Raw genomic sequence first — 111181 nt, forward strand, 5'->3', positions numbered from 1 at the left:
GGTACTCCTTCCATTGCAAATGAAATTAGCCGTGACTCTTCTCAGCTGCACGAATGAAATCAATGTTTGTGTGTGTTTGTACGTATGGCCTATGGGGGGGGGGGGGCACTTTGGGGCTACTGTCTGGGGCCCCGTACAGGATAAAGTAGCTGGTATTGGTGTTTTGAATATCTCTGATGGGAACTACTTCAATTGCAAAAGAAATTAGCCGTGACTCTTTTCAACTGAATAAAATCAATGTTTGTGTGTGTTTGTACGTAGGCCTATGGGGGGTGGGGCCCTTTGGGGCTACTGTCTAGGGCCCCGTACAGGATAAAATAGCTGGCATTGGTGTTTTGGATATCTCTGATGGGAACTACTTCCATTGCAAAAGAAATTAGCCGTGACCCTTTTCAGCTGAATAACACCATATTTGTGGGGCCCTTTGGGGCTACTGTCTGGGGCCCCGTACAGGATAAAATAGCTGGCATTGCTGTTTTCATGATAAGTACACCCAAAGGAACAATATCCACCAACTTTTGTCCGTGACCCCCTTCGGCTGAATAAATCCATTTTTAGGGGTCCCTTTTTGTGGTCCCTAGGCTTACGGTACAGGATGTGACTTGCCAGCAATTCATTTTATTGACCCTTGGACACATCCTTATATGATGAGACCATTAAAAAGTGTGACCCTTTTCAGCTGAATAAATCTTCTGGGCCCCCGGTCTAATGCTGCACTGATCAGCAGGGCACCTACAACACTTTGGTGAGCGCCTCAGTGGGTGGCGTGGCTGGCATACGGCCTTTTTTACGATCAGTGGTGTAACTTTTGTACTCAGAGGGTCAAAATTTCAAACAAAATATTTTTTCACTATTCTGTTTGATTCCTGTTGGAAAGTATTCAAATTTTTGAAAAAATAACGTTTCAGACCTTAAAGCTGAAGAGTTATTGGTGTAATTTAAGGAAAACCCTGGCACCTGAAGTAAATTTAAGCAAAATTTTGTTTTCATGAATTGCATCATAATGACAAAACTCTGTAGTCAAACTTCACCATGCAAGGTTTATATGGTTAACAACAATATATAGTTTGTGAATCAAAACTATTTTGGGTTGAATATAAAGTGAATAAAAAAAAAATACATGAGATTTATAAATTTTTGGTAAAAATACCAATTGACATGCAATTTTTAAGATTTTAACTATTTATTGGAGGGCAAGCCAGGTCAAACTCTATACTATAACAAGTCTTTAAGAAGGGCTACCTTCCTATGTAGGTTAAATGAAATTCCAATCATTTCTTTAAATCTTGGATTTTTCACACATGGCTGTTTCGGAGGTGACAGTTAACATAATAGAATGTTTCGGAGGTGACATTAATATTAACACTCAGTTTTTTTGAGAATAAGTGACAATAACACAAAACTTTTTCTTTTTATCAATGTTTTTAGTAATTATAACTCGAGAACAAGAAATTAACTCCCGTTTCAAGCAGATAAACCACACAGAACAAGTGTTTTTTTTACACTTCATTAATTAGCATGGGCACCGGTAGTTTGCCTTCCATTTGGACGAAGGTTGTAAGCTAAATATTGTAATCTGATAAGAAACATGGCATTCCATTTTCTACCTTAAATTGAGATGAGGGTGTGAGATCATTTTAGTAATGTTTCTTTGCTCTCAGAACATTTTATTTCACAACAACAGGGAAGAATCACTTCGTTTCGGAGGTGACATTCAATGTTAACATTGTGTTGAAATATTCATGTACAGGTAGAATATGACGGACATAAGTTAGATATTGTAACCTGAAGAAATATGGCATTCCATTTTCTACCTTAAATTGAAATGAGGGTGTAAGATCATTTTAGTAATGTTTCTTTGCTCTCAGAACATTTTATTCCACAACACCAGGGAAGAATAACTTTGTTTCGGAGGTGACATTCAATGTTAACATTGTGTTCAGGTATTCATATAGTATGTCCCCCCCCCCCCAAAAAAAAAAAACAAACAAACAAACAAACAAAAACAAAAACAAAAACAAAACAAAACAAAACTACAATTAGACTTTTGCATTGATAGCACCCAATATGATTCAATCAGCTAAAATCTACTTTGGGGTCTTAAATTATAACATCTTAGCTCTATTTTGCAGAAAGCCCCAGTCAATTTGGTTAAGTGGTCTCAAAGAAATGTGGATTGTTATAAAGGATGTCAGGAGTCTGATTCTTCCAAGTTTAGCAGTTGGATGCTCTTGGAACTGCATATTAATGTGTAAACACAATATACAGAACTTGGAGGGAAGGGATTCCTGACATGTTCTACAAAAATCCTCATTTCTCTTTGACCTCTGAAGCAAATTGAATGGGGTTTTCTGTAAGGTGTGGGCAATGAGTTATAGTTTCAATCCCTCAAATTGTATTTTAGATTGATTCATTATCTTTAAAGTTATCGTTGCAGAGAGTACCATTGTAATTTTTTGGTGGGGACATAGGTTATGAATGCCAAAAGCAAAAATTCTTATTTGACTTGTATTATGTTTTTGTTTGCACATAGTATTATAAATAGATTAATTCAAGGATGTTCATGAATTCTTCATCATTCTTGATAGCCACCATACAAATGTTATAATACTGGTGAAAGGTATTTGGTTCATCTGGGATAAATTTTCTATATACCAGATTCATTTAAACTGTTGACATTACTAAAATATATTTTATGTATCTTTCTGAATTGCTTGAAAATTACCAGCAAATCATATATATTAGTCACTTTTGAGAGTAAAAAGTATAAGATAAGAAAAAATAATTTTATTGTTTTGGAGGTGACACAACACAGAGACAACCCAACTTCTCAGGTGTTAACTAATATATTGTGAACATTCATGTCTTTCCTCATGGCTTTAATTTTCAAATATAAGCTCTTTCTTTCAGTTCTTACTTGCTATTTTGTTTCGTTATTCTCTTTCATGATAGTGGATACCAGCTCATATTTTGTTTTAGATTGTAATTCATACTAATCTTTAGCAAGTTTTTTACAGTTTGGTTAAGACAACAGTTTGTGTTTCCCAGCTGAAGAGAGCAGCATAATGCTTTTGTGTGAACTTATGGGGAAATTTTTTTTTTTTCAGTAATTTTACCCATCAACTTCACAGAAGGTCCCGGACACAAACTGGTCTCAAATAACCCTATAAGGGACCGAAAAAGGACAAGTTCACCTCAATAGACACGAGGGTTGAGTAAATACAGCAATATTATTAGAACACATCAGTGAGAGTTTGAGGAAAATAAGGCGATCCGTTCCACAGTTATGAATTTTTGAAGTTTCTGCTCAGTCACAGCTGAATGAGAAGACTTAGAATAGCTTGTAATGTCACACGTGTACAAGGATATAGAGAAAGTATCAAGAAAATTCAACATATTTTCACTTTTCTTGCATAACAAAAGAACACTTGACTTCTCTTTTTTGGAAGGCAGGGTGAATAATATTGCCCTAACATACATCAGTAGCAAGTTGAAGAAATGTGCACTTTTTTTCAAAAAGTAAAGTTTTGTGAAATTTACTTATATTTTCTTTATACATGTATTGTTGTATGCATGTGACATCATACACTGTCGTAGTCGTCTCATCCAGCAGTGATTGCATAGATACTTTAAAAAAAAAAACATAACTTTTGAATGGATTGTCCAATTTCCCAAATTTTCAATGATGTGTTCTACTAATGTTGTTGCATTCACTCAATCCACATGTATATGAAGGTGGACTTGTCCTTTAAGAAACCATTTTCTTTTCCTTGAAATTCCAGTACTTAAAGCCAAATTCTAAGATAAAACATAATAACAAAACAAGGTAAACACGTCATCAAAATTATATTGAGATAGAACTACAAATCTTGTTTTTGGATCTTTCCCTTTCCAGTCCTGGGGACTTGTTCCTCTGTTCACTTTTATTGTCAGATAACTTCAATAAATAATCTTAAAAAATACAATGTCATAAACAGTTGGTTCAACTTGGAAAATGTAATAATCATTGTCATATTAAAAAAAAATCACATAATTTTGTTTATGATTACCACGTTGTACATGGAAAAACAACAACTAAGAATTCAAGAACAAGTTGTGCACCAGCTATAGGCATGTGGCCTTTTTGTGGAGTTTGATTATTTTATGATTTTTTTTTTTTAAGATTGTGGACTAGGGCATGCATGAACTGCCACATGTATCACTTTGGTATCAAGGGAATTCTGGTGAGCTAGGTGTACAAAAGTCACTTCTATTGTGATGATTTTGTAGATATTAAATGTATTTGAAAATGTTAATAGATAGTGAAAAGGAACTGAAGTCTTGCCTTTAACTATCGCATAACAATATGGTGTTAACAAACAATGTCACCTCCGAAACACAAGAAAAAGCAACCTACATGGAAAGCTTTGATTGGTAAATCTTCACAACTAAATTGCTTAAATTGGAAATCAAGCTTCTAAGATGAAAGCATCTATATGTTTACTTCACTAAAGCAGGAGAATTGATCTTGATTACAATATTATATATACAACAGATGTGTGTATTTTGTGCATTCTCTTTGTTAAAAAAGTGAAAAAATGTAAATTTGCCCTAAAATGTACAGTATAGTAATAAAAATAAGAGTGAGAGTGTGTTAGTTGATTTCTCCACTTTGAGACTTATGTTACTAAAATAAATGAAACCATTGGTGTACATGATATGGTTTCTCTTCAATAGAAATGAGCAAAAACTCTTGTTAACAGTGTTTTGTCACCTCCGAAACAGTAATTCTTAGTTTTTATTAGATCTTTTTTTAATCTCTAGAAAATTCTCACTTCCTGTTGCCATATTACTGTTTTCATCCAAAAGAGATTCCTGTCAATTGGACAGAATCAAACAAAATTGCTTTGTCTTCGAGAAATTATCAAATATAATATGCTTGTTGTTTCGGAGGTGGCGGTTGTTTCGGAGGTGACAAGTGTTAACGGAAAATTGTAAATTGCTCCGAAATGAAAACAACAGGCTATATTTCTACTACCTTCCTTCAGAGATAATGTGAGGGGATATGTTACATTTTTGTAAATGTAATGTATAACTGATGTCAAGAATAAAAAAATCAAATACATAAATCTGTTGTCTCGGAGGTGACAGAAAAGTTAACGGAAAAGTTGCATAAATTTATAAACACTTACCAAAAAATGATAAGCTATTTGAATCAAATAATCTTTGGATCGAAGTTAAGTCAGATTGATTACTATTCTGTTTTGATGGAAATTAGCAAAGTTGAATTTTATAATTGTGAGCTAGAGCTAACTCAAAAGAGGGGTTAATTGTTAACGGAAAATGTCACCTCCGAAACATAAAGTTTGGACAATTTCAGTCTTTAAAGAAGACAAAGCAGAACCTGGTAAACATAATAGTTCTTAATGTTGGATACCTGTCTATCACCACAACAACAAAAATAATGAAAAGGAATAAACAATTTAATATGCTAGGTCTGACGAAAAAAAACCATGTCAGAGTGCATACACCAAAAGTGTTAGATTTCAAGCATGTAAGTGCACGCCACATCTGAAAGAAAAAGAGAGGAAAGTTCATTAAGGTACCCAAGATAGACACTGTGGGTGGCAAGTTTATGAGAAAAAAAATAATGCATATCTGTCAGTGTATAAGAAAGTTATACACCAATTAGTGCCAAAACCGGGTTTTACACCACTGATTGTAAAAATGGCCATACACGCCTGAAAGCTGTGTAGCTCTGATTAATTTGCAATCTAGGGAAGCATACAGTTATATTTCGGGACCTCATAATTTGCCAAAAGAATTAGAATATACATATTACCAGTCGCAGAAGGTTTAGGCGGGAATTACAACAATAATTAATTGAGGAATACCAACTTGAAATTTAAATAATTTCAGATAATTTCATGAATATAATTTTTTTTTTTCACTTTATATTTCAAGCTCACTTGATATTTTGTTGTTGTTTTTCTTCTTCTTCTTCTTCTTTTGTCATGGTTATCATACCCAGACTTACTAATTCTTATTGTAAATATTGTAGGCCTATGTATAGGTATATATATATATATATATATATATATATATATGTCATATGTTATCATTTTACAAGAGATGAGAGATGTGTATTTTCAGTCAATTTGCTGATGTTGATTCTTGTAATCAACCTTATGGGGCTAACCACATTAGCATTATGCTATTTAAGTTTGCACCCTTTACCAAGATGTGTATAATAGGGCCTATATACCGTATGTTTCATTGTGATTAATCAAAATTATGTATCATCGAAATTTGGTAATAAATTCATTCATTCATTCATTCATTCATTAAAAAAAAAAAAAAAGAGCATAATGTTGTTTGTACTTCCGGCATGCCTATAGATTCAAAACACACGTATTAAAAGAAAGGATTCGGTTAGGTGATAGCACAGTTCGTTATTCCAAAGGTGCCTTATTACCAAAGTTCGTTATATGAACGCTCCTTAAGGTATTCCAAAGGTTCGCCTTATTCCCAGGATTGGTTATTCCGAAGATTCTATGAAATAAAGTTCGTTATTCTTAAGCTTCGTTCCTCCGAAGAGATGTTCAGGGCCGGCGGAACCGGGGGCCGGGGGGGGGGGGGTTGTGGGTCCCCCCATTTTTTTTTTTATTGCACCATACGAAGGAATACATAAGGTGTTACCACTTTGGGCCCTCCCCCCCCCCCCCCCCCCCCCACACACACACACACATTTGTTTTGTTTTTGTTTACCCCGGAAGTGTGTAAGTGGCACTATAAAGAAATAGATGATAAAATGTTAGGATAGGAACTTTTTGCAACTGGAATGGCAACTTTACATAGCAACAGCCAGTCAGGAAGCTGGATTCTGTCATTACCATGACAATTGCCATTCCAGCAAGAGTTGCTATCATATCAACTTTTTGGGGCCTATCGTCCGACTTAGGTGAAAATCGGCATATACAATACAACATCGTACGCCATCCAGGAAGGATTTTCCTTCGACTTATAAAGTCAATTTTTATAGAATTGTGCGTGATCGGCGTAGGAATATATATATATATATATATATATATATATATATATATATATATATATATATATATAAATATGATTATATATATACACTATATATATATATATATATAAATATATATATATATATATAATTATACTTATACATACATGTATATGTGACCGTGCATCACAAAACAAACAAAAAGTCGCACCCCTTGATTTTATGTGAGGACTCAAGGAAGGTGAAACAGGTCAACCGAGTCAGTTTTGAGTTTTCCATATTTTCTAAAAGAGCTATCCTTCTTTTACATTATCCCTAAGTTTGGGATTATAAATTGAATGGGAAAGTGGGTTTTCAGTAGTTTTTCTACAACCCCTTTTTTGGTAAAGTATGTGATCAGGTTTTTCTTAGAGGCCCCTTTTAATTTCTTGAAAATCTTTTGCACACTCTTCACTTTAAACTCTAATAACTTTTGAAGCAATAATGCTACTGCTTTGAAAGTTCACATTTATTATGAACAGAATGTGTTAATCAAGCATCCTCAATTTCAGCTTAATCTGATAATCCCTTCATCGTTGTTGCTACAATGGTTAACATCAATGTTTTTGTCCCATTCATGGCACGGGTAACACAGCTTAGTAAAGATTAGGCACTTGAATAGACCCTGTACTTCACAGCCTCTTTTCTCAGTTCAAACTTTTCCAGAGTGTGCGCTTTCTTTCCAATATTTATATAGGTTAGGAGAATCCATTTGAATTGAGTTATACATCATTTTAAAGCTTAGAGTCTGCTCTTTAAGAATCTGCCCTTAACTAAAAATCCTTGTCTGGCGACTTTTTGTGTGTTTTGTGGTGCAGGGTCACATATAATCCTTATGTGGTGATCTTATTCGAAGATAAAAGTAGCAACGACGACAATACAAGTGTGATTATATCTATCACGCACTAGTACCTCGCTATTTACACACACACACACACACACACACCCAAAGAAAATGGGTTTTCATCGCATTTTCTTTGCTCACAGTTTTCACTATTTATTATTTGTTTCTGGTCAGTTTTCCCTCTCTTTGTTTCAATATATATATATATTTATACATATATGCTGTGATTTGCAAGGGTAAAGGTGTAGCTGATTAACTTAAATCACATTGTTTTTTATTTTGTGCTAACAAATGAAAGAGTAATGATGTGATGGCGTCATCATCTCAAGCAAATTACAGAAATATTTAGTTGGGACCAATATCACATGAAAACCTGGAAAATGTTAAGTTTCTCATTATCATGTTCGATTTTGACTGAACTCCTTCCGTTTTATTTTTTTATGTGATTGTAACAGTTTTGATGGAGTGAGATTTGACTTATTAGTAAAATATACGACAATGCATGAGAGCGTTGCATTAAATCTCATGAGATGATGATAATGATGATAATGATGATGATGATGATGAAAATCATTCATTTAGCGCCATTTATCTGTAGAAACATTCAAAGGTCTTTAATAGACTTTGATAAGGTCACTGGGAACTACATCCATTTATTTAATATGAGTGCATGATATACACTCATTTCATATTACATTCAAAACAGGACCTGACAACGGTCACATTATCTTGTCAAACCAAGATATTATTATGCATACAAGTTTAAAGATCTGTAGTTGGCTTGGAAGATATACAGGTAGTACGATTTAACATATAATGATTATAATCATATTGGCAATATAGTACAAACTTCCGGCACAGAACAAAGAGGACTGTAGCTTATTAAATCCTTAATTAATAATACAGAGACATGGATGGTCTGATGACACAGCCCTTTTACCATGATCTCTGTTTTCACCACGGTGACCACTTTGGCTGCACGTAACGAATTCGACTTCATGAGTCAAACAGCCCATGAGCTCGACACTGGGAAAATAAGGCCCATGAGTCCGACACTCGGCTAACAAGGCCCTCGAGTTCGACACGTAGTACGCAAAAAGCCCAAGAGTTCGATACATTAAGCTCACGTGATGTAATGTCGAACTCGTGGGTCTTTTTTGCTTAGTGTCAAACTCATGGCCCTTGTTTGTCTATGACATTTTGTCGAACTCATGAACTTCTTTCTTTTGTTTTGCCTAGTGTCGGTCTCATGGGCTGTATGACTAGTCGGCCGTATGACTCGTGGACCTTTTTTCAATGTCGAACTCCTGGACCGTCAATATGACTCGTGAGTGTCGGTCTCGTGGGATGACCCCGATCACTTCAGCCTAGGACTTATAATCTATATTGACAACCAAGGGCACAAGTCTCCTCTTTAAATGATGAATATTTGTTTTGAACAAAATACGACTTTCTGTGTCTTTATGAAAACACTGGCTCATTCGAACAAGAAAAATGCCAGCGTCCATTTTTGTTTAAAATGAAATCACTTTGTTTTGAACAAGAAAAAGAAGTGATTTCAGTGACTCAGGAGTGTTTTATTGTCCGTTCCAGAAATCCCCGAGGAAGCACATTTTGCTCCAAGGCTCGAATTTGGCAATGAAACCTTTGTAAAAAAAAAGGGTCATTTCATTCATACTTCACATGATTTCCGTTATCTAAAAATGACCAAAAGAATACTAAAATAGAACATTGTCAAGTCCTACCACAAAATAGAAGTAAAGCAATAATAACTGCATTGTTCACTCTGTGCTCGAAAAGCATTCAGAATCATGTACAAAAAAATACATTGAAAATCTTTATCTACAAACTTCGTCCTCTCCATACTAAATGCCATCTATTTACAAGAGTTTCAACTAACCACAATGTGATTAGTTTCCGTTAAACACAGTTTTATGGTGTATCTTGGAAAGAAGTTTGACGAGTTAATAAGTCAAATAAGAGCAAAATAGCATCATATTCATTCAAATTCACATGTTTATCTTTTCAATATCAAGAAGACAGTGATAAATGATTGTTTTGTAATGATTAATAACAATATCCGAAGTCAAGTCGTAAAGCCCAAATACACAGTAAAATACTGATATGCTTCTATTTAGAATATTCCTATCAATGGCAGTAAAAAAATATATAATGGCGTTCATTTTTTAATCCTATTTCAAAGACAACCACGTGGGCCAATTCATCCATCAGTGTGATGAACCAAACTTATCTATGTCTCTATATACTAACTGTAGCAATTTTATTCATGTTGATTTGTGCATCATTTTTTGTTTGAAAAATAGAAAATGCATTCCACAATAAAATGTTGTCGATTCCAAAGGGTATTTCCGTTATATCACGTAAGGATCAACATCTTTTTCAACCTTAAAGCTCACGTAATTCTTTATAATGACAGTTGAAAGAGCAACAGTATAATACAATAAGGTAATATTTGTGACCGTGCATCACAAAGCAAACAAAAAGTCGCACCCTTTGATTTTATGTGAGGACTCGAGAAAGGTGAAACAGGTCAAACTAGTCAAGTTTTAGTTTTCCATATTTCTGAAAGAGCTATATTCTTCTTCTACATTATTCATGAGTTTGAGACCACATAAATTGAATGAGAAAGTGGGTTTTCAGCAGTTTTTTTACAAAGCCTTTTTTGGTAGAGTAGTGTGATCAAGTAACTTTTCTTCGAGGCCCTTTTTCATTTTCTTGAAAATCCTTTGCACACTCTTTACTTTCAACTCTAATAACTTTTGAAAGGATGAAGCTACTGCTTTGAAAGTTGATTCTTATCATGAACAGAATGCATTCATAGGGCAAGCTCAATTTCAGCTTAATCTGATAATCCCTTCATTGTTGTTGCAACAGTGGTTTACATTATTGATTATTTCTTGTCCCATTCATGTTACAGGTAGCACGGCTTAGTAAACATGGTAAAGATTAGGCACTTGAATAGACTCTGTACTTCTGAGCCTCTTCTCTCAGTTCAAACTTTTCCGAAGTGTGTGCTTTCTTTCCAAAATTTATATAGGTTAGGGGAATCCATTTGAATTGCGTTGGACATCATTCTAAAGGTTGTTAGAGTCTGCTCTTTCAGAATCTGCCCTTAACTAAAAATCCATGTCTGGCGACTTTTGTTGGTTTTGTGATGCAGGGTAACTTTCGTCAATGATTCAGAATAGACTTTACTTCTACGAGAAACAGATGACACAACAAGATATCAGAACCTAACAGGATTCCTAACTTGGCACTTTTATATAACACGTCAAAAAATGTGATTATTCTCATTAAAGACGTATAAAGATAGAGTACACTAAGTGTCTTGATCGGTTGTCAAACGATGTGGCAAACGAAAAGAATGGTGCATGTGACAACCGATTATTGTACTCTGTCTTCACCCGACATCAAATTTGATCAACCTCTTCAGTTCAATAATGTATCAGCACATGATTAAGTAGGCCTAAGTTTCTTAAAGAGTATGACTATGCTTGTAGATAACTATGCATACACGGCACACGGCAAAGGACTGCAGAAAAGTATTTCCAACATGTCCGCTTGAAATATGCGAAGATAATATACACTATATCTTCTATACCATGCCTTGAAATCATTGCAAGTCATCATGTCCTTTCTGTCCAATTTTTCAGAAACAAAAAAATCTGTTCAAGTCGACAGTCTATAAAAGCTGAGAGTCTTTCCAATTTGACTCCTTCACCAAACCTCAAGCCCTCGATCTTTTCCGAAATACTGCACCGGTCCTGACAATGCAGCCAAGGTCTTTACGTCCACCGTTCTCAGATGATTTTGACATGAACGACAAAGAAGAGTTCCTCTGATTCCAAGTTCTTCACGACTCAGCACATCTTGTAAGAAGTGAGAAGAATCATTCATTTGCACTGGTTAACCCATTCTGAACTGTGGCACTGCTGGCAGCGTACATAGCAACACCAGTGAAAAGTGCAGTTACACCACTCTGTCCTCCTCTCCAGCCTAATGTTGTACCCTCTTCCACAGCACAGACTGTCGCAGCCGTCTATTCCCGAGCTGGTGCGGTTGCAATAACGCCCTCTAGTGCCGGGACTGCCCAACCTTGGATCAGGTTCACAGAAATCCGGCGACTTCTCGAGGAAGACAAGTTCTTCCTGTGGAGGTAATCGTCGTCGCTTTCGTTGAGCGTACGACGCTGTCCTCGTCACCAGTTCAACGTTTCCACTGTTCGTATTTCGCGCGCGAATTTCAAGCGCTTCCAAGAATTTCTCCATGAGTCGATTTCCCACGTCACGAAAGTGTGGAGTCTGCATCCAGCACGTCATAAGCTGACAGCTGCCCGACATTCCGTGGCATTTACACCGCTTCTCTGCGTAGTGGGCTACAGCCTGTGGAGAAACACACACACAGACAATAATCAATATTCTGTGAAAACAGAAGAAGCTGCTGTAGTGTTAAGATCAAAGATTGATTCTGACAGTGCCGGTCTTCGAATACTCAGTCACTTCGTACACGATAACGGCTATCACTTCAAATACACTTTGGTTGGTTTGATTTTGTTTCTTAGATTTTAAGAGATGTGTGATTTAATCTAATTTCATTTTATTTATTCAATTTTCAACAATAATGCAATGTCAATTAAACATTTGAATGGGCTTTCAGATAATGACACAAAATCAAAGAAAATACTGAGAACTGAAATATAATAAAATGTTGTGTCACAGAACTAATTAAGGTTCTTTAAAACAAGTCTTTGTACGGCAAAGTCTTTGATATATGCTATTTCTTTTTTCTTTTTTGAGGGCGATTTATCTTTGGATTCAATGCTATATAGCCAGATAGTATACATTCACCACATACTGATACACATCTATCACGAAACACATACACATATACGAGCGCACATATTATCACACATACACACACATGCACCCACGTACAGGACGGCCTATTTCGAGATGTCTGAGAGAGAACTAAAGGAGAGAAGAAAAAATGAAACAGTTTCTATTTAGCGTTTCTCTGTGGCAAGGCTGATACAAGTTGAAGTCTCTGTAGGGCGCCACAACTGTCGGGTTGGTAAGTGTTTCTCTGAGAGCGTAGCAAGTCGATATCCCCTGGTTCGGGTTAATAGTCTTGGTCGGCTTGGCACGGCTAGACGTCTTACTCGTTAAACCCACAAAATACTTTCTCCCGCTGATCAGCTCTTTTAAAGGAGCAATGCTATACATCACATCAGGCTTATTAACACTCGTGTCATGTCATCGAATTTTCATTGATCTGAATGATAAACTTGCAAAGTATATTTTTCTAAATTAACTCTTGCATAGAATCATGATTGCATTGATTTACAAAATACTAAGGTTACACTGATTTATGAAATATTGTTTATAACTCAGGCTGTCAGTTTGAAGCCAAGACAACTTTCATGCCGATATTAAGATTTAACATCAATTGTATAAGGATTATAGATTCTTGGACAAAACTCTCCTTAATGATTTCGCCTTTCAGTGTTTAAAACTCTTAGGTTATTAGATATTTTCGGAAACTGCTTTTCCTACAACTTTGAAATGGATACTCATTTCATACCCTACTTCTTTGCTGTCGAATTTACCAATTTGCGATTTCCACTCAAAATGTCTATTTTTCCTGTCTGAATGCAGCTTTAAGCAATATGTCGGCCCGTCCTCTAGGGTTGGGCTCCATGCAGAGATAACGCGATCATGGGCATTTGGTGGCGGCGCTTTTAACCAGTCTTCTGTTCAAACGATTTCATATCTTTAAAGTAGCGAAGCCCTGGCCGTATTCAAAAGCCTAACCGGTCCCATAAACATAGATCGTTGGGAGTGAAAAAAGTAGATTGAAAACCAGAATGATTTTTCTGATCTCTCATCCAAATGAAATAAAAACTGCCCATCTGGTAGCATCCGTCTCCTTGACGTTCATATACGAGACGACATGACGCGCATGCGTAGGCCTACATCCACGTAGGCCTACATGACATTGTATATGTGTTTAACTGAAATTTTCATGTTTATCTATCTATTATTAATATTTTTCATTTGATTTCCAGCAATTCACTGACTTAAGATAATTTCCTCTCTTGTATGCAAAGATATTTCTCTTCTTCTGATAGGTTTATAATAATTATTATGTGTTCGTGTAATACATATCTTGATTTGACAGTTATTTCCTATTAAGGAGAAATGACTTTCTTAAACGAAAAAGATACTTTTTATTCTCAAGACAAAACTTTTTCTTTGACTCATTGTAATAATATGTAAAGTGTTTGTGGATGTCTTGATATCATATACTAGTAAACGACGGAAGTGAGAGAGGATATGAGAGAAAGAGAAAGAAAGAAAGAGAGAGAATGGAAGGGGTATGCGGGTGGAAGAAAACGGAAAGGACCGAATGCTTCAAATCATTAACATTCACATTTTGCAGGGCTCCACACTAACTTTTATTTTTGGTGGCCCAAAGGCAAACATCCGACCTTTTTTGGTGGCCCGATCAGGCCACCACATTCTTCATTTCTGAAATTTTGGTGGCCCGACGTGCGTTTTTGGTGGCCCCGGTCCACCGGGCCACCGTTAGAATAGTGTCGAGCCCTGCCCTTTTGTAAGGTTTACAACTTGGTCCTACGTATTGCTGCATACCTGACATGAAACATTACGTATGTTATGATACGTACACACCGGTTTCCCCAAGTGATTCCTACTCACATCCGCCTCTCTGGTTCAGAATTATTGAGGAAAAAATATAATGGCTTAACTCAGAACTATTCTCGTCCATCATGACTTTTGGGAGGCAAGTGGGGTGAAATCGAATATTTTTACCCCATGCTGGGAAAAGTGGTCTGTCCACAGACTGCGTAGCGCCATACAACGGGGCTTGACCATTACTTGCCCGGAGGTGTTTAGAGAAATTATAGCAATAATTGTACGGCGGAGAATGTAGATTAATTGACACATTATAGTTTACATTCGTGATCATACACTGAATGCTGCGAGGAAAAGCTATCATAGTCATGCTATACTACGAGGCACAGAAACAAGAGCGCCCATTACCACTCGGTTTGGTTGCTGTTTTGTATTATCTTTTACTTTGGCCTGGTAATCTCCGTCGTATATTTTTGCCTTTCAGCGTTGCTTGGCTTGTTTTCTTCTTCTTTCAGATTTGTACTTATTACTTTTCAACCATCAAGAACGAGTCTGCAGTTATTTCCTTGTATTTTTGCTCTGCTAGATCAATACATGCAACTAAGTTGAGAAATATGTCGCTTTGCAGTGCTATTTACATACTAACTTTTAAGGCTTGTTTTATTAATTTCTTTTTGAAGAGCTGATTTATAGTCCCTGCCAGACTGTGGCTGACTTCTCAATGATGATAAAAATACACCCACAATCCCACATGATGTATGCTTACCAGTCTCCCAGCCCGTTTGTTGTGAAGGTTCATCCTTGCTTGTGCATCCCTCCCTGACTTCTCACGGCTATCCAAGAAGTCAATGGCAAAGTTTTCTCCAAACTTGATGTCATGACTGCATCCGCCCCATTCGAATCCTTCGCCGCTCCCCACGAATCGAGGATCACATCCACAGTAGGGAAGTTTGCCGGCGCTGCACGAACGTGTGACTTGGTACAGCACTCCAGCGGACACCAGCGAATGGGCAAAGGCTGTCTCCTTTAGTCCTGCTTTGAATAAAAAATACGAAAGAAGATTTGACTGATTTTAAGTTTTGATGGAAACTAGGTGGAGTTCTGCATAAGAATCTGTAACACCCATTTTGCAATTGTTACCGCTTTCTATACCTTATGCATGCATTTCTCACTTCTGTTTGTTTATTTAGCGTTCTAATTGTTCTCATTCCCTGCTATTCTGTACCCTGGCAATATCACAAACATTGGATTAACTAAATATTTTTTAATATATATTTGTAGTTATATGTGAAATGAAATTACACATAGAAAGCAAATAGTAATAAGCCTTCTGCCATGTCTCTAATCGGAAATACTTGAGTCTGATTGTCTCACAAAATTATGTATTCGCTCCATATACTTTACAGATAATAACATTTGTACACACATCAAATGGTATAAAGGCTTAAACAAATTACAATTTAGCTTTGGCATTATACTGAGCGAATCTTTCGTAAATAGGTTGAAACTGGGCTGTTTTATGTCTGCAATTAGATGCGATAAAATTGAAGAACAGACGCGTGGTTTTAGGACCTAGAATGTTCGCAGAATTTCCACACGCAAACTCGATTCCTGACTTCAAACAATCGTAAAGTGCTCTCCCATCGTAAACGTCTCGTTCATTAATGCATGACTTAAATTCGTTATCCTTCAACTCCTGTTCATCCGAAGTTGGTATTCGGGGGTCGACAAACTGCAGAACAGAAGAGGAAAAAGAAAATCTCTCCTCCTCTATCACTCACTATACCGCTGTAATCATCTTAATTCATCATCCATCAGTCTTCACCTATTTCACACTGTGTGTCGGTTTTTATCTTTTTACTAGTACTTCTGTATAGATGAATATAATTATGCCAAATCCTCTGACACTTTCTGCATCCTCCAAACCCCTCCTATCTATCTATTTTTGTTGTTGTTGTATTGATCCTTTATATTTATCTGTCGCTCTGTTTTCTTTTTTGTTATATTTCAGAGTAAGGTCCTCGAAGAGGGAGGTTTTTCGGGGAATACTCTCATGAGGTTACTGTAACGGGCTGGCCTGTATTAAAGTTACTGTGGTTCATTCGAGTCTTGCTTTAATCAAGCTCGGCGCCTTTTTGATGTGGTCTGATGTCTATAAATTTCTTGAAAGTTCAATAACCTCCTTAGTTCATTTACAATGTAAGGTGAAAGCTTTACAGGTAAAATTTGGACCATTTGAACAGTATAGCAGCATCCCATTGTCACCTGATGAAAAAAAAAGCACACCCATTGACTATATATGACACTGATTATTTTCAGTACGTCTCAATTTGAATAAAAACCCAGTCTGAGAATTCATCATCAGATCTTCTCTCTTAGTCTCTTTCGTCATTCATCCTAATCCCTTATATCGTTGGGTCAATAGACATTCATAAGATCATCTTCAGGGGTTTTTTTTTACCCCTCATTTCATATTTAATGTTATTGTATCAATACCTGATTTCCCTCTTTTATTATGCTTGTTCGAGTTCAAGTTCAAGTTCATGTGTTTTTTTCCCATGTCAATATAACGAATGATACAATCTTACGCACAATGTCAATGAAAGTAAAGAAATATCGACATAGATAAGTGACAAAAAAGCGGGATGATTCGATGGGAATTGGAGAAGAGAAGTTTTGGGGTGATAAATAAATTGAATGGGGGGGGGGGGTAACCCACAAAAAAAAAAACCACGAAGCTTGTAGATTGTGAGTCCCACCAGTTACAATATACATACAAGAAAGAAACAAAAAATCCAGAACATATTGCTTGATCATTTGACGAAATTAAATCAAACATAGTTATATTCATAATATTGATTTGGGGTTGATAAAAATAAATAAAATGTATACATACACCAGAGACAAGACTAACAAACAAACAGGATACCGGACAGATACATGAGGCAAGACATACCGAATTACGAACAAGAACACCACAAACACAACAATGCAAAGAAAATTGCTTCAGTTCATTCCAGACGCCAGACGAATATTCAAGTCAAATTTCGTTACATTTTCTTCGAGTCCTTTTCATCAGGACCAATGTCACTCCAAATGGAAATGACATGGCCTGCCTGACACTTTATCTTGTAGATTAAGCTTCACTTATTATCCATCAAGGACATTATTTACCAGTAATTGATTCATATTAGTTATTGGATGTGAGATGTGGAAATGGATGCAAAATATCAAATGTCAAACAACTTGGACATGCCTTTTATTGTCATTTTCTGTCAGTTGAGACGATAACGCTGCCACTTTCTTGATTCAAACTACCTGAAATAACTACTCGAAATAGTGTTTTATGCGTCATTATGACGTATAGCATCGCTTTAACTAGATTTTCATCTCACTCTAATCCAATCTGAACTCAAAAAAAGTTTATGGAAAAACTTATTGAAATTTACAATTGCTGCAGATTATTTATTTGATCTGAAAAAGTCGAGATGAAGAAATCAAAAAGTAAATGATACATTATACATACATTATCATTTCATCATCCTCATCATGGCATTTTTTTTTTTCAAATGTAAAAGTGCGTTATTAACGTAAAAATAAAGCACACTGTATGAGTATTTGGCTCAAAGTATTGTCGATGAACCTACAAATAATGTTGTCGAAATTTATGTAAATTAATGATGAAGTTCATTCATCTTCCCCGGGAAACATTGAATCAGTAGATTCCAAGAAGCATAAACTATATTTCATCCTAACAAAGCATGCTAACCAAAGACTAAAGTTACGGCATGTTAACCATGGTATGACATTTTACGATTAAACTCGTCTCTTCGTCGTAAACGGAACAGCCGTGACGGCCGCGATACCAGTCGGAAGGTATCCGCCCGCAATAATACGACCATCAGGTCGCCTATGAACAGGTGAAGGAATAACCATGGCTGTTTACATCGAGTAATTTCTAGCTTGTTATCAGGATATCGAAAGAAAATTACTCATTAGATGAGACAAACAAAAGCGACACGGAGGAGTTCCAAGAAACGATAATCTCTCTTTAACCATCACCAAGGTTTGGGTTTTCATCAGGTGCATTTCATGAAGTGAAATCTTTGTTTTCTCATAAGACGGAAATGCTTGCAACTTAATGTATGTCATTCCCTGTCCACAGTTATCACAGTCTTTTCCTTCCTTGTGCTCATCCATTTAAACCCACACACACCGACAACAACAACAACAAAAACACTATGAACGTATTTTTGTCTTTTCTTTTTTGTGTGAAAATATAGTATGTTTGCTACAAAACCTTCCCGCGTCCAAAGGAAATCTGAAAAGGTGCGCATATTTGTGCGTAAAAATACACCATACTGAATAAGACGCAATATATTTGGATTAGTTTTGTAGGACAGTTCGTTACATCAGATATAAACTTTATGAAATTATAGTGTCGATCGTTGCCGTCCTGTCCTTTACCTACATGCATGTGATTCTTTTCATCTAAAGTGAACAGTCTACTCTGTTAGAGATTTTTTAGCTTTACTTTTACTTTCTTCCACACTCATGATTAAAAAAGGAAGTAGAAACGATAGTGTACTCACTTATAATCGTCAAAATATAATCATGCACTTAAGCAATAGCAAGATACTAAAGTTCTTTCTTCTTCTTTTTCGAAATCTTTCAATAAAAAGATTTAGCTCACGTGAAGTATCATTTCTTCCGAAGAGCCCCCAACAGATATGAATACACTATCATGACTATGATGTAACATAAGTACTGTTAAAGTAAAAACATTCAGAAGAAGAAGAAAACATTTCCATACAGTTATTGAGTTACATTCGTTGATATTTTACAGAATACTTCTTGCTCTGTACCTAGAAAGAAAACTATTGCGTAAGAATGGAAATCTAGTGTAGGAAGACGGGTATTTTTGGTGTTGGTGATAACCTCAAACGAGAGCATGGTTTCAAATTGATCAAAGAGTCAATGTATAGATCGCGTGTTTAAAAGGAGAAAAATATGGTATAGCAAGGTGTTCATGATCGTTAACTTCGGCGCTTTGATCATGTGTGATATAAAAGAATATTGTCTGTGACATTTAGACACTCACCTCGCAGTAATATAACAGTGACAAGTGTTGTGTGCTTTATAAATCATGTTTGTATCTTGGTTGTCAACTTGAAGAGAGCCGGGGTCCTGCTACGTGGCGAGAGGGAAAATTGAATTTTGTCGACTTCAACAGCGGCACCCTTGGATAGCCAGGGAAATTCGTGTGTGATTAAATGTCGTCGCATGTGTGTGGCATTTAGAGACGAGATGGATACAGTCTCGAAACTTGCGGCAGGAGGACGGGAAAAAAGAAATCAAGAGAAAACACTGAAACAAAAGACTTTCTGTCAAAGCTGTTGTTTATGTAATTTTTTTCGTATTTGGATGATACTCCAAAATCTTTTGAAGTGTTCTGTTTAAAGTTTAGACATCTATAATACTTTACCCATCGAGGACTGAAATTCCATATAACTCATGTCAAGTGAAAAATGGGTGATTAATCAACAGATTGTAATTGGCAAAGTGCCTACGAAACCATGCCTTGTTGAGAGTGATTGAAAAGTATGAATATCATCTAACGAGACATGTTTGCCAAGAATATACAGAGATTGTATCAGTTGATATACCAGAATCAATTAAGGTGATGACCCGGGTGATGACAAATCTGTCAAGTTTTCTGGATAGCAGAGATCGGAAACTAACAAAACAATGAAGTACACCTTTCAATAACCTATTATTTTTACGTCATGGATTGGCTTTACAGTTATGTAAGACTGTAAAATAACCCTGCTGGAAAGAGCACTGTGTCTCACAGTGTCTCACAGTGTGTTCACAATGTGCTCACAATGTGTTCACATAGTCGACTGTGTAAAAACGCTCGAATTCAACAGTGTGAAGATGACTTCACACTGTGGTATTTTTCACAGAGAGTCACATCGCAATGTTTTGTTTCACAGTGTGTTTACAGTATATCCACACGGAGTTTAACAGTGTGTTTCACACTGTGGGATACTGTGTTCTTTCCAGAAAAGGGCCACAAAAGTGCAATTTCAGGCATAATGAGTAACACGCTTGACGTTCAATAGGATATCACAAGTTCGAATCCCCACTGGTGTTTACGTCCTTACATAAGATTTTTTTTTCTCATCATGCCACTCTTGACCCAGGGGTATATACGGGTACCTGGCAACAGTAGGGTAATAATAATATTATTATCATTATTATTATTATTATTATTATCATTATTGTTATTATTATTATTATTATTATTATTATCATCATCATCATCATCATCATCATCATCATCACTATTTTCATTATAATTTTTATTATTACTGTCATTTTTACACGATAGACTCGAAAAGAGGTTTTTAGCCGAATGCTGATACATGACTCTCTATTGTTCCATCTGCACATGACAGCATACTGAAACGCAGAATGAAGACCTGTGTAATAGGCATCAAACTGGCACCGAACACACAAAGACAAACAAACAAAAACTGAAGCGAATTAACTCTTCTTCGATTGTTCGTTACGTCATTTCGGATCTATAATACGTCAATAGGACATACTATTTTCTCATTTCACTGTGAAGATCTAAAAAAAAAATGTTGGAGAAAAATCTATACAAGAATTAATTCTCCTCAGCTACAACTTAACTAAGAGTTACATTCTGATTAAAGATATATATATATCATCCTTCGTGATTTCCTCATTACCTCTACAATAACAAATATATATTTCTCCGATTTTCAAGAATCATTAGATCACCCGTCGATGAAATGAATATGTTTCTTTCAATGTCAAACTAAATGTTGTCTTTGTGTTATTTCATTTCATCTTCTCAATTTTCGTTATTCAAACATCTCCAGCTTTCAAAAAAGAGAGAAATATATCTAGAACTTACGCTAATATGCTTCTGTCATTGTGACAAGATGAATTGAGTTGTAGATATATGATAGGCCTATATCTTTTTGGAGAATTTCAAACTTTGTAATGAAGTGACAATGACAAATAGTGTTTAAAAATACAAGAAGCGAAAAGAAATGAAGTGTGAAGTAAAGGTGTTGAAGAGGTCTCTGCCCTAATGTAAGATTTGAAATTTAATGGATCGCTTTTAAAATCTAATCATAGTGACGCTTGAAATGATTAGAATAGATGGTTAGAGGCATTGATATTTGGAGAAACGGGAATAATAGTGAGCGGGAGAAATGAAACGAAAGGGAAATGTGTAGAGAGCCAACATTAGCCTCCCTCTAGAGTGCGCACGTCCCAACAAGCTCTGGGATGACAGTTTACATAGAACTCTGCAATCCTGACTCCCATAATGAGACCTAAGCCTCTTCACCTATTAGGAGAATATTAAGCTTTCAAAATGAATTACGTTAAAAGTGATGGTTGATGTCTAAAGTATGTTTTCCTCGCTCTCTTTCTTTTATCACATACACCTGAATATGACTAAGTGGCATTTTCTGGTAAATGTCGGTACAAGGGGATGGCGCGAGAGATTGAGGGGAGTAAAGGCTGGTGTAATTTGTGACAATTACCGCTCAGGATGAAGAAACGTGACCTGCCGCTGATCCGAAATTGGAGCGAAAAGGGGCCGCCGAGTAGCGGGGTGCGTTGGGCTGCAGCCTTGCACTATTAGTATCAAGTCTTATGATGATGGTACCAAAATGACAAGTGAACCGAGTCAACAGGGCAATACTTGGCCACAATGTGACTCGACCCACATGCAGGGAAAGTACTGACGTATCAATCTCGCTCAGTGAGTTCAAGGTACATTCTTACTGAAGGGTGAACCATGTTTACCCATAATGTTCAGGTCGTGATTTCATCTTGACTCGCAGCATGTTGACACATTGGCTACAGACATGTTAAAATTAGCATCTATTCTTACTTCCATATAGTAACGCAGATGTAAACTGAGGTAAAGGAACGATTAGAAGAATTCAAAAAGCTCAAAAGAGATCGGAAGTATTCAAAAGCTTCGATATGCTTCGGCTACTCAGTGATGGCTGATGGCAATTAAGATTTAGACTTTACTTCCACCATTCTGTCTATCCTGTGAACAGCAAAGTACAGTGCACTTCCCTTATAATGAGCGCAGTTATAACGGAATTCTCGTTACAATAACGTAAAATTCAGGTCGCAAAATCATCAACTATATTTTTATACACTATTATATCTTTATACACTCGACTGTTCGGCTTTAACAAAATTTCAATATAACGACAGAAAACGCAATCCCGAGGACTTCGTTATAACGGGAGTGCACTGCATGCTATCTTCAGTTTGTATTTAGCTTCCAGGATCATCCCTCTCATCTATTACATTACGTGATTTTGATACAAGATGGATAATTTTGCGTCGTTCATGAAGAATCGTCAGTTTGGGATCTCCAGCATTCGAACTTTCTGTTATCTCTCTGTCAATCTTTTGCCCATTTTGTCGTTTTCAGTCTACCAATCTGTCTCTGTTTCTCTCTCTCATGATTTTTTTTTTTCGTTGTTACAGTCACCTCAGAATGGAAATCACAGTTTCTTAGGGATTTTCTTCTTTTATTTTCTAATTATTTATACTATTCTGATTCCTTTTGTCTTTTTCGTGTGCCTATGGTGTTTCCCAAGTGCGCTCGCTCTCACCATGTCTATGATTGCACGTGTAATATACGGGATTTATTCACTAAATTCAACTCTCTATTCTATTGTCTTTTATCAAGTGCATTGGGACTTTGGTAAAGATACGATGCGTTATATGATACCATATATAATCATCATTAGCACTACTACTATCGAGGATGCATACATTAAATTTATGCCAGAGGTCATTCAAATAATACGCGCAACTTGTTCATTCATGCATGCACCATCCATCTTAGAAGATCAGTTGGCATCATTTATTTCTATCATGACGGATAATCAAGTTATAATTTGATAACCCCCATATATCCCTATATATATATATATATATATATATATATATATATATATATCAGTTTCTCCCTTTTCTCTTCTTTGTCTTTTAATATGAATTCAATATTGTTGTTTTTGTGTGTGTTGAATTGTATGATATTTTGCTTGGTTCAACCTAATTAAAACAGGATTATAATTCGTTACATGCGTTTATATTTTACTCTTTGTCTACAGGGATAATTTTCAATCAGCCTATTTTTTTTGTGTGTGTGCTTCTCATGATTCCACCACTATCCTACTTAATATCAAATATTGTTAATGCAAATTTTGTAAATTTTATGTTTACGTGGAATTAAATGAAACGAAATAATTGTACTTTGTATTCAGGGAATAGGCTGCAAGGATATACTGTTATGATTATGAAAGCGAAGAAATATTGAAAAAAAGGAGAATTTCTATCATCATACTAACGTTATATACACTCAGCAAAAACAGAAAGTAAACACTTTTTCGAGGTCACATTTTTCATAGAAGATTTTTATGAAAATCAATGTATTATATACCATATCAAAGGTAATTTAATTGGCTATTAAGTTCATTTGAAAGAAAACTTTACACATGAGTGAGCACCATCGTTTTTGTTCTCCAGGGCACAAAATTAAAAATTGCAAAACTTGACATGTTCTCTTTCATTTGCAAATGCCTCTCACGACAACATTGACAACAAAAGACCACTTTAACACAATGAGGGACATATATGAAATAGGAAAAATAAGTTTTTTGTTCTCTTTATCTCTTTATAACCTCTAAGAAAAACAAAGTAGGCATTTAAGGGGGAAAGTGAAAATTTTCTGTCAAGTCAAACTTCAAATGACAAGGAATAATAAGCATGAAAATGATTAAATGAGCAGAATTTTTTTATTTATTTCCTTTAATCCAGTGATTTAAGAATCCATGTGACAATTTCAAGTACCAAACATTATTTACAATTTCCTAATTTGAAAAGAAAAGCTCAAATTTCTACCATGTTTTGTTAATTATTACTTCTTCTCTTATTTCATTTGAATTTAGATTTGACATAAGATGCTTTATTTTGCTCCATTATTTTTAGCCTTCATTGATCTTTTGGGCTTTAAAGATATCATAGAGATCAAAGGTTTATTTTTGAAACTTGATTCATGTTTCTTGTTGTGTGAAATTTGTTATTTGTTCTTATTGTTCTATGGAAGAGCATATACGCATGAATGACAACTTGTTCAGTTTTTTTTTTACTTTTGTGCCATGGAAGGGAAAAACAATGGTGTTTACTCATGCGTAGAGTTTCCCTTTTTGTTTACCTACCAGGTTGATAGCCAATTAAATTACCTTCAATATGGTATATAATACATTAGCTTTCAGTCAAATATACTATGAGAAATCTAAACTTCAAAAAGCGTTTACTTTCTTTTTTTGCTGAGTGTACTTCAAGTAAAGCTCTTCCTAAGAGATAACATCACTGTATATCGTTTATTTTACTTGTAAATACTCATCGTCGTATAACATTAATAAGTTGATGATTTATCAGATCTTGGTGTAAAATGTCATCCCAAGCTATTAACTTTCAAACTTATCGAGATACATTGAAAAAGAAATGACATTAAATCCAAGCTTGATAATCATCTTAGGTGGTCTCTAGGCTTATCTTCATCTTCTATCCGATAATTTCATTCCATCAAAACATGTCAATAGAGAGCGATAGATACAGGGAGCTCAAAACGAGACGCTCTAGAACCAGGATGGAAGCATCCAAACAGCCTTCTTATAGTTTGAGCCGTAATTCAATTTCAAGATGGAAGTTTCTGACATTGATAGGCGCTTGGCGCGTTTCCTTACTGGTGTGAAGCGAAGAGGGTCGTAAACAAATATTTGTAGATATATTGCGATATGATTTCACCGATTTGAAACATTCACACAGCGCCGCAGTGCCGTCGGCTTGAGTCAAAGTCATTTCGCCACCGCCAGCTAAGCGCCTCCTCGCTCCGATTATTGAGTGTTGTGTATAAAGATTGAAGACCACCGTGTTTGAAAGGATGACAACACCAACGGGTGACACGGTAGGGTGTCGAGAGTTACACGGTTACTGGACAGACATCAAATGAACAAGGGAAAGTGTGTGGGTGTGGGTAAGAATGATAGATAGATAGATAGAAAGATTTAAAAAAGAAATGTGGAGACGGAAAGTGGTAATCTGACAGAGTTGTGTTTTATGCCAGTCTCCTTCAACATCAATCTTGATACAGACAAGGACAAGTCTCATACAATTTTACAGATGATTTTGCTGAGAAATAAGTAATAAAGTTAAATCTTGGGATGTCAAAGGTAAACCAATGAGTGTACTTAAAACTCTGTATATACTGCTGTATGAATCTTTCTACCTATCCACCTTCTCATTTAGAGACATACTTCATTGGTCATTAAGTTGTACATTAACAAAGAGAGGGAGGTAAGGGAATCGAAGGATCAATGTGCTGGTAACATTGGTTTTTGTATCTATCGAGTCTATACAATTAATATTCATCTGGATAATTAATCATCTTTCTATCCGTTTGTAGGCCTACATCTCCTCGTATGTCATTGGTCCTATTCTTACAAACCCTCACTCAATCACCCAGTTACTTGGCAATGGATTGAGACCTTCAAAAGAGCAGCTTAAAGTTGATCAAAAGACTTAAAAGCACTGTGAGTATCAAGTTGTTCTCATTGTAGATAGAAAGGAAGTAACAATGTAAGACTGATGAGATAGATGATTTTATGAATATACTTAATGATTCGAAAGAAGTCGCTGTTTAGTGGTAGAAAGGAAATAATATCATAAGGAAAAATAAAGCATTGGGAGAACACGAAGAAGAACCAGAAAGAGAAAGAAAAGAAGAAGAAGAAGGAGAAGCTCAGGAGGGCAGATGAAGGACATGGCAAAAAAAAAAAAAGATGTAAAAGGGAGAATGACGAGAGGAAAAAGCAGTGCAGTACTTTGATACTGGTCCTGTTACTATGGTAACCGGTGCTTAGTGACATGTATTAATCCAGTGGTTGTCATCAATCCAAGCCTCGTAGGAGGCGCCCTAGTTGAGTGGAGTAATGAAATTAAATACTGTTACAAGTCGGAGGACCTGTCAAAGATTTTGATGAAATTCAGATTATTTCGAGGTTTCCTTTTTCGTGCAGTCCAGGTGTTTTTCATGAAAGAGAATATCGTGTGTTCGGTTTTTCATGTCAGGACTAGATTTTGATAAAAGCACGATGGACAATAGACAAACCTTGAAACGATTGTATGGCTATAGTTTGCCACTTCAGGATTTCTTATAGTTTGGTCCTTTATTCTCTTGGGTTCACACGTTTGTGCTTATCCTGTGTAATTAGATTTTTCAATTTTGAATTCATGAAATGCTATCATATTTAAAGAAAATACTTGCATTACGAGATTCACGAAAGCTGATAGAAAGCAGGAGCTAATCATGCATATTACATTGATTGAATTTGAACTTATATAGAGATGAAACAAACACTACACAGTAGAAAATCAAATACTAGTAAGACATTAGGAATTAGACGTCATAACAGGTATTTTCATCTTTACCAATCTTTGAATTTTGAGAAATTAATTGGCTTGTAATTGTTTCCATTTTAGTTTCAAATCATATTGCTCGTTTAACAACGAATATATAGTTTTATCCCACTTGGATTTTGAGCACTTTAAAACGTTTGTTTTTCAAAAGTGTACTAAAAAGTCAGTGACGCTTTCAGTAGTTAGAAAGTTAGAATTCAGAATACTTGTGGCTTTTTGTTTTCACTCGTTTGCGAGAAGTGCGCTTTTTCAGTTTTATCAACCTTTTACAAGAATATCATTACTTCTTGTTAGGCTGTCAAATTATTATTTTTTCTATAAGAGGTACATAATATCGACTGAATGAAGGGTGATTCTTTGCGATCATACACGTTTCGATTTGTTTTGCAAGAAAAAAAAAGAAAATATTTTTTGGCATCATTCATATTTACACATCATGAATTATCAGAGATGATAGATTTAAAAAATAAATAATCAAGGTCAGGATGTGTCAGAAAGAGTTCCCGGTATAGCAAAGCAACCCCGATTTCCAGACTCTATACGATTCAATAGGAAAGTGGACTGATTTGTTTTTTCTAAGTTCTGTCACAGATTAGATTGCATGAAAGTAATTGGATTTCTGTGCCAAATCTTTTTTAAGACTGGCATGATTTGCACGCAGATGGGCACATGGTATTCAAGAGGATTTTTTCCTCTTGGGACAAAAAATCTTAGAGAAAGGTGTCTTTCGGGCAGTTTCATTTACCCCGAATTTCTGTCAACAAATATTTTGCTTTATGGGTGACACTCAAGAATTCGTAATCATTCAAATATTTTGTGAAAGTCAATTGACCTTTCCACGGTTTGCTGCTAGGCAACACTATAGTAAGTTCCGTGATTGGTCCAAAAGTGGCACCAGCCAAATTCTTGACTACTCCCATACCCTCTGGTCATTGAAACGTCAACTGAGGTCATCCGGACAGCTTCCACTGACATGGCTACTACCACTTGACCAAGAGAGATTAATGTAATATATATTTCTCTGATGTAAGTAGACAGGAAATGCTTAGAGTGGCTTAAATGTGGTGTTTCAAATATCACAGCATTAAGGATAGTATTTGCCAAGCAGAATGAGGTCAGGACGCCATGAATAAAATCACTCATTAGAAGCAACAGGCCACTGATTAATGTGGACGAATACCTGAACAGAGACTTGTATTCAAATATGATATTCGTGATCTAATAATTTTCCTCTATCCCATGCCTACAGGATGACTTTCAAATCTCTCATTATTATGACATATTTGGTTATGGCACAAAGCTATCCACACCTAAGAAGCATTAAATTTATTGTTTTTGTAACAAATATTGTTTCTACGTTTAATCAATATACAGGAATCTGAATACCAAAAGAAAAAAAAAAACAGTGAAGGCGTCACTGTGTGAGATATGGTATATGGATAAAATTTGACAGTAAATCTGTACTTCGACAAGCTTTTGTATCATACGTTTCTAGCATGTTTGGTTCTTCAAACTGGCATGCGCTTCGGGTAATTTGAATCGGGTTTGGAAACCTTTTATTAAGTATGATGACCAAGACCTGAGTGGAGAAGTAAACCTGTACATGGTCGGAGTTTGTCTAGGATGAGCCTGTATAGTTTGAACACATAAAATAGTGCCTTTAGATTGGTTGATAGCCATTGGATAATAATAGTGTAACGAGAGCTCAGTATCACTGTATATCCAAATGAAGGCAAATCCCCAGCATACAGTGAGACAGATGGCAGGAAAGACTTTAATTCACCCCTGAGTAGGAGACCCAGGCGTTGTACCCGTGGTTTACTTATAGATCTAGTGGAAAAATGATATGATTCACGTTGTTTTTATTCAAGTTTCCATTACTTACTTTCACCTGACAGCCAACATTCTATAATCATTTTAATGTTCTGCCGGAACAAATTGAAGAAATGTATTTACACTTTGAGGTTGTTGAGTGTTTTTCTTCTTCTTCTTTTCTATTCTACTATCAGGCTAATATCTGCATGAGATTCCATTGTTGGTTTGCAAGTACAGGTGTATAATTCTTTGTGGTTTGTTTGTAGTTTATTCACACCAATTGAAATAAAGAGACCTGTATGGGCAGATCAGAAATTCTCTCACCTCTGGACATGAGAGCATGAGCGAAGGGGTTGCCATGGCGTGTCTCCAGGCTAGAGCAGTTCCATCGACGATTCTTCATCTGGTGCTGACACTCATGCACTGCCATGTCGATCCCCTGGATGGCCGCGGCAGTGACGTCGGGTTTCCGCCGGCATAGCTGCAACTGTTTACGGTTCATACCGGGGAAGGTTCGGCAGAGCGTGATCGAGTTTCTGTGGTCGTCGAAGTTCGGTTCCGAGAAGGAGGAAATCTCATTGGAACTGATGCTGACTGATCTGAGGAAAGACGGATGATAGAAAAAAAATTACGAGGGCATCAACGTCTGTACGAGTGTATATGTGTGTGTGTGGATTTTAATGTAAGATTTATGTATCTTTTTATTTATAACAGGCAGTTTGATAATGATAATGCATTTCATGTCAAGGATATATATATAGTATATTTTTGGTATTGAGAGATGGATAATTCCCCTCAGTGCAATACATGCATATAAAACTTTTAATCATGCAGATGTTGATGGCTTGTAAAGATTTCGTGAGTATGATTATGTGCAAGTGTAATGTCATTGTTTGTATTGGTATGTTTCTGTTGTATCATTGTTTAACATAATTGTCTTTTCGTCATGTTCGTGTACTGGAATTACTGTTTATCTGTGTCTGCAAAAGTCTGGCAGCAATTTTTATGTATTTTTTTCATTAAACATTGTTATGACAAATAACAAATATTGTTACATAACAAATAAGGACATCAGAATCTGAAAACAATGATAATTACATCAGATTAGAGTTGGTGTAGTAAGCTGTAAAAGTCATCATCAGTCAATAATTTATTCATTTTCTGTGTATCCAGTCTTTTACCAAAAAACAAAACGAAACAAAACAGCAGAGCGATTCGATCTAAACGTTGATTTCAAGGGATCATGCCCAAGATCAAATCCGAAATAAATCGTAGTGTATTTAAAGTCTGCCTTGCAAGAGACAGCAAACAACAAAAGTGAAACCAAAACTTTTGATACGTCAACAACACTTAGAATGAAAGGATGAGACTGAGGAAATAAAACCAACACGTTTTCAGATGGATGTAAAAAGTTTTTAATCAAATGCTTAAAAATCATCATTTGTTCGCCGGTTAATAACAAATGAAGATAAACAAAACATACGAAATGCATGGCAATTTGAACATATCGCTTGAATGTATTAAAATGTTTGTAAAACGTAATCGGTGGTGATGAAGGAGAATGCCTCAGTGAACACTCAACATTGCTCAATAGATTAGTTCTAACTAAGCAGGCACTAACTTTGTCGGTAACTTGACAACTACCTTGATTGATAACGAAGTTTATATCTGAGCAGGCACAAACGGGCAGTCCCCGTATAATGTTGAGCGACCTCTGGAAAAATCGAAGATTGTTTGCTAGATAATGAGATGAGGTCATTTTAAGTCATATAAGGAATACACAGCGAGTAAAACATATAGGGGCTTGATGACGTAAACCAAGTACAGTGCATTTTCAATTCTTTAATAACTACGAATGCATGTCCTTACTACGATGTTGAAATCTAGAACATTGTCGGAGTTGCTTTGCAGTATGACAAATGCAAATCAATAAATGGTAGTTTGCGTCACTTAATCCTAGGACAGGTAATATCTTAATGCCTTGCTCAAAGATACATGTTTATTCATGTTTCAAAGATACAATTGGTGTATGTTGTGTTGCTGTTTGTCTATGGTCCATATTGGTGTATGTCTGGCCTGTCATTTTGCCTCTGACAAAGATTCTGCTAGGATCGAAAGCTCGGATTTCTTTTGACACAATTCAAAGTAATCGCAATGATAACAGATTTATTCAGTTTTCCATAATGGGTATAGTGCTCAGTGTATTCAAGTGCATCATTTGAAACACACACTATTTATCACCATTCCAATTCTTTACATAGAAGAGGTGAGTCGAGAAACTTGGACATATCAAGGATTTTCTCAAGGTTTGTCCAAACCACTCATCAACCAACACCTTCTGAAGGATAATTGTGATATAAGTATGAATAATGTGGAAATTAAATATTAATGAAATTCAACAAAAGCAATCTTGACCATTTCACCCGAGCCCATAAAGCGCAAACACACCCACACACACACACACGAGAACGAAAAAAAAAAAGGATGTAAGTCAGGGAAGGAAAAAACAAATATATCCGTCGTATTCAGTCTCCTATTCTGTCCAGATCTTTTAGAAATGTGACGAGTCTTATGAGATCAAGGCCTTGTTGTACAAAGAGATGCAATTAGATATAAGTAAAAAAAAAATCTAACATAACAGCTCGTTAATGAGAAATGAATATTCAGAAACTTTTGTTTTATTATCTAACTTTTAATTGATCTCAGCTTTTATGTTACATGGCCCAGATGTCATATTTTAAAGACCTAGGACTTATCTAACCAGATTCGGATGAGAAAAAAAGGTTTATTCATGTTTTGGTTCAGTGACTTGGAGTCACCCTCTTTGCTCCATCATGTGGAAAATGATTACCTGACTGCAATCGTAAGCACATAATGTAACGTTATTCCGACAATCGTCTGGGCAAACCAACAGATGAATGCATCATTTACCTCTTAGAACTCCCGTCTGATATTCAAGCCTACTTTCCGGAACCATATTTTCATCACAAGCGATGCTATCGGCACAAGATATCATCTGCATTCCTCCTGTGACTGAACTGAGCCGAGGAAAAACTACCCACGAATGGCTTGTCGAAACGTATACCTTACATTGATTCGGTTACCGTTTTTACTACAGAAATCAGCATCGTTCGTGGTTTTCTTTTCCAACTATTCCACAATGGCTGGTGCAAGCATGTTTCATCTAACAATGATAATCAGAATTCAAATATTCTATCCATAGATATTTTCAATAGACTTGCCACTAACTTAAAGGAGTTACTACAAGGATTTCTACCTAATATCCTTTAAAATGTTTTAAGTAATGACAGAAAACCTCTGCAAAAATATCGTTGACACTTATAATGCAAAAAGCAAAAAAAATGGGCTGGCACACATCCCGGTAAAATATAAATACCTGAACAAACAAATAGAGATATACTAGGTGATCACTGCTCCCTTTCTGAAAGTCCAATTTTGTAAACAAATCAACAATTCTGTTATATGTAAATGAAAATAAAGACATGCAGACGTATTCCGATTTAGATTTTTTTAATAGGTGTACGTCGTGAATAAGCAAATAACGAGCGACACTCAGGTGTATACACACACACACACACACACACTCATATATATATATATATATATATATATATATATATATATATATATATATTAATATATGCAGTGCGAGAAGATGGAGCGTTCAACGGACGTAGCTAGTTGAAAGTGGTTTGTTGCCAAGCTTTCGGTCTTTTCTTTAGACATTCAACAGGGCCATACGGAAGTAATACATAAGATGACCCACTGGTATACATATAACAACACGGCTGCACCAGTTACAGTATATAATATGTATATTATACTTGTATCTATAGGATAACTTGAACAGTGTTGAATGAGAATAGCTAAGATCTGTGCACGTTGTTGGTGTTGGTGCCAGCATGAATACTCCTCTAATTTCTTGAATAAATAGATATTAATATATCACATAACGACAACGACAACCATCACCTCAACAAGTATTATCACCAACGTCACCGAAACCATCATCAACATCATTATAACTGTCCTAACTATCACTATCACAATCACTAAAACCACAAGCATCACTACCACTATCCCTATCACAATCACTATCACTATCACCGCCACCACCGTCACCACCACCATTACCATCTCCATTAACATCTCCATTACCAGCACCACTATCAATATCGTGCCCGACACTATCACTACCATTATCATCATTACCATCATCAACACCATTACCACCATTACGTCCACAAACATCTCCATCACCAACAACATCCCCATCAACATCTCCATCACCATCGCCATCACCATCACCATCACCATCACCATCACCATCACCATCACCACCGCCATCACCATCACCATCACCATCGCCATCACCATCACCATCACCATCACCATCACCATCACCATCACCATCACCATCACCACCACCATCACCACCACCATCACCATCACCATCACCATCACCACCACCACCACCATCACCACCGTCACCGTCACCGTCACCGTCACCGTCACCGTCACCATCACCATCACCATCACCATCACCACCACCACCACCACCACCATCACCATCACCACCACCATCACCATCACCACCGTCACCGTCACCGTCACCGTCACCGTCACCGTCACCGTCACCGTCACCATCACCATCACCATCACCATCACCATCACCGTCACCATCACCACCGTCACCATCACCATCACCATCACCATCACCATCACCATAACCCGGTGAAGTGGTCCCACCTGACATCCAACTGGACCCCATGGAAGACCAGCTTAACGTAGCTGAATATGGGCTATCCAGCCATCTTCTCAAATGGAAAAATGAACAAACAAAACCATCACCATCTTCATCACCATCACCGTTACCATCACCATCACCATTGCCATTCCCACCACCATCACCATCACCACATCCCCATCACCATCATTCACCGTCATTGTCACTATCGCAATCATCATTACCATCATCATCACTATCACCGCCACCATCACCATCGCCATCAATATCACCATCACCACCACCAACATCATTACCATCACCATCACCATCACCATCACCACCGCCATCACAATCACCATCAATATTACCATCACCACCACCACCATCATTATCATCACCATCACCATCACCACCGCCATCACCATCACAATCACCGTCACCATTATTGTCACTATTACCATCACCATCATTATCACCCATCACCATCATTATCACCATCACCACCACCATTACCATCACCATCACCTTCACCATTACCATCACCATCAACATCAACATCAACATCAACATCTCCACCACTATCGCCACCACTATCAACATCACCCCATCTTCACAAATCCGAGCACCATCACAACCACCTCTACCACTGCTGTGACTGCGGTGCATCGTTTTCCTCGCCAACACCAACACATTCCCACTTCAATCAACATGACCACAGAATGAAATTGTTGCAAAATTCTTTGGGGAAATGAGATCCTCTTCAGTGAAGTGAAGTTGGCGTACCCATATGAAGTGACGCGATATTCAATCATTTTTAAGTCATTTATTTGTCGCGATAAATTGAAAGGTACACAATGAACAGTAGAATATACAACGAAGGGAGGTATCTACCCTTAATTGTTAGTTTTGATTACTTCGATGATGTAACGATGCAATATTTTGACCACGCTGAGTTTCATGTTCTGATTTGCATCAGTCTACCTTTTGACGTCAGCCTAGATGATGATCGAATAGTCTTGAAGGAGATTGAAGTCAAGCGACCCCGTGGTGGGTCATTGCGGCTGTTTGCCTCTCGGTCAAAACAAGTCCGACAATTGCACTTCCCACGAAACATCGTGCGATTAGCAGCACGTCAACACAGTGATTAGCTTACACCGCCAAGTAAGACGGCTGAGGATGGAAAAAGAGGGAATCAGCCACATATATCAAAGCCATATGCCCACACATATTTCCATCTCTGTTCGCAAAACAAAGAAAAGTACAGATTTTACAATATTGAGAGGGAAAAGGGAAAATGGAGGCTTATCTGAGTGATATCCTTACTATCACATTCCAGAGATTTATCCGGGAAATTGTTTTATTTGTCTGAGGTGAGGAGAGACAAGCAAATTGGGCATGTCAAAGAGGTAGACAAATGTTGGTGATTATGTGTGCCCCTCTGAATACCTACACAACACGATGGCGAATTGGGACGCTGCATGCGTGCTAACATCGCATCAAGATTTCTTTTTTCGTTTATTGAAATGTTTAAATAACAAAACAAAAAAAAACTCTTGGAAGGTATCCCTTTTTTCTCTTGTTTCTAAGTGGAACTCTGTTTTCAACAATGGTTTGATTTTTTTTTTTGGTATCATTCTCCAAGGTAGATAAACAGTTAAAAGTTAAACACCTATACGTGCTGGACATACAATAGTTATCTAAGCGCTTGCTTCATGCCAGCTATTGAAATGTAATCGATGAAACTAGCGACTGCAAACAAATCACTGCATCTTGTATTGGTCTTCTTTTGTCCTTTCACTCAGGGGATTAGAAGAGATTGAATATAACGAATTATAAGTCAACATCTACTGGATATTTTGCGTGAGAAGTGCAAGAGATGATACGCAATTGACAACTCTGTCTGCTTCTTCAGCAGTTCAGTTTAAGAAAGTAAATAAAGACAGATAAATGAACTTACAGAACTGCGGAGTTTGTTTTCCCCTGTTTTATATGTCAATTCAAATCTAAAGAACACTTCAGCCATGTCAATAGGTTGTATAGCATTAACGCTTAGATAAAAATAAGCGTTTAATAGAGAGCAACGTTTATCTTTGGTTAAAAACTGCTGATATTCTATTGATGTTTTGGTTCAATGACTTGGATTCCCACTCTTTCCTCCACCATGAGCCAAATATAAGAAAACACGTTTCTTGCAACGGAGATATAATATGTCTTGTTCATTGGTAAAAAAACCCCAAGTGATCTGGCATTCAAAAATCTATAGTATACCTGATTTCATCTTGAGACATACGACTGAACAAATTTGCTTGTGCGTATAGGTCATATTTTATTCTTCGTAGGCTACTTTGTAAGAATAAAGTCCTATATACTGCTTAAACAGGCCTTTATATATATTTTCATAGCTAAACCGTCAGGTGAAGGTGCTTTGTAACTTTTGTATTGTATTTTTTTCATTTTTGGCATGATATTTTTTGAGAAATATGAAAATAAATTGAAATCTAATTTGAAAACTGAGTTTCTTGAAGTTAGCGTGTAACTGATAAGGAGTCAACCAATCATGGTTTTGAATATGGTACCAGTCTTACTCTTGATTTGTTGAATAAAGATACCATTAATCATCATCAATCATCATGAATCTGGTACCAGTCTTACTGTTGATATGTCATTCTGTAGACTTTGATGAACGTGTAATTGAGCCATACCCCCACGCCTCCATAGACTAATCTCATATGATAGTAAACATGGTAAGTTACACAAATCTCAAGGCTCTTATTGTAGATTTGTCGAGAACACGGTTGGAATCCCAATATATCATAACTTATGTATATGAGCAAACGACGAAAGTTATTTGAATACCAACTTGTCTCACTGTTGGGACTAAGTAGATAGCAGTGTGCTGTACCATAATCCAGGTAGTACCACAACAATCAAATCTCGGAGAGAATTTGTATCCTCATCACCATTCCAACTATTCTTGCAGATAAATTAACGGTATTAAAGCCACCTCTCGAAACCACAGAGGCAGCTATTCTCTCCCCCACTCTCCTACATACACAGTTTATCGGAGATGAACCCAAGTCATAAGATGTGCATCGAACCGGTTTATTGAGTTACTCTAACTGTCAAAGGAGTGTGGTTATGCCTTCAAAGAGTCGCGGTACAGTACAAAAGAAAATAGTAAGTGGAATTTATATCGCTTAATAAAGCTCACTCAAGTAACTAACTTCTTTAAAGAAGTAACCACTATCTTTTCAAAGAACGATGTTAACTCTTTCTTTTTATCATCAATGAAAGCGGTGATCTCTTAGAGACATCAATGAGTATTGCTTCTACCAGGGTGTTCTTTCTCTGACTCGTTCGTGGTGGAAGAAAGGAGAAACAAATAATGACAAGAGCTGTTTACATGGCATGTGGGATGGAGGATAATTCGGACATCACTCTCTCTCTCTCTCTCTCTCTCTCTCTCTCTCTCTCTCTGTCATTTCAAGGGAATGTAGTTGTAAATAGCTATAGAGACTAATATTCTACTCATGACATGTACATAAGTATTGCCATGGCATACCTAAAGAGCTGAATCTTGTAAAATTTATCTTTAAAGGGACTGTACAGTACTGGTTGAGGTGGGGATTCATGTTTTGAACATTCCTAAGTGAGATAATGAAAAGCCTCTTATGAAATATGAAAGAGCATGTAATTTTAAGAAGGATTCAACGTTTATTTGATGAAAATTGGTTTTCAAATGGCTGAGATATCAAAAAAAGTGCTAATAATAAAAGGCGACATGCCACAACTTTATTAGGATCTCTTTGTTTCACCTTGTTTTGGATATCTCAGCCATTTCAAAACCGATTTTCATCGAATAAACTTTTGATACCCCTTAGAACTGCATGCTCTTTGACATCTCATAGAGTGGTTTCTGAATATCTCGCAAAACGTTAAAAGCTAAATCCTCACCTCGACCAGAACTGTACACACCCTTTAAACCCATGTTCGTACACGCCGTGAATAAAACGCCCTTGGAGAAAAAAAAAGGAGACATTTCAAACAGAGCAGTCTGTCCTGGTACATGAATCGAGATTTAATCATGAATTTGTCAGTCCCAACCACGGTCTTAATGCTAAGAGAAATCGACTTTATCACCCTTTAATCATTCCCATTGTAGCATGACTACATTGTAGGAGATAAACATCTTCGAATTAACTTTACAGATCATTACACAACCGAATACATTTGCTAAAATTGTTGTTCAATATAGTCTACGACAGCTACATCATTATACATTGCGTCTCAAAGGGTAATAGAGTGATGAAAGAAATAAAAAAATAACTGTGTTGGTTAATGGTGCTAAGAATAAACACAAATGGTTTTTAAAAGAAGTCACTGAAAAATTGTGTATAACATGTATTGACTTTGATATATATGATAAAAGTATATTGGTGATATATCATTAGTTGGGTGTTAAAATGTTATAACGAGGGGCAGCATAATTTCAAAGAGTGGATTTTGAATGAACTAACAAAATCGGCTGAATTGATAGAGTAACGATCATAGCGATTGTAGATCTTATTCAGGCTTAAGCTGCTATAGCAGTTTTTCTATAGTTGTGAAAATGTTGTGTTGCAACCGACTGACTAATTTCCCTGTAAATAAGTCTCATTTACGTCGATGAAGGGCAATTTGTCAATCAGTTGAATGTTGAAATCAATATAAAAGAAACTCGACGCAAAAATAATTATTTTGAATACGTATCACGTTTTCACCATTCTGGGGGAAACAACAATTTCTTTTCAGCCTTTTTTTCGTCCTTAGAATGACAGCCTACTCTATGAAAAAAAAAATCGATAAACTCTCAATACGATCAGTCTTAATTTTATCCTTATTGATTTTGTCAAAGTAACTGTTATGATGCAAAGAGTTACTCAGAACATAGAATGACTACAAAAACGACTTGGAGACTTTCTGACCGATCGTGATTTGACATGAGATATTATTTCGCTTAGTTTTGAGTGAACATTCAAAGATAACATTTGCGTTAAAAATGATCTAAATCCGACAATTTCGACGCAGACCTTGTAACAGTTTGATGGTCTTTTAGCGTTGACAAAAGTATTGCTGTCGTTGTGGTATATTTGCATTTGAATGAGACACATTGTATGAATGGGATTTTGCTCGTCAGGTGGTATGGATTCCAATAATAAGAGGACCAAACATGCGATTTAGTGGGTCAAAGATAAGAGACCAACTGGCCTTCGAATTTTATCACTTCATGAAAAAGCAAAGGACAATTGATTCGTCACATCATACAAAAATGTAACAGTTTGTGGTTAAAAGACTCACACGGACATCATTGATATTAAACATTTATCACTAGATCATGAAGGTAGTCGCACAAGGAAGGAAACCAGTATAAACGGGAGGGGAGGGGGAGGAGTACATAGGAGTGTGCGTTGTCACGGCAACCTGGAGACACCGGAGGAGTTCAAGACTTAAAGTGAGATAAAATCGTTGAAACACAATCAACATTTTTTGACTAATCAATAAGCATGTGACGTTAAAATACAATTTTCAAATTGAGAATCATCAAAAAGGGGATCTTGCTGATGAGGTCTCCTCCACTCCCTCCCTCTCTCTCTCTCTCTCTCTCGCTCGCTATGGATATATGTATATATATTGAGTATATCCTTGTATATGTGTGTGTGTGTGTGTGAGTGAAATTCAATCTAAATGAAAATACTACTCGTTGACAGCATTGTTTATGGTCGCAATGAATACATACTTGAAGTAACAGAGGAAAGATAATCATGTCATTTGGTCCACATCAGTGCATAAAGTATAAGCTTACTCAGGGCAGCTATATATCAATTGTATCAGAAAAGGGTGTCGATTGATACGCCATCATTTTTTCCCCATTTTTTCCATTTTTTTTTTGTAAGGTTAATGTAAACGCTCGAGGAAGAGAAGAATAATTTTTTATCAGATATGAAAACATTTTTATCAGTACATATAGAATGACTATCTTCCAAAGGTTCTTTGAATGAAAATCTCGTCCACTGTAAATACCGTTGGGTGATTTGGGTATACGAAATAAATGAAATGAAATGAAATGAACAAAAAGGAAGATTTAAAGTAAGTCATAGACTTATCTATCAGTGGGACTTTCAGGTTTGCCTGTGTGATAATAGCCGCCCAGTAAACGATGTTAGAAATCGAAAGGAGGCGAGAGGAAGTAGAGGAAAGAGCCGGTAGAAAGGCGGTGTCCCCCGCTGGTCTAAAATGGTGCTTGAAACCAGCCGTCGGAAATTTTGGCAACATTTTTTCCATCACAAACTAGATTAAGTCGATCATATTTTGCCCATGGCATAGCACGGCGGGGTGTCAGGGTCTTGTGTGTTTTAGCCAAGTTCTGTCCAGATTGAATCGAGTATCGAATACAAAATGAACAAAGAGCAGTCTCTGGCTATATTCACTTAATAAAATTCTTCATATTCTGAAGGAAAGGTCGAAACAAAACAAAACAGAATTACCGAAAACATCCCACAACTTTGCATTCACAAGCTAGACATTATGTGGACAAAAAATACTCTCGGAAGTGGTGCAGTGTATCTGGGCTAAGTTAACACAAAATATAAAACTTTTTCTAATTACTTCGCGATGTCAGCCATTAGCTGGATCGTCTGACTGGAAAGCCATGCTGAACGATCTTGTGAATGTTGTGTCTGTATAAAGATTCGTTATAAAGGCAACATATCACTTCAGCAGTAAGAGGACGGAAGTCAAGAAACACGTTATATCATTTTCTTTCCATTATTAAAATCAAGAGGGCCTGAATACCCCTTAAAAAAATCAAATGTTGTCTATGGATGGTATATCGTGCATGTGGCGACATTGATATCTACTGTTCCCTTGTTTAAAGACGTTCCCCAAATTTCATCAATCAGACTTGCGCTGAGTAAATTGATATGCATGTAAAGTCATGTATTATCAATGCAAACAGATATGTCACACTGATTTCGTCACAAACCTGGTATACGTCAGATGCAGGACTACCACCAGAGCTGTGGTTACAGAATTCATTATTCTCCGTTCTTCCGTTTTCGTCAGGAAAATGAGCGCAAACTCCTTTATACGCCACGAAATATATCAAAATGAATGTATATTTGAAGTGACGAAGTCAGGAAAATTCATACACTTGTAAATGTTTATCCAAGTAAAGCTCCGTAATTGCGTCGACAATCAGATTTTGTAGCAGAGGAATGACAATCGAATAACCTCATGTGCATCATCTTCGTCAGACCAGGAAGGAAGGTACTCCAATAGACATTATTCGTCCCAGAAAAGTAGTGCCTTAGGGAGGTGAAGCCATTGGTGTATTCCTTAATCTTGATCTTCTCAAAGACTGATTCTCAATTTAGTGTGTTGAAAGTCACCACTAAATTACGTCCAATTGCAGATTACAGAAAGCTGTACCACTTATCCCTGAGAGCGAAGGGACAAAACAGACACTTTACAGATCTTGTCACCTGCGATAATTCCACTGAGCCTGGCTGATCCGCGGGACCTTAAAGGTTTAACGATATGGAGACGGCATCACTGAACACACCAGGGTGGTCGCGAGAACTTGATCTTCAACTGGTCGATGGGGGCAATAAAAGGGGGTGAGATGGAAATGTGGTCAACTCTTCTTAGAAGCAGTTACTAGTCGGTAATGTTCTCAGTGTCCATGGGATAACTCTATTTCTTAATCATATTCATCACTAAGAACAATTAAAACTTTAATATCATCTCGACAGCAATACTTTGTACTTGGAAAGGACCTTGATAGTAATTATCAGGGGGACATATTATGAGAAAAGAAACAAACATAGAGAACGAAAGTTTGTCAGCCTATGCGTTTGGACCTTTCTTGCCGGTGAAAGGGTTGGTGGTATAGCCGAGCTACGTCACACAACAGCTTGACCAATCAGGGAACGAACCGAACGAACTTCTTTCTTATTCATTTTTCTCGCTAATGCCTTCTCGTCATGCACGAATCTTGGAGCTATTTAGGATTATACGAGCGCTCGTCAATAGTGTGTTAAGTGGGCATCGTTAATTCGCCTGGACACAAGGGGGTTTAAAGGACTCAATTTCTGGCATCCTTTCTGGCGGACCACACTGAATACTAAAGTCAATCGTTCGTGGAAAGCAGCGCCACGGGTTTCTCTTTTTTTATCAGACATTGTAGACATTTTTTGTTTCCATTCGTTTTCTTTTTCTTTTCTTATTCGTTCCTTGGTGTTGTTGACAAGAAATAGAAGCTAGAGTTTGGATACTAGGGGAAAACATAAAAATAGACTGAAATCAATCAAGGAATCTCACTACGGGGGAGGGGGGATATGGATGGGTCAAACACTGTTTATCTTCTGATGATAATATGAATGAGTAGTATGACAAACATAACTTCTATATCAATGCGCATAGCAAAGCGACTTTTCTTTTGTGAGCTGCCGAACTTGGAATATAGTCTCAGCGCTCAGCCTTGTCCCTACTTTTTTGTTTTGCACATGGAGAGGAAAATCCACTCCTTTACCCACGTACGCTCCTTGATTGTAATTCCACCAACCCACTCCTTCAATTTGCCGACTGGTAACTGTTTCGAGCTCGCATCCCAACGGTACTCCATCGATCACAGACCCCATGTCAACTGCCTTCGCCTTGTCCTTGTTAGTTGCCTGCCGCCGGCTCACTTTGGCAGATCGCAGCGGCACATCCCGCCAACTCCACCCGGGCCGTTTCGGGGCGGCTTGCGCCTAGCGGCAACGAAACACCCTCGTCTTTACCGAAAGCAGCATGACACCATGTCAATCTATACTTCCACTTTTTTTTTCCACAGTTACTATAAAGTTTCTCTCTTTCCATCCTTTTCTCTTTTCCTTTTTTTCTGACATATTTTGTGTCAAAATTTTCCTCTCTTTCCGTTATAACATGAAAAAAAAAATATGAAGGGTAGATGGACCACTCTACCTCCCCCCTCTCTCTGTGTCCCGCATTCCCATTCCGTTCTCCATTTCTGCGGTTATTCTCATCCTGTTTCATCTGTAGGAGGGCCCAGTATAATAAATGGCTGGTGTACAATCATTCCTCAATACCAGTCACCGGTCATGCCGGTAGCATTTTCTCCCCCATCTCTCACTGCACTGCACTGGTGCACGACGAATAAGCTTTCTGATATATGATACTTCCGCTCATCAGTCCATTATTCTCTCTTACATACATATATCTATCTTTATCTATCTATCTATCTATCTATCTATCTATCTATCTATCTATCTATCTATCTATCTATCTATCTATCTATCTATCTATCTATCTGTGGGGGCACTGTGGCATAGTGGATAAGACTCCCGACCGGAGGACCCGAGTTCGAATCCCGCCCAGTGCTTACGTCCTTGGACAAGATGTTTTTACCCACTGTGTCCCTCTCGACCCAGGTGTATAAATGGGTACCTGGGAACGCTAGGGTAATAGTAATAGCAGGGCCCTCTGGTAGAGCAGTGGCAACACTGAAGAGGCTACCCTGGGTAAATAAGACCTTATTATTATTATTATTATTATTATTATTATTATTATTATTATTATTATTATTATTATATCTATCTATATATCCATCTATCTATATATCATCATTAAACACATATGAAAAGTTACGAGTATCAATGGTATACGCGATGTATGGTGTAACGGTGTAGTGGTGTACAGGTTATGTGTTTGTTTGTTGTTGTTTTTTAAACCATTGACATGCATCTTGTCCTGCTCCTCAGTATTCCTCCAAAGTTTAAACTTTCACGAAAAAAGAAAAAAACACTTTCTCTTGTGTAACGTAATTTTTAACCACACGAAGTTTCCATTCCTTGCTCATTATCTAAACGATTTAATTAGCTGCCGTAAGTCAAATCAAGGAACGGTTTTTAATCGTCAAGTAGATTGCATGTCATTAACAAATGATGATTATGATACTTTATAATAACTCGTCATCTGTAATGGCTTCGTACGGACAGTAAATGCAAGCACATGCATATGTTATTAAAAAAGTGTGGGGATAGTTTGGGAAGTATACATGCCAAGGTAATTGGTAACATAAACGTTATTACCAAATACAGATTAGGCCGACATCTGGCAATATGGTATCACCAGCGAAAAGTTACTGAAGTGCATACTCACACTTTGTCATCATAAACAAATCATTATAATCATCATAAATGTAGCAAATATCTGGGATGATAAATGCACTGTCATATCCGATTGTAATCTTATACCTACTACAGAATTCGGTTATGACTGAACAAAGAGGGGAAAAAAATCAAATATAGAGGACAGAACAGAATTCTACGAAACCAAAGATTCTGCTTGAGAAGCTTTACGTTTTGTTGTATGACAACAATTCATATTTGAAATGGCTAATTTCATTTCTAATGCTTTTAATGTGACTTTTTTCCCCGGCATTTCATCGTCTCATCACAGTTTGCCTGAAGCTAAATAGTATTCACTCTGGAGACCTTTGTGAGTTTGCCCGCCCGCACATCCCTTCTTCCACAGCTTCGGCGTCATGTCCAACACACCCAAGACAGAGCGACGGGTATTTACCACGACACTTCAAAGGAGCGATGGCATTTTCCAGTTTTTGACTCGTTCTCTTCAACTTTCCCCGCGGAGAAAGAAAACCGGGACTTCCTACTTTGCGTCGAATCTCATCGCAGTGTTTCCCGCCTGATCGCTAACACATTACTCGACCGTTTGCGGGGTCTACGGTCGGCGACAACCCACTTTTTGTGGCTTTGCCCCTTCCCGATCCCAATGGACTGACTACAAGTACGACCTATGTCTTGAATTGACTGGGATCACACCCCGTCATAGTGGCCTTTGACGATAACATCGATCGAGGGTGTGATCGAGCTGACCTCACGAGCAATCTAATGCACAGACAAAAGCCTACAACTATCACATCTAAACTACCCTCACCATTACCACCACCATCATTATCACCACCACGTACACCACCTCCTCCTCGATCATGTCGATGGTCCTCGTTTGCATCGTCATCATCTTCACTGTCGTCATCATCATCAGCATCTATTAAAATGAAGTCACCATTCAGGAAAACGAGCATTCGCAGACTATGCATATCGATCTATCGATACGTCGTCGCAATGTCTATAAAAATCTCATTCCCCCCCCCCCTCAAGCAAGTGCAATTCTTATTGTACTCAATATGTTTTTAAGATGTTATGATCGTATCTTATCTATAAAATTATCACGTTAACGCGATAATTATTAGACGGAGCAGCGACGTAATGAAATCAGTCAAGTTACAACTGGTTATAGTGTGAATTATCTTCTGCCATAACATACGTAAGAAAATAGTGGTCTGAAATTGCTTTATCATCTTCTTGTGTTATGAGTTCTTATGAGTCACATTATCAGAATGGTTTTTATCATTTGGTCTTTCGTCACTGCAACTCAAGTCGTAAGAAAGCTAATTTTTCAGTGGTCGAACGCTGTAACGAACACTCAATGAAATGAATGGTTGTAGTTATCGCAGCGATTATATGCTTTCTTGATACAACTGAGTGATACTATATGGTCATTAAGACAAGAATTACATGCGACTACAATACACCATGAGCTGGTTTGGACTACTAGTATCAATTGACTAATATCTGCGAACTTTGAGCAAACAGCTCCAGACATCTAATGCCGGGGATAAGTGACGAATGTAATACGCAATAGTCAAAAACATCAAAAACACTAATGATAAGTGAAACGATAGCATTGAATATAAATCCGTAACAATTACACGTTACATTTATGTGCAGATAATGTTCATGAGACTAAAGGTGAATTCCTTTAAGTTACCTGGGCGCACAATAATAGCGCGGCGGGACTGCTATCGATGTGTGCGCCAATATGAGCACGATACGTTGAAATCCAGCGGTGACATCAAACATTTTCTCAATACAACCGTACAAACCATTTCTTCAGCAAACACAAACATGTAATTTATGTCTTTTGTCATTTTCATCACGATCTTTTCTACATGCATCAAGGCATATAGGACTACCTTTGTCAGCGACATGACAAGCTCGTTCTCACAGAGGAGACTATACAGCGCGCGAGAACAAGGGAACGGAAACAAACAGACAAACGCGCCCTGACAGACACATTTCAGAGATGCCAAGTTCAAAAAACTTTTATGAGTGAGATTTTTATGACTCGGCGTCTCGGCGCTCGCGCGCATGCGCACGCGAACGAGGAGGGTGTCCCTCTCCCATGGTAGGGAGCTTTTTTAAATTATTAGCTCTTAATGAAGAGATCTGGTGCATACTTAAGTGACTATTTTTTACTAATTTTGAAAGGCAAAAGGGAAATATACCTTCAATTGCAACTATCACTCTAATCCTTTGAGCTATGCTCCTTATTTTTGGCCCAAATTGCAGACTTCACCAGATGCGTGAGAAAAATGGGTGCCATGCGTGAGATCGTGAGACAGAGCCTAAATTCTTGAGTCTCACGCAGAATGCGTGAGACTTGGTAGCTCTGACATTTTCCCATTGGACCAACAGTCAGTCACTGGTGTTCTCTTAACCCTCACGTTTACAGCTTTCGAGTGTTGAAGATCAAAAGATCGGAAGATCAAAACGCAAGAACGTGAATGTTCAAGACTGAAATCACTGGTTTTGGTCAATGTAGCAATTATGATCATTAGACATGTTAGACCTACTCTCTGTTGGCAAAGGAAAATGGACTATGAAACAAAATTTCATTTCGATATGCCAGTCTTGTCCTGCATTGGCGAATTACTATGTGCAAGTGTATGTGCATACCAGGTACTCACAGCTGAAGTACTGCTACAAAGGAAATGAAATCCCCCATCTAAAACTTTTACTTGCTTGTTTTCCTTTTTGCATAACACGAGCCAACCTAGTACAAGTCTACTCTTGTAAGCCTTGACTGCACCAAGTCAGATTCAATGGGTTGAGAAGACCAACCATTCATGACCCTCCCAATTCAAACATCGAAGTCTACGGTAAAATATATTATACATTTGTATTTACAGTATTGGCTCATTCATAACTTTACAACCATTAGATCATTTTTGAAGGAAGTGGTTTGCATGGTGGTGTCGATAACGGATACTGGGTTTGCGGTTCACATCGACTGCGCCAAATCATTATGAAAGGAGATAAACTTGATTTAATGTGATTCTATAATTGCAAATGAGGCTGCCAGACGAAGATCTGTACAAATTCAAAAGAAAATTGTAATCAAGAGCCAATTTTGTCAATGCAGTTGACAAAATATCTAAAGAATAATTGATATGGAAAACATGCATTTTCACATCAGCAATTCAATATTGTCGTCAAAGTATTAAGGATATACGAAATTTTCATTTGTAAATTGATGAGCTTTATTTCAATGTAGGCCTACCAAGAAGCATGACAGGGGAAAATCATATATTTCTAGGCCTAGTATTGAGTTGAATCAACGCCAGCCACTCACTATGGTGTCAGAACGTGGAATTTAAAAAGCTCTACTTTTGAGACTTTCATCGATGAAATCTCAGACTGACTGGTTATTGAATACATCAAACATGAGTAAGCCGCCCCCAACGGCCTTGCCTATCAGACGGTCGTAAACCCAACGCTCTTCCTACAGAGAAGAACTTTACTGCTCCAAGAGTGCAATGATCCTCGATGAGAAGCTATGAGTGGCTGTGCTAGCCCGCTTCTGACGTCATGAAAGTGATGAGCAAATAAAATGACGCGTTTCTATCACGTAGTGCGAACAAAATGACGCCATAAATCAAAGGCCAGTTGATCGTTTGTTCGCAACCTTCTTGTTTCTGAGCTTGACAAGGCTACTTTATACACACAATTTTTCATAAGTATCTGGCTCCAGATCTTAATTATGATTATTGGAATATGAATCTAAGACAGACGACATCCTAACCACAGGTAGAAAGAGGAACAACCCGACCCATTGTTAACGTTCACTGTTCAATCAGTTTGCTCATTTACGTCATGTTTCCAGTCAATATGTACACACGAAAAACTGAAAATCAATCAGTATTGTGCACACTTTTTTATAGAACATTGCACCGATTAATTTGGTTTAATCAAAGTTGCTGTGAAGTCTGAGTCTTTTCATCTTTCTGTCATACAACATGCCCTTTAAGTTCATGCCAAGCAGATTGAATTTTGAGTCACAGTTAATCATAAGGTGATTAATACTGCAGGAGGAAAGAGAGACGAATACTGTGAGCCTGATTCACTCACAGGTCGTAACAGAAGGTATAAATGAATCTTGCATTCCTTGTATGTGATTCACACGCTTCAAATATTAGAAATGTCTTACATAGTGTGCATGAGCACCTGTTCTGATACAAATTATATGAAAAATGTTCTGATACAAATGAAAATAAATAAAAATGAATGAATGAATGAAATGCACCTTGGTTTTAAGAATGGTTGGGTGAGGGTCGTGAGAGGATGGGGGCATTTCTCTCCCCCTCTTCAATCATAATATCTGATACCATTGATTACCATGGCAATCTGCAGACCTCTGAAAAAAAAAAAGTTATCCAAAATGACATGACACATACATTACCTCACACAGGCAGGCAAACACAGCACTTTATCATATGAATATAGATGAAACTCAAAGTTTTCACTGATTTACTTTCTATTTATTCAAATGAAATCAATAATAGTACTGATCAAACATGGGTGTATATCAAAGGTATCTGTATCGTGCATCTTCTGTCCAAATTTCTATCGACTTTTAGATATGATGTCACTTGACGAAATATGTATGCAACAGGAGTAACCCATATGCACCACTATAAACAAGTAATGCTTATTTATTGTAATAAAGCATGTCTTATGAGAAATCACAAACAATAGAGAACCAAAGTGATGATGTCAGTCTTTTGGTCAAGCATGGTTGGCAACCATTGTGTTTATTCAGGCTACATGAGGTTGTTTAGAACCAGTTGTCATGGCAATGAATGGCTATGATGTCACACTGTTACTCCATTCAATGATTTTAAACAGGTGTTATTAAAAACTGACAACCTTTCTTTCACAGCTGATCTATTGATGCAAATCACAAACAGAAAAACCTCCTAACAAGGTTGATATAGCGAGATACCTGACAAAATGAGGTAATTTTTCAGGTACCATTCCTTTTATATTCTTTTTGTTTCCATCTCTGATATAACAAGACACTTGATATGACTAGGAAATTTCAGTGGTCCCAAACAGATTGTTATAGCAAGGTTCCCCTGTAGTTTGTACTGTCACATACTCTTGATGCGTCCGAACTGCTCTATAGTGTTTTGTTCTCAGGGTCTGTATCTATTTTTTAGTTGTGTAGTATGTTGTTCAACATTCTTTATCATAAGAGTAAAAAATGTGACATAAAGGACATAGGTTGCCTCCTGAATTAAACAGGAGACACAAGGCAAAAACAAAGGACAAGACAGAATAACATGTAAATACATCTTAGATAATAAAAGACACACTCAACAATTACAGTTACACAATCACGAACAAATTGACATTATATACAGGTATATATATATATATATATAGATTTTTTTGGTCTGTAAGTTACATACTCTGAAGTTTAATAACTGAAAGTATATTTGCATAATTCTATATCAATATGTGTATATCCATTGAAATATATATTATAACAGCCTTTACATACAGAAGAAAAGTTAACAAGACATGAAAGTAATCATACACTACGACCATACAGGGTATAGGTTGTTTAACATACAGCTAATAGACTGGCACTACATATAACTTGAATGTCTTGCTGCACAATTAATGTAACATAATTACTTGACTTATTCATATGCTGCATAAATATTTGATCTAACTGTTATAGAATGTGCTGCAATCACCTTTATGTAAACAATTACATCACTATGCTCACATTGCTTTGTCTGTAGTACACATCATATTAGTTGATACAGTTTAAATATTCAATCAACTTGATGCTCTCTGCTGGCAATGAGCTGATGAACCCCTTTTAGCCAAAGCCTGGATTCTTAAGTCTTTATGCACTAGACTTTACCTTTCTGACCTTCCATGTCTCACTGGTCTAGCAAATCAAAAATATTACCTTTCATTGCAGTATGAGAGATTAGCATATTAGACTAACAAAGATCTATCTTAGCTTGCCAGACTTCACAATAATCAAACATAAGCTGACTTAAAATATGCTTCGTGGTTTCTTTTCAGAAAGTTTAAGTCCACAGAATTAGGGCAGTGGTAGTTAACAGGTTGCATAAGTATGTGAGACAAAGGTATATCTATTCCTGATAAGTCACTGATGAGGCGACTTCCCTTAAAACTCATGGAGAATGTTGTAAGTACTTGGATTGCTGCTTTCCAACACACACAGTCTGTAGTTATATGCATTTTTGAAATAAGATGTAAAAGTATACAATATCTGTTCATCATACTAACAATTGGTGACTATCCATATTTCTTTTAACAAGACTGAATTACATCTTAGGCACCGAGTGGTGCGGGTAAAATATTCTTATTTCCTACAGGCAGACAGGCATACAAATGTTAAACATGATTCTATAAATGCACAGTTACAAAAACAACTTCTTCGACAAGTAGTCAAGTATTTAAATCAATAAAGTTTAATAATATACAGTTTTTGGCACATCTAACGAAGACTGCTTGTTAATATGACAACTTTACAATCTGATTTATTTCTTTTCAGTGTGAAAGTATATGGTTTCACAATAACTGTGAAAATTATTTTGATTGCAATATTGAAGTCTTTGGAACATGATGAAACATTGACATTAATCTTCAAAGTGCAACCTTGAATCATTTGACCTGGTTTGTCTTTACTTTGTTACAGCAAAGCTTCCTTACAATTAGAAGAGTTAAAAGACATAGAGTTGAAGCAAAAAGGAGAAAACAGGTAATAAAAAATGTTCCAAAGGAAGAAAAAAACAGTTTGAAGGAGACAGATGGATCAAATCAGAACCAAACAGACGACATCATAGGTACAGGTGTGAAGAATTTGTGATTACAGCATGGACTTATTAAACTGCTCCTTCAGCTCTAGTCTGGCTACAACGGATAAGTGAACCTCATCAGGACCATCGGCCAGTCTGAGGGAGCGAGCCCCAGCATAGAACCCAGCCAGGGGGAAGTCATCACTCACCCCACCGCCACCATGAACCTGGATGGCACGGTCTATGATACCACACGCTGTGCGTGGCACTACAATCTTGATCATCGCAATCTGGAGCAAAGACAGCAAGGAACGCATTGCTATGAAGTAGTGTTAACTTACCTTGTGACATGATACAAGGAATATTTGTCAAAAAAAAAAAGGAATTAAGCTAGAATACCATAAGAATGAGAAAACTGGTAAAAAAGAGATGGATTTGGTGAAGCATCTAGAAAAGTATTCTGCATATCCACAGACTCATCAGCAACAAATTAAACAATATCAATTTTCTCTCCCACACTTGAGTGAAATAGATTTTTCTAATTCCCCCTTTATCAGCTTCACGATATCTTATTCATGTGTCAATAAAAGAGGTCCTCTTTGATGACAATAGCCTGTGCAATGCTGTGAATTTGTGCTTCTAACTCTGAGAGACTTTACTACCAGGTGCTTAGTTGTAACCTCACAAAAATTGGTCATCTAGTGCGGGACGAAATATGATTTATACTTCTCTGCTACTTTCTGCTGATCATCAGATGTGCCTCATGACAAATGAAGGCTAAAGACTCCTTAGATGGAGCTACATTGTATGTACACTTTAATAATGTAAAAGATATGACTTTTGGAAAGGAAATCTTCAACATAAAACTGAATTAAAACTGGGAGTGTCGTCCTATTAAACAATCAAAGAGTCAAGAACTGATACCAGTTCATTAAGACATCAGATATAGATGGGGTTTCTACATCATAGGGAAGCCATGCCCTGTGTGGGCTGGGCTTGGTTCAGTGGAGACAGAGTATTCTCCTCACCTCCTTCCTGGCTCTCCGGGAGCCAAACTTGTCATGCATGTGGGCCGCCTTGAGCACCAGTAGTCTGGCCATGTCCAGCTCAATCCGACTCTCTGCTACCTGGTGCTGGATCACTTGCTGGTCACACAAACATTATGACCAGAGTCCAGAGAGTTAACATTTGTATCCTCACTTGACAATAAATACATATTTCATGTAGAGCTATAACTATCAAGGCTTGGAACTGAATGTTATTCTTACATTTCTTGTACCATACTACAATAGGAGATTTAGGCTTCTACAAACCGTACATGACTTGCTGGCTAGCTTTTGTCTACTCATGTGGACTTCTTCAGGCCAAGTGATTGTACCGTTTCTCTGACACTTGGCCTGAAGAAATCCACAGGAGAGGACGAAAGCTAGCCAGCAAGTCACTAAAGGTTGGTAGAAGCCTAAATCTCCTATTGTACGATCTTCCCATCCGATGAAAGTTTTCTGCATTGTACCATACTACTTCACATTTCATTGTACTTGCAGCAGTTGAGTATTTACCGACACTTCAGACAATGTGTGACAGTCATATATAGTCAGATGCTAACCACTGTGGATAAAATATACAAGTATAAGCTATTCATGACCAGAGTATCAGGTATATAAGAATGAGAGGAATTTGTTTTGCATAGAGAGTGTAGTTTAGATTTTGTTTTGCATAGAGAGTGTAGTTTAACACAAAGGTTCTCTTTTATACTGTTACAGTAAATGAACAAGATCTTACACTCGATCTAATGGAGACCAAGCATACAATCTTATTTACAGAGAGTAAGAATAAAAAAGAAAATGTATCTGGCACATGCAATCATATCAAGACTTAAAATAAAATAAACTCCCTTAATATGTTGATAGAACTGGAATATCATGGGATGACTTCCACACTGGTGTCTTACCATTCTGTTGAGTTTTCTGCCAAAAGCCACCCTCTGCTCAGCTCGTTGACACAGCATCTCAAGGGAACGTTCAGCCAAGCCAAGAAGCCTCATACAGTGGTGGACTCTCCCTGGACCAAGTCTGCCCTGAGCGATTTCAAACCCTCGACCTTCACCTGCATCAAGAAAAGAAAAACTTTTCACTGACCATTCAGAGAGGCTTACATTTTTACGTCATTGCTAAGGAAAGTAAGTTCTATTATTTAGGATTGAATGATCAAAAGATGAAGAGATGACATCTAATAGGGAAGTTAAAAAGACAAAATTTTGTTCATGCTGGTGTTTGTAATACATGTACATGTAATGTCTCTTGATAAGCATATATCAATTCATACCAGGATACACCCGAATTACTGAATCACACTACAGTACAACAAACAAATGGCAATGCCACATCACAAAGTGTTACAACTGAAAACCTTGTCCAGCCATTATACAGGACATACACTGTACACTACCAGAGATAAAATCAAATGAAAAATTGAAGGTGATATGGATCTTACCAAGAATCATGTTTGATGCAGGAACTCTCACATTTTTGAACTCCACTTCAAAGTGTCCATGAGGGGCATCTGTAACAGTGAAGAAAGGACAGAGGGAGACTTTAACATGCCTGGCAGTCTCAGCAAAAGACATTTGGGTCATTCCACGGGGTTGGGGCAACAACATTTTTTTGTGTTCCTAAGGAATTGCTCGCTTTATCCTGAAAATTTCATTAGGTATTTGATGTTGCAATGTGGTTTTGTGGGAAGGTAATTGTGTTGGTGATTACTTGACGAAGAAATAAAAACGTTGAATCACAAGAGTTGGTGCCGGTGTGTCTTTTAGTGATGATGTCCATGCTCTTTTTTTGGGTACCAAGTGTGACATCTAAAAAGGTTGTTTTCAGTTGAAGATATCTGATTGACAGATAAACAAAGTCAGAATCAGATGGTCATAATTGATAAAGCAGCATTTGTTTATCAGCAAAACAGTAATAGGATAGCAAATGAAAAGTGACTTCAGGTCATAAATCATTCCTCAACCACAGGCATACCACCGTTACATGCGATGTCCTAGTTGAACTTTTTTGGTAACGGTGGTATTGTGGTAGATTACTTGCATTCATAAATTATCCTTTCCATGGCTATGTGTCAGAAATAAAGGGCAGGTGGTAGGCAACTTTTCATCAAAAGATCAGCTTTGAAAACATAGGTCTATGTTATGTAAACTAATGGAGGGTCACCGGTATTTTGAGCGATGTCCTGGCTGATTTTGTAACGGTGGATCACATTTCATGGCATGCACAAAAAAAGAGAGACTGGAGAAGAGACCTTGCTGTATCAGGAGGATGGGAGGTAAGCTGAAAACCATGTGCACATAAATCAATCTGATATTGTGCCTTCTGAAGCCCTGCAGTGGCTGATCTTCCAGCAATGTCCCTGTAATGGTGGATTGGATTTCCAAGAAGTTCTCCTTTTTAAAGTGACATAAATGAGGCGATATATATTGGTACTTGTTTCATGACATCAATTTAACCTATCATGAAAATGTGTCAACATATTATAATGGAGAAAGTGTTTTTAAGTTAAAAAAATTATCCCCAACAGTCCAGAATCTCTTATAACAGTCCCACATACCTCTTTTCGTGTAAGTGAAAACTGTAAGTGAGACATTGCCCGTTTTATTCCAGAGTTGCTATAAAGGCCTCAAAGAAAGTAATATCTTTATTACTAGAATTCTGTACAGACAGGTTTTGATTGTTAGCCAACATGTTTCATTTGCAATTAGGCATATTTTTTCCACCAAAATATGTTAAGTTAGTATGGACTGGATCCTCAGAAACCGACTACGATCAGGTAGTCTACTGGCACTAGATCAGGTAGTCTCTCTATGTCCTGTGAAACATCAGTTCTGGTTGTGGGATTTGTGTCAGGATAAAAGTGTTACTTTGTGCATAATGATGCATGACCACAGTCCAATTCATTTTAAGCTATAATTCTGGTAGACCAATCAATGTTCCTCTTGCTTGGTAGCCTCTCGTTAACTTTGCGGTCAGGAGTGGATCTGACTTTATTGCCGACAGTACATTTTGCATGAAGCCACCGAACAAGAGCTAGATTTATCGGTCTATAATTTTGGTAACCTTCCCCAAACTACACCCTCTCCAAACAAATTAATTGATATGAAATACGATTTTAGTGATAAAAAAAACAAAAAAAACAAATGAAGAATGATGAGTGCTGAAAGTTGATGGAGTCACAACTTCTTCGTGAAGAATGTTGATCAACCTGTCAGCGCGTATTATTATTTTTTTTTTCAGTTCACTATCCTTGAAATTTATCTTCTATTTGTTTGGAGTGGGTATTTGTTATAATATGAAAAAGCAAAAGCATGTGTGATTATTTTCAATGTTAATTTTTAATGCAATATATGTAGATTTTAAATATATGTATTCATTTCAACAACTATTTGTGCTTACCAAGTATTTTTTGCATGTTCACATTTAATGTTTTATCCACTAATAAGTTCAGGGATGACATCATTATACTGCAATTAATATTCAATTCTATTGTGTGTCCATGTAAGTGAGGAAAATTAAAGTAATCAAATTCAACAAGCTACAGTATTTTTGGAACGTATCGACCATGTGCTGTCGTTGTAATGCCATGTCTTGACATACTTGTAGTTAGGTAATAGGAGAAATAAACTAGCTCATTTTTTCGTACATCTCTTCGGTAATGCATCAAAGGTCTCAGAGTTTTAATTGTGTATGGAAGACAAAATCTTACCTGTTCATTGCTACACATTTTAGAAGCTTGCCAGGATGTGATGTATACCTTTGCTTGAGTTTATATTGAGTTTGCATCAGGTGGTTGATACTGGACAACTATCAAAATTCAGTAATGTAATACCATTCGATATGACTATTACAGGGACATGATATCCATGTAACAGTGATACAAATCAAAATGATAAGTTGAATTTAAAGTTATTTTTGTCAAACACCAATCATTGAGTACTCAAACATTATGTGTTCTTACTCTCCTTCATTTACGAGGTCAAGAAAAAGTTATGTGAATTAGAATAAAGTAATAGTTGTACACATCTACTGCTCGGACAGAGTCATAAAATCTAAATGTTTGCAGTTTTATAGAAAAAAAGGGGGATGCACACGTTGTGCCAAAAAATACACATTTTGCCATGCATTCATCCATTTTTTTTTTTTTCACCAGGATGCAACTTGCCATACACATGTGTACATTTGATATCATTTCAAGTATCAGAAGCTTTATACCATTATCAGACTGTTAGTTCTGTGCCATTGTACCACCATTTCGGGGACATTATGTCCACGTAACAGATGCATGCACATTTTAAGGTAATGTCTTGAAAGAGATATGGACATTTTAAAGTAATCAAAGATTTAGAAATTATAAGATTTAACAGTCTTTTTGTATTTACACAGAAAAAGACATGATTCAAAAGACAAACTGAAGTGGAAACTTGAACAGGATTAGTATGATTTTGAAAATCACTTGTAAATAATTTCTTACATTCTCGTTTCAACTTTAATATTTAGTCCTTTTATTTCCATCCAAAGAATTTGACATTCAAGGTGTTTTTCTGCTAGTACAACAGTAGTAGTATTAATTGGTCCTGTGGCAAAAAGTGAAATTTGGTATGTAATGACCCTTGATGGACATTTAGTTATAATGCTCCCAATTATACCTCTGTTACAGAGACATGATGTCCATGTAATGGTGGTAACATAAAAAATGGAAGGTCAGGCCAGAAAAAGTGGTCAAGTATTTCCAATGAAAATTATTGCATTCTGATTAGGCATGATTTCTCTTCAATACCTAGTTCTACATTCCATCATAAATTGAATTTCTTTGCTTGGTGAGAAAAAAGAACAACACAGAACATGGTACTTCTATACACAAGGAGTCTCATGTTCCATTTATTGATGCTCTATCTGTCAAAATACTTGCACCATGTTGAAAAATGTGGAACAAAGTGATTAACAATTTTGTTAGTAAAAAGTTTCTTAGGAGTGATTGAGATCAACTCCTTTTATTTTGAAGGTAAGCAAGTATAGTCTTAGCAAGGATGATAAATGATGTCCATGTAATGGTGGTATTTTGTCAAATCTTGTTTCTCAGTTTACTCAAATATGAAGGACAGTATTATGAAGCCTTGAGTGGATTTAGTTGAAGAATTGTCCCACAAAACTTGGAATAAACAAAACAATTCATTTATCACACTTCTATTTTTGGACTCTGATGTCACAATTTTTGCCCCAACCCGATGGAATGACCCATTTACATCTCAGTAGGTTGGAAACTTTACTTATTCATTAAGTCTTAAACATTTATTGACATTACTACAAATGGTAAACCAGTGCATGTAAATCTGAGCGTAACCTAATTTTGAAACATGAAATGCTTACATTTTTTCAAATGTTTTCATGAATGGTTGCAGGGGCGGATCCAGGAATTCCGTAAGGGGGGGGGGGGGGGGGGGGGGGGACACAAACAATATTTTTGGTGCTACTTCCGGACTTCATCTCATTTTTTCTTTTGATTTCTTTTGTTTTAACAACAAATAAAGAGGGGACACGCGCGCCGGTGCACAACCCTCTGGATCCACCACTGGGTTATTTTTAGATTAGCAGTACAGATACTAGCCTGGGAAGGATGCATGAACGATGACTCAATAGTGGCACAAACTTTAACAACAGGAACTAAAATGTTTGGCAGCAAACAATACTCCTTGCTCCAGCTTCTTTAATTTTGCTTTCTAAGATATCCTTAGTTTGGCACATCATTCAATATTGCTCAAGACAAAACATTTCAAGTTGAGATTGGCATCAAATCATGAGATTAATCTGACTTGTAACTTCTAACTAGCCTCAGGTTCATCAGTTAAAGATGTGAACTTACTATGGATGTATATATAAAAAAAAAAATACTTGGGCATCCTCAGTATGAGGCAAGGTAAAGATAGCAAAAATCAGCACCTACCCACATTGCCAAAGACAGATAGAGGGCGCACTTTCCTAAAGCCTGGTGAGTCCGTCGGAACGATGATCATACTGTGCTGTTTGTGGCTGTATGGATCAGATCAAAGTGCAGAGTTCATTAGGACTTTTCATTTCTAATGGAATGAACAATGCTAACAAGAGCCAGATAAAAGAACTGATAACCACCATGATGTATTTTAACCTGTTGAAGACGAGTCCCGAGAATACTTGAACAGGTGTCTATGGGAAATGCATGTTATAGCAAAATCAGTCCATCCTCAATGGGTTAATGAAACATATTATCTACTTTTATTAGCCAGATAAAATGTAATTCTTAAATAATTCCAGTAGAAGCGTCAGAGAAATGCAGCTACTTCCACAAACAATTTTAATAACAGCATTATCTATGTTGCCTATTTTCAAAGAGTTTCATAACACTTAACAAAGTGCAGGGATCCAAGAATGCAGAGTTCTGCTCATTACTGTCCTCTCAACGCAGGCAAGAAAAATAATAACAGACAAGAAGTAAAATTAACCAGCTGAGGACAAGTCCCGAGTATACTCGGGCAAGCGTCTATGGGAAATGCACGTTGTAGCAAAATGAAACCATCCTCAACGGGTTAAAAGCTAAGAGTACTTACATTGGATCGTTTTCTCCTCCAGTTCTGCCCATAACAATGGCTACTGCTAGTCTTGGGTCTCCAGCACCTAAAGGTTAAAGAGAAATAACACATGAGATTATCATGTAAAGAGGAAGTGACCTTCAACTTGCAGTGATTACTTCATTACATGTGACTAGGTCATATGACCTGTATAGCTAAACATTCACTAGTACCTCATATTTCATTATTTAATAGACATTTTTGGGGAACATGAAAGGTTCAGAAGATGCAACTAACTAATTAGAAATTAGTAACTGACATGTATCACAAAAGATTTAAGACTACAGTGACTATTAAATGCTGTTTCACAAATTAGTACTTAATGTTTATCTCAATACATATTTAAAATATTCAGACATTTACACACAGAAATAGTAAGCACTGTATCAACTATATGAATAGCTCAAAGTATATATGTTTTTTTACATACTCTATGATACATAAAATTCAACAGAACAGTATTCTCATTCCAGGCTAATATCATAGTGTATCAATGTTTTACAGTGCTACACTGGTTTAAGCAGCACTGATGCCCAACCATTCACTCATGGGATAGAAAAAAAGATGAAAGCTAGTCAAGAATTTAAACATTCCTGTCACATATGTTACTTTTTGGAGGGATATTGGATTATGAAGCAATGATTTAAGAGACTCACCGCTGCTCCACCATTTCTTGCCATTGATGACGTATTCATCCCCATCTCTTGTGAAGGTACACTGCATATTGGTCGCATCACTTGACGCTACATCAGGTTCTACAAAGGATCATACAAGAGAGATTTGGATTGGGTTAAAATAATGGCTATGATATATTCAGTGCTGCTGCTGACCAATCCACGATATGATTTAAAATTCGAAGTCATTTCAACAATTCAGTGTAGTCTGATGTATTAGTTGAGAGAAATATTAGTAGATCTTTTTTTCCCACATAAAGACCTCAAGAAAGGATATCACAAGATATTGGATTGAAAAGAAGCACCAGGTACTGATGTTAATCCAGATAATTTGGGGAAAATCAAGATATATCTCTGCTAACAAGCAGGAGACTAAACTTGTGCAATAATGTTAGTACTGAGATATTAAAAGCAATTAACTTTAAAACAGTCATGGAATGCTGTGTCCAAGAGATCCTTCTAAATGCTTTGTACGCATGAGTGTGTGTGGTTGTCATTTTATCGTTCTCATGTGTGAGTACCAAGTATTCAATGGTGTACATTGACTTTACACAAACAAGCCTTATAATCCTCCATCATCTGGAAAAAGGTAGCATTTCCTGCTACAAGGAAACAGACATATAAGATAGCATGATGCAGGATAGCAGGATATCTTCATTAGGTATTCCATCTTGCTTTAGAATCATTTAAGACCATGGGTAAAATCACCCTAAAAGATGATGCACTCCTATTTGACATGGATAAGGTCAGAATTTTTTTCTCCATAATACATATAACGTCGATAGGGTGACAAGACCTTATATCTGCAATTTTGGTGAAAATGACTTTTTTGGATTAATGGTCAAATAATGGGTTAAGTGATGTCCTGTCCAAATCCCAACTGTCTTACTCCAAAAATGAAGCCACCACAGCATGTCAAAGGAAAGGCTATCCCATTCGCCACAGTGCTTCGGCCGCCGTGTTTTTTGGCTCTCCTGAACATTTGACATTTTGTAGATACGAGGTCTTGTCACCCCAGCAATGATAAGTATTATGTGATCTCCATTGTGACATTAGTAATGTAGTATACCAATATCAATGATGAGTAAACTGATAAAAAGTTTATCTCCCCACCAATGACACTCAGAATCATAAATATAGCAGTAAGGTACAATGTAGCTCCCCTCTATGAGAATCCCAGAAGATTATAATTAATTGGATGGACTTCACTCCACCTGTCATGCAGTAACAGGACCTGATGCGGCCCTCCAGAAGTGGGCGGAGCCATTTTTCCTTCTGCTCTGGAGTCCCAAAGAGGTGGAGGACCTCCATGTTGCCAGTGTCTGAAGAAAACATGATCAAAAGGCAGGAGAGTGAAAACACTGGCTTACATTCAATCAGGTATTATTACAGATCACATGCATTGTCTCTCCTTGCTGGATGTGTGTTAAGATCACTAAGGGGTGTTGCCAGAAAGTTGAAATCAATTGCAACTACCCCAAATCAACTGCAAATCCTGCAATTAACTGCAAATTTGTAATAGTTTGTAATAATTTGTAATAGATATTTGCAATTGATTGCAACTTGACTTCCTTGCAACACGCCATTAGTATTCTCTGCACTACCTATTCTACAACACCACCATCTGTACAAGGTCCTACTACAAATATCAAATCATCTACTATGCTTTTTATCAGATATGAACTGTAAACTTGATAGAGAGCACTTCCATGCCAGAAAGCTGCAATTTATCACATACTCTGATTTGTAATGATGTGCATTCAATCATATGAGCTGAAATCCAACCCACTTCTTGGGTATGGTCAAAATTATTTTATTTGATTAAGAATAATAGATGGGGATTTCATTGAATGGACTGACGGCAAAGTTGGAAACAGTAAGAGTGTAAATACAAAACTTGAAACTGTAATATTAAAATCAATCTCTTTTTCAAGAGCCAATGCCAGAAATGGCAAGAGAACAGGGGATATATTGGGTGTAAGGAGGACAAGAGTAGCAAACATTCCACACACTAATGAGGACCAAGAAGGCAGGAGTGAGCCAAGTTGGGGTACCTGGGGCTGCACAGTTGAAAGGCTCTGGACCAATGGGGGATCGTCCCATCTCTTCAGCCATGTAGGCATATTCCAGCTGGGTTAGACCAGATTCACTTGGCAAGAACAGGTTCCACAGACCAGCCGCCTTGGCTTTGGCCTAATGTAGTGAGGTTAGGTGTGGGAAGAGATGTTAGCACTGACATTTGGTGTCTGGTATATCCCTTAATATATCATGAACAACATAATGCTGGATTAGAATGAAAACAGACTTTTCATTAATTTGAAAACTTGTCATTTCCAGCAAATAGCAGCAGAGGCTGCATGAAAATTTAGCATAAATACATTATTTTACTGAAATAAGAAGTTCAATGGAACACATGTTTTAAGGCAATAAGGTCATTATATCAATATGTGTACCTTACATTCTGCTAGGATCGAAAGCTCAGGCCCCTTTTGACTCCATTTTACTCCATTGGCTCGCCTTTATTGGATAAGCAGTTTTCAGCAGCTTTTTTTGCTACACTTGCATTCTGATAACTTCATATCTTGGTTCAACTTACTTTCAGTTCTTCCATAATTGGTGGGATAGTCCATGGGTTCTCTGCAGTCTGCACATGCTTCATGAATATCTAGAAAGAGTTGGATATCAATAAAATCCTAAATAATTCATGTCAAACTATACAATAAAGCTTGCTTGAGTATACTTTTCACATGTTAAATAATCATCCATGTCAAAGGTTCATACAAATCTGACAGTGAACTGAATCAATATTCTACTGTCACAAAATCTTAAATAACATACTTTTAAGGTACAAACTCTTTTGGTCCTGATAAATTAAAACCTTGAACAATCAACATCATTACCAACAGTACTCACAGGCACTGTATGTGAGATAGACAAGATATATAATACATAGTGTAATGATAATGCACAATAAAATATATGGTGAGACAGTACAATACAATGAATCATCACGAATAGTGAATGAGAGCTATAAAAAAAATGCTACTTTGTCATTAAGGAACAATCACTGTGGAAAGCAAATTACATTTTGAGAAAGTCTTCCTGGCAACTTTCTTTGCTTCTTGACTACATAACAAATGGTATATTATATGCCTTAACTCTTTATGTGCCATGGTGGAAACCTCCTGTGTGCCACGTTATTCTGAGACAGGAAGGTAGTCATGCTCTGAGAAAGAATTATGTTTTTCCAATTTGTATAACTCCTACAAATTTCTGTTAAGACGGGCATACTAGTAGGCAAAGTTAAAGAGGAATGCCAAGCTTTGTTTCGATATAAATTGTATGACGAATCTATTTTCAATTTTTTCTTTTGAATGACCAGTTGCTACATTACAGTAAAGGCATGACTTTTGCACATAAAACCGTGACAAAAACTTAGAATGTATGAGCAAATCTAGTTGGGAACGCCGCTTGATAGTCAATCCCCCATAGAATGCAAACCGTATATGAGAGGAACAAAAGCACGAGAAACACTTTCATCGTGCCGCGGGATTAGCGGTGATTAGTGATTTATCGATCGGTTTTGGCGGTTTTGTTTGTTGAGCAGAATATGCGAAGTTGGCACGCCGTCGACTGAGTCGGACGTGCGAAAGTGGCACATAAAGAGTTAATATATTCACATAATGGATTCTCATCAGGGAACTGAAACATGAATGTTAAATCATGCTTCATGTTCATAGAATATTTGGAAGGTTATGCAGCATGGTTAATAGGAATGTTCTATTTTGATAACAATATTGGATCTTAAACCATTGAGGATGAGTCCCGAGTATACTCCGGCAAGCTTCTACGGGAAATGCATGCTGTAGCAAACTCAAGCCGTCTTCAACGGGTTAATGAGTCTCAAAGGGGCTTGATATTTTAAGTAAAAACAAACCACCTGAAAGGCTTTTATTAACAGCTAAGTCCATATTGACTGTTTGCAACTTACTGGTTCTGCAGGCAAGACTTCATTCTTCATGAAGTCTTTGACCTTCTGTAGAATTTCCTTGCCTCTCTCTGACATTGGTTCCATGGCTAAGAATGGGGGGCTATTCTCACTGACGGAATTCACTTGTCTTGTTTCTAGTTTCCTTGACTGCATTCTAGCCACGGAATCAGAATGACATAAAATTGAAATCATGATTTGTTCCTTCCACCTAACAGTCCTGGGGGTCTTCATAAAGCTGTTCTTAAAGTTACGAACGACTTAAGAATGACTAGTGATCAGTTTTTTTGCTTAATTACTGAAATTCTGATAAGTATAGCACATCAGAACTGATCACCAGTCATTCTTAAGTCGTTCGTAACTTTACAAACAGCTTTATAAAACACCTCCCTAGTTGATTAATTGAAATATAAACTACTTGCAGCACAATTCTATTGGGATTACCTATTGGCTTACAATCAGTAAATATGTATTTCTTTTTCAAATAAATATACGATGACAAATATAATGACAAAGGGATTTTTTTCATTTTGTACACATTGTGATCAAGCTTATTGACTTATCTGCCTAGTAGTATTCAATATTTGTAAGACTGTCCTATTGAAGGCTCCTTGATGTTAGACTAGTCACTAGTTGCTAAGTTGAATACATTACATACTTTTTATATTACCCCACCAAAATCCATTTTACTACATGAAACACTGTCCGAAAAGAATGTGAATGTCAATGAGTTTCATCATAAAACACTTCTCTTGATACTGTCATCTGTCCAAGTATAGTCAAAGTATATATGTTTAGGACAATTCTGAATGGGCTACTATCGGGAAAACATCCACAATACCTGAGAGGAAGAAAGAGTATTTGCTTAACTGTGTAAACATAACCCATGTGCATACCCCTTTTAGCGTGTTCTATGGAATGAATATGCAACCTAAATTGTATGTATTTCTGTGAAGAAGTCATACTCATAATACTGTTGTGACACAAAATTGCTATACAAAACAAAAACAAAACATGAGTTTATACATATCTATGAACACCAAAATAACTGATTAATTTGCATATATATTTCTGAAAGTTTGCCTTAATCATTTGTCATTGCTGGTTGTTATGATATGCTCATTGGTCACTATCTTGAATACCGTTTGAAGTTGTACACTTTTCTCTGTGTCTGTAACCCACAGTATGGCATCGTACTAGTCTAGTTTGGAGAATTCTAGAGACTTGTGGTTTTATCAATGATATCAAATTTATCTAGCAGGTTTTGTGTCAATAATCATACCAATCTCTGAACTGTGATTACTCTGCCTATTACACCAAGCTATCCATAGCCTTCAATTGTACATACATAACATTTACATTATCTTGTGCACGATAATGTTGATTCACTATTTTCTTTAAGTAACGAGAAAGAGAAGCTACCCACAGTGAGTGGAATCACAGCACACGTCTTCAAATGTTATGTAACGAGGAACTAACAAGAGTCACCTTGTATTTCAACTCACCCTTTTCCTACATGCAATGCGACATCAGAAAGAAGTCTTGCTATATCCTGTAGTCCTGAGGCAGACTCTGAGCTTGCATTACCCAGCCTAGACCTGGCATAGACACCCTGTATGTAAACAGACAGACCAAAGGTCATGTGTGCACAAAGCTCACTGAACAGTTCAAAGGTCACTTTTTATCTGACTTAGGGCACACTTCACATGTATACCAAAGTTAAGGCAAAGTCAATGTCATACCCAGCAAACAATTTACCACTATTTCCACTTACAACAACTGTAGATCCCTTTCAAATATACTCACTCATATCACTAGCTGTGAAGAGCAAGATTTTGGTTTGGTTATGCAATTCGCTTTCAACATGTATGTATATATAATTCTTTTTTAACTCGTTGAGGACGAGTCCCGAGTATACTCAGGCAAGCACCTACGGGAAATGCATGTTGCAGTAAAATCAAACCGTCCTCAAAGGGTTAAACAAGTTGTATGTAGTGTGTGCTCCAAAACAGATAGGAATGAAAACCAAAGCAATGCAAAGAAGTTGCAACATAAAAAAGATATATTTGAAAAAAAATATAGAACTTGACATCATAACTATGAAGGCTCAGGAAGAACTGATTACATGAGGATAAATTTGAGAATTGGTAGATCAAAATATGTGGAAAAACTGGAATGGACTCTTTGACACACTGTCAGTTATCAATAGCTTCCTTTGACAACACTTTACCTCACATATTGACGATGCTCTGAAATAAGAGAGAGCTAAATAGAATTCCCAGTCCCGGACAGGGAATGGTTCCCCCGTGTGACTGCAGTAGACCCTCATGTACTCATCTCTGTTGGGGATACCTGGCACAGTATTGATGTCACTACCACCAGCTAAGGAGGCAAGAGAACAATAAGTAAGAGTCTTGTTAAGTAACAAGTCCCTCTGAGTGGAATTCAACATTACTTTCACTTGCATTTTACACAGGAACATATCTATGTCATAGGTATGTATTTGAAATTGTTGTTAGCCTGAAAAAGATTGTTCTCTGGATCTGCATATCACCCATAACCTACTCGTATGCTGCACACTGCATAACTTTAGGGGGAATAAAACTCCATCCATATATCTATCTATCTATCTATCTATCTATCTATCTATCTATCTATCTATCTATCTATCTACCTACATGTATCTATCCATCTATTTTATCTATCTTTCTATCTACCCATGTATCTTTCTATCTACTTACTTGAATCTATCTATCTTTCTATCTACCCATCTACCTATCTATCTACTTATATCTACCGACCTACCTATCTACAACTGTATCTAACTATCTAAATGTGTCTATCCGTCTGTTCAAAGCAGTTTGTAAATAAAGAAATCAAGCTCCCCAGTCATCCTGGTCACCTTTCATTTGGAATCTCAAAGATTTCTGTCATTGTATCAAAAAATAAAAAGGAAAATGGTTGGAAGCAGCCAAGTTTGAAAATTAGTACAATGTGGCAATCTGAACACAGTATGAAACACAAAGAGGACAAAGCACATAGCAATGAACAGGAGAATGAAGGCTAGTTTGAAAAAAAAATTTCAAACTGAAGTATATGATTGCCTTAACAAAGAGCTAAGTATGTAAATATTTGTAAGATTTGGCCAATTGAATGATAATTTTGTATTTATGATAACTTAACAGTATCTTAAATAAGTTATACAATGTATTGGTTTTGAAAGGGTGATACACTATTAAAAAAATAATCTCAGTAAAATAAGGGAATATCATTCAAACATTTCCAGAAAGGGCGTATGTGTGCACTACATAATGAGAGATGCAATGCATGATACAAAACATCATCATATGATGGAGATGAGTAAGTTAAAGGAGCCCTACGGATGTTGCGTTAGATAACTTAGCAATACTGAAATAGTTATGACTACCCACAACTTGTTATAGTACACCCACTTCATCACAAGTCTGTATTTTTTACCAACCTGTAACTTAACAAGTTTCTATATAAAGCAACATTCATATTCATTCTGTAGAATTGACAGGGATATGGTGAAGTGTGATATTATCTTAGGACAACAAAGGTATTAGTACAAAGAATTGATTCTATTCCTCCAGGCAACTAGATGTACCATGTCAATTAACCCCTTGAGGACGGACTGATTTTGCTACAACACGCACTTCCCATAGACACCCGCCCGAGTATACTCGGGACTCATCCGCAACGGGTTAATGTCACATCTCCTGCATCACTGAAAATAAGTGTTTCATATTGTCACTCACCGAGAGGATTCCCAACACCGCCCTCGTAGTCAGAAGGCCAGTAGTACGGTGAACAATTATAGGCCAGATCAGTCAATGGGTCTCCTAGTGTGGATAGCTCCCAGTCCAATACTGCTATCACTTCAGGCTGTGTGAAAGTAGTGTGCAAATTTTTCATTTATTGGCAATAGCTTTATTCCTCTGGATAATGTGGTATGTACTCTTACGGAGCAGAGAAAAAGTTTCACCGCAGAATGTAACAGTGTGCAGTGTTCAGTAGAGTCATTACCAAGTTTTAAAAAATGTATGTGCAAGCATTTCAGCTCCTTAAGCAATTTGGAATTTTTTGTGAGTAACAATAATGGCTTGGTATTTCTCACACATTGTGTGCTGGTCAGATCTCTTATAATGTTTCAGTAAGTCAAGCTAATAAAAAAAAAAAAAGAATTATCCAAAAGATGAAACACAAAAAGTAAGCGGCATTAGGCCTGTGTTTGACATGACATCAAAAATCCAATTGAATGTGAAGTAAAGATTACATAATCTTTCGTGTGAGCCAAGAGAAACAAAACCAAGTCGAGAAGAGTTTGTGGTATCAGCATATTTTTTCCACATAAATGAAACTATTTACAGTTATGACAATTTAAAGGAAAAGATTGCCATTATTATTGTCTAACTACCTTTGTTGGGTGGAAGATCATATTCTCCAACCGGTAGTCTCCATGCACAATGGTACACTTCTCCTCAGCTTTTGGAATGTTGTTTGGAAGCCATTCAAACAGCTCTGTAGCTGATGGAACTTCTGGTAAGGAGGCTATCTTGACTGCGCCTTGAAACTGCCTTGTCCAAGTGTTGACCTGGATGAGATACTCAAAGCTGATAAAACGGGACCTGGACCCTCTTACATCCCAGACTTATTACCATGGTAACTTACACGAACAGCAATTAAACTGACTGTCTACTACAAAGGTGTTTTCTGGACCTGCAACAGAGCCTCGAAAGTATCAATTCTCTGATAGTTTTTAATCTATGCATCAATGAGATTTCAAATCAAAAGTTCATCTGATGGGACTTTGAGTACACAGGAATGCTAAATTTCAGCTCTGTCGAGTTTGACTAATGATATTGAATGACATGATCTGTGCTTTGTTTCACATACAGGTGTCATTGCGTATCATTTTTTTTTTCTGCTTGGTAAGTTTCTGAAAAGTTTAAAAATTTGATATTCTGCATTCTAAGAGATGTCTTTTTGCCATTTATATTGCAATAGTAAATTAAAGTTGTGGGCACTTCTCTCTCCATAGCAATACAAGATTCTACATAGAACTGATCATCTGAAAGCAATCACTGTGTTAACTCTCTTTTAAAAATATTGCATATCTAATTATTTTACATCTAATAATATGTAGATGATGGATACAACAAAGCCGAAGAAGAAGAAGAAGAAAAGAAGAGGAGGAGGAGGAAGATGAAGAAAAAGAAGACGAAGAAGAAAAAAAAGAAGAAGACTCCTCTAATCATCTCTGACTCTGCCTTCTGGTCCATACTTCAAGTGGAAAAATGAGAATATGTTTAGAAAAAACAAATAATACACATGAAAAAAAAGTATCATTCTTGTCCACCCTGGTATCAAGAAATCATTATACACATTGGGCTGCATAGAGAACCTAAAAAATTTCTGGTCTGCAACACAGACCTGTATCTACAACAACCAGTCAGTCATTGCTTAGCAACGCTGACCTACCTGTCGCCTGCAGAAACCTCCAACCTTGCCATAACCATGGAGACCAAGTTTGCTGTAGTCTAGGGAGTGAAGGTGTGCTAGGGTCTTGATCATTGCAAAGTAAATCTCCCTCCTCTCATCAGGACTAAGGTCCAGGAGGGCAAGGTCCCTGAAGATACGTCCCTAGGGGATGAAGGGAAGTGCAAAGGTTCATTGAGAAATGATTAGACACAGAACAGAACAGAACAGAACAGAGACACAATTCAAAACAGCAACAATCAGATTAAACAAAATGAAATGGTCTCTCAGAATATGACAAACATTAACCTGTTGAGGATGGGCTGATTTTGCTACAACAGACATTTCCTATAGACACTTGCCCGAGTATACTCAGGACTCATCCTCAACAGGTTAAGAGGAAGAGAAAGAGACACTGCATACAAAATTAAGCACAAAAGAAAATCAGTAAAATGAGAAAAATATCTGCATCGAGAATAGCTCATGTTCCTATCAGCAAGAAATAAACAACACCTATAATCTAAATAAATCTGTTAGAAAAACAGAACATTATGGGGTCATCCTACCACAGTAGACTGTAACAGAATGTTTAGCATGTATGATCTAAGAGGGAACAATGAGAAGACTATTGCATCAATCTTCCAGATAAAATGGCTCCTGGGACTGGCCAGCTTGCAGGGAAGCAAACCCAAACTATGACTCACCCTGACATGTTCCATGACATAGAACTCTGTTCCAATGACTGATGGATCCTCACAGTGTGCCAAGGGTTTAGGAACGGGGAATCCTGCCCCATAGAGGGCGCTCTGTATACGATACTCTCTGCCAACCTGACGCACATAATGCAAAACAAAATTTGCAAAATTTATTGTTCAGTGAAAGTTTTTGCAATCTATCTATCTGTCGTCATGGCGATTAATACATTTAATTGAACCGTGAAAGCACTTCAAGTTTACTGGACACACAAGGAATACAGTTTGTGATATTCAGCAGACTAGAAACATTACATCATGGATACTAATGACATATCACTTCTAGCATTGGTGGTTGATAAAGCTCAAAATGGAGAATGATATCCCTTTTACATTTCACATCACTCTTATATCAACATACTTTCCCAAGCAAAACTGTTTGTCTCCTTAAATGTCATATAAACTTTTAAACATTACAAAACCTCTCAAGATAAAGTGGAGTATGGGTGTGAAATCAATCCCAAACTCTAATTAAGATCTGACTAAAATGAGGGTCAAATATTTGTAAACTCTTCTAAAAGCAATGCAACTGAGGCATGTGCTGGAAGTTTACACACAAAGATCATTAGAAATGTTTGATTACCAGTTTTGAAACTTAGGTTTGTCTTCACAGAAAACAAAACATTTAAATTTGACAGTAGCATCGGTATCTTGGTCTTTCACTCAAAGCAACAAGAGGTACGCAAGTCTTTTTTTGAATTTGTCATGCGTTGTGAAAAAATTTCTAATTGGAGAAAATAAGTGGAAACTGAATTGACAGATGTGAGGAACAGACACAAAATTGTACCTAACAAAAACTTGTAATTGGACTTGACCTTGTATTCAACTCTTATACCTAAGGTTATTCTTCCCTTACACTGACTTCTTAAATTGTGTTCTAGCAAATTTATCTCAGGAAGTAAAGAGGAAAAAAAAAAGATTTTGACTATTGAAATCACTCAATGGTCCCCTTGGCTTTTGTCTGCTATTTTGACCATTTTCTTCACCTTCTTTTCCAAACTCAGTAATGTTTAAGAAATAACAGAACATCACAACATGAATAACAAAATGAATAAACCAAGAAAAAACATGGATGACTGTCTTTGTACTACATTCTATCCCCATATGAATTACACTTTCCTTGAATCTGCAGTTAACTCCAGCTCCAAAGATTTGATTTTACCAGAACTTGTTTAACTGCCAACATTCATTGTCTGAAAAAAATACAAATAATTTTACTGTCACTCCTGTTTCTATTGAAGACTAAGCATTTGTGACAGGCTATGTTGCTCGTTGCAGATGACAAGAAAAGAAAATTATATCAAAAATATCATATGTAATACATAAATTTATTATCATTATTATATATTTATCAGCCTGGCAAGTAGTTTTGAACGAACTTTTCTATGCAATGAAACTAAACAGTAGATTGTAATTCTATGACCCAATCCTCAAGATTCTTATACCTGATGAGCCCCTTTAAGAAGTCTTCCTGGTGGCTTCTTCCTCATCACAAGTTCTCTTCCATCTTTGTTTAGATAGAAAGTTGGATTGGACTGACCAGACCTACAAACACACAGGTCAAAAGACAACATAACCAGGCAGGTGCAAAGCGCAGGTGTTGAGAATACAAATTTGATGTAATCTGTAGGTATCGGTACCCATACAACCTCATTCAACCATTAAAAAGAAATCAAATCTTAAAGGTAAGTAGATTCCATTAATAATCACATTGATGCTATGCCGTGAGAAGTCCTTGACAGTTCATAGATACAATGTGGAGTGCTCCTCTCTGTACCACATGTTTATCAGTTCTATGGCATGTACATGAACATGATGTACCGATAATTGGTCCCACCACCCACAACACTGAGTCTCTACAGTAGACCTGGAATATTGTGCAGTTTGAAAATTTTCATAACTTTTGCATTTTACTATTACAATGACAGCTACCATGCAAAACTAACAACTTGAAAGTATCACGGTGATATCAATATACAATGTATTTACACAGAATATCTGTTTGTGAAATGTAAACAAAGTCAAGGAAATGCACTGAAATTGTTTTAAAGTTTGTATGTCCTTGTTGCAGCCCTAAAAACTAGATTCCTGCCATTGTAGAGGTACATTGTAGGTTATTTAGATCTTCTTTCAAAATTAAATAGAAAGCTCTTTATGATGTAGAGGGAAACAATACCGTATTTCTGATTTAATTTTGTAGGACCTGGAAAAAAAATCATTGTTATTGGTATAAAAGGGAACATAAATCTGCAGAGTCTAGAGAAATGGGTTTAGTTTTTCATTTCTTTTTAAAAAACTCTAAGGTGTGTACATTCCCGTAAGATTTCATACATGTATGCAATGTTGGAAGACATTATTCTTTAACCACACAAAAATTTGGTGACATTTATGGCCTTTAAGTGCTATATTAAAGGGATGGTATATAGTATGAGTATCTTTTCAGGTAGAATGAGTGCTTTATGTAGAGTCTCTACATTATTGTAGTATTGGATGAGGTGAGAATTCAGCTTTTAACTTTTTGTGAGATACCGCTACTTGGAAACCAGCTCTATGAAACATTAAAGAGTATACAATTCTATTTCTAAGAGGAATTCAAAATTTATTTGATGAAAATCAGTTTTGAAATGACTGAGACGTCCAAACAAATAATACTATGGTATAACAAAGCAATCATAACAAAAAGTGGCTCCCACATTTTATTAGAATTGCTTTGTTTTGGATATCTCAGCCATTTCAAAAAATTTTCATCAAACAAACTTTGAATTCCTCCTATAGGAAGTTAGAATAAATATACTCTTCCATATTTCATTAGAAGTTTCTTTTGATCTAAAAAAAATCATCATCAAAAAACTTTGGCAACCTCGAAGCATGAAGCCCCATCTCAACCACAACTGCACCAGCCCTTTAAAGTTAATAAGAATCATAATAACAATAATGACATACTAAATATCAAATAAATATTAATAATAGGTCCTTAATAAGTTAAACGGCACGCATACGATCATCATCATCATCATAATGATGACAATAACAAGCGCGAGAGGTACAGGATGGTTTCCAATTTTCACAGGATACAATCAATCATGGTTTACATGGAGCTTTGATGGCTGAGTGCATGAGCACTCCCCCCCCCCCCCCCCCCCCTTAAAAAAAAGAAAGAGGCAAAGCACATACTAGTACAGTAGTAGTACACACAGCACACATACAATTCTGACACTAGTAAAAGCACGTCTAGTTCGTTCAGGAGTACAGCTTTACGGCGTCCGACGACCAGGAGGCACCTTTTATACAATACGAGTGAATACCAACAGCATGCAGCTAACGTTAGACCTCTAAACGTTACAGCTCTCCTGACCTTGGTGTTTATTAGGGCTCTATGGCTATGCTCTACCTTGTGCTGTGGGTCTCGTCAGACTCGCAGCAGAGGAGTCATAAGAAATACTACTACTGCTTTACCGGTATTGCAGTACTGTGAGCTTTGATGGCCCTCCAGGAAAGTTGGAGACGTTCTCCTTAAGATATTCATGGAGACTGTCTTCGTCGAAGCGATGCTGCTTCCGAACTTTGCTTGCGTCTGTTGCCATGATTGCTTCTGAGCTGAGTACAATCGCGGTCCGGTTATCGGTGGAGGAGCTGAGTACGTACCGACCTCGCCTAGCTAGGGGTACCGGCGGCCGACGCGGCGGCGGGCTGCGCCCACCACTTCGCTGCTACAGTGGCTATGTGATCTTGGCCCACAGGCAGTGTTGTCTACATGGCACTAACCGCTAGCTGGCGCTGTGAATGGTCTCCCTCTCAGACAGACAGATCCATCCATGGAGTGGATCCATCCCATCCACGGTCACACACACAATACCACAGGGAGGTGAGATAACTCACCTCATTGCTCACTCCCTGCTGCAGCGCTGCACACACACACGTTTTCGTCAGATGCAGTGCACATCACGCGTACCGGGTACCGTACATACAACACTGATCGAAATGCTCATCACAAAAGGTACGTTGATAGCCCAGTTTCGTGATCGTTTAGAATTATTGCACCGGGTCTTCTTTCATAGCGACGAAAATATCATCATATACGGGCCGATGCACCCATGAATATCGAAATATCCATTGCAGCTGGTAAAGTTATGCATAGCTGTACACATAGTCCCACATGCTTGGATCTATGTTTGGGAGAAAACACCCGCTGCGCTGCGCTGCACTGGTTGCAAAATATCCCAACACAACAACACAATAAAAACCAACATGGTTATCCCTCAGCCAGAATGCAAACCTGGTAGATACAGCAATATTCACTTCACATGAAAATTGAGTTATATAAGCTAAAATGTGGCATATATGAGAGCTAGAGAGACATCTTAAAGGGATGGTACAGTTGAGTTTATTGGTACATCAGGTAGAGATGAGAATTGATTGGGCTTTAACTTTTAGCGTACCATAGCTTCTTCTTCTTCTTTGCTTGAATTCCTCCAGTCAGGAGAACTGCTAAAGTTGAAGAGTTGTCTAAAATGTGAAGTCTATGAATGAATTGTCACAAGGTCACAGAATAACAATAATGGTACTAGTACTACTAAGTACTATAAACACGGCTGTACGTTTGGTATGTGCCATGTTGAAAAGAAAACTCAGAGATAGGTTATGAAACAGAGCGTAGAGGGGGGTTTTTCCAGTCAGAGAGGGAGATAGTGGAGTTGCAACAAGATCCAAGAAGAGTGAGTCTGGTAAAGCATTCGTTTGGTGTTGCAGTTTTGGTGAGGAGTGTTTTCCATCGCTTTGGCCACTTGGTGAGGAAGCTGTCTCTGAGGGTTTTGTACAGGTAGCATTCACCCGCCAGGTGGGTCACTGTTTCATCTGTGCAGCCACAAAGGCATCCTGGGCTTGTTTTGCTTCTTACGGAGTGAAGGCGAGAGTTGGTTGGGTATACCCCGCTGAGCAGTTGGGCTTTGATGGGTATGCTGGTCGGAGATGTGAGGGAATGATGGAGGGCAGGAGTTTATGTTCGTGACCCAGGATGGTGGAGAGTACATGTAGGTGCAGTGATGGCTTTGTGCTGACTGCCTTCCTTGTGATGTCTGTGCGATGCTCTTCCACGGCACTTCTCACCATGGATTTCCAGGTGTGGAGGGGGTGGTGAAGTAACAAGTTCATCAATGGAAGGGAGTTCGTACAAAGCGAGCTTGGTTTTGAGGTCCTTCACAGTGTGACTAGTACTAGGTACCTGGCATTCATAAGCAATCTCCTTTCGATTCTGTCATGAGGGAGCAGGAGGACTTTTCCAAGGAGTCTGAGAAACTGTTTGTCAGCTTCATCACTGACTGAGGGAGCTTGGCAAGTATGGAGACTGCCTCATTTCCTGTTCTGCGGGGGAGGTCAAGGATAACTTTAAATAATTTAGACTGCACTGCGTTCTGTCGAGGTCAGCAAGCATTCGTTTGCTCAGATGGTAAACCTCCACTCCATAGAGCATGCGTGGAAGACAGAAACGCTTCCAGAGGGCAGTTACTGTGTTTGGTGTCAATCCGCAATGGTGAGCCCCTGCACCAGCAAGGGCATACAGAGTTTTCCTACCTCTTAACGTCATTGTTGGAGTAGGGTCAGAGGGTGAAAAAGTATGGTTGATGCCCAGATGTGGGTGTGCCTCCACTCATAGTGTCTCCACCAAGATGCCAATGGCTTGACGAGCTGTGCGTAGAAGAGATGATGGCACTCTTTGAGGGATTGATCTTGTACTTCCACTCAGATGAGTATTTATGGGTTACATCCAGAATAGTTTGTAGGCCTTCTGGTGTTGGACTGATAAGAGCCACATCATCAGCAAGGACAAGGGCACCAAGGAATTCCTGGCCTAAGGAGCATCCTACATTTGTTGATCTCAAGGCCTTGATAAGATCATCTATGTACACCAGGTACAGGCAGGAGGATAAAACCCCACCTTGCCTCACGCCTTGAGTGACAGGGAAGGGTTGGCTGAGGATTCCATTCCACAAGACCATGCTCTCTAGTCCTCTGTACAGGTTTCTTAGGATTTTCCACAGGTTTCCTTGGATGCCTGCCTTGCGGAGTTCATCTCCATGATTAGGTTGAGGGAGAGAGCTGTCATGATGCATGAGTGGTCTTTTTGGAAGCCTGATTGCAGGATGTCTGGGATGTCTCTTTGGAGCAGTAGTTGCTCCAAACTTGGTTTCAACAGCAGCTCAAATACCTTCCAAAAGACTGAGCTGAGTGTTATGCCTCAATATTTCCCAGGATCTGTGAGGGGTTTACCCTTTCCTTTGTGGATAGGAATGATAACACCTCTCCTGAAGCTGCGAGGTATGTAGGTACATCTGAGGAAGGTGTTCAAGATGGTAAGAAGCAGGAGTTGAAATACTGGCCCTGTGTGAAGAAGGTGCTCTGGCGCCACATGATCCAAGCCTGCAGCTTTCTTGGATTTAAGACCTCGTATAGCAGTGTGGAGATCTCTTGAATTGAAGGTGATCAGTTGGTGATCAGTTGGTGATCAGTTGGTGATCAGTTGGTCATCATCACTATCAACAAAACTTGATGCAACAAAATTTTCATGTGTTGTTTCCACCGCTTAATCGGAACCATGAACCGCTTTATCGGGACAAATCTGTCTGAAACCAATCCTTAGAAAAAAATTGCAGGGATTCAATTTCCTTACCAGAAGGATTATTTTCTCACTAGTTCCCGATAGATTATGCCGACTGCACTCTAAACATTTGCCATTAGACAGTGAGATGTATTTACATTAGAGGTGGTCTTATTGAGCGTCATCTTAACATGTGTCATCAGCTTCTACTCACGTACTGACACTGTAATCGAGTCCACTGATCTCACCAGCCAGCCAGCTACACACGAAGCCGAGAGACTGAGCTCTCTTCCTGTTTAGCCCTCCTGCATGCTGCATATCATGCTCTCACCAACACATGCCACACATGCAGTGCACTGTGTGAAACTTCAGCTTTGAGATTACACATGCAGTCATCCACTGTATGCAGGTCTGCTTCTAATCGCCCCTTTCCCAGGGCCCTAGCTATCCCTGCAATCTACAAGAGCGCATGTAGTTATACGCAAATTCCTTCCTACCACTGTACCAGCCTGGCCAGGTGGCTGGCATGCTTGTTGGGTGTCAGACTGTTAGTTTCCCTCTATCTACTATCGGGTTTTTGTTTTGTTTTTTTCTTCTTCTTCTTCTTCTTCTTCTTCTTCATCTTACATGAGACACCTGCATGGCTGCTAGCGAGTGGTTTGTTGTTTAATCATTACAGTGTTGTTGTTTTTTTTCTCTGTCATCCATGGGATCGGGCCAGGGCGAGGGATATCAAAAGAAGGAAGTCTGCTCAGGCCAAGTTGTCTCTGCGTGTCTTAGCGTGCGGGTATTTGATGCTGTGGTTATCGTCGGGTTTGACAACTGTGCATGGTTTAATGTAATGCCCACATACTTGGCTTCATGTTCTGTGGTTTGCACGTGCCATCGCTTAAGCGGGATCACCGCTTAAACGGGAGAAAAACTTGTCTCCCGACCCCTCCCGATTAAGCGGTGGGCACTGTACTCTGATATTGCTTAATTTTTTCTTCAATTTTAGTGGGGGGGGGGGGGGTACATATAGATATGGCCATGGCTGTGCTGAAGTTCAGAAGCCTAAAATAATTTAGCCCCCTAAAACCCAGGATTGCCTTTCAATGATCAATGCCTATTATCCATTTGAGGTGTATTTTGTTTGTTTGTTGTTGTTTTTTCACCTCCTGCTTTGTTCCTGCTTCCTCCTTTTGTCCTGCAGGCTTGTCATTATGTGTAGCAGTGAGACATCTCCACACATCCAGCCTGCTAAAGCTGGTAGCTGCTACCGCAGTGTCTAGCAGCAAGGCCAATTTGGCAAAGTTGAGGAAGAAAACTGGATTCAGCTTTGTCAACTGCAGGAAAGCCCTGGAGAAATTTGACAATGATGTTGAAAAGGTGCCATACTGTTCCACAATCAATTATCTGATTACATACGTCTGTATGTCACTTTCTTTGTTTTGATTGTGAAGATTTGTTTCTATTATATGATGTTTATTATTTAAATGAATTTGCATAGAGATTCCCTTTTTTTCAGAGAGAAATTATAAAAGTGACAATGTGAACTGCAAATAAAGTGTTCATGTACCGGTACCTCCAGTTAATTACCTCTGCCAAGGAGGTTATGTTTTATGTTATTTTTTTTTTGGTAATTTTTTTGCCAGCATTCATTTTTTTGTTTGTTTGTATATAAAATAACTCAAAAAGTTATGAACAGATTTGCCCAAAACCTTCAGGAAAAGTTGATAATGACAGGGGGAACAGATTATAGAGTTTTGGTACTGGTCTAGGAATTTTTAATCTTTTGACAAATAGTGTCATTGAACTTGGGCGTTCAAGCTGCTCATATTTGGGGTTTGCATGTATACACACTCTACAATGCATTCTCTACTTGGACGAGGCACCCTGCAGCTGGAAGCTTGTGATGTAAACAAAGGGCTTCTATATTGGGAAAATGGACAATTTTTAGCATGCATGCATTATGAGTGGAAATCACAGATCTCTTGCGGAAGCACAACTGATCTAGATCATTGGTGGAAATGAGCTGCTTGGCAGAGGTCTGTGCTCGTAGATTGCTTTCTTGTTCATGAATATTCTCATCATATATCTTATCACTATCTCATAACCTTAAACATGTCATGAGTATGTGTTTCCAGGACAATGGACAGGTACAGCACTTAAATGTTTTTGATTTTCTTTCAGGCTGAGGTTTGGTTGAGAGAGCAGGCCCAGAAGGAAGGCTGGAGTAAGGCCACCAAGCTTCAAGGACGAGTGACAGCCCAGGGTTTGATCGGAGTCTTGTGTCAAGACAATGCAGCTGTCATGGTAGAGGTGAGCTCGGCTGCTTCATTTAGAAACTATGTGATGTTGTCTTGTCAGTGTTTCAAGTTTCAAAGCTAGTGTCATTTCTTCCCAGCTTAAATAGTAAAGACTCTATTCTTGCATATAGCAAGCAAGATGCTTTTATAATTACCGGTACCAAATTACATCAGTTATTGATTTTAACTCATGTGGCAGAGAGTTCACTAAAGAGGAATGAAACCGAAATATGTGGTTTGTGGATTGAGTAAATGCAGCAATATTAGCTAAACACATCAATTAAGTTTGGGGCAAATCTGACAATCAGTTGAAAAGTGTCACCATTGCCATCACTTGATGAGAAGGCTACAACAGTTATAAATGTTTCTGATGTCACTGAAGGACAATAATATAAAGAATATATAAGCGAATTCCACAAAATGTCATTTGTCATTAAAAGTACACATTTCCTTGACTTGCTGCTGATGAACATTGTATGTAAAGGATAATATTTTCCTCCTTGCTTTCTTAAAGAAGTAAGTCAAGTGCTGTTTGATTTTATACTAAAAAAATGAAAATGTGGTGATTTTTCTTTATATTTTCTGTAAATGGTTGTCCATGCTCAACATCACAACTTGTAGTACATGTATGATGTTTGGGTTTCATTCTCCTTGAAATGTTATTGTGTTATAGATGTGAGATAAGGAGTTTAGTTGTGTTTGTGATTCCAAGTTAATCTCTAATTTTACATTTGACTTTCTATCCTACTTCACAGGTGAACTGTGAGACTGACTTTGTTGCTAGAAATTCCAAATTTCAGCACCTTGTTAGCCATGTTGCTGCCACAACTCTAGCCAGCCAAAGAGAGAAGAGTTCCAACCAAGAAATAGTCAAGGTGAGTGAAAGTGTGCTGCTCTGGTGAGGAAAATCCATTCTGTCATACACTCTAAAGGTGTTAGTGCCCACGCCAAGCACCAGTATGTGATACTGGTATTGTCAATTTAATAATGATTGAGAAGTTTTCGATTTCAGGGTGGTTCAGTGAGTTGTTTTGTTCAACCAGCATGTTTTATGAATGTAATCAATTTAAAGTTTGTTATTCCAGATTTTTGTATTCTCAAATAGATTTAATGGCCAATTTTGATTATATGCCACTGTACCCAAGAAATAAAAGTATTTGATGCAATGGTATAAATATTCATCTATCATTGTGTGATAATGCATTTTTTGTTCCCCTATAGATTTCTTTAGGAAGAGATGATCTGAAGACTCTTGTGGATGAAAACAGCAAGACTGTGGAAGACTCAACAGCTTTGACCATCGGTCAAGTTGGTGAGAATATGTCAGTGAGGAGAGCCCTGTTTTTGTCATCTCCCCAAGATTCATTTATTGGTAAGTTACTATCTCCTTTATGTAAGTCATCATCTAATCAAGTATTTCCATGATCAGAAGGAACTCGTGTGGGATCATGTTATTTTCATGCAGTGCATATGTGTTTAAAAAACAAACAAACTTGAATTATATTCAGTGGTGTTGTAGAAAGTGGAGCTCTGCTTCTATTCTGCACAGCTAATTGCAGCTGTGAATGAGAGTAAGAAAAGAAACTTCAGTTTCCCATAGGTTAACATGCAAGGTTATATGGGACCCAATGAATTCCCTTGGGGTAAAGTAGATTCTTGTATCCAACCTCACTGTCAAGGTTGTCTCCTTCAATGCTTATTATTTCTTTTTTGAGCTATATTCTTAAATCATATTTTGAATTAAAAAAGAAAAAAATATATATATATTAGAAATGAAATTGGAAAAATTTTCTCTGGAATAGTGTTTATGTATAGTGCAGTTTCAATGGAGAAGTGTCGTAAATCTGTAATGCACATTTTGACAAGCAGCGATGATTCCTAGCTAGTAATGAATTATTGTGTTTTTATGTGTGCCTGTAGGTTCCTATGTTCATTCAGCCCTCCAAAAGCCTCAACAGGAGAAGTCTAGCAAATGCACTATGGGGAAATATGGCGCCCTTGTCGTGTTCACCAAGCTGGGTGAGACATCAGCAAACTTTAGGCCTGAGGTGCTCGGAAGAAGACTATCACAGCATGTAGTTGGAATGAATCCACTTAGGATAGGGGTGTACACCCCACCAGATCCTGAGGGTGAGTCAAAAGATTTGATGAAGAAAAGAAGTTTCTGCAAATAAGCAAAAGAAGTCTTGTCATATCATGGAACTTTGAAACAACCACATGCCAAAGAGAGGATGAACCAATCAGATTGATCTTCATTGTGGTGACTTGTTGATCATAGGGTCAAGTGTGGTGATGACTGTTTTTGTAAGACAGTGCTCAGTGACAAAAAAACAGAAGAAGTAAAAAATCATGAATAGCCCATTAATAATGAGGTCTGTTTGTAATACATATGAGAACAAAATAAGAATTGTATATTTTGGAATGCAACACTTTTATGTATTAAAAGAGAGAGCATTGTTTCTAAGATGGGCAGCTAAGATTGCTTAAAAAGTGACTGGTGGATACAGAAGTCAACACTCTGTGATGATGCACTGTATCAACTATCCGCTATATCTTCAAACATTAATCTATATCATTTGATAAGTCATTCTCAGTAGAACCAATCTGTCCCTACTATGACTCTACAGCTGCAGTCTGAATAACCCGTTAAGGATGGACTGATTTTGCTATAACGCATATTTCCCACAGACACCTGTCAGAGTATTCTCGGGACTTGTCTTCAACAGGTTAATGTGACTTCTCTCCTCCTCTGTCTTTACTATCATCATAAATAGTCCAAACCAAGGAGGAGCAAACACAACCCCCATCAGAGTCCTCAGAGGAGACTTCCCCACCACCACCGGCAGCGGAGACAGAGAGCGATGAGATGCTAAACCAGGAGTACCTGTTGGATCCAAGTCTCACTGTAGGAGAGCTCTTGCAGCAAGAAAACATCCAAGTCTTGGATTTTGTGCGATTTGAGTGTGGAGAATCAGCTGGTGACAGCTGATTAAAAGAACTCTAAATACCAGACATATAAAGCTAATCCATCCCAAATGTTGAAGCCCTGTAGTATCAGTATCTTTTTCTTTACAGTATTTGAAAATAAAACATGCTAAAACAATTAAACATATAATATGGTAAGTTCAGACTTTTTCTCCAATCCAGTTTCGTAAATGGTAGTGTGATCATGAACAAATGATCAAGTGTATGCAGGTGTGCCATTGCCAATGGAATATTCATATCCAGAACTACAGTGTATTCATCTTCATACCAACACTGTGATGCACAGTCACTCCAACCCAGTTTGCTCTTTGAGAAATTAGGTGATGGTGTTCAAGATTTGTTCTGTCTGAATCTTTAAAGATTGTCTGGAAAGAGATCTTGCCCAGATGTTTCTTATTTATTCAATTTTTTTTTCTGTCATAGTATACCCCTTTTTGTGATCTTGCAAATATCTCATATTAATATATATAGGATATTATGGTCAAGCTTTGCCTCCATTTTGGCATTGAAGTTTAGTTTACTGACTACTGTTTACATTACTGACAGAGAACTCTTGTCAACTGTTGTGAGTGGTTGGCTATCAGGAAGAGTTGGCTAAATTATCTGTCAATTTGCACACTCATTCTCAAGTGCAAAACTGGAAAAAAAAAAGAGAAAGAGATAAAATGACAGCATATCTATGATTTACTTTCATCATAGCCATTGTACATGCTGTAAAGCTCCATTTGTGCACATGTATTTTTGTTGTGACAATATCTTCGAAGGATTTTGTTTTCTATTTATGTCAGCATTGTAATGACCATACAGTGGCGAGTGTCCCAGACACTTGGTGTTGTGTTTGAATTGCTGTTTTATTTCACAAGCCATCTACATATGATTGATTTTGATACTCAAAGTATTCCCTCTAGTAAAATCGGAAAAGCTTGTCTAGTGTCAATGGCCTGTTCCAGTGAATGAACCATTATCCCTTCACGTTTGCCCATAATTAAATGTCATTTGTTTAATGTACAAAACAGCAGCAAATAAAAGTGACTGTGATAAATAATTGCATCGTCTTGACACAGTTTTAACTCTTTATGTGCCACGTTCGCACGTCTGACTCTACAGTCAACAGTGTGCCAACTTCGCATATTTTGCTCAAACGTACAGACCCGCCCAAACCGATCGATAAATCGCCAAATGCCGCAGTACAATGAAAGCCATTCCAGTGCTTCCGTTCTTCTCACATATAGCTTGCATTTTATGTGGTAATTGACTAAGAAGTGGTGTTACGTACTGGATGTGCGTGTAAATTCTAAGTTTCTGTCACTGTTTTGTGTGCAAAAGTCATGCCTTTACAGTAATTTAGCTACTGGCCATTTGAAACAAAAACAATCAGATTTGTCATACAATTTACATCAAGGCAAAGCCTGGCACTTTCTCTATAACTTTACCTACTATACGTCCAGCTTTTATAACAGAAATCTATAAAAGTGACATAGATTTGAAAAAGAGAATGTTTTCTCAAAGCATGTCAACGTTGGTGTCTCGGAATAATGTGGCACACAGGGGGTTTCCACCATGGCACATGAAGAGTTAAAGAAAAAAAATTGTCTGTCATTTATGTTTTCTTTTTTAGAGGGGGTTGTATCATCAAGTTTGCTTTCTCTTTTTGCTGCAATAATTGTATGTAAATTTGATTAGTCACTGTACATTGATAAAAATAAAATACGGAGAGGAAAGGGTAACACTTATCATAGTGATTTTACAATTATTGAGTGATAAGTATGTTCTCAAAGAGAAAAGTAAAAGTGGGTAGGCAAGTGTGTTATGCCAAAGACTATTATCAGACAACACACCGGAACATTGTCCCTGTAGGTTTACAGGACAAGTCCACCTTCATATACAAATGTACATACATTAGTAAGGATTGAGAGCAATATTAGAACACATAAGTGAATGTTTGAGGACAATTGGACAATCTGTTAAAAAGTAATGAATTTTTGAAGTTTCAGTGCCACCATTGCTGGATGAGAAGACTACGTGTACTACAGCTTGTGATGTCACATGCGTACAACAATATAAAAAACAAAACAAAAAGAAAATTCAATATACATAATATTTTCATTTTCTCTCATAATTAAAGAGCTTTTAACTTGCCTCGTTTAGAAGGCAGAGTAAAAATTAAGTACATTTGTATTGTGGAATTGTCTTTATATTTTCCTTATGATATTATCATTCTATGCATGTGACATCATACTCTGTAGTAGTTTTCTCATCCAACAGCTAGTGACTGCACAAATCTTAAAAATTCATGATTTTGAACAGATTTTCCTCAAATTTTCCTAGTGCGTTCGTCCGATATTGCTGCATTTACTCAATCCACATTTATATCAAGGTTAACTCGTCCTTAAGTACCTGTTCAACCTTTATACTGTTCAATAACCTGCAGCTTACAGAGGAATACAGGTACATGTACCTGCTACATTCATAAATATGCATGCCCATGTTAGCATTCAATTTTATGTATACATATTCAACATCTTGCACACTACAATGTATATCTGAAAAAGGCACTCTGAATCAAACACAGTGAGAATTGCCACAGTTTTGTTTTTCATCTGAAGCGATTAAAATCCTGCCTGTGTAGATGATGCTGATCTAGGAGTACCGGTAAGAAAGCTCACTTTTTGTGCAAAATACCTTACAAAATGTGTGACGATACATTTGATTGCAAAACGTGCAGCCATATGCCCTTACATGAACAGCTTTAACCCACTACAATGTATTTGCAGCTCACCCAAATCAACCATGTCTAGCTGTATGACATATCATTGATATTAATGATTGATTTGATTATCCTCTAAAGTATAATATAGTGTGATTACATATGTTGGCCACAAGTTAGTGTCTTTGAAGACCATCAGATGAGCTTTACTACCTAAAGTAGATGAAGTCACATTACCATGGTAACACTGTACAATGTACACTGTATGGGGATTTAATGTCTTTGCGAATGTTATACTGAAAGAGTTTCAATATCTGTGCAGAGAGAAGGGGATTTTGTAGCAATATTTTTGCATTTGTTTTCTTCCGTCTATTCTCTTGCTTACAGCATTATGCTTTTCTTCAGGAGGAAGAGTGTGTTCATTTAGTTGTTTCCTCTATTTTTCCTTCCCTATCTCATCAATTCTGAAGATTATCTTTCACTTTCTGAATGTCATCAGTCCTAAACACAAAGGACGTCAAATTTTGTACATACTGTGTAAGACAGTGCACTTTGGCTTTCTGTCGAAGGATTGACTACCCACATACTGTATACTCCATATATTTCGCGAGTCTAAATTTTCGCGAATCAAGACTTCCCAACAATTTCGCGAGTGGTCAAATTCGCGATCGTGGAGTCGTCTACTGAATGGAGAAATGTTAACATGTACATTCATATCGGTATTAGAGTCAATATTTTCGTGTGTTTTTAATTTTGCGAATAGCAGCTTACTCGCGAAATTCGCGAAAATAAAAACCTCGCGAAATATTCGGCGTATACAGTACCTGTTTACCACATGTCACCTAGTCTCAAATTATCACTCATATTTCTTAATAAAGAGAACAGCTGACACAAGCATTTGATACATCATTTCACACATTTACTTTCTAATTTGTTCAGTGGACTGCATAATTACTGATCATGTGACAAGAAATTACATGGAGGAACTTACATTACTTTCACAAACACTTTGGACTTATTTCAGTCTAACATGATTTTCTTTCCTACTTGTAGTGATTTTTCATTACTTGCAACACAAGGACACAGCGAACTCCCTGGAAGCTGAAAACAATGGCTACATGTTACTAAGGGTCCAATATCAAATAATCAAAATATTCTACAGTACAATGATTACAATAGAAACAGCAATTCAAATTCATCCAAAATATACAGATTTCTTCCTATTTGAACTGATAATAATGTATTAAGCTATAAAAACTTGACCATATTTTCTACAAGGTCATGAAAACATTGGTTATTCAAGGAGTTCTAGAAAACACTGCTTTTTTCAGATGGAAACTGCTGTACCATTACAGCAGTAGTAAGCTGCTTATATGGGTTTCTCTACTTAACTGTTTTTTGATTTTTTTTTTGATTTTTTTTTGTATCCAGAATACATAAAATAAAATAATAAAATCAATACAGTGCATATTTGAAAATTGGGTTCTACCATCATCCTCATGAATTGCAAGTTTGTTCATGGCAGATTCAGGGATACATCACCCTTGCTGGGTTCAGAATATGGCCATCATTTCTAATGTGCCCACTTAGTCTAATTTGACCCACACAACAGTAACATAGCCAGCACTCAGAAAATAGTTTAGAGGAAATCTACAGATGCAGCCAAGCATGTAGACAATACAGCCTCTAAAAACAATGGGTAGGCCCTGCAATATGAATATGCAATTGTAAACATGACTGTTCCTGAATACATGCTTCATGGATAACAAAAAGCTTTAATATAATTCTTTGAATCTGACATTTGGCCTGAATGTGATAACAAATTCTAAATTTTGTAGTAATTACTGTAAGAATGTTTTATTTTTCTCCCCGTAATCTTTTTGAGTCAGATTGTCTCGACTTGTAATCTGAATTAACCCATTTAAAGCAAGTCCTGAGTATTCTCTGACAGCTGTCTATAGGAAATGTGTGTCATGGCAAAATCAGCTCATCTGCAACAGTAAATGTTGATGGGTCATACACACAATGTACACTTATACTAGATACATGTATAGATGTGATTTTTGCTAAAAGGCAAAAGGAGCACCCCTGGTTAGCACTTTTCTATTTACTAATAACTGATGAATTATAAGCACCTACAATGTTACCTCGTAATTCACATCTTACAACATCAAGGATGACAAATTATAAATTGATTAAAAAAAATAAATACTACAAAGGCACCAACATTCAAGTGTGCATCACATGCTAGTACTCTCCTTGCAAAACATGCCTCTTGACAAGCACAAATCATAGGAAGGCTTCTTCACATAAAACTATTTCTCTAGTCATGGAGAACGTCAAACAGATTAAAAATGCCTTGGAATGGACCAACAGACACCCTGTCAATTAAATTATAAGTTTTCACACACAATCTAACATTTTTTTTTCAAGACACTGGAGAAGAACTTATAACTTTGAAGAGTGCAAGAATCCTAACAAATATATATTTCCTTGTTTTATCATTAAAATACATGTACCAGTATGTTCCATTTACCCATAGTTGGTACTGTTATTACGATATATTTGAACGCACTATTCTCAAGATCAGAATCTTCAGTGACACATTCACCATGACAAGAATCTATGAAGACATACTCTATGGAGACATACTCTATGGTGACATACTCTATGGAGACATACTCTATGGAGACATACTCTATGGAGACATACTCTATGAAGACACTCTATGCAGACATATTCTATGGAGACATACTCTATGGAGACATACTCTATGGAGACATACTCTATGGAGACATACTCTATGGAGACATACTCTATGGAGACATACTCTATGTATCATCCTACCTTATGGTCATGAGCAGCTTTTTGCTAAATCTTCCAAGTGTAAGAAACAACTGTCACTTTATAACAGCTTCAAAACTTCAGTAAAACAAGACAACTAAGAAAAAAGCCTGCAATCTTGATATAACGTGACAAAAACAAATACTAGTTAATTTCACTGGAAGATAAGAACATGTTTAAAACAATACAGAAGTGTACTTTAACATCACAATTTTCCACTACATGTTGTACTTACTAGTAATGTATTAAACCATGATAATGCTGTCCATAATAAATGTACAGAATTTCTGCTGAATACCAAACATGTGGAAGGCTTATAAGGATATGCGCACGGTTATTCCACTACATGTATCAAACTTTGTTCGATTTATTTCCAAACACAGTATATCCACATATCACTCCCTCTTCATAAATCATATTAATCACATCATAACCATCCTTTCAATGATGGTGGTTACTACATATCGTCGCTGGGGTGATAAGACCTTGTATCTGCAATTTTGGTGAAAATGAGTTTTTTTTTTTATTAATGGTCAAATAATGGGTTAAGTGATGTCCTGTTCAAATCCCAACTGTCTTACTCCAAAAATGAAGCCACCACGGCATGTCAAAGGAAAGGCAATCCCATTCGCCACAGCGCTTTGACCGCCATGTTTTTTGGCTCTCCTGAACATTTGACATTTTGTACATACGAGGTCTTATCGCCCCAGCGACGATATATTGGTTAGACTGGAGTGTGAGAAACTTGTTTTTTAATTGTTATCTAGTTATTCTACAATTGATCATAATTTGAAGGATCTTTCATATGCAAATTTAGACATACATACAAGGTACTGCAGCAGCTTATTGGCACTGATATTTTGTCATACTATATCATACAATGCTATCGAAGAATTCAGGGAAGAAATTGCCTGTACTAAATACAACAGTCAAGTTTTCTGTATTGCTCGTTCATTGATATACCTTCATATGCTGTATTTGTGTTTGCACTGTGCAAAACAGGAAATTTCCCACAATTACCATTTATGATCAAGACCTATACAAGTATATGTCTGAATATCGCCTAAATGTACATAACAATCGTAAAGACACCATTTGAAGCCACTAATATTCTCTTGTTTAAAAGCTCACCACACTCATATCTGTACCACTGGGAAACATCACACACACAAACCTAAACTGTACATCTGCAAGTACATAACTTTCATTTTACGACCCATCATGTCAATGGGTCCATGAAGAATACAGACTCGACATTCATCCTGTTTGTCTTGATAGCTATGGGTATGACACATATCTACAACAAAAACTAAAAGCAGGTAAAATTCAAATCTGATAACAGGTGATTTGTTCAGGTCTCGTGTCTCCTTTTCCACTGCATTATCATGCAAACAAGAGATACAATCAAAGTGTTATGAGACACACATCACATACCAAATCATATAATTTTGACCACTTATATCTATATTAAAGATAGCATACTGTGTAACATAATGAACATTGAGATGACATTGTTTTCTTGTGGCATCAATTTCAAACTGTTCTGATATTCCTCTGCCATTTCAGCAAATACTTTCAGTGTACGACACGTTTCTCACAGTATTTTCAAACATTAAACATTGCCTGATGAGCTGCTCCATCCTACAGACATTACATGCATTAGGTACACGCAGCTACGTGAACAGACCAGTCACACTTTAAATACATCCCTGAATGACTTGTACAGGTTGTAAGCTTAACCAATGTATTCGCTGGTGAAGATTTCAGCCATGCATCACTGTACAAATTACTTCTTGAACATGATGAACTTTTTACCATATATCTTATTCAACTGTGTCTATACATCAAACATATTTTGACAAAACTAAATATGTGACCGTGCACCTCAAAACGAACATAAAGTCGCACACACTGATTTTGCCTGAGGACTGAAATTAAAGTGAAATGGGTCAAACTAGCCGAACTTGACTTTTTCATATTTTCTGAAAGAACGGGTCTTCTTTTACATTATGCTAAAATGTGGTGTCATAAAACGGACAGGAAAGTGTGTTTTTTAGCAGTTTATCTCGAACATTTTTGGTAGAATAGTGTGATTAGGTGTGTCTTTAGAATCCCTTTTTCATTTCTGAAAAACCTTGTCCACACTCTTCACTTTCAACTCTCATAACTTTTGAAAGGATAGTGCTACTGCTTTGAAAGTTGGCATCAATTATGGACAGAATGTGTGAATAAGGCATGCCTAATTTCAGTTTAATCTGATAATCCCTTCATTGTTGTTACTCTGGTGGTTTACTTCCTGTTTTTGTCCCATTCATCGCACAGCCAGCACGGTTTGGTACAGATTAAGCACTTGAATAGACAGTGTACTTCAGAGCCTCTTTTCTCAGTTCACACTTTTCCTGAGTTTGTGCTTTCTTTCCAATATTTAGATAGGTTAGGAGAGTCCATTCGATTTGAGTTATACATCATTTTAAAGCTTAAAGTCTGGTCTTTCAGAATATGGTCTTACCTAAAAATTCATGTCTGGCAACTTTTTGTTTGTTTTGAGGTGCAGGGTCACATATATCACACATCTGCCACATCATTTCATAGATGCTAGCTTTGTAAAACATAATCCTTTTCTTATTCCTCGCAGCAATCTGTGTATCATATCACAGACAAATAAGAAAAATCACTACAGATGCAAATCCTATACAAACACTTGTGTCGTAAAGGTTAGTGTATTTATGATTTGCATTGCTCATATAAACTGCTTCATACACTCTTCTTTTTTTTTCTCTGAAGTACTCATAAATTATGAACACATACATTGTAGTTTACAGAAGGTCAAATGACAAAACAAAACAAAAAAAGAAATGAGAAAGCTTGAGTTTCTGAGGCTTACCCAAGATAGTGACAATGGATTACAAGTATCAATGGAATTTGTGTCTTAACTAGAGAGACAGATATCAACAGTAAAAGGTTCATTGGTGAGTTAAATTGGTCTCTCCATGTAATACAAATTATGTAAATACTATTCATACATACACTGAATGTTAACATAACTGTGTGAAAGTGGAGAACATGTATTTGGTTATGTTTGCCCATAGACAGAACATCTTCACATTAACATATCCATGTGCCAAATAATATAAAATGATTGAACATATGGTGCTATCTTTAAGACTTTTCTCGTTCATGTCTTGCGCAACTTTTGAGACCAAATCTGCGATGTCCATGCGTACTTTTTTACAAAGCCACGCCCGGTTTTATAACAGCGCATCACCTCAAAATGGTCATAATTTTGTGTTTTTGTGTACACTTCCTATGGAAAACAGTGCTCTGTCATGAAACTAAAGAAAACTTGATTATTTTTACGATTGATCACTTTGATTGAATAATTTTAGGCTAATTATGGTAGGAAAGTGGTCAGTGACAATATCCAATTTAAAAAAAAAAAAAGTTGAAAAGCAAGGAAGTACATTACATAAGAAATTCTGAACACAATAAAATACATAAGAACTGAAATGACTTTTGGAAGTTTTTATGATGTACAAGCCACCAATGTTGGGGGGGGGGGGGGGATGGGCGGAATTCACCCCCCTCCGGTTTTAGCATAGCCAAAAAGCCGAGCCTGATGAGGGTTAGGAAAGCAATGAAATGGGAGACAATGCAGGTGCAACCTGTGCTGTTCTGGAAGTAATGTTATGAGAATGGCTGCCATGGAAAACTGTAACCTTTACATATTCACTACATCAACAACATAAATGGCTTAGATTGTAACGAATATTCTGAATGCGCTAATCTCAGGGTTAAAAATTTCAAGCCTTTCAGATGAGACATTCTGTAATTATTCTGACTGTCAAAAAGCAGTTAGTACCCCTTTTGACACAAAAACCATTACAACTTTCTATTACACTTTGTAAGGAAGGAAAACAACACAACAAAGATATAAGCCACTATGATCAATACAGGGAGTTCTAGGACAAAATTCACACACAGTAATGACTTTGATAAGTTACAAGTTTGTTCAGTTGCATTTGATGCCTAGTTGGGGGCAAGATTGTAACATTATACAGTCTACATTGTGATTATTACAATGCCTTTGCCACACTACAGAAACATCCATTGAAGTACAGTATAATAAATATAAAATGTGCATGTAAACCACGTTCACAAGACAGAAATCAATGCCGAATCAAGGTGCAATAGCTAGCCCCAGTCTAACTCCACGATCACATTCTTTGCACTCTACATTCAGAGGGAGCCCTGCTAGAACTGGGCCATCACTTGGTCTTGAATTTCAGGTCACGCAATTTGATGATATCAGTGCTGAGGATACCTTTGATTTGTTCATATGCGACATCCACATCATCATTCACGATGATGAAAGTTCCCTGGCTATCGGTCTCCTTGTTGACTGTCGGGGAAAAAGTAAAGAAGAAACAAATTCAACTTTAAATGAAATTCATCTATGACCTACAGTGGAATTTAAAACCCATTCAAACTTAATCTCCAAAAAGAAATAGTAAGATGTAAAAATTTGATCAAAATTTGACAAAAATTAGCAAAGATATGAAAATATGAAAAAGCAGTTGATATGCAAATGAGTGAACTGATGATGTCATTATCTCAAAATTTTCCATTGATCTTTAATATGCAATAAAGTGACAAAAATAAAAATTTTCTGCTATGAAAGTGTAAAAAAATAATGTCATTCCTGGTTGAATAACCAGAATACTTGGGTAGATGTACAGCATATACAACTGTATTAGGGTATGAGACTAAAACATAAGCAAGTTTGAACAATAAAGCTAGAAAATTAAAGCAAGATTTTGTGTAAAACTACATGGTAAATTGTATGGTGGTGACATCATCAACTCATTCATTTACATATTCGAATTGACTGTTTAAAAAGATTTTTATGACAATGAGCAAAACTCCACAATATCATAACTTCCTTAATTTCTATCCAATTTTGATCAAATTTTCACTGCTGTACTTAGAAGATTGAACTCTTGCTTTATCAGACAAACTTCTTAACTGGTTAAAAATTCCCCCTTTATTCTGTATGAGCATTTCCTGAAACCAGAATATGGTGTAATGTGAATGTAGCATGGAGCCCTTTTCTTTAAATTTGTAGAACTCACTTAAGCCCAAGTGCTGTCTCTGCTATGGCGATATCACAATATTTTTGACACAGGATAAACCTACATGGATATTCATGAAGCAGAAGCTGTGTCAGACTAAAATATCTCCTTCTATTTTCTATAAAAGCCTCTACACATGGCAGGGTACATAAATCAAGTGTCTATGTCACTTTATAAGATTAATGATGTCTTGGGACCATTATTCTCATTGATGCTCTCCTAGGCCACATTTGAAGATGGTATGGTGACAGCGATCTCGTCTAAGGTTACCATGTTACAGAAGAATGCTTGGAATTTGCACTTGGCATATATCAATTCAGCATGCACTTGAAATGACTGATTTGCATAAGAGTGCTCATAAATTGCCAAATCAGAAAATATAGATAGTTAATGATTTGTGTCACTTCATGGAGGGGAATTTTGTGACAGGGTATTGAGCTATAATAGAAATACCTTCACTCATTAAAAGCATTAGTGCATCAAGTCTAGATTATGGACTTTATGATGTTCAGGCCCTCAAGTGTACACATCCAGAGAGGTTTAGTATGGTTTCATTTCAGAGTAAAACCTTCCACAAACTAGATCATTGTAAAACTGGAAGGGAGAACAATTACAGTCAAGCTTGCCTCAGCAGCCACCTGTCTATAGAGGCCACCTGCCATATTACGTACAGCCATCAAAAAATTTTCCCCAAGAGGAAAGCCACATTAAAGACCCAGTATACAGCAGATACATCTGTTTTTAACAGCTACTTTTTTCATCTTCTCGAGGTGGCTGCTACAGACAACTTTGACTGCACATACTTGTCACTATTTAACATTCTAGATTTACAACAAGTTATGATTTCCATGTGACAACAACACTAAAATCATATCTTCAAAATGAAAATTTAATTAAAATATTAGTGAAATAAAACAGAAAACTTGATACACAGGACTACAGATAATAACTAAAAGGTAACTTCAGAAGCATTATCAATAGGGAATGTTAACAGATGGAATATTTAGTCTGTAAAAAAAGGCAGCTAATGAGTGTTGTTGGAACAGGTTGGAATGTACAGCAAGAATATCTTACTGCAAAGTAAACACGACAAAAGTTAAACCCAAATCAAAAACCAGAATTAAAGGCACATAAACAAGGGGTTATGACTCTTAAGTGCTCAGTCATAGTCTGTTTGCAGAACATACAAACATTGTCTGAAATTATACAGCGGCAGATAGTTTTTGTAAATATCTACAAAGTAACTGGTTAAAGTATATGGTCCACATACAGTGCACTCCCGTTCTAAATAATGAACACGGTTATAATAAAATTCTGGTTACAACAAAGTAAAAAATGAGGACGAAAAATTATCCACTCTATGTTTATTATTGTTTATTTGTTCGGTATAACAAATTTCGATATAACGGAAAAAAAACCTGCCAGTCCAGAAGGACTTCAGAATAATCTGAGTCCACTGTAAATGGACACAAAGCTACATTTATATGAATGAAACTGACTGACAATGATTCGTGTTACATCAGTGAAAAATCTAAATGTGTTCATAACTAAAATTTCAGGAGGTTCATGGCATATTTGTTGTTTCCAAACCTCAATGCCTCAATTGATGGTTTCCATTATTCATCCACATCTGTCTGTTACATATTAGTGTTTATCACTGTAATCATCAAAAAACTATCAAATAATACTCTGTCTATATGTCACTAAAATCTCAACATTCTAGGTTATCTACATTTTGTATATTGTTAATTGGTTATTTTCAACTGTGTTACTGAACCAAAGCACACTGAAAGAACAGAACTGTTTGATTGCTTAGCCTGCCTTTAGTCTGACAATTTCATCATTTAGGATTTCTGTGAGCTGTCTGTACGTCGATTGTAAGTTGTCATTTATGACAACATATGTGCTGCCCTCTAGAGGTTCTTCCTTGCTAACTGTAAAACAAAGAAAAAAATCATTACAATAACAAAGTGTCGTCACAATTTGCAAAGCGATTATATTTTATAGATTTACTGTCGATAAAACTGAAGAATAAATTTTTAAAGAAACTCAGATTGTAGTTTAGTTTCTATTTCATTACTTATCTCTCTGATTGTTTATAAAATGAATCATGGATACTGTTGATAAATTGATATGCAATACAGTATGTATTTAAAGTCTGTTACATTAACAATCAATGTTGAATACTTGTTTTTTGTACTTTTTACAAAAGAATCAAACAACTCATAGTTGATACTTAACACAATCTAGGAAAGTATCATGTATGTATTGTACTGAAAAAAAATATCTATTTGTTTTTTGTTCATGCAGGGAGTCATTTGTCACATATACTAACAAGTCACTATACACACACACACACACACACACACACACACACACACAGCAACACACAATGGCCACAAAATGACACAGTGTACACACTAATAAATAGCAAGTACACACACAACTAGATACATCCACTTGCCTATAATACAAACTGCAACTCACCATCTTATAGTGCTAGATATTACATGAGGCATGCACTTACACAATAAGAAACACTTGTAGAGACTTACTTGAAAAAAAAATTAAACACGTTATATACAGTGTTATTAGTTTTCCAATCAATACAAAGGGTATGCAGGGTATATATCATGCACATCATATCTTTTGTCACACTGACTACCAGCACATTTGAGTGTTGTAGTTCTATATCTACTTCACATCTCACACATACTATGCCCCCTCAAGACTATCATACAGCTTCAATATGACATTGTAAGGATTCAAAATTAATCACTACTCTCCCCCTTTATTTTGCTCTACCTATACCATTCCCAACTCCACCACACACAGTGAAAGTGAATATACAAAACTTTATTTGAGCTTTTATCTGGACATCACAGCAACTTGTCTATTTTGAGATTGATATATTAAAGCTGTCAGATTACTTTCAAGAATACAGACACAGCTCTGAGAAACAATCGCCACATACATTGTCATACTCACTGTATTCAAGTTCTTTGGTTGCCGTGGCGAGTCGTTTTTGTATGGCTTCCTCCGTATCTGTCTTCCTCCCACGTAATCTCTCTTCCTACAGACACAACGATTAGAAGAGTTGAGTTTTATCCAGTCATACACAGACAGGAAGACAATGATCAAATACAGTTATCATAAGCTGCTAACATTCATAAAAGTCTGTACGAAATGAAGGTGTATATATACTACAGCTGGGATTTGATCTCTCCCTTTAACCCAATGCCCAACGTACCCTGCAAGATCCTGTGATTAAGGCTACAAAGGTTTAGACTCTCACGGAAAGGGTGGGTCATATAGCTGTCTATGGAGCAGAAGGAGAAGTAGAGTCTTAGGTTGTTTTTTTTAATAATTCAATTATAATAATAATAATAACAATGATAATAATAATAATAATGATAATTATAATAATGACAACGATAATGATAATAATAATAATAATAATAATAATAATAATAATAATAATAATAATAATAACAATAATAATACATGCAGTTGATATTTTTAGAGTGCCTTTTCCACTGGATACAAAGCACTATGAGATGTCATCCCTGGTATTTCCCTTAAACATACGGTATGTTTGAGAGACATAAGAATGTTTTAAAGTTTATTTTTTATGCATCATAATTCCTAGAAACATGGATCTAGATTGTATTACTAACATAATTATGTTCAGAAGCCATATCAAAAGAAGTGCAATCTTTTGTTTTCTCTTCACACATTTCTATTCTCCATTTTATACATGAAAACTCAGTCTAGAATAAAACACACCATTGGACTATTTAGTTTGGATAGCAAGATGGTGCAAATTGATTTTCCTTTGTCAGTGGTTACTGTAATCAGAAACTATAAACAATTTTATGCATTCCAATAAGTTTGCAAAATATCATGCTAGAAAGTACTTGATATTCAAGATATAATTCAATATAAAAATTATGAAAATTTCTGTTTTTGCCCCCATTGGTATAACACTATCAATCTCTTTTAATACAGCTGCCTGTCAATTGATACCCTTTTTCATATTCTCAGCTTGATTACATAGAAAGATGTACATTCTAAATTACTGTTCTCATACAGCTAAATCATTTTCTCTTGCAGGCTGGGTTTCAGAGTTTGTTTGTTTATTTGACTGTTTGTAGTTACACAGATGAACTGATCATGAAAGATAGCCCTAACTGGGTGATAAGCAAAAGATTCATTTAATAGAATCTATGCAAAATAATACAAATGTAATGGTAGTGGTAACATACCAAGATCTTGAGGCTAGGAGGCTTGACAAAGATGTAGATTGGTTTAAGGTCTGTCTTCTTGATGCTGATCACTCCTTGAACATCAATATCGAGAATACAAATCCGCCTTGTATTCAGCACGTCCTGTACGGCCTTCTTGCTGTAAAATACATACAACACCAGATTTTGAGTTTGTTAAACAACATCTGATGGAACTGAAATAACCTCATCACCCATGTTACTGACAAGTCCAAGTCACTATCAAGGAGGTAAAATACAAAATCATTTTAACAAAATGCCAGAATGAAATTCTTGGTTTCTCATCTTAGTACAAATTATCTACATGCACGTGTATCCGTATAAATTTACACAGATTGATAACAATTCAACAGAGCATAATAATGATGAGAAGTATCCTGTAATTTTGTGCAAAGAGTAGAATATATTCTGGTCCCCAAACTTGACAACTTGATTACCAGGATCAATGACGCTAATAAAACTCATGAGAACATGCCACACAGTATTTGAACGCCAAGGACGAAATCACTCGGTTTTTTAATGTGCCATTGTATATCTCTATGAGCTTTTATAATCAAATCATGATATTATCATTGATTTTATGGCAAAAAAGAAAAAGACCTCTGACACTGATTCTTACATAATATAAAAAAAAATCACACTGATATCACTGCCAATTTAAATACGTCATCGAAATGCAGCGTGCAAGTTTCTTGTTTTTCTAAACTGCTTTATGTGGAAAATTACTTTAAAACAGGAAGAGATGAAATATGCCCACTATCCTGCATCTTAGCAACCAGTAAAACTGATGAAATAGGCCTATACATGTACACAGTAAAAAAAAAAAGTTTTCTAAAGCAAAATAATGGAACAAGAGACCCGCGGGTCTAGCGCTCACCTGAGTATCGCAAGTTCACCTTTCACGCAGTCACTAATCTAAATTATTCACAGCTCTACCAAAATTTGACCAGGCATTCTCAAGTAGAAGATGGAACTGTACAATAAGGGCCCAAATTTTTTAAGATTCCTTAATTTGGGGGGGGGGGGGGGGATTGGGGCCCCCTGGGGCCCTCTGGGTGGGGCATGGTGCCCATTTTTATAAATTGAGATCCTGACCCCCTAGGGATGCTACCTGCCAAGTTTGATGAAAATACATCATGAGGTTTTCAGGAAGAAGATGAAAATGTACAATTCAGGTCCCCATTTGGACCTTCCCAACCAACCCCCCCCCCCCCCCTGCCCCCAAGAGGGGCACCCCTTGATCTCCTATGAACAAACTTGAAAATACAGTCATTAATGTACTCACTCATAGTATTATCTTACCTCTATAACTTCTGATTCTAGAGAAGATTTTTAAAGATTCCTTCATTTTGGGGGTTTGGGGCCCCCCTGGGGGCCCCCTGGGTGGGGAATGGTGCCCATTTTAAGAAATTGAAATCCTAACTCCCTAGGGATGCTACCTGCCAAGTTTGGTGAAAATGGGTCATGGGGTTCTCAAGAAGAAGATAAAAATGTACAATTTAGGCCCCATTAGGACCCCTCCTCACCCCCCTCCCCTGGGTCCCAAGGGGGGCGCCCCTGATTCTGCCATGAACAAACTTGAAACTACAGTTATCAATGTACAAACTCATAGTATTAACTTAGCTCTATCACTTCTGGTTCTGGAGAAGAAAATTTTTACAGATTCCTTAAGTTTGGGGCGTTTGGGCCCCCTGGGGGCCCCCTGGGTGGGGCATGGTGCCCATTTTAACAAATTGAGTTCCTAACCCCCTAGGGATGCTACCTGCCAAGTTTGGTGAAAATGGGTAATGGGGTTCTCAAGAAGACGATGAAAATGTACAATTTAGGCCCCATTAGAACCCCTCCCCACCCCCCTCCCCTGGGTCCCAAGGGGGGCACCCCTAATTTTGCCATGAACAAACTTGAAACTACAGTCATCAATGTACTAACTCATAGTATTAACTTAGCTCTATCACTTCTGGTTCTAGAGAAGAAGATTTTTACAGATTCCTTAATTTTGGGGGGTTTGGGCCCCCCTGGGGGCCCCCTGGGTGGGGCATGGTGCCCATTTTAACAAATTGAGTTCCTAACCCCCTAGGGATGCTACCTGCCAAGTTTGATGAAAATCGGTCTTGGGGTTTTCAAGAAGAAGATGAAAATGTAAAAAGTTTACGCACGACGCACGACGGACGACGCACGACGGACGACGGACGACGGACGACGGACGACGCACGACGGACGCCGGACGAAGGGCGATCGCAATAGCTCACTTGAGCCTTTGGCTCAGGTGAGCTAAAAAAAAAGAACATTACATGTACGGAACAGTGAATGCATTCTAGAGCACTATGCATAATGATCAAAGGCCTGAAAGCATTGAAAAGATGGCCAAACCATAAATTGTCCAAAAGACCTGCCAATGTAATTTATTTCAAGAGCGCTTGTCAGTTTTGACTTAACATTTTTTGCCTTGACATCATACAATGTACTGGAGAAAGCGCTGTGCAGCAATTACACTGTACGTGTGCATGAAACGGAAAAGGTAATTTCATACTCAGTGGTGATAACCAGCAAATGGGGCACTGTAGACGTTTTGGAATGGGCATTGCTATGACAACCCCATCCCTCAAGGGACAGCTCTTGGGAAATAATCAAATTAACTGAGTGATGAAAGCAGGCATGGCACTACTAGCTCAAGGTTGACTGGGCTGTGAATACAATGGTTCTGTGAACAATAACAGAATACTTCATGATTACAGACACACAACCTTGGATATCATCCAGTCAGAGGTGATGTCAGACTTTCCTCTCACCTCTGCTATTCTTTTAATTTTATCACGTCTTGGCTAGTTCTAATTTTTCTTGAAGTCATAAGAGTATTTGCTTCTTCTACAATACACTGAATGTTACTTTACAGTCATCACAAATGGCTTGACACTATACATTCTTCGCTTCTTGCTATCTGCCACAGACGCTATAGTATCAATTAGATTATCTTATATGAGCACTTCATTACACGGTTTTGTTTTATTTTCTCTGTTCTTTGTGGACTCTTTGATTCAAGTGTAGTCAGGTTGAATAATGCAAATCAGAAACTTTTCTGTGAAAGAAACTTTCACATATTTTGTGAGGAGCCAAGATTGGTGAAAATGCATGCAAAAGTTTTTGCCTACACAATACATTGAATGCCACGGGCAATTTGTGAAAGCACGTATTATACACAGTGTACAGTATATCACTGTTACACCATCAGGAATCTATCCTCTTTATACAGCTGCCATTTAGCAATGTTGATCTTGTGTTCTTGTTCCAATTTATTTTGCACTTAGCACCATTCAGTTACCACTGGTACTTGACTCCAGGGCAACCATAACACCAATGTTCTTGATGGAAAATGCCTTTTGTTGCCCTTTGACTGCTTTTCTTTCTTACTTAAACTGCAAAGAGGATGGACGAAAACTGATTCCCCACAACAATCTCATTTCAAATAAAAGAAATAAAAAAAATATCACAAGAAAATACTGCAGGAGAAAAGGAGTGAAAATTTGCATTTTATATCTCACAAAGCAACTTGTAAGTGATCCGTACTATAATCATTAATACTCAAAGGGTACACGTGTAGGCATTTAAAAGAGCTCCAGTAGTCACAAGAAAGTACTGCTTATTGCATCAATACTCCTTTGACATTCATCTTACGAAAAAAATATTGAAGCAAAGAGAAGGAGAGAGAGAGAGAGAGACATCAATTTGTTTTTGACTGTACAAGATTACACTAACAATATCTACGAGCATTATGACCCTACTCATTACCATGGCAGAAATAGTCAATACTGTTCACCAGAATCTAAAAAGGTGATATTTTGGTTCGAATGAAATGTACATGTATACCGGTAATTATACCGATAACTACAAAGCGCAAGCAACATTATAGCCATGTAAATCAAATGCTAATTTTGAGCTATATGAAGTCAAATCAGCATTGGTCTTTAATGTTCAGAGCAACATCAAGTTAAACCTCTACATCTAGTACTATAAATTTATAATATGCTAACACATACTAGACGAAACAGGGTATTTAATAGTCTTTCTGTTCCATACAATGTAGCTGCTATCCATGACACACTATAGGTACAAACTGTACACATTAATAGTCTAAAGCCCTGGTTTGCTTGTGTAGTACTGGCCCATCATAAAGTTGGTTAGAGTTTGGGTATATTCTTTTATAATACACAGCAACAATCTAAATTAAATGATTCTGCACTATATGTAAATAGAGGTCAATACCCTTTTTACATTCAAGGTATAAATGATAGATCTAAAGATCCAGTCATCTGTTGAGGCAGGTGAAGACAATTCACAGCGAGTCATAATAATCTCAACCTACTGTGCATTTTTTTTAGTAGCATTACATAACTTGGATCCAGGTAGTTTTGTCACAATTTAGTCATTTTACTCATTTGCATGAGTACACAAACCTAAGTGGCAGAAGTAGTAAAATTTGAGTGCTCTGTATGACGTACTGTAGTTTAGGTACATGATTTTGGATAAAAAAAATCATCCTCTAATTAATGATAGGTTGAAAGAGCCCCACATGATTATCTAGGTATTTTCAGTTTAAGTCAGAATGCTGGCATGCTGGACACTCTGTGGCATACTGTTTGTAAATTGATGTCACTTTTTGTAACGACGTTTTCCAAATAGTACATTACATTTGTGAAATGATGTCCCAAAGATACTGTCACAATACAAAGCAATTCTCACATCGTGCTGCTTCGTACCATCACTCTTTGAAATGTAACGATTTCTAACAAAACAATTGTGACATCACAAAGCAATTCTGCCATCAAGCGCTGCTTCACACAGTCAGTCTAGGAACCCTCACAACAGCACATCCATCACACAACTTCTCACCTCACATACTAATTTCCCCTTCTTTTGTTTAAAAGTTTTGATCAAAATATAAAACAAAATACTCTGCAGCTGTCTAATTTTGAGTTTCTGGTTAAAACCGTGTAGGCCATGGTGCCTCCTAAAGCACTATTGTGGAGTCAACTCTGTCCTTGGTTTGAACAAAAAACTCTCAAGGCACAGTATATTTGTATATACTTTATAAATGCATGCATGTTTGAGTACGGTATGTGTGGTACTGCTTCAGCTGCATAAATAGAAATGTTTTATGGCTTCAGAAATATACTCTGGACAGTATGCTTCATGGTTAGTTGTAAGGGATTACTCAAATATATTTCTACTATTACACTTCAACACATCCACAATGGCCATGTCATAGGCCTACCCATTAAACAAGGTAGCCAAATAAAACTAGAACACCTTCCCACACATCACAGATACTGTAAAGTCAAGATACTCTTAAAAGCACATCCCAAATAAATGAAATCAATTACTCACTGATAAATTTTCACAAACACACTTTAACATGTTATCATCACACACAATGACCATATTAAACAGTCAACATTGCTGTCTACAATGAGATATACTGTAAATAAAAAAACACTCTAGGTAGATACAAATTGATGACTAAGGAATATATGGCATGAGAGAGGAGCTTGACCTAGTTGTCCAAGAAATCATAGATCATACATGAGAAGTTTATGATTGCTCCCAGAGAAACTGACTCTATGTCTGGTGAGTCACCTTATCCACAGACAACAGGCATGTGTGAAATAGCCTTAAAGGTCTTGTTTAGTTTGGGATCAGTGATTTAAAATTTTTCAAGATATGACATGTTTAGGTCTGTTGTACCACAAACATCCTATCATATAAAAGTTTTCAAGATAAAGCCTAAAATATATGGAGATATATATCTGTATTTTCTCAATAAACCGTAACTGTAGATGGTTTAGTCTGGAAACATTCTTACTATTGTTCACATAATTATATTCAACATCGATTTTAGCGATTCAAATTTTTACAGTGTTTTTTTTTCTATCCCTAACTCACATTTTAGAACTATTTTAAAGCACTAATGCTGGGTGTTTGTTTTATCTGCAAATGGTAAATTATGCCTTTAATGCACCCCAGACACACTGATCCTGAAGCAACTCTGAAGATTTTGATGCGTGGCTTAACAACAGTATAGTGACTTTGTATTATTTATTGACATACTTAAACTGGAATCAAGACCACAATATGCCCTGAGAATAGTGCTGTCTGTCACACTGTAAACATAGAGAACGATTGGAAATGGTGTGGAGACATGTAAATTCCTATACAATACTCCATCTTTACTATCATTGTATACTGTACTTTAATCTGTAGATTGTTACAAAGTACATTATCAATCTTTTGTTTCTCCTGATGGTTTGATTTTTTTTTCCTCTTTGGTCTTACTTTATTCAGGAATTGGGGGTAAGGAAAACCTACATTAACAAGCTTAAAATTACATCGAGATGGGAACATTTTAAGTACATGATTCATTATCATTCATAAATCAAGTAATGAAAACAATACTAAATATTCTACGACCAATTCTTACCTTGTTCCATACAAATTGCCAGAAAATTGTGCACTCTCTAGGAATTCTCCATTAGCTATAGCTGCCTCCATATCCTCACGAGTTGTATAGTGATAATCTAAAGAAGAAGAAGAAGAAGAAAAGAAATCACCAGATTCATTTCACTGACAGTTCTCAGGCTTTCAAAATTCTAGTACTCTTCTGGTAAATATTTGTCATTTTTCCCAAGGATCAATTAGCTTTAATTCAAAGGTATTGTTTACCACTAGGAGCAGTGATTTTAAAAATTTGATGAATCAATGTGCAGGTCAGTTGTATCACAAAACATCCTACCAATCGGTACCATATAAAAACTTTGCAATCAAACCTAAAATGTGAGGATATATTCCTATATTTCTCAATAAACCATAACAGTCGATGGTTTATTCTAGAAACAATTGTGTAATAACTAATGTTCACATTTCATCTAACAAAACTTAACATTCATTATACTGCTAAACATTTTTACATTGGTTGCTAATATCTCTAACTTGCATTTTAAAACTATTTTGAAGCACTAAAGCTGGGTTTTTGCTTCAAAATCTGCAAATTGTAAATAATGACTTTAACATTATTTCAAAGTTTTGCTTCGGGGCAACTGGAAGATGATCGTGGCACTTCTACCAAAATGAGATATATTTAAGGTGAATATCAATTTCCATTTGCTTTTAAATAATTAGTTATTTCCTTGCAACATGGACAGATGGCATTCACATACTAAATGCAATTAAATCTGAAGTAGAATTTGAAAAAGACAGAAGAGGTGGTAAAAGAAGGCAAGGGCTCTTGATATATGGGATCAAGATTTCAGATCAATGCACAGAGGAGAGAGACCACCATACGGGTAACAACAACAACAACAACAACAACAACAACAACAACAACAACAACAACAACAACAACAACAACAAGACGACTATCATGGTATATAAAGTTCTATTTAGAACTTTGTTAGACCTAACTGGAAAATTAGCCATCAAATGGTATTAATCAGACCTGTGCCATTCCTGAACAGATACATTGTATTTCGATAGCAACATTAGATTCACCCCTGTTCCTTCTGTCACATTTTGATTAGACATTTTTGGGATCTCAATTCAATAAAAACACACACACAAACAAACAAACAAACAAACCTCAGTATCACATTGTCAAACAAAATGTCAATTGGAATGAACAATAACAGAAATGGTCAATCTAAAGAGATTATAATAATGACAATCTCTCTAAAGTGGTGATGATAGCATTTTACTTACGGACTCCATCTTCCTCCCCAGGCCTTGGCTTCCTTGTTGTATCTGACAACATAAAATAAAATTTGTCATGTATTTTCTTAGGGATGGTACACTATAGCTGGCATTAAAGGACAAGTTCACCTTCATAGACATGTGGGTTGAGTGAATGCAGCAATATTAGTAGAATACATCATTGAGAGTTTGAGCAAAATCGGACTATCTATTAAAAAGTTATGAATTTTTGAAGTTTCTGCTCAGTCACGGCTGGATGAAAAGACTACTATAGCTTGTGATGTCACATGAGTACAACGATATAAAGAAAGAATAAAGAAAATTCAACATATATCCATTTTTCTCGCATAACAAAAGAACACTCGACTTCTCTCTTTCAGAAGGCAGGGGGAATAATATTACCCTTAACATACGTCAGTAGCAAGTCGATGAACTGTGCACTTTATTCAAAAAGTGAAGTTTTGTGAAATTCTCTTTTTATTTTCCTTATATAGTTGTACGCATGTGACATCATACACTCTAGTAGTCTTCTCTTCCAGCAGTGACTGCCCAGATACTTAAAATATTCGTAACTTTTGAACGGATTGTCCAATTTTCCTCAAACTTTGACTGATGTGTTCTACTAATATTGCTGCATTCTCTCAATCCTTATGTATATGAAGGTGGACTTGTCCTTTAATATTATCATTTCAAGAAAAGCTAAACTATGGTACTCTTGATGAACTCACTTACTTTGTACAGTACAAACAATGACTGTTTGGTAGTCAATAATATGCACTATGAATCTCATTTATTCATCTCTTTTTTTTTTCTTCTTCTTCTTATTTTTTACTTCTTGCAGAAGCTCTTAAATATGGTATTGAGCAGTTTCTGAAATAGTGGTAAGTGGAATTTCATTGACACATTGCTCACTGGTCAAGAAAGGAAAGTAGAAGACATTTAGGCAGTAAAATCAATTAATGCCAAATATTAGATACATTCATTTGATAAGAAAACCAGCACAGATATAAATATGATGCAACCTATCAAAGTCTTTCTGAGGTGTTTTTTATATTAAACCAATTTGCAACCTTCATCTCTCACCTCACTGTAAGATTTAGGAAGACAGTGGGGAAACAACCAAGAAGCTTCATCTACATGAACCTCTCTTTTTTTCTGATTGGTTCTAGATTTGTTCTTTTAATGCTGGAAGTGTTGATTTTACTGTAAAGAGAATTACTTACGGCTGACGGAAAAGCCAAACATGTCCTTGTGTTCAGCCATGAGTTTTTGGATCAAAGTGCTCTTCCCTGACCCTGATGGACCACAGAATACACAAGGTCTTGGAATGTATTCAGCCATGATGGTTAGACCTGCAAAATGAGATACATGTGATGTGACACTACCTCAAGATTACTTTACCATACAAAATCTGTTTCTTGTTGGATATCATACAGTCATGTGATTTTTTGAATGGGGTAGATGGAGGGTGGTACTTATGTACCAGGATGCAACATTCTACAGTTCAATGTATACAATGTAATATCCAAGGTTGTCTTTACACTCTCAGTAGACAGCCTACAACATACCCCCTCTCTAATACAAGGCCAAGGGGCTGCCAACTCTCACGCAATCAATAGTTGATGTAAGACTCATCAAATTCACTCCATTCTAGGTGTCTGAATACTCTGATAAACAAATTCTCATGCTGAACCGCCCCCCCCCCCAAAAAAAAAAAAAATGTCTCTGAACAAAATCTGTGTTACTCTGAATGTTTAATATACCCAAGGGGTAAGTTTGAATATCCAGGTACAGCAGGCAGGTGCACCCACTCTGTGCAAGTGTGTACCTGGTATATTTATCATGCACCAGACTGCAACACCTTTTGCAGGGGCAGATCCAGGAATTCCATAAAGAGGGGGCGCCTTTACAAAAAGAAAGGGGGGAGCATGTGCCCCCCTCATATATTCTTTTTATTTCTTTTGTTTTAACAAAAAATAAGGTGGGGGGGGCGCCCGGTGCATGCCCCCCCCCCCCCCCCCCACCTGGGTCCGCCACTACTTTAAAGGGTGTGTACAGTTCAGGTCGAGGTGAGGATTTAGCATTTAACGTTTTGCAAGATATTCAGAAACCACTCTATGAGATGTCAAAGAGCATGCAATTCTAAGGAGTACGGTATCAAAAGTTTATTTGATGAAAATCGGTTTTGAAATGGCTGAGATATCCAAAAACAATGTGAAACAAAGAGATCCTAATAAAGTTGTGGCATGTTGCCTTTTATCATTAGCACTTTTTGGGATATCTCAGCTATTTGAAAACCAATTTTCATCAAATAAACTTTGGATCCTTTTTGAAATTCCATGCTCTTTCATATTTCATAAGTGTAGGTTTCTCATTATCTCACTTAGGAATGTTCCAAACAAGAATCCCCATCTCAACCAGTACTGCACAGTCCCTTTAAAACATAAAAGTGAAACTGTACATTACATTTCTAACTTGTAACCAAACCTCCCTTCTGCAGAACGGGGTATACATATCCAGCCCCCCCCCCCCCCCCCCCCCCGACCCCACCCCGATCCGACCCCACCACGGCACAGTTGCCTTTGTTTCCTTGACCTTGTGCTAGTGTCTCCTCCACACTCACGCTCAGTAGAACTTCATAGAAGCAAGGTTGGCAGTCTTGTTGTACACAGTGTATTAAATGTACATCACCATTTTCTAGGCTAAGCAACCAACTGGCTAAATTTATATCAGTCAAATAGCATGGCAAACCACCTCTTTCAACTGATAGACTAGCATGCAGCTAGTTAACTAAACATTCAGTCTGAGGTTAATATGATAAATGTTAAACTGCAATACAAATGAGCTTCATCAATTAGGGTCTCCAGTATTCGTAGTAAAAAAATAGATCTAGAATCTAGGCCTACTCGCTAAGTTACTAATATACTAATGTGAAATGGCAATGCAAGAATCATGCTGTCCATGTCAAAGAAGATTGATATATAGTTTCAATCGATGATAAGATAATGGCTAAGTGAAAAAAAGATGGAACGATGTCAAAAATCACATGGCAATTAGATTTCACTGAATCAACTGATGTTAGCTAGCTGTCCCCCTCGCTAATAGTAATAATATTAATGCAATCACACTAATCGCTGGTGGCCGTGGTTACTGCACACTGCCTCCCACCGAGAGGTAACGGAACTTCACCGTGTGTTGCGCCTGCCGGCTCGGGTGAAGAAACGCTAACAACCTGCACGCAGTGTACGTGGCACCACAGTAACAGCACAGCTCGCCGTTGACTGTACTGCTATCATAGTTATCACGTAAATTACAGAATATTTCAGTTAGGGCCTTGAAGAGCAGTTGCACAAAACCGCAAATACACACCTCTTCTGAACATCTACGTAAAGTGGAGTAAACCAGATCAAAGGAGCGCCCAGTCGAACAAAGTAAGTTGGTGGCAATTTTGATGATATTGTGAGTAGACGTGTCTCTCGCATGCACATGGACAAGGCTATGATCGCTCGCTCTACTGCTGCTGCATATAAAATATGCAGCGTCAATAGCACTGCATGCATGCAATGCATTTGTTAGCATGAGCAGTGTTTACAGTATATGAGGCAAATACCGGTACGTACCCGTCCGACTGAAGAGACGCGCATTAAATGGCAAGCCAAAGCAGAGCCAAAGGTCCCATAACTATAGAAACACTCGGTTATCAGTGTTGATTATGCGTGTAGGCCTATATGTCAAATTGATTATAACTATATAAAAGTTATAAACAATATGAATTAATGTATCTTATACCTGAAAAAATAATTGTATAAAAATATTGAAGGTTACTTAAGTACACAGTTGTAAATATGAATATGTGTGTTTTATTATGTATGTGTTTGAATGTGCAAAAAAAAGTAATAGTTATATGTAGGCCTACACATCCAAACAAAAAATTATATCACATCACAGTCATAATCACTCTATTCCTGAATCAAATTACAGAAAAATCATAACATTAGAATGATAATAATAATCCGAACTTCAAAACAATATCAATATACAAATTTTACTATAATATTTCATGTAAATCAGATAGAGTTCATGGACTATATAATAAGTTTTCCTGTGAACTTGGTCAAACTTGACAAAATTATTCAAAACCAGCAACATTATCAAAAAATACACCGCAGTTGCTATGCTACTATACTTATCAAAACATATGCATTAACCTTCAAATCTTTAACCTTATCAAACTTCCACACATTCAAACTAACATTCTTAGGTTACGTATCTAACGGGTAATATGACACAAATTTACTAACAATAACTCAAAGCTACGGAAACAAATAAACATATTACAATCTGAGCACTGTCCCTCCATTCAGCAGTCTTATAGATTAAAACTCAGGAGTCAAGGAGCCTTCTTGTTCAACATCATGGAGATCTCAGCCTGTCCCCTGACCTCAACGCTATGTAATTATAATTCAGAGGATGAGGCCCATTATCCATGATAGATTTAACTTTGTCACTTAATTCTGCTCTTACAGAAATTTTTGAAATGTAATTGTACCCCTATCATAGGATCTTCTCTATCTAACTATTCTTATAAGCAAAGAGAAGTCTGCCTTTTGACAGGCGGTAAACCAAACCACCCAGTCATAATAATACAGAGATACTCTGTTTTACAGCTTTATAAAACAAATGCACGGTGGAGCGGTTGACATGAAAAGAGTTAAATTTGCGAAGAAAATACAATCTCTTCTGACCTATATGTCTTTTGTTAAACATGTTTGAAACATATAAGTTATAGTATATACATTCCTATAGGCCTACACGCTATATATTATGTACTTTTACACGTACCTTTTTATTACAGATGTGTAATACTTCAGAGGTGATATCCTGGCGGGAATTATTATTTTCTCCAAGATAATTTTCTCAATTATCATTCTCATTATAATTTTTCCGATTGTGCAGAGCTGAGGGTGAAATTAATAGTTCTCGTCTCTAGGGGAAAATTATGACTCCCAAGAGACCGCTGCTCCCTGGGCAGGGGCGTCGACCAGTCTTCATGCATAATGACGGTCACCTGGGGGGGGGGGGGCGGCAAAACTTGGAGGATAGGGCCTACGTGCAAGGGAGTGGAGAGACCGACGGGGGGGGGGGGGGGGGAGGTGAGGATCTGGTGCACACTTTTGGTGAAATATTTGGATTTTTCCATCAAATAAGTAGGAAACAGAAATATTCATTGATTGTGAATGGCTAAATCTCGGTATCTCACATCTTGTTCCGGGCCGTGTTTACCGAATTAGGCTAATGAATTATGGAGGTGGGGTGGGGAGTGTGGGAGGTGGCGGCTTAGCCACGCGACAAGACCATGACAGAGCTTTTACATTTTTAGAATCGAGATACAACGATATGATGCATATATCATTTTTAATAGGTTTCTATTTTTTAACATTGTCAATCCCGCAAGTGTTGATAGCCTATATACTGGATGGGGTCACGCAAGTGGAGTATGTGGTAGTGGCATCCTCCCTCCCACACGAGGGAAATCGTCTACTTTCAAAACTTAAATTCAGTGATCTAGAGCACATTTTTGGTTAAATGTTAGGAAATTTTCTATCTAAAAAACAAGTAAGAAAAATGTATTCAAGAAAATAGGAATTGCAAAATCGCGGCATCAGTTATCTCTACTTCTTGTTCCGCGCAGGCGTCATCAATGTGTACTAAGTCTACGGAGGAGAACTGGATGGGGGTGGGAGGAGTTACCCCCTTCCTACACGACGGAGCTTTTGCAATTTTGAATTCAATAAATTGGACTGACGCATACATTTTGTGCATATTCAGAAAATAGTCTATCCCCAATGTGTACTCTGATGGAGTCCGAACAAGGAGAGGATGTGTTGAAGGGAGTAGGTATTCGCACCCCTCCCCCATTCGAGGGGGCTGTTGCATTTTTAGAATTATTATAATGATTATCATAATTAATGTGTGGGAGAACTGTTGTATTATGGAGGGGAACCAAAAGGGGGAGGATTAACAATTTGGAAGGGGATAAACCCCTCCCACATGAAAGGGAACTTTGCCTTGTATCTTGGGATACTTGAGAAAATAGTTACTCCAAAATAAGGAAGGAACAGAATGAGGTGTGGTCTGACTGTCTCCAGTGTTTATTGCAGACTCACCGTCTTCAATCATGTAATAATACTTGTGAGCAACATTGTCAATGGGTGGAAATGTTGGAATGCATGCTGAGACATAAAATATGCTGAAGCTCATGCGTAATGACATGACACGGAACAGGCCAATAGCACGAGACAGCATGCGGTTACATAGTATGACTTGTTACATTATCTAGACACAACATGATTTGAATATGCCGTGTATCTAATCTGTAGACACAACAAATTTTGCATTTTTGGAATTGAAATGACAGATCTGGTTGGCAGCACGCACATTTTTGACTAAAATCTTTCGGAAAGCTGTCGATCTCAAAAGTGTACCAAATCTATGGAAGGGAACAGGCGGAGGAGGGAGAGGGAGATTTTTTATTTTATCTTATTTTATTTTATTGTTTGAATTGAGATTCAACGATCTGGTGCACGTCACATTGGCTGAAATATCTGAACAAAAAGGAAATGTTCCATAACTCGATGATTACGGTCGGATGGGGGCAAAATGATGCCCCCATTATCCCTAAGCCTATTTATACCCCCTCCCCTCCCCCCCCCCCCCCCCGATATAGACGCCCCTGTCCTATATAGGGTCCTCCTCCTACCGTGAAGAACACCAAAAATATAGATGAAATAAAATATCATACCTGTACTGACAGTGCCAACATTATCTAAGATGGAACTCTGATCTATCCAGCACGTCAGCAGTTTGTAAGCCCGAGGCTGGGGTAGAAGATCACCGAAAAGAACAGCGCCCTCTTTCAGGTCTAGTCTCGACAGGCGGAAAATAAAATGTAATGAGGGTAAAGAATTCCCCATAGAGACGTGTGTTAAAATTCAAATTTCAAAAAAAATTCTGTAAAATAGCTGGGAGAAATGAGGTGTTTCATCTTCACTAACCTGAATAAGTGAGATATATCCTTTCATCCATCAGATTTCCAGGGTGGGTTGTTCTGCTCTAATTCTGTCCAAGGGTCCGCAAAGCCAGACTACGAGTTCTTGTCACTCAAAAAATCACCTATTTTCCGTACACGTACCCAATGAATATAGTCCCCTCAAATTCCATCAGAGAAGCTTTCATCTTCCAACCAAAATGCAGTTTGTAGAGGAATTCATACTCAATGTCTACAGCTATTCTGTTTTTGCCAAACTACATAATTGATTTTCAAT

General features: G+C 37.1%; 4 protein-coding genes across 4 annotated transcripts; 1 reads left to right on the top strand and 3 right to left on the bottom strand.

Annotated features, from left to right (window-relative positions):
* Nucleotides 1–11809: 11809 nt before the first annotated feature.
* Nucleotides 11810–44789, bottom strand: LOC139721122 (protein Wnt-10b-like). The gene is made up of 5 exons (XM_071632452.1): nucleotides 44691–44789; nucleotides 42270–42481; nucleotides 29267–29541; nucleotides 15336–15604; nucleotides 11810–12298 (listed from the first exon to the last, which is right to left on the bottom strand). The coding sequence occupies exons 1-5, from the start codon at nucleotides 44787–44789 to the stop codon at nucleotides 11810–11812; spliced, it is 1344 nt and encodes a 447-aa protein (XP_071488553.1).
* Nucleotides 44790–50599: 5810 nt separating this feature from the next.
* Nucleotides 50600–72884, bottom strand: LOC139721161 (acyl-CoA dehydrogenase family member 11-like). Its single transcript, XM_071632490.1, has 19 exons — nucleotides 72745–72884; nucleotides 70734–70833; nucleotides 69241–69366; nucleotides 68540–68701; nucleotides 67476–67652; nucleotides 66817–66943; nucleotides 65268–65419; nucleotides 64543–64649; nucleotides 63041–63194; nucleotides 61646–61714; nucleotides 61104–61242; nucleotides 60264–60371; nucleotides 59032–59130; nucleotides 58355–58421; nucleotides 57715–57800; nucleotides 53212–53280; nucleotides 52670–52824; nucleotides 51747–51863; nucleotides 50600–51008 (listed from the first exon to the last, which is right to left on the bottom strand). Exons 1-19 carry the CDS (start codon nucleotides 72870–72872, stop codon nucleotides 50790–50792), a joined length of 2361 nt encoding a protein of 786 aa, XP_071488591.1. The 5' UTR covers nucleotides 72873–72884; the 3' UTR covers nucleotides 50600–50789.
* Nucleotides 72885–75575: 2691 nt separating this feature from the next.
* On the top strand, nucleotides 75576–81212 carry LOC139721123 (elongation factor Ts, mitochondrial-like). The gene is made up of 7 exons (XM_071632453.1): nucleotides 75576–75603; nucleotides 77076–77251; nucleotides 78056–78184; nucleotides 78927–79046; nucleotides 79393–79543; nucleotides 80092–80301; nucleotides 80946–81212. Exons 1-7 carry the CDS (start codon nucleotides 75576–75578, stop codon nucleotides 81158–81160), a joined length of 1029 nt encoding a protein of 342 aa, XP_071488554.1. The 3' UTR covers nucleotides 81161–81212.
* Nucleotides 81213–90647: 9435 nt separating this feature from the next.
* Nucleotides 90648–107352, bottom strand: LOC139721162 (guanylate kinase-like). Its single transcript, XM_071632491.1, has 7 exons — nucleotides 107226–107352; nucleotides 105080–105208; nucleotides 103866–103907; nucleotides 102592–102688; nucleotides 96102–96240; nucleotides 94825–94909; nucleotides 90648–91106 (listed from the first exon to the last, which is right to left on the bottom strand). Exons 1-7 carry the CDS (start codon nucleotides 107236–107238, stop codon nucleotides 90973–90975), a joined length of 639 nt encoding a protein of 212 aa, XP_071488592.1. The 5' UTR covers nucleotides 107239–107352; the 3' UTR covers nucleotides 90648–90972.
* Between the last annotated feature and the right edge of the window lie 3829 nt (nucleotides 107353–111181).

The sequence above is a fragment of the Diadema antillarum genome, unplaced genomic scaffold, assembly GCF_040938485.1.
Source record: "Diadema antillarum isolate AM-2024a unplaced genomic scaffold, OU_Dant_1.0 scf00000139, whole genome shotgun sequence".
Lineage (NCBI taxonomy): Eukaryota > Metazoa > Echinodermata > Echinoidea > Diadematoida > Diadematidae > Diadema > Diadema antillarum.

What these genes read in the sequence shown, in the direction of transcription:
- LOC139721122 (XM_071632452.1), bottom strand. Translation starts at nt 44,789, where the DNA reads ATGACGACAGTGAAGATGATGACGATGCAAACGAGGACCATCGACATG. An exon ending in TAATGATGGTGGTGGTAATG is followed by an intron (nt 42,482 to 44,690) that starts GTGAGGGTAGTT and finishes CGTTGCCGCTAG; the next exon opens with GCGCAAGCCGCCCCGAAACG. An exon ending in ACAAACGGGCTGGGAGACTG is followed by an intron (nt 12,299 to 15,335) that starts GTAAGCATACAT and finishes GTTTCTCCACAG; the next exon opens with GCTGTAGCCCACTACGCAGA.
- LOC139721161 (XM_071632490.1), bottom strand. Translation starts at nt 72,872, where the DNA reads ATGGCAACAGACGCAAGCAAAGTTCGGAAGCAGCATCGCTTCGACGAA. An exon ending in CTCACAGTACTGCAATACCG is followed by an intron (nt 70,834 to 72,744) that starts GTAAAGCAGTAG and finishes GTGTGTTTGTAG; the next exon opens with GTCTGGTCAGTCCAATCCAA. An exon ending in CAAGAAATGGTGGAGCAGCG is followed by an intron (nt 58,422 to 59,031) that starts GTGAGTCTCTTA and finishes TTTAACCTTTAG; the next exon opens with GTGCTGGAGACCCAAGACTA.
- LOC139721123 (XM_071632453.1), top strand. Translation starts at nt 75,576, where the DNA reads ATGATAACACCTCTCCTGAAGCTGCGAG. An exon ending in ACCTCTCCTGAAGCTGCGAG is followed by an intron (nt 75,604 to 77,075) that starts GTATGTAGGTAC and finishes TTTGTCCTGCAG; the next exon opens with GCTTGTCATTATGTGTAGCA. An exon ending in CCAACCAAGAAATAGTCAAG is followed by an intron (nt 79,047 to 79,392) that starts GTGAGTGAAAGT and finishes GTTCCCCTATAG; the next exon opens with ATTTCTTTAGGAAGAGATGA.
- LOC139721162 (XM_071632491.1), bottom strand. An exon ending in CTCCTAGCCTCAAGATCTTG is followed by an intron (nt 94,910 to 96,101) that starts GTATGTTACCAC and finishes TTGTGTCTGTAG; the next exon opens with GAAGAGAGATTACGTGGGAG. An exon ending in AACCAAAGAACTTGAATACA is followed by an intron (nt 91,107 to 94,824) that starts GTGAGTATGACA and finishes TTTCCCCGACAG; the next exon opens with TCAACAAGGAGACCGATAGC.